We start from the raw sequence: 144,179 nt of genomic DNA, 5'->3' as shown, positions 1-144,179 counted from the left end.
TCTCTCTTCCTCACCAACATGGTCTCACATCTTCCAAATAAGATGTTAGCACTTTGATCCTTTCCCCAGGTTCCACTTTCTGAAGGATCTGGGCGAAGTCACACACACAACAAGTGGCAGATCCAGAATTTGAGTCCAAGTCTGACCCCAAAGCATAAGTTAATTTCAGGATACCTTATTTTTTTAAGGAAGTTAAAGTGAAAAGTGAAAACTGCTTACATGGTAGAGGCAACACACAGTTTCTGTGCTAGTGACCACTCAGGAAGACATGGAACAGGGGGTTCAGATTGTCTTGTTATTCAAAACAGAGTTGATCTAACTGTTAGAAAGAGCAGTTTCTGGCTCTTTCATTAGTCAATTTCACATACATTTGGCAGCAAGGAGCTCTATAGCATAAGTGATACTAGATTCCTGTAATGTTTATTGCTAATATATTTTGGGGCAATGGTGTGGTAAAAGAGTCACTTGCACAGTGGAGATTAGGTTTCCAGTATACCTTTTCTTCTCAGTTTTTTTTTTTCTTTTCATTTTTAGAGCTGTCAGTACATTTCCTGAGGTTGAAAATTTGCCTTGAACTATTTCTGAGATGCTCTTGTCATTGAGCAGTGCTCAATGAGCCTGGGGCAGAATTGGAAGCAAATAAACAGAAACAGCACCCAAGTGCATTTTTAACACTGAGTTCTGTTGGTAAATGAAAATGTTCCTTTCAGATTGGCTAATCTGTTCAGTGCATTAGGGCCTAATAGGGTGGGCATCGCACTTTGCTGCCTTAATGATGGAGTCCAGAGAATAGGTAAGGTTGTATTTCCAGAGTATTTTTCTCCTTATGAATTTATGGTAACTTGCTTTTAAATATATCCTTAGGAGCCCTGGTCACGTAGCTCAGTTAGAGTGTTGTCCCGATGAGTTTGATCTCCGGTCAGAGCACATACAAGAAGCAACCAATGAATGCATAAATAAGTGGAACAACAAATCGGCCTCTCTCTCTCTCAACAAATTAAAAATATATGTATGTCCTTAGGATTCAGTTACAGATTCCTTGGAGATGCCTGCGCTGCTCTGGTTCTTTGAAAGTTTTACTGATAAAATGAGTTGTCGTTTGACCGTCACCCCCCATGCCACATGTGATTGAATGAGAAGTGAGTACCTACCTGAAGCTTGCCCAAATGTGCCCTCTCAGGAATTTGGAGTTGGGATGGAGACCACCAAGGAGAGAGGGCTGATCTCCTGACTAGGTGAGACGGAGACCTGGGAGCTACAGGGTGGCCATCTCCCCCTGTATCTGAATGGAAAAGCTAAAGAGCCAATCTGACTTTATTTTCTATGTGGACTCTTTGTCCCTCTTTCTCATCTTTATGGAAATGTTGTATGAAGAGAGAATGCCAGCAGGGATTATTTTCATTTTTCTCTTCTCGATCCATTCTTTACTTTCTTTACCCTGCTTTGTTCCCAGGAGGCTGATCTCCATGCTCTGATTCAGTGTGGCTCCCCTATCCTCTGGCTTCCAGGTAGGGTTGGTCATGATGAGGTGTCATTAGGAGATCAAAACGTAAGAACAGAAGTTGGAGTATTTACTTCCTTTCTTCCCCACTCTGAGGCTGCAGATGTGCAGCGGTTGCCTTTCTGTAGCAAGGTCACAGATCTTATAGGGTGATTTTCTCCTTTAGCTGTAGCTATAGATCTCGCTATGTTTCAATAAATGCATCCCAGGTCTAGCAACAGGCAGATTCTATTACCACCACTAAGCCTAGAGGAGGAAGAGGAGGGAGCTTCATCTTGCCTTGTTGGTTTCTCTTAACACTGCATTTAACCCTTTGTAAGTAATTCAAATGTGCCTTTTGAGAGTGCCTCCTTTTTTCCTGCTGGGATCATGAGACTGTTATATGACTTGTGCTCCAGAGGTTCGAATCCCTTTTGGATCCTGATTGTGAAATAAACCTATGACTTTACAATAAATTTGTTTTGTGTTAACTAGTTAAATATGTCTTAAAACCAAAGAGCCCCAAAGAATAAAGATTGTATTACATATATAATATGTACATAGAACTAAACAATCTTTCAAAATAGGGTAAGAAATTCATCAATAAATCAAATGGGCCCAGCTGGTGTGGCTCAGTGGTTGAGTGTCAACCCATGAACCAGGAGGTCGTAGTTTGATTCCTGGTCAGGGCACATGCCTGGGTTGTGGACTAGATCCCCAGTAGGGGGCATGCAGGAAACAGCCAATCGATGTTTTTATCTCATCGTTGATGTTTCTATCTTTCTCTCCTTCTCCTTTCCTCTCTCTGAAATCAATAAAAACATATTTAAAATAAATAAATCAAGTGGCTGTTACTGTGTACATGGTACTCTGATATGTAATACATTTGATTTTTTTAAAAAATTTTATTGAGGTATAATTGGCACATAACATTTTATTAGTTTTAGATGCACAACATGATTTAATATATGAATATATTGCAAAATGATTACCACAATAAATTCAGTTAATATCCATCATCTCACACAGTTACAATTTTTTTCTTATGTCCTTCGACCACTTTTACCCGTTTTTCTCACCCTAACCCCCATTTTGAGTTGTTTTTGTGTGTGCATGGTGTAAAGTAGGGATCTAGTTTAATTCTTTTGCATATAACTGTACAGTTTTCCAGCATTATTTATTGAAGAGACTATCATATCTCCACTGTATATTCTTGGCTCCTTTGCCATAAATTGACCATATATATGTGTGGGTTTTATTTTGGGCTCTTTAGTCTGTTCTACTGATCTATGAGTCCGTTTTTATGCCAATACCATACTGTTTTGATTACCATACCTAACTTCTACTAGCTTTGTAATATGGTTTGAAATCAGGAAGTATTATGCTCCTGGATTTGTTCTCTTTTTTCAATATTGCTTTATCTGTTCAGGGTCTTTTGTGGTTCTGTGCAAATTTTAGGATTGCTTGTTCTATTTCTATAAAAATGCCATTGGAATTTTGACAGGGATTACATTGAATCTGTAGACTGCTTTGAGTAGTATGGACATTTTAACATTAATTCTTCCAATCCATGAGTACAGACTATCTTGTTATTTATTTGTGTCTTCATTTTCTTTCGGCAATGTCTCATAGTTTTGAGCACACAGATCTTTCACCTCCTTGGTTAAATTTATTCCTAGGTATTCTGTTCTTCTTAATGCAATTGTAAGTGGGATTTTTTAAACATAATTTCTCTTTCTGATAGTTTGTTATTGGTGTATACAAATGCAACTGACTTTTATATATTGATTTTTGTATCCTGCAATTTTACTGAATTTGTTTAGTTCTAATAGTTTTTTGGTGGAGTCCTTAGGTTTTTAAAAATATATATAATATGTCACTTGCACGTAGAGGCAGTTTTATTGCTTTCTGTCTGATTTGGATGCCTTTTTTTCCTTCTTGTTAACTGCTCAGGATAGGATTTCCAGCACTATGCTGAATAAATGTGGTGAGAGTAATAATTCTTGTCTTGTTCCTGATCTTAAGAGGAAAACAATTTCATTGAGTATGATGTTAGCTGTGGGCTTGTCATATTTATCCTTATTAAAGAGTGGACAAGAACCTCCTAGAATAATATTTTGCTGACTAGGCTAGAGAAATATATTCCCCTTTCTAGGAAATGGGAAATCAGTAAAGAGTTCTGAGTAGGGCTGTGAAAACAAGTTTGATTTGAAGTAAGACATTTCTACTTTTGTCTGCTGGGTGTTCAGGTGGCTCCTTCAGGTAGACTCAGAATAATGTCTCAGCAGAAAGGGTGACAAGATACTGAGGGCCCTATGCAATCCCCTAGGCGACTAACGCTGGGACCTGGGTGTTTCTCTTATCAGCAAGGCTATTTTCTCTTACCATGTGAGCTCCAGGCCTTTCAATTGACCCATTATTAGGTGGTTATTTGTGTGTTCCTGTCCCCCCTCCTTCCACTTCTCTATAAATAAATAGAACTAAAGAGAGCAGTGCTTTTCTCTGGAGCCCAGCTCCTGGTGTGTCCAGCTATACCCAAGCACTCCTCTCTGTGGGGTGGGGGAAAATTGGGATCAAATGCACTCTTTTACTAATCTCTGACTTTAGGTGTCCACAGTAACCTGCTTTATACCTGCGCTGTGTGTCATTTGTGGTATTGGCGTCTGTCCCAGGCCTGGCAAGTTTTGTGCTCTGGGAAAATTAATGTCCTACCCACTGCTACTTGATAAGAATGGGAGTGAGTTCAGGAGACAAATTAGAAAGCCAGTTATAAGGCTGGCTAGGTAGGTGGTAATGAATCCCCAGCGAGAATCTTAGAAAGAAACAGAGACACATAATCAGGTAGTAGCTACAGGATTTGGTAGCTGAATGTGAAAAGATAGATAGAGGATGCCAAGGTTTTGAATCTAAATTACTAAGAGAATGGTAGTAGAATGGATTTGGAACAGCAGCTTTGGTATAGGTCCAAACCTGATGGAGAAGCGGGTGGTAAAATTGAGCAAATGTCTTGGAGGCAGTTGTAAATAGGATTCAGCAAAAAGCCACCCTTAGAGATTTTCCTCGGATATATATGAAGCTAATATTTTAAATATTTTACTTCAGGATTTTAACAAGGGAGCTGAAATATGTTTAACAGAGCTAACTAGCTGAAATAATGTAAAATGAAACAAAATCTTTTCTAGACATGGTCCAAGAGAAATGAAGGTTGGGGGAACAAGTGCTTTTGTGTTTTGTGTTCTCTGTTCTTTAATGCGCCAAGGAAATGAAAAAGTGGCCGCCTGATAGAAGGGCCCCGAAGTTGGATTTTCGTGTTACGTTCAGCACGAACATATTCCTCGCTTCCCCATGACCTTCTCTTCCTTATACCCCCTGGTGAATGGGCCCCAGGAGAAGGGAACTCATTAAAATATGTGGGTACATAATGAGATAATAAATAATGCAGCAATCTCACGCCAAGTAAAGATACTATCTCTATTGACTTTGGCATTTATTTAAAAGTCTTCAGAGAGGAACCTTCTGGGTACAGCTCTGGTAAGATTTAGCAGATTTATTTATTTTTTACCTGCGGTGTATTTAGAGTAAAAATGACAACTTCTAAATTGGTTTATTTTTCTTACAGGTATTTTAAGGACATTTTAGCAAATGGTATAACCAAGTTTATCCGGAGGCACTAAGCCCATCCGTGGAATTCTCTGAGTCTCAGTAGAAAACCACAGAGCCTGTCTAATGCTCTCAGCTCTATTTCTTTAAGCTTGTTTCAGATGTTTCCTCGCCTATGAAATGGAGGAGCTGAGCTACATTTTTCAGGTCTTCTCCTGCTTTAGGTTACTAGCTTCTAGTGACAAGTCCAAAGTCACAAAGTGAGTGACAGCTCGGACATTTCCTTGAGCAGCATGAGGGAGGAAGAAAGCCTGGCGAGAACAGGAAATAGCTACTTTTGGAATTGGAGCCACCGGGTGTGAGTACTGTTCCCAGCACCAATTACTAGTTGTAGATAAGACAGTGAAATTTTGTGTTCCCTGTTTTACAGATGATCAAAATAAGTCTCAAATGCCGTATGTTTTACAAGACTGTTTCAGAGACCTGTGTGCAGTAGGTGCTTTGTCATTTCCCTTCCCACTATATCAGGAAACTTCTTTTGGGACAGTTTTATGAAAATTTTTATGTTGAAACCAAGCTTTGAGTCACCACAGTTTAGTTTATAAGCAGGATAGGCCCTCAATGGTCCTTTAGAAATGAAATATCAGTGAACATTGAGACCAAATTCTAGCTTTACTTTTTTACCTATATCACTAATAGTTTTCTGATTTAGCTCCACAGCTTTTAATTTATATAATGGGGGATAACATTTACTATGATGATGATAAAACAAAACCAAAACAACCCAAAGAGCTCTTGGATCTCTCTGATATATCATGAAATTTAAGTTAGGATCCCTGTCCAAACCATAGCTTATCTCACACATCTTTTTCTCTCATCCCCAACCATTAAATGATTTTTCTCACAAATTCAAATTGGACATGTAGACTCTTATGACCAGCTTTCCCATGAGATGGTAACCTCCCCTGTGGGAGACAGTGCTCTAGTCATCTTGATATTGTCTGCCTTCAGCACAGTGACTGGCACATAGGATTAGGACAGTAAATGTTGATTGAATGAATGTAACTCCAACACTTCTCTCTTCTCTTCTTAAAGAGAGAACCTAAATAACCCCTATCTCAAAGTTCTTTTACTTATTCATATGTTGTCCATGGTACTGATTTTTATTTTAATAATGCCTTTATGTTTCTCGGAAGTTACTTAATTTTGTGTGAGCCAAGGTAGGTATTATAAGAAAGGAAAAATCCTGTGTGCTCTTTGTGAAAAAAGCAAATAGGTTTAACTAAGCTTTTCAATAGATAGTGACTATTTTGTGATATTGGGATGAGAGGAATAGGTAGGTGAGGGCTATAGTTCCCCCCGCCCCGCCCCCCCGACTTACTACTAGGGGTTGTTATACTTACAATCAGTCTCTGATGTGTGGTTTCTGGCTGATGCCTTTATGCCACAGGCACCAACATGCAGGTTGGGTAAAGTCCCAGCACTCTGTTCTGCTGGGCACACTGATAATCCCCTTGCGCAGAAGGCTCTCCCGAAGCTGATTGGACAACTTGCTAATAAGATTCAGTGAACTTTCTTATTGAAGTTAAATGACTGTACAGTTTTAAAATTGAGTCCTGAGTTTGGTGTGTGTCTTCCTTGGTTATCTAGAAAGCAGAGTAAGTCCAGGTGCTTATACTGGAGGTCCAAGAATAGGGAGCTAAGGCTGAGGAAGGAAAAGGTAAATGACATGAAAAAAGGCACATATTATGTGCTACTTGCCACTTTTAAGCAATGAGCTGAAAGGACACTTATGTGTGTTCAACTGGAGAGAGGAAAATGACCATCACATGACTTCATGGGTTGTGAGCATTGAGTATGTTAATTTATGTAATATACTTAGAATACTGCACATAGTAAGAACGGTGTAAGTATTAACTATTATCTATTATTATTTGAGAAACAAAATGGTCCTTGATCCAGACTTAAATTATATAGTTTGTGTAGACTCATACATTGCAAATAGCTTGGATTATATTCTATTTCTAAAAGTTCTTGCTGAATCATTCAATAAACATTAAAAAATTACTATGCTTGAGAAATAAAGAGCAAGATAATGTCTTAGGCTGGGGCCTCTAGATGTCAGAGCCTGAGGCAAGGGTTAAAATGCTCAACATTGAGAGATACAAGCCAAGGGCAGTGAGTCAAGGAAAGATGAGCTCGGCCGGGCGTGGCTCAGCAGTTGAGCGTAGACCTAGGACCCAGGAGATCGGGGTTCGATTCCCGGTCAGGGCACATGCCTGGCTTGCGGGCTCCATCCCCAGTCCGGGGCGTGCAGGAGGCAGCCGATCAGTGATCAGTGACTCTCTCATCATTGATGTTTCTGTCTCTCTCCCTCTCCTTTCCTCTCTCTGAAATCAATAAAGATATATTTTTTTTTAAAAAAAAGGAAAGATGAGAAGAAATTCAAGTGTTGCCCTGCTGCCTATTGCTCCACAATAGGATATTGAAAGGCATAGCACATTGCTCAGTAGTCGTTTACTCCCCACATTGGAATTTCCAGGGAAGAGCCACCCCTCGAGTTCACAGGGGGGAGAAAGGAGAGGCTTTTATGTGTCTTGTCTTGTTTCCTATTGGTCCTCAAGGGGAGCTGACTCTCTGGTATCACTAGTCCATCAACAACTTTTCAGGGGGAGTAGGATACTTCATCTCAATCCACAAATAGAGAGGCAACATGCATGGGTAGGATTCTAAGAGAGAAATAAGGAAGCTCTGTGCCCACAAGTTAGAGAGAAGTACCTCCAATTTGATGTTCTTTCCTCAGCAACTCTGGATGGATTTGTATGCACCTTAAACCTCACTTTGATTAAAAAAAAAATCAAAACAACCCAGTGTCTTGAAGGTGTGTCTGCTTGATAATGTCACTCACTTTCCTCAACTCCTATCTATGCCTTCTTTTGGACTCTTTGAGTTCGTTGAAGGAAGAAACAGAATTATTTATGTAAATGGAATGTTCAGAATCTCCTCTGAGCTCGGGTGCATTCTTCAGTATTCTTTTCTGCTATGCTAAATTATAAAATCCCTGAGGACAGGAACTATGAATTATCTTCTCTGGATTTCTGAAAGCATCAACACTACATGGTCATGGATGAATAAATAAATATTGGCTATAGTTGGTAATTCTTAGATCCTGCCTGCTACATCTGACATGATTTCCTTCTCATTTAAAAAAATATATATCTTTATTGACTTCAGAGAAAGGAAGGGAGAGGGAAAGAGAGAGTTGAAACACCAATGATGAGAGAGTCATTGATCAGCTGCATCCTGCACGCCCCCTACTGGGGATCGAGCCAACAAACTGGGCATGTGCACTGACCGGGACTCAACCAAGATCTCCTGGATCTTAGGTCGATGCTCAATTGCTGAGCCACACCTGGCCGGGCTCTTTCTCATTTTTAACTTATACTTCAGGGACTGGTTCAGTTGTCACCTTAACCAAAAATGATATTTTTCTGAGAGATCTTGTTGTATGAGATACCCCCCATTAAATTTCCCACAGCAATTTATTTGAAAATATGAACACATCCTGTGATATTTTGCATTGTAATCTAATTGAAAAAAATATATATATATGTGTGTGTATACACACACACACACACACACACACACACATATATCACTTCTACTTCATTTGTTTATTCAGTAAACTTTGAAACATGCTATGTCTAGGAAGTGGGGTTATATAAATGAGAAGACTTGGTCATTGTCTTCAAGGAGCTTATGACTCGGGATAGAGGATTCACAAAACATTATCTCCATCAGTCATTACCATATTCTGCAATGTGAGCAGAAAGAAGAGAGGCTATAGGGTAGTTTTCACAGGCGAAATTGTATTAGTGTTTAAAAATGAGTGGTGAATGAACTTTGTGTTGGGGGCAAAATGAGGCTGGCAGGTAACAGGTGTCGGGCAGTTGGAGGCATTCTTACGTGTGCTGAGGGCTGCAGCAATGAGAGAAGCAGTTGTGTTCGTGTGACACTGAGGCACAGGACCTCGGGGAGACCAGGCCGAGGAGGGAATCGGGGAGTAGAGAACGACGGGCTGTAGAATGCGCTACAGCTACCTTAGGGGCAAAGGGGGGTCACGGAAAGTATAAATAGAAGAGAGATGCAGGCCTCTTGAGGGTCAGGGCCTGTATCTCAGACACATTCGTTTTCTTCATGATGCTTAAGAGCATCTTATATGTGGCAGGCCCTCAGTGAATTCTGGTTCAGAGGTGAAGCTCCCATCATTCTGGGGCACCACGTGACAGGCACAGGCCTTAGCTGAATTCACAGCAAGACAGGAAATGTTTGGAATTCTTTGCTACTGGGAACAAACTTTGAAAGTACGACCTTGTATTTCACACAACTTTGTTCTTCAAAAACTGCTGCCGTCTAACACTTTTTGTCAATTAGTTGGAACTGCATTCGGTTAATGGCATATGTAATTAGCCATCTCATCTTGCTCGGAAGGGCACTAACAAGAGGTAAAATGAGCTATTTTCGGTGGTTGTAAAACTACTGAGCCACAGAAGCAGGGGTTGAGACCCTTTTAGGGCTCAGGAAATGGAGCTGAAACTAAAAGTGTGTGTGTGTGTGTGTGTGTGTGTTTGTGTGTATATATATATATATATATATCATCACAAATGGAAACTATTTCATAAAAGGAGAATTTCAGTGTGAAATTCTTGAATTATGTTGCCATATATGTTAAATTCTCTCAAACTGGTTCATCTTTTTTACCCCACTCGCAAAGCCCCATTTTCCCATGAAGATAAATATTAAACTAAAGGAGATGATTGCTTAGAGTTTTATAAATCTATTGCTTATCTTATCAAACTATAAAAAGTTCGTTAGTAATTAAAATTTAACAACCAGCTACATAAGAGTATTAATAGAAAAGTTAACATTTATTTTGTGCTTACTGTGGGCCAGGTATTTGAAGTTCTCTACATATATTCTCATTTAATCCTTGTAACAACTCTGTGAATAACAAAACTGAATAACTGCTTGATTACACGTGAGTAAAGCAATAATTATTCTCTGTACCCATGCTTGTATCTCTAGAGCTGTGCTGTCCCGTAGCCATTAGACACATGTGTCAATTTAAATTTGAATTAAAATAAATAAAAAATTCAGTTCCTTCATCACACTACCCAATTCTAATTGCTCAATAGCCCCAGGTGGCTAGTGGTTATCATATTAGATAGCAAAGTTGAAAAACTGTCAACTGTTATGTCCCAAAGCAGTTAAGGGACTTGCTTAAGATCACACAGTTTATTGTGGAGACAGCCAGGACATAACCCTATGAATCTTTACCCATTTCATGCGCTGCTATATCATACCTGGTTTTACCAGTGAGGACATAGTAATAACCACAGCCATGGCCATAGCTGTCTGGTTAATACTCATCTCAGGGAGGGTATGGCTATGAGAGGGTTCAAAGGCAAAGGGTACAGGCTAGAGTTCATTTCTCTCCTTTTGAGCTTCTGAATGTTAACTCAGATGAAAGAGCAACAGGAGGGAACAAGAGGATGTCCTGTATTATGGGACAGGCTGGGAAGTAGCAGATACAGATTTGAACCACCATTCCTTCCTTAAGGTCCAGGGAAGCTTATTCCACTAGGATGCCCTGTGGCATTTTTACATGACCTTTGTTCAGCACCTCTGAGGAATGGCTTGTGCCAAAAACCTGACTGGGGCCTGGAGCTTGGGAATCTTATAAAACTTTTTTTGATTTGTATTTTCATTATGATTCTTTGTTTTAAAAATTAAATAAGAAACTTCAAATATTATAAAACTATAACATTAAACAATGTCTCTCATACATTTGTTACAAGTATTATGTTCATGTTCTGTAGCCTTAACCATTTTCATTTGTATGTAATATTTTAAGCACCTTTAAAAACTGAGTGTTTAAAATATTAGAATTTCTGTGTGGTCCCTTCACCTGTGCAGTTGGTGCTTTAGTGCCCAGCTGATTTCTCCTCGGCCTTGGCAATTCTCAAACATTCAAGCACATGAGGTTCCTTGCTCTGGGGCTTACTCTGGGTGTAGGATCCCATTTGTCTGCCCAATGTGGAGCAGGCCAGACATGCTACATAGGTAATGACTCCAGGAGCATCCATCAACTAATGATGACTGAGAATCAGTAGATGAACAAATACCTCCATCTTCTTGCTCTGTGTGGGACAGCTCTGAGTTGGGAACCCAGGACGAGGTCCACCTTTGTCTGAAGATCTTCTTTTGGGTAGGAGCAGGACCCGAGACTTGCTTCTAACCAATAAATATGGCAAATGTGATGGGATAGTCACTCCTATGTGATTGTTACATAAGACAGTCTTAGCAGACTATACTGAGAGATTCTCCTGCTGGCATGTTGTAAGAGGACTGCATGGCAGGGAACTGCAGGTCATCTCTAGGGGCTGAGGACTTCAGTTCTACAGCCATAAGGAACTGAATTCTGCCATCAACCATGTGAGCTTGGAGAGGACCCCAAGATCCAGAAAAAAATGCAGGTGGGTTTGATATCTTATTTGAAGTCTTGTGAGACCCTAAATAGAAGATTCAGGGAATCTGTGCCCAGACTCATGACCCATGGGAAACTATGAGATAAATGTCTATTGTCTTAAGTGGCTATGTTTGCAGTAATTTGCTACACAGCAATAGGAAACTAATAGAAAATTCTTCCACAGCCTCCCAGAGGGGCCCAGCGAGACAGAGCTCCAGTTGCTCTCAGTGGTTGTTTGCTCATTCTAGTACTCTACAGAGCTTCTTTCTATTTTCTTCCCCACTTCCCTATTCTCCTGCTACTTCTTGGAATCACCTTCTAAATACAGTATTTGCACTCAAATCCTTAATTTAGGGTCTACTTCTGGTAGAACCCAACCTAACACTAGTATTTTGATGCATTTTTTATGAAGATACAATTCACCCATTAAAGTATATAACTCAATTTTTTTATATATACAGTCATGCAATCATCACCACAATCAATAGTAGAAATTTATATTACTCTAAAAAGAAACCCATATACGTTAGCAGTCACTTCCCATTCCCTTCTACCACACCCCTCCCAGCCCAAGGCAATCCTAATCTATAATTCTTATATAGGAAGTATATAGGTCTATATAGATTTCCCTATTTTGAATACGCCATAGAGACCGAATCATAAAATGTGATCATATGTGACTAGCATCTTTCACTTATAATATTTTTAAGGTTCATCAATATCAAAGCATTATCAGTATTTTATTTTTTTTATTGCCTAGTATTCCATTATATGGATCTACCATATTTTATTTGTAATTACCCATTGATGGGCCTTTGGATTGCTTCCACATTTGGCTATTATGAATACTGGTGCTATGAACATTTGTGTATGTTTTTGTGTGGACATGTTTTCATTTCTCTTGGGTACATACCTAGGAGTGGAATTGCTAGGTCATATGGTAACTCTATGCTTAAGATTTTAAGAAACTGCCAAATTGCTTTCCAAAATGATTGCATCATTATACATTGCCACCAGCAATATGTGAGGGTTATAAAAATTTTTCACATACTTGCCACCACTTGCTATCTGTCTTTTAGATTATAGCCATTCTAGTAGCATGAGTGGTATCTCACTGTGGTTTTCACTTTCATTTTCCTAATGACAAATAACGTTGTACTTGTTTTTATGTGCTTATTGACCATTTGTATACATTTTTAGAGTCATGTTTATTCACATCCCTTTCCAATGTTTACATTGAATTATTTGTCATTTTATTGAGTTGTAGGTGTTCTTTGAATATTCTGGATATGTCCCTTATCAGATATATGATTTGCAAATACTTCCTTAGAGCCGGGGGAGGGTGATCCCCTTTAGCTCAGCTGCATATATCATGGTAGAGCTTTTATAACACAGAGCTGGGGGCAAGGGGAGGGTCAAGGAAACATTTCATGGCTCAAGTGCCACAGATTCTTACTTTTCCATAAATATGTAATAGATTTTCTTGAATAAATGTTTCTACATTTGTGTGGTATCCTCCTAGAAAAATCTCTAGAAATTTTAAGTGTCTTTTTTACATACATATACATATATATGTGTATGTATATATATCTATACATATATCATCAGTTACGGTTGTTTCTCTTAGGGAGGGTCTACAGAGCTTCTCACACAACCTTTGAGGAAGTCTTGTCAAGTTCATTTTTGCCCTTGCTCCCATCTATTTTACAATCTCATTTTTTTCTTAACACAGTTTTATGATTTTTTTTTTTAATGAATCAGAGAACAGCACATGCCTACATTGGCCTTACCTTCTAATCCAGGCACTTTTGGAATATTTGGAGAAAGCTGTGTGAATAAGGCCTCCCAAGATTGTATTTGTCAAAAAAAAACGAGGAAGTACCTTGAGGAAGACTTACTGGGTGGAAGATTAAGCTGTGCTTCAATGATGGTGCAGGTGGAGGGTGCCTAACACTCAGATTTGAGAGTGGGAAACAAAGTTGGGGGAAAGGGAGACTCCCTGTGGCTGTAAGAGGGTGGAACAATGTTTTTATCAGTTTGGAAGAGACATACCAGGCATCAGTTTGGAAAGACACTGCAGGCAAAGGGCTTTGAGTGGTCTGCAGGTAGGAGGCAGGATTGTGCTGCTTGGGAATGTCAGGGCACCGTTTCTGCCCCTCTCTTCTCCAGATGCAGGTAGAGTCTTACCAGCATAGAATTCAGCTTAAAAGCTAGTAGCTCTTGATGTTGGGCAGCATTCCCTTAAGTGAAAGCATCAAGACCAGCAATCATTTGTGTTTTCTTAGACTAGAACATCTGTAATTCAGTACATTATTAGACTTTCTAATTGGGTGAGACACGTCTCACATGTGTACTGCTGCTTTGCAGCTGTGAGCTGTTTGGTGTTGATCGTGGACAACTAGATGAAATCATGTGACCCCAGGGGATGGAGGTGCTGAAGGAAAGCCTCCTGGTCAGAGTTTCCACCTATTTATGGTATCTGAATTGCATGAAAAGGGAAAACTGTGCTTTACTGGGTTGCCTTTGTTCTGGGCATTGATACTCTGTGAAGATGTGGAATCCATGCTTACTTCTTGGTACAAGGAAATTAAGGTATTATAGCATATGAGGCATTAATAGCAGAGGTGGACTGGGCATCTTGAGGACTTTAGCACTCATTTGTCTCCCTCATGAAAGCAAGTGTTTTCTGGAAAGCTCCAGGGCCTGAAGTGAGGCACCCATGTGGCTTTGCAAAGCTCTTTCCAGATAAAAAATTGTAATGATTCAAACAGTAATAACTTAAAAAAACACACAATTATGTTCACAGCAAAACTGAGAGGAAGGCATAGAGATCTCCTATATACCTCCTAAACCTGCACTTGCATAATCTCACCCGTTATCAACATCCCCCGCCAAAGTGATATGTTTGTTACAACTGATGAACCTATGTTGACACATCCTAATAACCCAACATACATAGTTTACCTTAGGGTTCACTCTTGGTCTTTTACATTCCATGGATTTGGACAAATATGTCATGCTATGCAGCCATCATTATAATGTCATATCGAGTACTTTCATTGCCCTATAAATACTCTGTGCTCCTCCAATTCATCACTCACTGCTGCCCACCCTCCCATCATAATAATAGCTTTTCAAAAGCTTGCTATGTGCCAGTAAACATTTTGCAGTACCAATGAGAAGTAGATTTTTTCATTACCTTCATTTTACAGGTGAGAAAACAGACAGAGAGAAGCTGAGAGGCTCGCACATCTTATGATTAGGTCTAGTAAGTGGAGAAAGAGGGAATCTAACTTCAAAGTCAGCAGTGTTGACCAATGCCCGGTACTTCATCTGCAGAGGGTCCAGAAGGAAGTGTGGATGACCCTGTAGGAAGGAGGGGGGGGGGGGCAACTACCAGGGAAACTGCTTTACTACTTAGAGAGATCTCAGTTCTTTTTATGTTAGGCTAGTGTCCTTGAGAAACACTGTTCACACTTACTTGTGTTTTTGCATTTTTTTTTTTTTTTTACTTTTTCATCGTGTAAAATATAGCATTCAATAGACAAAGATTTCACATTTTTGTTTCTAATTGCTATACTTTTCACGAGTATTAAAACATATTTTCTTTAATCACATTTATAGATGTTATCTAATATCAAAATGAAATTTACAGGAAAATTGAGTAATTTCTTTGCTATAACTCTCATATACACCAAGAGAAACATTTATTCCTACTACACACGTTTATGCTCTTCATAACATTTCTACTATTTTACTTATCTACCTTTGAAACAAAGCAATTAAATTATATTTCTCTTCATTTTATTGTCAACAGATAATCTATAACCTGTTGTATAATGTTATGACTTTATTTACACCTTTTTCTGAGCAGGGAGAATTATTATTATTTACCATGGAGTAATCATATTTAAAGTGTTTTAGAAGGAAATCTTTGTTCTATATGCTATCTGCCAAATTTGCTTGTTAACACTCTTTTAAACTGATAAACCTCCAAATATGTTGCCAGCCCAGATTTCTCCTCTGTGCCCCAGACCCTTGCATCAATGACCAACTGGACGCTTCTGGGGTAATAGCTCCTGCGGTGGACACTGGGATGCACTGTCCAGATCCCCTTTCGGGATGAAATACCTCTTACTCCAGCCATAGGGTTCACCGCTGTCGGCCTCCGCAGGGCCTGTCCTGGCTGAGGAGAGGCATCGCACTCGATTCCACGCTCCTTTCCGGGGGAAGCTTATTTCCAATGACTAATCAATGTACGGGTATAAACGCCTGCCCTGCCCCCTCAAATGGGGATAATTCTGAGGGTTATTTCATCTTCAAAACCTCCCGTAGGGCTGCCCGGCGCTTCCATTGAGACTGCATTGCCGCCCAATCCTGCCTTTCCCTTCCCTTCGTCATGAGCTGATTTAAGGGAATTCTCTCCTTAACCTCTTGCATGCTCATTGCCACCTCAGGGTCAACTTCCCAGGAAATCCAGCTTGAGCCACTGACAGATCTCAAATTCGGCACGCCTAGGCATGACATGGTTTGGGGAAGAGGCTTTTAATGTGTTTCCTGTACAAGTTAATGACACCGTCCTCCACTTTAACAGGCAAGGTAGAAATCTGGGGTTGCTCTGGACTCTTTTCTTCATCACTGTTATTTCTTTGGTTACCAGTCCTCTTGACTCAAGTTCATTTCCAAATGCTTCCTCTTCTCCCCATCTCTACTGCCACTTTTTTTTTTTTTGGCTCAGGCTCCCATATTTTCTGCCTGCTTAGAGCAGCAGCTTCATAATCTATTATGGATTTGTAGCAGATGCTGTTAGTGCCCTGCTCCATCCCTTGACACTCGTCCCGCACTTGCCAAAGGCTTGTTACAGTGAGCACCTGCAACTCTGTCGGAGGCTTTCTCTGGCCTCTGGAGATGCTGAGTTTGTGTTCTGGGAAGTTCTGGGCAGTTAATACTGCCAGTAGCAGCCATCACCCACTGTTGGATGGGAGTTGGTAGGTAGATACTCTGATGGGAAATTCTGAGGCATATTTTACATGGCCTCCCAGAGGTAACCTGTGGATTTAAACTTTAGATGACCATAGCTGTAACCTCAATGTAAACTTCATGACACTTTTCCTTTCTCTGCCTTCTTTACTCCTTTATCAATGTTTTCTGGCCTCCCCTCCCCTAGGAACTGGCTGTGACAAGGATCTTACCTTAGGCCAGGTTGCCTGGAAGCAGACCCCAAGAGAAGGGTTTAAGTGCAGGAAGGTATCTGAATAAAGCACAAGTGCAATTATTTCATTGTGTTATTTAAAAATTCAGGCTGCTAAAGGTAAAGCTTAAAGTCCTTAGCATGCTATCCAAGGCCCTTCAAGACCTACAGCATGATCTTTGCTGATGCACTGAGCTAGCAGATCAGAATCATGGCCCTTCGAAATAGTTCACGATCATCTCTCACTCAGATAGAAGGTAAGGCCTCAAGCAGCCAAGCCTACCTAGTTCGGGCTGAATGTGAGATACATGTGATCCCTCTAAGAACAATACAAACAAAACTTTATTGAGCCAAGAAATAAAGTAACCTTTATTCCAGACACACAAAACATGGGCTTCTCAATGGCACTTCAGTGATGTTTTCCCACCTTCATCCTGTTTAATGGGAATTGGACTCAAATCTCTCATTAGTGTTTCACAGTTGAACATTTCTTCATAATAAAGACTGGTGAAATTTTGGAGCTCACCGGAAAACTAGGGTGGAAAAACAGGCATTCTTATTTGTGCTTTTAACTTGGCCACTAGGGTCCAAATGGAATTGAAACCCAAAGCTAAATTTATTAGATTTGAAAATAAGGCAAGATGTTACTACTCAGTGAACGTTTATGGAACACCTACCATACAGTGTGGTGTGAGAAATACAGGAGAGGTGTAAGGGGCCAGGTAAGAAGGCTTGAAAGAGAAGAAAGACTACGTTTGAATAGGTACTAAATAAACTTAAAAATGATGAATCTCTGCCTGATGCCTTTGCTGAACTGTTATTTAATCCTGTTCATGCTGTGAGGCATTGTCCACCACTTGACACATAAGGCAATAATCTTAAATCGAAGAACTACAAACTTAAACACCATTTCCTCAGGGATGACTTTCTGACTCCACAATCTGTTTTCCAGAGTGTCTCAGAGTTTTCTTTATAGCCATTACAATAGTTGTTCATCTAAATTCTATCTCCCTCACTGGATTGAAGTTCCAGAAGGGTTGCGGCAACATCTGTATTTTTTACAACCATATTCTTGGTACCTCCTGCCTGACACATGATGGGGGTACAAGTATGTCAATAGGTAGTTGTTGAATAGATGAGTACCCCAGCACACAGACCAAGGGACTGACCTCAGGTCTGACTTCCCATCTCCATGCTCTTTACAATGCACACTTTTAAGAGGCAAAGATAGCACACACGTTATCTATAAAATTGGTACTTAACTAAGTATTGATTGGCAGTGTTAAAGTGAGCACGCAGCCATGGAGCACTCTGATCAAACCTGTTGGCCTTTGTGTCATTTAAAAAAAATGTTTTTCATGCTTCATGGACTGTGGGGCAGAAGGGATTCTGAGTTAGGAATTCACCCATGTGGCAAATTCAGGACATGGGCTTCTCAGTGATGGACTTTACATACAAACTAAATTAAGTTTTTGGACTACTCTCTAAAATCATTCACCTAACCCTTCATTTATTTATCCCTGTCTTAGGCCGTGAGAAAAGTTTATTTCCTATGACAGTTGTTAGCACTGTGGCTTGGTCTTTGGGCTATTCCCTGCGTGCCTACAGCCTTCATGGCTGCTGCAGCTCCAGATAGTGCATGTAGATAACACTTGGTCAACTTTCTCACCCCCTGCAAAAAAAACCCAACCCCCCCAAACAACAAAATCCCAAACTATAGGTTTTTTGATTTTTAATTAGGAAGAAAAATTTCCCTAGAAGCCTTATATAAATACTTCTGCTCAGGAGCATTTGGCTCAGATTGGGTCACATGCTTATGTTTTAGTGGAAAGGTGGCTGGCAAAAATGCAGATCTGGCACTTTTAACTTTTTCACCCACATTCTTTTCTTGTGGGTCCTGTTTTCTCTTAGAGGGTAACTGGAGCATAGATAACCAGAGGAGACTCCCCTAGGAGCTCCTACTTAAGTTTATAGTAAAAGGTTTCATTTTATAGTTGGGTTTCATAATAATTGAAGGGAGAGTTAATAATTTAAGTAATTTAGCTTCTAAAAAGAACTCTGCCCTGAAAATGTCTGTCTCTAGTATGTCCTCAATTTTTTTCTAAAAATTAGTTGTGTTAATTCCATTTCTTTCTTTTTGAGCAGATGGGTATCCAAAAGCAGCTGTTCTTTGTAAGAGAAAACGCTGGAAGATCAGCTAGGGGTTAAATCGAAGGTCCTCCAATAAAATGCTATTTTTCCTTAATGTCTCACCTTTCACATACTTGGGTTCCTGGAATTTCCTGATTATATCGTATACTTCTTACATTGCACTTCTTGCCTTGGCTCTCTCCAGCCGCTTAAAACCTCACCAGTCCTTCACAGGAGGAAAGACATTGAACTGGGCCTTGAATCTTTCATGATTCCTTCTCCCCTCACCATACCTTTTTCTTATCACTTATTGCCATGTGATCGGTATCATTAGAGTTGTTCCTAATTTCCTCACAATCTATGACTTAAAATAATAGAATCTTATTTAACTTGGTACTTCTATGGCCCAATACCAGGGTACAGTCAATGCTTACAGTAGATTCTCCCTCTTTCCTGTGGCCATACTGTTTGCAGTATCACTTACAGACTTGACTTATTGATGGGAGGAATTGCAGTTTCCATACCCCTTGAAACAGGGCTGACTTGTGGCATTCCACAGTCATTGGTCAAAACAAAAGTGACAATGTGTTAATTCAGAATCTAGGCTTCAAGAAGCCTTGTATGCTGTGTGTTGATTTTCTACCAGATTAGCCTGGGCTTTTTCACAGCACAGCAGAGGAGAAGCGTGTGTGAGTGTGGGGGGAGGGGGAGACTGCCCATACGAAGAGGGACTGAGGCTTCTGGAAACAAGCGGACAGCCAGTTGACTGCAAAACAAATGGGAGAGTCAAGCCAAGGTTAGCAGAGCTGCCTATTCAATCTACAGATGACTATATGCACGTTTATGAGTCTGGCAGAAACTGGAAAATTCCCACCTGACCTATAAACACATAGAAAACAATAGAAAATACTATATCTTTAAGCTACTATGCTTTAGAGTGCCTTGTCACACAGCAATGACCAGCTGATAATGTGCTCAAATTTATTGCATTGAAACCACCTTTTGTAATTGAATGAGGATTTTCATCCCTGGCAAAGAAGGGCCTAATGGGTACATGGCCAAAATTCTTCATGGTAAAATTATCATAGATATTGAACAATTTAACACAAAATGAGAAGTAAGTCAATAAGAAGATGACCTTTACAAAGGTAAGCGGAAATGTTATCCTTAAATTAGACTAGCTGTGAAAACAAGATGAAAAAGTTCAAGTACAAAATCATTTTAATACTACATACTTTTTGTTATTGAATAAAAGGCTTTGATGTGCCCAGAGAGAGGGTAGTAATAACATTCGAAAGCCAAATTTATTCAAAATACCTTTCAAGCACTCCTTTATTGTTACGATAATTAAACTTAATTCATAAATAAAATATCAAGTTGAGATGTATTTGGCAGATGTGGTTTATTAAGGAACACTCAGGTTCATGACTCCTCCTGACCGGCTGAAGCCTTAATACCACACAGTTTTCCACAGTTTTCTGCCAGGCCATAGGGCTTATTCTCATGTTAAAATAACAGGCATTTGCCAGGAATTCTGATTAACAATGTCTTTACACAACTATAAACAAATCATCATGGAGTCTCAGCAGTCTGTAAATGCAGAGGGATTCTCTGTAGCCCAGAGCTCCCTAACTCAGAATTTCAGGTTTTTGGTGATGGTCAGAATGCTAATCGGAACTAGGAATGCAAAAGATCATTTTAGACTCTAACATTTGAAACTGGTTAAAGAAGGAAACATTTCACTTTAATCAGAATCTGAACAGATATAAAGGATTGCACTGTATTTGCTCTTCTGTGCCCAGCAATCAGCTTTGTGTAACTATATTAAGATGAGCCAAAGAGGCAAGGTTAATGGGAGATTTAAATATGCACAGTGTTGTACTCTTGTTAGAATTCAACAAAGGTGAGCCCTTAAGCAGTGTGGCTCCTATTCCGAGCTCTATGTGTGCCTTAGGAGAGGAAATCTGCTTGGAGGTAAGACCAGAGACTAGAAAGTGAATCTAGAAATGCTCACAGTTGGAGGTGATATTACTATAATATTTCTTTGGTATGGCACCTCAGAGTCTGGCTTTCCACTGAATGCTAGTGAATTAAAATTCAGTGAACAATATTTACTGAGTACCAAGTGCTCCTGGGTAGGAGGGGGCAGAGAAGAAAAGATATTACTTTATCCCTACTCAGAAGTTTATTGTCTTTTTGAAATGGGAGGGTGAGTTTTTTTCGTTTTTTTAAAAAAAATCTAAAATTTTTCCCATCACCACTTATCCCCTCTATGCCCTCTTCCACCTCTACCCCCTCCAATCACCACACTGCTGTACGTGTTTATGAGTTCTCTCTCTTTTTTTTTTGCTCAATCCCTTCCTGCCCCTCCCCAACCCCTCCCAACACCTCACCCCACATCTCAGAGCTGTCTGCCTGCTCTCTAGGAGTCTGTCTCTATTTTGCTTGGTAGTTCAGTTTGTTTCATATGTGAAGGGTGAATTTTTGAAGGACATTAAATATTTATTGAACAGATTTGTATCCCCTGCCTCAAATATATCTTCACAATTAACTCCCCTCTCCCCCACCCCTGTATTAAACAATAGACTTGATTGGCAGAGGCTCTGAGAAGTTATGTAACTTGCCTAAGGTCAGTGGTAAAGCAAGGATTCAAAATCGGGTGTGACTCTCCACTCCATGTTCTTTCCACTACAAGACACTACAGGAGAGACAGAAGAGTAATTTTTACGACTCTAATACTGTATCTGTGAGAAAGCACATAAACCTACACATTTATGTAGGTATTTTTCCAGGATGGATTGCTTCCACCAGAAGTACAATTTCGTGAGGGCTAGGCTGCTAGGTCTTTGTTGAGTACAATTACATCCAATCTCTTATTGTGGGAAATAATATATTTTTATTAAAAAAATCCCTTGCATATCAGCTCATAGTATTAGAGACACATAAGAGTCAGCGGGGGAGTAAAGTAGGGATTTTTTTTCAATTGCAGCTTTTATGGGACTTAAAATGGTTGAATCTGTCCAGACATAAAAGCAATTATGTCCAGTCCCATTGATCTTGGGGCTAAGATGTGTCATTGGCCTAAGATCTATTAATGATGGCATATGTAATAAGTTAGTGAAAGCAAATTCACCATACATAGGGTACTCTGATTATCCTCTCAGGAAACATTCCTCAGAGGCCTTTCTAGGGCAAAGCTGATTAATAATAAACCTTTTGCTTCATGTAGTTTATAGCAATTTAAAACTACTTTTATGTATGGTGTCCTTTACATTTTTTTTTACTGAGATATAATTCATATGCCATAAAACTAGCGCATTTAAAGTATACAACTCAATAGTTTTTAGTATATTCAGCTATGTAAGTATCCCCACAACTAAGTTTAGAACAGTTATGTTACCCTAGAAAGAAATCCTGTACCAGATTTTAAAATCCATCCGTCATTTGATGCACACTTGAGTTATTTTTAGTTGTTGACTATTAGGGATAATGTTGCTATAAGCATTTGTGAATAAGGTTTTATGTGGATATGTGCTTTCATTTTTCTTGGGTAAGAACCTGGGAATGAAATTGATGGGTCATATAGTAACTTTATATTTATCATTTTAATGAAGTACCCAACTATCTTCCAAATTGCTGTACCATTTTACCACTAGCAATGAATAAAGTTGCAATTTCTCTACAGCTTCATCAATGCTTCTTATTGTCTGGCTTTTTAATTTTAGCCATCCTAGTGCATGTGAAGTTGTATCTCATTTTGGTTTTGATTTGCATTTCCCTAATAACTAAAGATGTTGACCATCTTTTCATGTGCATATTGGCCATTTTTATATCTTCTTTGGAGAAAAGTCTTTTCAAATCTCTTGCTTGTTTCTAAGTTGGCTCATTTATATTTTTATTATTGAATTATAAGAATTTCAAAAAATATATCCTGGATACAAGTCTCTTATCAGATATGATTTTTCAAATGTCTTCTCCCATTGTGTGGCTGTCTTTTCACTTTCTTGATGGTGTGTGAAGCTCTAAAGTTCTTCATTTTTATAAAGTCCAGTTTATATATTAATTTTGCTGCTTGCACTTATGGTATCATATCTAACTTCCTGGTATCATATCTAACATTGCTTAATGCAAGGTCACATAGATTTACTACTGTTTTCTTCTAGGAATCTTATGGTTTTAGCTCTTACATTTAGGTTGTTAATAAATTTTTAGTTCTTTTTCTTTTTAGTTCATTTTTGTGTGTGATATGAGATAGGGGCCTAAATTCATTTTGTACATGGATATCTATTTGTTCCAACACCATTGGTTGAAAAGACTATACTTTCCTTCACTGAGTTGTCTTGCTACCTTTGTAGTAAATCAATGGACCATAAATATAAGGGCTTATTTTTGGCCTTTTAATTTTGTTTCATTGATTTGTACATCCATTCTTAATGCCAGTACCACACTTACTTGATTATTGTAGTAGATTTTGAAATTGCAAAGTTTGTCCCTTCAACATTTGTCTTTTTCAAGATTATTTGACTGAGTCTCTTGCATTTGCATATGAATTTTAGGATCAGCTTGCCAATTTTTGCCAAAATATCCAAGTTGGGATTTTGATAAGCATGGTGTTAAACCTGTAGGTCAAATTGAGAAATTCTGATGTCTTAACAATAACATGTTTCCATGAACATGGGGTGTCTTTACATTTATTTAAATCTTCCTTAATACCTTTTAACATTGATTTGTAGTTTTCGGTGTATTGGTCTCCTTTTTGAGGATCTACTATACTCCTTCTGGAGGGATAGAGGGACAAAACACTGTTTAATGTTGGACATTCCTCCAGTCCATGAGAAGCTCCGTAGCTGTCTTATGTCTCTGAGGCTCCCTTCCTACTCAACTCACTGAGTCTGCCACAGCAAGGCATACCTCTCTCTCTCCCACAAACTCATGAAGGCCCTAGACTCCTATTTATAGGATATGATCAGCCAGAAAGCTGTCAGAATTTTAGTTAATAACTCACAGGTTTGTAATCAGGTGTTGCCAGGCAAAATTTACATACATTCAAAAAAGGCTCATAGCCTTCTCCTTTTATTCCAGCCACTGCTGAAATGACTAGTTCTACACAAGCCAGCTTTGTGTAGGTGCAACTTTACTGCAATTCACCTCTCGTTTTCTATCCTGGGATTCCTGATACCAACATATTGGTTGCCCATGGGCACCTGTTTGGTACTCCCAAAAGTGCACACTTGCAAGCACAACCTAGAAGGGCAGGAGAGTTAATATTTGTACTATCTTTCTTTAAAAATTTCAATTTTTATTTTTCAGTTACAGTTTACTTTATGCAACCTCCAGTCCATTCTCTGTGCCTATGAATGTTTCAGTTTTGTTTGTTCATTTATTTTGTTCTTTAGATTTTCCATATAAGTGAAATCATATGGTATTTGTCTTTCTTTGACTGACTTATTTCCTATCTTGAGCAATGGATGAAGGGATTGATGGATAAACACCACCCCTTTTGTCCACCGGGTAGATGGTTTTGAAAGTTGTATGGTTGCAAGTATCAGTTTTCTGTTGTGGTAGCCAACTATATAACATATCCTTGTATTGCCTTTCCCCACTTCCTTGTTTTATTGTTCTTTTCTAAAATCCTGATCCCTGGGATTGTATTCTCTAATTAACATCCTGCACTTAGATTCTGCTATCAGAGAAACCCTGGCCAAGTTTTGGGGGAACAACAGCTTCATTTAATGGTAGCATAACTGTAATTTTTATGAGTATGACTATACCATTATTGGTGTAGTCTTTATGGAAACAGTTGGATATGCAGAAAAATGTCAACTTAAACATATTGGGACAAACTTCTTTGTAAAAATATTTCTCCTAATTTATAAATACTGAGTTACCCTAAGTTTTATAACGCTCTGGCTTTATTTCTGGGATTTAGTAGAACTGTACTTTTCTGTGATCTTTGACATTAGGCTTAGCCATGAGATTTACTTTAGCCAATTAAACATGGATGGAAGTGAAGAAGGACTGGCACAAGTTTTATGGGCCAAGGCATGACTTTCTATGTTTCTTCCATCTTGCCATAGTACTTATGGAATACTGAGAATATATATATTTTTTATCAACCTGGCTTTCAGAGTAATAATGAGTAGATCCTACCTGTTGATTTGCACTGAACATGTAGCATTCGCAAAAAATGCACTTTGTCACTTTAAGCCATTGAGATTTATCAGTTGTTTGCTGTGGCTTACAAATCAGGATGGACTAGGTTATTATGTAGTATCATAATACATGCATATGCACATGTATCATGTATCAAGCTTTACTCTAAGGATAAAAACAAAACAATAAAACAACAATAATCAGGTAGCACACAATGCAGTGAGCTTTTCAATTGTAAAATGGGATCAGTGTTTAAGGTTAAGATATGTAATAACTTGCTGAAGATCACACAGCTAGTAAGTGGAAAAGCCAGGATCCAAACTTCAGAACCCTGTTTCTAACACCTAGGCCAGTGTTTCTTGATATGGATGAACTTTGTTGGTGATCCCTGGTGACCTGTCAAGTGGTCCACAGGGAAGCTTTATATTTTTAATTACTTTTCTCATATATTTCACAAATCTAACATTTAACATTATTAATTGTAAATAGTTACATAGATTATATAAAATGCATCCGATTAACAGGAGTAGTTAACATTAACTAATAATTGCATATGTGCTAAGGTGGATTGCATTTAAGAACATAATTATGCATAACATAAGATAATATGAAAATAAATAGTAATTTCTCTTTACTGTTTTTATGTCTATAGTTCACTAAAGTTTGCAATTTTACAGTAGTGCAATGTGAAAGTAGTTCATGAAGTAATGGAAGCAAATGAAGTAGGGATAAGATAGGAACCATTACTGTAACTCAAAGTAATACTTAATTTATAAATACTATATAGTACCATAGCGAATATAACAATGAATATTTATTGAAAAAAGTGAATTAATTGGTGTGCTGATTTCCCATGGGCAACTAAGGAAAGATGAAGAATCTGAATATTGATTTTATTGGATAGGAACATAGTACAGTTTATGAAATTGTCATAAAACCCTTAAAACTTTTACATGTTTTTTTTTTTTAAGCAAAGCACAATGACCACTCTAGCAAAACAAATATTTTTCCCTCAGGAAAAATAATACTTTCTAGCACAAAATTGATTGCTGCTAAGAAAAGAGATCAGGACATCAGAATCATCAAAGTTATAATATTTACTCCTGCTAAGATGCTTGTAAAACCACACATAAAGTTAACAAATATGGCCTGCCCTTTCTGTCTGAGCTTTAGGTACAATTTCTTTATTAAAAGGATATTTTAGGCATTGCCTTATATCAATGGCATACAATGTGGAAAAGCCATTACAGTCACTTATGTGCTGGCAAATAATTTGCTTTTATAGTTGGACACAACCAATTCCAGCATATGTACAGCACATGAGGAAGAAATGCCAGGCACTGCTTTTTGTGTCTTTATCATTAAAAACTCATTTTGTGAGCTGTGTTATGAAGGGGAAATCTTTTTTCAATGATAAGTAAGTGGAAATAAAGGTGTGTTGGGATCAGTATTGTCAGAACACCAGTTAAGAGTACAACAAAGAAGAGCATTCCTACATGAAGTTGCACTTGAATCAGAGCCACATACTTCTTTATTTATAGAAAATAGTTGTGGGTCAGTACGATGTGTGAAGGATATTCTCCATTTGCTTCATCAAAACAATGCTCTACCTTTCTAGTCAGGGTCCCAACAAAAATCCGGTGGCACACTCAAAATAGGGTAATTCAAGGAAGGGCTATTTACAAAGGAACCATAAGGGACACTGCACTGACTCAGGACATTGTAAGAGTCAACTCATTCCAATGTCTTCACTCCTTTGTGTAGGTCCAGCAGACTTTATATAATGACTACATAAATATTGTTGACACAGAGCTAAGGAATGTAGTCGAGTTGCTGAATCAGACTCCTCTTGTGTAAAGTCTCACATCATTACTGGTTCACTTGATTCCAATGTCCATGGCTAAGAATGTCACACCAACTCTCATCTCCTCTACACCAGCATCATCTCAAGTTTGCATTGTCTCTTGCTTCTTGCCTGGGTTTTCTGATGTCATTCATGTAGGACCCTGTGAGAACCCACTGGACATTCCATTCTCATCTCCAAAGTGGGGGGGAGTTGATGCCTTATGGAGCAATCCTCAACCAAATGGGGAATGGAAGTCAATAGATAAATGAGTTTCATTCCTTGGGGAAACAGTTCTGAGATGTTCTCCTCATACTCTTTGAAGGTTCCCACAATGTTTAGCATCAGCCACCTACAGCAGTAAATCCATTCAATAATGCATCCTTATGTTGATTTTCCCTTTCTCTATTTCAGTGTAGACAGTACTCAGAAGGGAGGTCAGGAACTTTCCCCAAGAAAGAAACAATTCCTTACCTCCATGTCATGAGCAGCCTAAATTCAGGCAATGGCATCTGTGGGAGGAAAGGACATATCAGAATTTTTGGAGGCACAATTGTCCCCCTCCAGGTCCAGACTTGCACACATAAAGTTGAAGTGGTCCTGCACATAGAATGAGACCAGGTGAAATGGTCTTAGCATATATCCAGGTTAGGCGGAATGATTTAATGTATAATGTGACCGCAAGGTACAACGGTCCACTTACAGCTCATTTATCATCCACAGCCTACAAAACCTTCATTTATCCTCAAATTCTCCAAGACAGTAGCCCCTGATTAAAAACTATTCGTGAGCTCAGTGCTGCAAAATCAAAATAGGAGGTAGTGGCCTAATATTTCTTGGAATTGGGCTAACAAGCTCGTAAACTAGCTCTAAAGTTTACCCCATAGCAGATGACCTGTTTTCCTTCTTTTCTAGCAGCTTGCAGAATCTTGTGTTTATCCTTAAACAATAATGTTTCAACATGGATAATTTTCCTATCAAGGCCTTCAGTTATGGAAAAACCTTTTCTAGTGTTTTTAATAAATTCCTCCTCCTTCCCTTATCTTTTTCTGAAGCTCCTCTTATCTAGAGGAGCTTACATTTTCCCATGTTTTATGTGTGGATACTGGGAAATTTTTTAAAAATGCAGTTTAACAGATAATATCTTTAAACTAGCTTTCTTTGGAGGGGGGTGTGTGGATATTTTAGGTGGGAAATGAAAGGACTTTAAAAGATCACGTATTTTATTGGCTTCATTTTAGGCATATCTTATTTAAAACATACTGTCTGTTTGGTTTGCTGTTCATCTGATAGTCTCAACAGCTGAGTTGAATTCCCTCATTTCTGTGATGGTTATTGGTATATTTAGACATATCTAATAGTTTATGTTGTATTGTCTTTATTACCTATTCTTTTCTCTTTCTTGCCTTCTCTTGGCTTGATAAAATTATATTTTTTCCCCTTCACTGATTTAAATGTTAAACAGACATTTTACAATTATATTTTATAATAAAGTCTATAGTTATACATTGTATAATTGGTTTGCTAGTGTTCTTTCTTTAGGAAAAGACCAAAGATATCAAAGTCACTCCATCTGCCTTTTCTATTAATGTTTATACATTTAGTTCTATCATTCAAATAATGAGATTTCAGATATTAGTCATATTTATCCACACTGTGCCTAGTTATTCGGCTCACCATTTGTTTTTCATTCTGTTCTTTACCATCTTCTTGCAGCAATTATTTGATAGAGCTCTCCATCCACAGACCCCATTGAAAGAGAGAGCCTGTTAGTCCTTTTACATTTGAAAATGCCTATTATTTCCTTACTTTTGAGTAGTAATCTAGCTGGCTTAAAAAAATTATACATTTTGTATTTACTTCAGAATTTTGAGGATTTTAGTGTATTTCTTCCCGGAATTTATTTGTGTTGAGATGTCTTCTGGGATGGCAATTAGACTAAGATAATTTACAGACTATCATAAATATAGCCTCTACTTTTTCTAGATATGGATTTATTTTTATTCTACTTAGATCTTTGTTAAAACTTTGCTAGAACTGAAGAAAAACACAAGTCTTCAGATTGAAAGTGCGTATCATTATTTTAAAGTATGGTTAACTTCTCATTCCTGGAAGTTCTGTTAGACATATGTAGGGGCATCTTTTATGTTCCCATTTCTCTCTCACATATTTTCTACATTATTTATAATCTGCTCTCTGGGTGAATTGCTCAGGGGTAACTTTTTGTTCAATTGTCATGTATCTGGAATTTATCCTATATATGTCTGACTTTGAAACAGATACAAGAGACACTTGTCAAGGCCATTTTTCAGAGAGAACAACAAATTAATAAAAAATGCACTACCCTCACCAAAAAATTCCCCAATTTAAGTTGAAGTATACCAGAAAGAAATAGACATGATCAGTATTTACTTTAAATAATATTTTCCTACAGTTGTAATTTTAAAATCTTGCTAAAATATGTCTAAGCATTGGTCTTTTAACTTTACCTAGTATTTGAAGAATACTTTTAATCCCATATGAAAGTTTTCATCTCAGGAAAGTTTTATTTAATATTATTTTGCTGCTGCTGTTATTTTATTACTATTCCTGAATAATATGTATAGTTATATATTATAAAATGGAGGAAAATGGATATTGGCTCTTTTAACTCATTGACACTTACTTTGACCCATTTCCCTGCATTCAAGGAAAACTTAACAAGCGAATCTTTCATATAACCGATTCTATTATCTGAAGTTTAAATGCTCTTCAGTTCTCTTTCCAATGCAGATTTAAATTATTCTACTACTATTTTTTTCTTAGTTTTTTAAACTCAATTCTTTTTATCTTATCTCGTCTATTGAATTTCCTATAACTTTTTGTTTCCAATCCTTAGGGACCACATTTTCATGCATTTTAGCGAGGATGACAAGCCATTTTTCCTCAAATAATATTCTACGTGTTATAGAAAGTAATTTTTAGAGTTTGCTCCTTTTGAGTTTATAATGTGATATGTCTTTTTTTTTTTTTTTTAGTATGCTTTTCACTGGTTAGAAGAAAACCAATGTGAGACCTTTCTTGACTAAAGATGTGTTTAAATGTGTGGCGTGGATTGCATCAGCCCCACTCAAATCCCATTGTCCGATCTACAGCTATAAGGGAAGCAGTCTTGCATAGCTCCCAACCCAATTACTAGTGTTTCAGATTTTAGTCTTTACCTCAGTTCAGTTGTGATAGAATTGTCTTACTCTACCCTCATTGCATGGTTATAGGATATTTTATATTCAAAGAGATATATCTATCAGAATACTGTGGGCAAGAGAAGTGAAGAGCTCAGCTGGTGCAAATGCTGGGATTATAGTTTTATAATTGGGTTCCAACAATTTCATTTTCTCTTCTATCAGTTTTTTGGAGTTACTGTTTTTTAAATATTTATAGAAATATGTACTGATGGGAGCCCAAAGGGACACAGTACTCTACTTGTAGGTAATGGTTTTTGAGGCAAAGAGATGACCCTTTAATCTATCATCTAGGGGCAGACTTTGGGGGTGGCTGAAGCATACAGTTACTTTCACACTGGTGGAGTCCCTCTCTAAGTAGACTCTGTGCCTTTACAAATGTTTTATTGGAAAGTTGAGAAGAACTTCCCCAGATACTGTCAGAAATCACCACAAGTCACTTATTACTGCTCTAAAGCCTGCTTTTCTTCTCACTGACATTGTGGAACTTTTCCATTATTGCTCAAATTAATTTCTCTATAACACAATTCTGATTATCACTTCTCTTTTCAAAGCCCCCAGTGATTATACTTCTGTAGTCAGTGAGTAAACTTGTCTTCCTTGTGTTCAGTGTCTTGTATAAGAGCGGAAGGGTAGGTGAAGGAAATCTGTTTATAATACTTCTATATTGGAGCTTATGACCTGGTCCAGTTTGCCTACAACTCACTTGAAAGTGTCAGGTGTTTTTATAGTGTTCATACCATCTGATCCATGCAGAATGCCTTCTATTTTCTCTACCTAATATTCTTGTTCATCCTTCCATACCCATTTAAGGTATTGTCTTTACTATTCTTATTATCTGTGCTTCACACAATTGAATGCTGAAACCCTCATAGCCCTTTTCATTTTTATATGATATTTATGCCATCACTGATGGTTTGAACAGTAACTGAATCTTTAACTTTATTAGTATGTCTGCATAACACCTAGTTAGTAGTGTTTTATATCCTATAATGCTTCATAAATTCTATTCAGTACTTTTGGTCTGTGGGTTCAAAACTCTAGAGTTTTCCCTTCTGGTTGTAACCATATAACACAAAGTCCCACATTCTGTGACTAAAGTGTCTTCTTTCTTTTTAAATGCATTGCCCCTGCAGTATTATACAGAAATTAATTTGTCTCTCTTTTGTAGCTTGGTAAAATACATTACTCAAATATTTTTTTCAGCAAGTGTAAAACTGTCTGATCCTGTAGACCACTAAAGGACTAAAGAAAGTAAGATCCAATAATTTGGGTCTCTATGCAAATGTTCAATGCCCTCATGGGTTTGTAGCTAAGATACAGATTTCATTGCTCCAGTATATGCAACTATCAGCAAAAGGAACCGATTTTCTATTTCTTTCTAATTCAATCTTGGTTGGTTATATTTTTATAGGAATTTATTCATTTCTTCTAGGTTATCTAATTTGTTGGCCATGCAATTGTTTCAGTAGTCTTTTTGATGTTTTGTATTTCTGTAGTATCAGTTGTAATGTCTCCTGTATAATTATTTGAATCTTCTCTCTTTTTTCTTAGTCTAGCTAAAGTCTTGTCAATTTTTTTAAATCCTCACCTGAGGATATGTTTTTATTGGTTAGAGAGAGAGAGAGAGAGAGAGGGGAAGAGAGGAAAACATTTATGTGAGAGAGAAACATTGATCAGTTGCCTCCTATACCCGCCCTGACCCTGGATGAACCCACAAGCTAGGTATGTGCCCTGACCAGGAATCAAACCCACAACCTTTGGGTGTATGGAACTGTGCTCCAACCATCTGAGCCACCCGGCCAGGGCGAGTCCTGTCAGTTTCATTTATTTTTTTGAAAAACACCTTTGAGTTTCATTGACTTTTTTTCTACTGTTTCTCTGGTCTCTGTTTTATTTATTTCTGTTCCGATTTTTGTTGTTTCCTTCCTTCTGCTAACTTTGGGCTTAGTATGCTCTTATTTTTCTAATTCCTTGATGGTTGTTAGGTTGTTTATTTGATACCTTTTATTTTCTTAATATATGCATTTCTGGCTGTAAACTTTCCTCTCAGAGCTGCTTTTGCAGCATCCCACAGAGTTTCCTATGTTGTGTTTCCATTTCTATTTGTTTTTTCTGTATCTCAGTTATTCTAATAATGGTTTACTCAGTGGCTTCCCAGGGATCAAGCAGGCTTTCTTTGCTCTTTTTCGTCTTTTTGCTTTTTCTTCTTTAAGGTGGTAATTTCAAAATTCCCATCTTCTAACTCACTTATTCTGTCTTCCACTTGCTACTCTACTGCAGATGCTCTGTGTTGCATTTTTTATTTCATTCATTGGGTTTTTCAGCTCCAGAATTTCTTTTTCTTTCTTTTTTTTAATGTAGTCTATCTCTTTAGAAAGGATCTCATTTTGAACCTCTGTTTTTTTATGAATTTGTTGAATTGTCTTTCTGAGTTATTTTGTAGCTTTTTGAGTTTATTCAAAATAGTATTTTGTCATTGAAATTATTTAGAGCTCTTTGCAGTATTCCAGTATAGGCAACCTGTACTGTGCAAAGCTGTAGCATTACTGAGGAGGTGGAATGGACTGAATCCTGGGATTATTAGACAATTGTGGAAGCCTGTTGAATATGGAAGACTAACTGGTTGACTTATCCAAATGTCTGAACCTCAGTGTGCGGTGCATTTCCACCATGCTTCATTTCAGATGGTGACCATAGTTCTCAGGGATTCTTGGAGGTGTCACAGTAAGAATTGCAATTGTTACTGTGTCACCGCCTGGTTCAAGGGATAACCCAAGATATTGCTTCAGTGTAATATTAAGGAATAACATGGGATACATCTTTTTCCCACCTTGCTTCATGTAGTCAGGGCAATGTATTATTGCACCAAGGTGGTGCTCTTATCTCCTGCATATTTAATATAAAAATTGGCAGCAGCAAAATACATTCACACAAGCACACATTAGAATTCTGTTCCTGCTGCTTCCCCATCTGTAGCAGTAGCTTGTCAAAAGTCAGTGATTTAACTAAGCATCACCCCTGTGTCCTAGTGAAACACACTTTTCTAAAACATGCATAGTTTAACTAAGGCTTAAAAACAAAGCAAAGACATATTAAGCATTTGAAGAGAAGAAGGACAGGTTCATCTTCAAGAAAAGTCATTTCAAAGACATGGTTCCATACTTCCATAGAAACAGATGCCCTAACAGGACGTGTCATCAGAAGACTTTTATGAAGTTTTTCAAAAGTAATAGCTTAAAATTTCTTAAATGTTTTTCTCTTTTATACCCCTTATCAGTAGAGGGTTCAATTTTGGGATACATTCTTTACATATTTTACAAACTGACCATCACTATCCCATGAGAATTTTCACTTTAAATATTGCTAAATGTCATTTTCTGGGTAGAATTTTTCATTCCATAATCAGGTTCTGTCACTTATTTTGCAGTCTTTGTTGTAGGCATTCATTAGTTGGATGACATTTAAGACTGTCATTCCAATCTGGAGGGCTAAAGTGGCAGAACTGGGTGGAACATAGCTCCTCTTGCAGCTCACACATGGCCCCTAGAGTGGTGACAGCTGCTGCACTTTAGGCCTCAGGTACAGGAAAAAGGATTTTTAGCCTGGTGGGTCTCCATGTGGCTTTTGTCTACCCATGATGAAGGCAATTATGAATCCCATATTTTGGAAAAACTCTGCATTAATTTAGAAATTTGAGGCTGTACTAAACCCACGTGTAGGCATGGTATAGTTATTACCCCATGGGACACACTTCTTTGGAGGGAGAAAAGGAGTTGGATTTATCAACTGCCCCCCTTTTTTTTTTCTGTCTCTAGTTCCTCATTCATAGACTCATTATGAGGTAAGGTAGTTTGTTCCACATGATCTGTCTAGAATATTTACCATGGGACTCAACAGTGGGCTCTACTTTATTATGAAATTGTTGCCAGCTTGGTAACACCCTCACCCCCCCCTTTACATGCTTTTCTTCTTTGCCTCATATAACTCTTGCTACACTAGGATAACATCTCCCATCTCATGGGAGTTTGAAAGAATCCCATTCCCTTGTAGTGAGAAACGTGTCTAAAGCCTGGCAATTATGCTTCAAAATGCTGGATAGAGGAAAAATAAGAGGGACCTGTGAATTCATGGCCACCAAGTTATTAAGACTCTGAAAAGATCCACTTTTATATAAAGCACTGAACATCTTAAATTCTTTGGCCGTCTGTTCTCCTGCCCATGGATGTTTCTGTTCTTCTTGAGATCCTTTAAGAACACTTGATTAACATTTGAAAATATCAGTACCTAGTCTATTTCTGCATTTGATTCTGCCCCTACAGTGGGTCATATCTGACTACCCAGCCATACTCTGGAAACAGTCCTCTTAGGATGTGAGCATGAACTCAGGAAAACATGAGGGCAACCTCTATAGCAGTGAATCTGATAGGGGCGGCAGGGTTGGGGGAAGACGCTGAGGATCACTCTCATTTGTTCAACACATCTCATCAATCTTAACATGACTAATAAAATTCAGTAGTGTTTAGTGTTCTTCGTGTCTAACCCGATTCTGCTAACTTCTCATTGTTGAGGCTTTGCTACAGATAACAGGAATCTCCTTCATGAAATAGTCTAACTGAATGAGGAATGAGGCTATCTTGAGAGTTATATTTACTCCCTGTCAGTTTTCCAGGTTTACTGAATTTCTTTACACACGGAGAAGGTTCTAGAAGGGAATCTGAGGAAGGAAAAGAACAGAATGAGAGGTAAAGGAAAGATGGATATAGCAGATGTCAGCTGGATGAGCTCTACAACTCTTCTGTATGGTCATCAATACAATATATATTCCTATTTAAAGGAAGGAATTGTCAAGTTGGGACTCAGGCTGAAAGGGTTGGGCTTGATGTAGGACCAGGAATGCCACTCAAATCAGCCATGTACAGTAATCTTTCTGTGGAGTTGATTAATCTGGCTTATTTATATAATGTAAGTTATTCCCATATGCCAGAAGCTGTGGGAATGGGTCTGTGTTTATGGGACTAGCTAGTAATATGTATGTAGTGGGGTCATGTACCATCCATATCCCCCTACAGGAATAAAAGACTTATTACCATAGCTGCTGGGAGTGTTGTGGCAAGACAGTGAGTCCTCAGCAGTCGGCCCACATTGAACTACATTCCTGAAAGTCATTCCCTCTTCTTGGGGTGGCCTGCATTCAATGTATCCTTGATGTAGGGGTATAAAGGCTTGGACTTCTCGCTCCAATTCTGGAAAGGTTTGAAATATCATCCCAGGTTCAGAAAGCTTTGTAGTTTCAGCAGAGATGTTGTGGTGGTGGCATTGCCTCTGCAAATCCTGTTTCTTCCCTCCCACACATTGATCCCAGAAGCTTTCTAGCAGGCCTGCTACATGCTATTATTTGTTGCAGGTTGGATTCCCTGGGAAGTAGACTATAAGGTGATATTTAACTCCTGAGTCCAGTTGTCTTTAGGATTGTGATCTTTTACAAGGTACAAGCTTGTTCACAGTGAGTGTGCCAATCCCAGGGGAGTCCTTCTGCTTTGGCCCTAGTTCCCCTTTGACTAGTTAAGGGAACCAGGGTACCCTCATTTCTTTGGAGTGGAACTGGCACATTTCTGAAATCAATCTCTTTCACTTTCAAACACTTCTCATATGAAACTCTTTTCTCTTCAACTTTCAAAGCTAATTTATATCTCTATAGCCTCACCTGTGCTAGTCCCTAGGCTTCAATTAACACTGAAGCAGGAAGAAAATCTGGCTTCATATTGACTATAATTTGTCATACTGACAGACTGAGATCCTCTGAGCCCCAAGCCAGCCTTTACTGGATGAAATGAAATGGTGGCACAAATACACAGAGACAATGATGGCTCTCTTAGCATGAGTGTCTATCCTGAGGGAAACTCCAAGGGGAACTAACTATGAATGGTTGAATTGGTCTTCTGCCCTTTGACCCAGATTTTGTGACTATTGTGCATTTAAACCCAACCCTACATCTTGAAAATTTTCTCTTGGCCAAGAAGAGCTCTTCATCTTTGAGGTCCTAGTCTACCTGTAACGATTTCACCTTAGAAACATGAGTCATCTCAGTCACCCTTGGGAAGATGAATCAGCCCTGAGGAATGGAAGTCCTTTGTCTATATGAGGACTCAGACTTTTGGGACATGATCAAATTTCATTGGCATATGGGAAGGAGGTGGTTACTTGGCTTTTTGTTTGTTTGAGGACCTGAAAAAAAGAGGCCATGGAAAGCGGTTCTGCCAGGAGAATGAGGTAGACTTTGATGTGGGAACCTAGCACCAGATGGACTCTGCCATTTTGAAGGTCATGGTGTGTCTCACCAATTACTTGAATTGGAAATAAGATTATAGTGTCTTTAAAAATACCTATTTCCTATCTCTGTCAATTGAAAAGCACCAGCTAGAGACTCTGATCAACCCAGTAGTAATGAGTGTCCCCAATGCCCAGGTTATTATAGCCTTTAAATATTCCAGGTCCATTCTTATGCCCTAGCATATGACTAAAATCCTACCCCAAAGTGGATTCAGCTACTTTTCCAAGGAGCCATGTGTTCTTTCAGTGGGAAATATCTTGTGAAAAAGCAAGGAAGCTGTCGATGTAGAAACTGTTAGTGATCCATGCAGGTCCCTTTAGGTTCCTTTTGCTGTTTCTGTGAGTCCCTCCTTTGGCTTTAATGTGCTCTTGCTTCCAACAGCCTGTGTCTTCAGCTCCATTTAGAGAGCTGACATCTGCTAGTGCTCAGAATGCAGGCCCAGAAAGTTAGAAATACCTGGGAGTTCACTCCCTCGACCCATGAAGGGCTTTGATTTGTCAGTTATTCCTCAGCATTTGCCCTGACTTGAAGCAAAAGACCTGGGCTTTCATAGCCCTGCGACTATCACGGCTCCTTGACTTGGCTTTGACCCTGTCCCTGACCTGTGACTCCACTTCCTTACTGGTTTCTCTGGGGAGTGAAACCAGTCACTCGTACATAAGTTCTTATCCAAGGGTCTGCTTCTGGGAAACTCAGGAAAAGTCCTGGGTATTCTAGGATCAAAACCACAAAATTTTGACAAGTTTTCTATGTAAGCATTATAAAATTCAGTAGGGTCATATGTCAATTGGTAACTAAACCCTTTACCACAAACACAGAATGGAGAATCATTTACTTGGAAGTCGTAATAAACACTTCTGAGGGTTGTGGTTACTTCAAGCAGAATGTGAGTGAAAATGTGTAATTATAGAAAATACTAACCCCGCGATCTAAAATAGTAGATCTGGAATCTGTTTAGTGAAATCCGATATAGACTCCCTAAGAGGTCTATGATTTAGGAGCTTTTGGAAAATATCATATGGTGAATCTGGAGACATTCCAGAAAAGAAGAGATGGGTTTATTTTCTATGTAAATTAAGAGGGATTGGGATGCTATGGAGCCTCTTTGTTGTCTTTGTCATTCCTACATTTTTGTATTTGGAGGCAATGTCACACAACAGAGCATAGAATTGGCCTCCTGGGGCTGCATAGGGGCAGGGTGATGCAACCTGGAAGAGTGTGAGAGGGCTCCCCAGGGGATGAACCTACACCCCAAGGAAACAGAGAACTGGGCAAACAAAACTTTCATGCAAAGACTGTTTGTTCAAAGGTACATTTAATCCATGCACACTTTCCAGATAAATTTGGATCATGTCTGTTCAGACAGCTGATAATTCTGCATGGCACACTGTGAGGTGGTGGCTAGCATAGTAACCTGTCACGTTGTGTCCTGGCTTATCTTACTTCTCTTTCCCCCCTCATTTTTATTGTCCTGGCCTTGCACTGTCCATAAGATGTCATCAGTTAAAGATTAATCTCTGACTCCAGCTCTGCTTTCTAGAGGATATCAGTGAAGACATTTATTGATTATTTTCTTAGAGGCAATCAAAAGATACTAAAAAAGAGAGTTCTAGGGACATTGCTAAGGGAAAATAATTGCATCTAGAATTCTATACTCAAATTATTTAAGTATAAAGACAATAGAGAGCATTTCAGACATATGACTCAGTTTACCCCATGCTTCTCAAATTCTGAAGAATGTGTAAGTATAGTTTTATTTCTCAGTTTCCAGGAACAGTAGTGAAGGAAAAAAAAAAAAATCAAACTTAGTATTTAAATATTTGTGGATAATTTGGTTGTAAAGGTTAATATATTCTTTATAAAAGAGTTCCTAAAATAGTAGATCCAATTGTAAAGAAGAAAAAAATGATGAAATAATATCCTTTAAATAAAATGACACAGAAAAATTAAAGTGAAAGGATATTAAAAAGTATCAGACAAACAGAAACTAAGCAAATATTTTATTTTGTTTAATATTAATATTATCACAAGGATATGAATATTAAAGGAAGCTAAGAGGTAAATTGAATATTGATAAGAGGCATATTCTACTAACATAAGTCAAATATTTATATAGAGAACATGCCAAAATATACAAAGCCAGAACTTTTAGAAATGAAAAACTGACAAAACCATAGAGGTGCATATATTCTTTCCAATTAGGGTTTTGGGTTTCTTTGGATATATTCTCAGAAGTTGGAATCACTGGGTCAAAAAGCAGTTCCTTTTTTTTTTTTTTTTTTTTTGAGGGAACTCCATACTGGTTTCCACAGTGGCTGCACCAGTCTGCATTCCCACCAGCAGTGCACTATGGCTCCCCCTTTCTCCGCACCCTCGCCAGCACTTCTTGTTTGTTGATGTGTTGATGGCAGCCATTCTGGCAGGTGTGAGGTGATACCTCCTTGTGGTTTTAATTTGCATCTCTATGGTTAGTGACATTGAGCATTTTTTCACATGTCTATTGGTCATCAGTAGATGAGTGGATAAAAAAGCTGTGGTAGGTACATTTACATAATGGAATACTACTCGGCCATAAAAAAGAAGAAAATTTTGCGGTAGCATGGATTATTATGGAAATTATTATGCTAAGTGAAATAAGCCAGTCAGAGAAAGATAAATACCATAGGGTCTCACTTATATGTAGAATCTAATCAACAAAATAATTTAACACACAAAATACAACCAGAAGCATAGATACATAGGACAGACTGACAGCTGTGAGAGGGGGGCTTGGTGAAAAAAGGTGAAGGGATTAAGACATAGACACAGACCCCAGTATGGTGATAGCAAGAGGGAAAGGTGTGGGGGGAGGTGGAAGTCGGCAAAGGGGAGAAATGGGGACGGAAAGAGTCTTGACTTTGGATGGTGAGCGCACAATGCAACGTGTAGGTGATGTTTTATTGATTTGTACACTTGAAACCTGTATGGTTTTATTAACCAATGTCACCCTAATAAATTAAAATAAAAGAGAAAAGGAAAACTGACAAAACCAATCACACTATAATTTTAATACATTCCTATTGAAAACCAGAAGATCAAAGTAGAGCAAAAATAAGGCTAATAACAACCTTGACTTATTATATAGTTTGATTAAGGCAAGTCAACAATTAAAAAAGTTGAAAGTAGAATATAACATTTTAAGCACATTGCAATAAATTAACAGTATGGTGGTTACCAGGGGAAGGGGGGTCAGGGGTTAGTTAGAATAAAGGGGTCAAATGTATGGTGACAGAGGAATTTACTTTGGGTGGTGGGCACACAATGCAATATACAGATGATAGATCATAGAATTATACTAATCTTATTAACCAATCTTATTAACCAATGCCACCCCAATAAATTTAATTAAAAAACAAGTAAATTAGTAGTTAACAAGTAGCAAAAAATATTCCTGAAAATTAAATAACTTAGGTTAATTTGTTTTAAATTTTTTCTTAAATCCATTCAGAAATTAGCAAAATGAAAACATTCTTTTAAGAATGTAGGATTTTAAGAATATAGTTAAAATAGAACTAAGAAGAAAATTTTATGAAATATTATTCATTACAGGACAGAGGGAAAATAAAGCAAACATTTAACTCAAGAATCTAGGGGAAAAATTAACCCAAAGAAAGTGAATGTAAAAAATCAATAAAGACAAAGCAGGAGTTTCTGGGGTTAAAGGGATTAGGGAAACCAATATATGATCAAGAAAACCTTGAAAGATGCTTCTTCTAAAATATCAGTAAAGAGACATTCCTGTGGCAAAACTAACTTTTTGCCAATGAATTTGAAAATATAGATAAAATGCATAATTCTCTAGGATGAAATTGACTCCAAAAGATGAAAACTCCCTGGCAGGCCCATTAGTATGAGTATTGGGTTAACATCACACCTGATCCCAGCCTGCCTGACTTCTGGGTCCTCTTCGGAGACTACAGAGTTAAGGTCAGGGTGGGCCGTGTGGTGCCCCATGTGCTGTGAGCCCCCATCTGAGGGACTGCTTTGGGTCGATGGAGACGGGAGCTCGAGTACAGGCTGTGGTCCTACATGACTGGAGTGGTGTAAAAGCTGTGGGAAACAGAAGCTGTGGCGTCCGTATGTCACACTGACACCCACACACCTTGGCTCTCCTTCAGGGCAGTTGTACACACCTCATAGGTAAGAAGGGGCAAAAGAAATCATAAACCGGGGTAGCTGCTGGTCCTCTGGAAAGGTAAGAATGCTGTGTTTCTTGAGCTGTATCTTTCTGTAAAGCTGAGTAAACACAGTATTAGATTAAAGCTACTGTGTCTCCTGAGTCTGACTGCAGATTAGAATCTCTAATAGCCACTAACATTATTGGTAGTTAAAGATGAGGCCTGGATGGTTTCAGTAACTAGTTTTAAAGAACCTTCAGGGAATAGACTTTTTTTTTTTTTTGTTCCTGTTATTTAAATGGTTCTGGAGCACAGAGTAAGATGCAAAGCTTCTCAGTTTATTTACTAGCATAACCTTTTTACCTAAATAAGACAATTTGAATACTTAAAAGTGTAGGCCAATTTCACTTTTAATGAGAGAGAGAGAAATCCTAACAAAACATACTTGTAAATTTTAATAATCTTTCAAATTAAAAAATATACAATCTATTTGACCCATAGTTCTAATTCCAGGAATTAATTCTAGAGAAGTACATGTACATGTATGTAAAGATACATGGGTAACTCATTATTTAAGGCATTATAAGCATGACAAAAATGAAATCAACCTAAAGTCCCACCAACAGGGAAATGATTAAATAAATCACATTATATCCATTCTATGGAATAGCTACATAGAGTTATGAGGATTAAATGGTAATGTGCATGTGTGTATGTCTCTACATATTGCATTTAGAGCATGGATATGGAGCTGGAAGTTTCTGTCCAGGCTGTGCAACCTTGTACAAATCTGCTGACTTTTAATCCTGAAGTTCTTTGACTCATAAGTATTTCATGAGAATTAATGGAGAGTTTTATATTCAAGTCTTTTTAGGCTGTAATATGCTCTCAAGATATTAAAGATCAGAATATTCAGAGATAGTAAAGATTATGATTTTAAATGATGGCAAGTTTCCAAGATTACCTTGCATCCAATTAGTAGCTAGGGAAAAGGAACATTACCCATGTCAGTAACACCAAATAGAAGAGTGACTGGCACATTAGGAAGTACTATAAGCATCAGCTATTACACCACACTGCCTTTATAGACCATCTTCAGATATCACATCCATTTATTGGCTTTCAACTTTCACCCAGCCCTTCTCACTATCCAGAGAGAATGGATGTAAGTCTGATCTAGACCAATAATGATATCCTCTAAGACCACTCTCTAAAGCTCCATTGTGTCTGATTGTGGGGTTTTATTTTTGGGGCTAGGGGAATGTCCAGTAAACCATCTGCTCTTTAAACTGTGATAGGCAATTTAATTGGTTTCCTAGTGGAACATTAGAGGGATAACTGAAAGACATCAACATTTACAGTCTTGAGTTAAACTAGGGTCAATCTGACAAAACGTAATGATAAACTAGGCAGCCATGTGAAAGAACAGAATAACTAAAGTTGTGTGCTGTAGAGAGTCTATCATCAAAGTCAATTTTTGAGGGGACGGAGTAGTTAGATTCTGATCTCAGTTCTGAAAGAGTGTGTTGAAATGGCCTCTGTGCCGGGTCTACAGGGTTTATTGAGTGAAGGAGATCTAACTAGTAACTCGTTACAGGTCTGAGCCTCTGACATTGATGTCATTCAATTAGGAAGTGGATGTCCGATGTAGTCTTACCCCTTACAGTGGCATTTAAAGAATAAAAGTCATTTGTTAAACCTTAAAGGAAACAGTGGCAGGATCAGCAAAGTTCAGCATATGGTTGACTCTATGATTTGAACAGGTTCAGTGTTTAACTTAGTCTTATTTCATCTGATTCGAATTATCTGAGTGGCTAGAGGACATCTCTTCTAATTTCAAAGAGTGGAAAAGAGGAACAGAGGTTAACTTGTTAAAGTAACCCTACTTCCACCTTGAATGAGCTAAACCTCAGATCAAGGTTTTCTGATTCTTGGCTCATTTCTTTTTACACTGGATAAAACTACCCCCAGCTCTACTTAAAAAATATATATATATATATTTAAATATGTTTTCTTTGATTTCATTGATATATATATTTAAATATGTTTTCATTGATTTCAGAGAGAGGAAGGGAGAGGGAGAGGGATAGAAACATCTATGAGAGAGAAACATCAATCCGCTGCCTCCTGACCCCTCAACCCAGACATGTTCCCTGACTGGGAATCAAACCAGCAACTTCCAGGTGCATGAGACAATAATACTCAACAAACTGAGCCACACCAGCCAGGCTCCCCAGCTCTATTTTTAACTACATCTGTTACAGGTTGAGTTGTGTTCCCCTCAAAAGATACGTTGAATTCCCAACTTCCTGTACCTATGAATGTGACCTGATTTGGGAATAAAGTCATTTCAGACGTAATTAGCTAAGATGAGCTCATATTAGAGTAGGGTGGCCCCTTCATGCAATATGACTGGTGTCTGTATTAGAAAAAAATTTGGACACTAACACAGAGGAAAGACAGCCATGTGAAGACAGAGATTAGAATTATGCTGCCATAAACAAAGGAACACCTGAGGCTACCAAAAACTGGACCAGGCAGGGAAGGATCCTTCCCTAGAGGCTTTGGAAGAAGCATAGCCCAGCTGACACCTTGATGTCAGACTTCTAGCCTCCAGAATGATAAGTGAATTCATTTCTGTTGCTTTGAAATTTGTGGTATTTGTTACAGCATCCCTAGGAAACTAATATAACATCCAAAACTTGATTTTGTGGCCTTGTATGATGGTGCCATATTTATACCATAGCCAGTAGACAGTTTCAGCAGGATAGGCGGTAGATAATTTAGAGTTAGTGTTGAGTTTGGTTGGCTGAACCAGAAGGTCTGATGCGTAATAAACCAAGCCTCTGAAACCTTCATGTTAAAAACTTTTAGCATCTTAATAACATCAATATAAACTTCTGGTTGCTTATATAATGCATTCTAATGAATTATAATAAAATGGACACAGCTTAGTGAGTATACATATTGGCTCAACATCTGACAGGTCTGATTACTCCAGATTGTCTAATAATCATGCATTCCCGTATTATTTACACTCCAAGAGCTGCCGTCAAGGAAATAGCTCTTCTATAATGATCATGACTCTTTGCAGAGTTAAAATCCTCCACTTCTGCTTTAATAGCAGAATAACAAAATGATTATAAAAGGTATGCCTGTGTGTGGAACGGCCAGGTGGACTTTAATATAGTGAAGCCAGCTGAAGTTTAACCCCAAATATCTGATGAGTGCCCCAGATGCCTCTGCTTAGAATAGAGGGGGGAATGGAACAGACACTGGCCTTTCCTGTAAGTATTTAATTTAACATGGGGAATAAGTTGGCCATTAGAATAACTCCTATTTAATCACAGTGTTGACAAGTTTTATGAGGATAAGCATAAGTGGGGGAGTATATATAAGAGAGAAAGCCTGAGCTGTTTGGTAGAGAGAAAGGCATCCGAGCAACTGATAAAAGCTTTGTTTCTGGAGAATTAGTAGGACGCTCACAGCCCTCATTCAATCCATCAGTAAATACAGTGAGCTCTCCTTTCAAACTGTATCTTTAATTTAACCATTTCATTGCCTGTATTGCTAATGCTGTGATGGCCATTTCCCTCTCTGCCACCTTAGCACCTGGACTATTTCAAAGTCCTCCTTCATGGGCTCTTGCTTCTACCCTCATTTCCTTACAGTCTATTCTTATCTCAAACAGCTAGATTCAGCTTTAAAAAATATGATCCAGATCATGTCAGTCTTCTCTCCAAACACTCCAATAACTTCCCAAACTGGAGTAAAATCCAGAATCCTTACAATGGTCTGTGGTCAATAAGCCACCTTTCTGACCTTGTCTTCTTCTGCCCTCTGCCTCCCCCACTCTGATCTAGCAAAGGAAAAGGAGGGGTGGGCAGGACCAAATCAACTGGGCTACAGAGAGCAAATTAGGATGAGGGCCCAAATCCCTAAGAGAAAGTTTTAAATGAGGAAGTGATCATACATGTACATACTACAACACTCTGGTTGTGTGTGGAGAATGGTTGGGAGATGACAAGTTTGGAGCAGCCCACTACAGTGATCGGGATGGGAGATGAGATGTGGCTGAGACCGGTGGGGTAGGGGTGTAGAGATAGAGGGTCTGTGGACAAGGTTGGAGATGTTTGGGGAAAACTGTCAAGACTTCTAAGGGAGCACGAATGAAGATGCTGCCCCTTGCTGCGTCAAGGAATCTGGAGATGGAGTAGGTTTATGTTCTGACATTAGGGGCTGGCAGACAGATCATGAATTCTACTTTAGACATATTGTCTTTCTGCCAGAACTCTTTGACAGCCAGGCCTGCTTTTCTAATCAACCAGTTGACATTTCTCCTCACATATATTATAGGCATCTCAAAGCTTATAATATGTAGTCTGTAGATGGTATTTAAACTTATAGAAAAGCTCTACTAAGGAGATGTATAAGAAGCAAACAGATGAGAGACTAGACTTGCCCTGAGACATTCCAACTTGTAACAGAGATCAGGCAGAAAAGAAAAATCCTGAGAAGATACGCCCCCTTCCCTCCCTCAGAGATTCTAATCAATTTTTGACAGACAAAGAAACAGATGCCAAGAGCAATAAGGCAACTTGCCTGATCTCATGGGTAGTGGAACAGTGAGATTAAGTAAACTCTTTCTGGATCTGGTAGGGTAGAAAGAGTAAAAAAAAAAAAGTCAAAATAAGAGATTTTGAACTCTCAGCAAAGTACTTAGTTCACACTACCACGATCACTTTGGACAAAGGGTCTTGCATATGTTCCTATCTTGTTTCATCTGAAATCTATGTCCACTCCCATTAGAAATATCTAGAAAAGATATTTCCATTTTTCTTTTTTTTTCAGCAATCCCCTTCCTCTCCACTCTCATCAGACTAAAAATTCCTGCAAGTTACAAAACTTCTTTTAATTTTAAAATATCCATCTAGCTGATTACCTACCTACCTACCTACCAATCTATGTCTGATTCCTCCTTTTCTTAGATATGGAAAAATGGAGCTCAAATGTTTGCAACTCTTAACCACTGTCAGTATGTAATAAATTGTTGATAGACATGTATTTAAATAGAATATGCAGAATGTGAAAGTGCATTTTTAAAAGTTTAACCCCAGAGACTTTTCAGTGTGTTCTAGGGGGAGCTGTAATTCTCACTGTTCTAGATAAAGAACAGATTCAGATCATTATTAACATTCTGCTCCTCACAGTAGGGGAAACTTTTGCAATAAGTTATGCTCATCAAAGCTCCCGTAGACCTTTATAAACAAGGCTCCTGAGCCCTTGAAAGCTGTGTCTACTAATTTTATAAAGGATGCAGAAACCAGTTAAGACAAATTGCCAACTCCAAATGTAGATCCCAGAGAAGAGCCACCAGATCAATGTTAGTGGACCCCCTCAATCTCCTCAAAAGAACCTTATCTCTCTTTAGAGTTATCACAAAATTATAAGTTAGTACTTCAATGCCCTTTACAAAGGGTTTAAGTCCTTTGCTCTTCCCCACAAACAACATTTTAGTCAAAATGTACTTGAGCTCCAATTGCTTGGTGAAAAATAGGTCACTGCTAGTCATGTTTAGCATTCTTCTTTCTTCCCCTTGAGGACAGAATCTGCCTTCAGACTATTTTTCACACAGAATGCGGATTAGTGCCTCTTTATCAATGCTGTCCATATCCCCACTCAGTATACTTTATTATCACTGCTAGAAGGTGCTTCTCAGAGACTGAGTTGTAGAGCTATATAAAAAATCAAGCTCCCCAAAGCCAGGGAAAATTGAAATGTCACTCTTTACAAGGAGTTTTAGGGGGGAGACTAAGCATTTACTTCAATACAGACGATCCATTCTATGGCCTAGTTTAGAAACTTTCAAAATCAATTTTAAATCTTTTCTTTATAGCTTTCACATCTCCTCAATGTCATCCCCTTTTTATTATGAAATTGTTTCAACCAGGCAACACAGGCTGGGGCGGGGCGGGCCCGGGGAGGGTAGGAGGCAGGCTGGCGATTGATTTATTGTCGGGGCTCTGTCCCTTGGCCCCTCCTGCTCTCCTCAGCCCCACTCAGCAGCCTGGCTGCTGGCCTGGGTGCCTGCCCCTGATGCATTGAGCCTGCCTGCTGTTTGGCAGACATTTCCCTTTGTTTGTGCTCCTTGTGCTGCTCTAATAACCCTCCTCAAGGCCAAATTAGATTTATATGGAAGGGGAAGTCAGCTAGAGGCTTCAGAATGACTGTGCTAATTAGAAACCAAAATATAAACAGCAACTCCACATGGATGTATTAAATAGGCCAGCATTCTCCACAGCAAATCAAATTAAGAGAAATCCCATTATCTCGCTCAGGGCTTCTGCATTTTTTTTTTCTGACCGCCTGTTTTCATGTTTGAACAGAATGAGGCTGCGACTATATTTCATTACAGGTCTGGTTCTAAACGAAAGCCTTTTTCTCCCTTACCCCAAATTACAATGCTACCCAGCCATTATTCATAATTAAACCAAACTAATTTTTAAAAAATCCAGTGTAAGTTTATGTATCACCCTCCAAAGAGTTTTAGGTTTCATTGCAGCCTCAAATATTTCATTTATCCTCACCAGCTTGGCTTCAGTGCAAACTACTCACCACAAAGTATTCTCAACAGCTCTCTGAAAAGCCCCATGTATCCTATGAGAGTTTATGTTTATTAATATCTGCTATAGGAAATGAATATTCTGTCTATTAATCTTTAACCTTGTGCAGTCAGGCTAATTCTGCAAGGGGATATGAGAACAAAAGTAGCCTGTCTCCTTTAAAATGAACCTGCACTAGTGCTCAGGGAGTTTTGGGTACTTAATATTAGAGGGGACAAAGCAGCTGGGGAGGGCAGTCACCTGTGCAGCCAACAGGCTTTGTTTGAAGACTTGTATCCAAGTTGGACGCAAAGAATGACACTTTATGATCAGCAGGATTGGACCAAAAAATCAAGTGGGATAGCTCAAAATTACTCTTTAGGCTTTAAAAAGGAGGCAATAATAATATCCTTAACATGTTAGACACAGAGTCATTGAATAAAGTCTGCATGATTCAATAGATGTTTTGTTTTTTTAAATTTATCTTTATTGTTGAAAGTATTACAGATGTCTCCCCTTTTCCTCCATTGATCCCCTCCACCCTGCATCCACCCCACCCTCAGGCCTTCCCCATACCAATGTCTGTGTCCATGGAGTATGCATATAAGCATGTAAGTTCTTTGATTAATCTCTCCTCACCCACTCCCCCTCCCCTGCCTTCCCTCTGAGATCCCTCAGTCTGTTCCGTGTTTCTGTGTCTCTGGATCTATTTTGTTCATCATATTCCACATATAAGTGAGGTCATGTGGTACTTGTCTTTGCCTGGCTTATTTCGCTTAGCATAATACTCTCCAGTTCCCTCCATGCTGTCCCAAAAGGTATGAGATCCTTCTTTACAGCTGTGTAGTATTCCACAGTGTAAATGTCCCACAGCTTTTTTATCCACTCATCTACTGCTGGGCACTTGGGCTGTTTCCAGATCTTAGCTATTGTAAATTGCACTGCTATGAACATAGGGGTGCATAAGTTCTTTCTGATTAGTGTTTCAGGATTCTTAGGATATATTCCTAGAAGTGGGATCACTGGGTCAAATGGCAGTACAATTTTTAATTTTTTGAGGAAACTCCATAGTTTTCCACAGTGGCTGCCCCAGTCTGCATTCCCACCAGCAGTGCACTAGGGCTCCCCTTTCTCCACATCCTCGCCAGTACTTCTTGTTTGTTGATGGTAGTCATTCTGACAGTTGTGAAGTGATACCTCAGTGTGGTTTTAATTTGCATCTCTCTGATGATTAGTGACTTTGAGCAATTTTTCATGTCTCTTGGCCATCTGTATGTCCTCTTTGGAGAAGTGTCTGTTTAGGTCCTTTGCCCATTTTTCCATTGGATTGTTTGTCTTCCTTTTGTTAAGTTGTATGAGTTTCTCATGTATTTTGGATATTAACCCTTTATCAGATGTGTCATTGGCAAATATGTTCTCCCATACAGTGGGCTCCCATTTTGTTTTGTTGATGGTATCTTTTACTGTGCAGAGCTTTTTATTTTGATGAAGTCCCATTTGTTTATTTTCTCTTTTGTTTCTCTTGCCCTAGGAGATGTATCAGCTATGAGAGATGTCTGAGATTTTGCTATGTTTTCTTGTAGGATTTTTATTGTTTCATGTCTTACATTTAAGTTTTTTATGTATTTTGAGTTTGTGTGTATGGTGTAAGTTTGTGGTCTAGTTTCATTTTTTTGCATGTGCCTGTCCAGTTTTCCCAGCACCATTTATTGAAGAGGCTGTCTTTACTCCACTGTATGTTCTTGCCTCCTTTATCAAATATTAATTGAGCGTAATGGCTTGGGTTGATTTCTGGGTTCTCTGTTCTGTTCCACTGATCTATATGTTTGTTCTTCTGCCAGTACCAGGCTGTTTTGATTACAGTGGCTTTGTAGTATAACTTGATATCTGGTATTGTGATCCCACCAACTTTGTTATTCCTTTTCAAGATTGCAGCGGCTATTCAGCATCTTTTTTGGTTCCATATAAATTTTCGAAGTGTTTGTTCTAGATCTGTGAAATATGCTGTTGGTATTTTAATAGGGATTACATTGAATTTATAGATTGCTCTGGGTAGTATGGACATTTTAATGATGTTGATTCTTCCAGTCCATGAACACGATATATTCTTTCACTTATTTATATCTTCCTCTATCTCTTTTAGCAATATCTTATAGTTTTCTGAGTACAAGTCTTTTACCTCCTTGGTTAAGTTTATTCCTAAGTATTTTAGTTTTTTTTGTTGCAGTGGTAAATGGGATGTTTTTTTAGTTTCTCTTTCTGAGAGTACATTATTGGTGTATAAAAATGCCATCAATTTCTGGGTGTTAATTTTGTATCCTGCTACCTTGCTGAATTTATTTATTAAATCTAGTAGTTTTCTGGTGGAGTCCTTACGATTTTCTATGTACAATATCATGTCATCTGCAGATAATGACAGTTTTACTTCCTCCTTTCCAATTTGGATGCATTTTATGTTTTATTCTTGTCTGATCACTGTGGCTAGGACTACCAGTACTATGTTGAATAAGAGTGGTGAAAGTGGACACCCCTGTCTTGTTCCTGTTCTTAGGGGAAATGGTTTGTTTTTGCCCACTGAGTATGATGTTGGCTGTAGGTTTGTCATATATGGCCTTTATTATGTTGAGGTATGTTCCCTCTATTCCCACTATGCTGAGAGTTTTTAATCAAAAATGGGTGTTGGATCTTTGTCAAATGCTTTTTCTGCATCAATTGATATGATCATGTGATTTTTGTCTTTCAATTTAAATGATGTATCGTATTTATTAATTTGTGAATATTGTACCAGCCTTGCATCCCTGGAATAAATCCTTGGGAAAATCCCACTTGGTCATGGTATATGATATTTTTAATATATTGCTGGATCTGATTTGCTAATATTTTGTTGAAGATTTTAGCATCTATGTTCATCAGGGATATTGGCCTGTAATTATTTTTCTTTGTAGTGTCTTTATCTGGTTTTGGAATTAGGCTAATTCTGGCCTTGTAAAAAGAGCTCAAAAGTGTTCCTTACTCTTGTTCCTTATTTTTTGGAATAGTTTGAAGAGGATAGGTGTTAGTTCTTCTTTGAATGTTTGGTAAAACTTCCCTGTGAAGCCATTCGGGCCAGGGCTTTTGTGTGCTGGGAGCCCTTTGATTCCTGCTTCAACTTCATCAGCAGTTATAGGCCTACTCAGGTTTTCTGACCCTTCTTGATTGAGTTTTGGCAGGTTGTATATTTCTAGGAATTTGTCCATTTCATTCAGGTTGTCCAGCTTGGTGGCATATATAGTTGTTCATAGTATTTTCTTACAATCCTTTGTGTTTCTGTTGGGTCAATTGTTACTTCACCTCCTTCATTTCTAATTTTGTTTATTTGGGTACTCTCTCTCTGTTTCTTGATGATTCTGGCTAAGAGTTCATAAATTTTGTTTATCTCTTCAAAGGAACTAGCTCTTGGTTTCATTGATCTTATGTATTTTTTTTTAGTCTCTATGTCATTTATTTCTGCTCTGATCTTTATTATTTCCTTCCTTCTACTTACTCTGAGATTTTCTTGTTCTCTAATTCTTTAAGTTGTAGGGTTAGAGAGTCTATTAGAAGTTTTTCTTGTTTTTTGAGGTAGGCTTGTAGTGCTATGAACTTCCCTCTCAAGACTACTTTCATTGTGCCCCGTAGATTTGAGACATTTTCACTTAATTTCCAGGAAGCTTTTGATTTCTTTCTTGATCTCTTTGGTAACCCATTCATTGTTTAATAACATGCTATTTAACTTACATGTGGAATGTTTTTTAGTGTTTTTATTGTAGTTGATTTCTAATTTTACGCCACTGTGGTCTGAGAAGATGCCTGATATGATTTCAGTCTTCTTGAACTTGTAGAGACTTGTTTTGTGTTCTAACATGTGGTCTATCTTTGAGAATGTCCCATGTGCACTTGAGAAGAATGTATATTCTGCACCTTTGGGGTGGAATGTTCTGTAAATGTCAGTTAAATCCATCTAATCCAGTGTGTCATTTAGGGTCACTGTTTCCTTGTTGATTTTTTTGTCTGGAAGGCCTATTGAGTGAAGTCAGTGGGGTGTTAAAGTCCCCTACTATGACTGTATCACTGTTAATCTCTCCCTTTAAGTTCTTCAGAAGTTTTCTTTAATAAATTGAGGTGCTCTTATATTGGGTGCATATATGTTTATCAAAGTTATATGCTCTTGTTGGATTGATCCCTGTATTATTATGTAATGACCTTTCTTGTCTCTCATTATGGTCTTCATTTTGAAGTCTATTTTGTCCAATTTGAGTATTGCTACCCCAGCTTTTTTTACATTTCCATTTGCATGGAAAATTTTTTCCATCCTTTCACTCTCATTCCGTGTGGATCTTTTGTTTTGAGGTGCGTCTCTTCTAGACAGCGTATATTTGGGTCATATTTACTTATCTACTCAGCCACCTTATGTCTTTTTATTGGAGCATTTTATCCATTTACATTGAAGGTTATTATTGATAGATATCTATTGCCATTTCAATTCTTTATGCCTATGTTTCTCTCTCTCTCTCTATTTCTACTTATTATAGTGGTCTCTTTAACATTTCCTGCAATGCTGGTTTGGTGGTAATAAACTCCTTAAAATTTTTTGTTGTTGTTTGCAAAGATCTTTATTTCACTATCTATTTTGAAGGATAGCCTTGCTGGATAGGGTAGTCTTGGTCTCAGATCCTTGTTTTGCATTACTATGAATAATTCATGCCATTCTCTTCTGGCCTGTAGAGTTTCTGATGAGAAGTCAGTTGACAGTCTTCTGGGAGCTCCTTTGTAAGTAACAGATTGCTTTTCTCTTGCTGCCTTTGAGAGTCTCTCTTTGTCTTGAATTTCTAGCATTTTAATTATGATGTGCCTGGGTGTGGGCTCTTTGGATTCTTCTTGCTTGGGACTCTCTGTGCCTCCTGAACTTGTGTCACTTTTTCCTTCACCAGGTTAGGAAAGTTTTCTGCCATTATTTCTTCAAACAGGTTCTCTAACCCTTGCTTACTTTTGACCTCTTCTGGTACTCTTATGTTGTGATTATTGTTATGTTTAATGTTGTCCCACAGCTCCCTTAGACTGTCCTCCTGTTTTTTAATTGTTTTTTTCTTTTTGGATCTCTGATTGATCTTTTTTTCCTACCCTGTCTTCTAACTTGCTGATCTTATCTGATCCTCAGCTCTCTCCAATCTACTGTTATTCCTTCCAATGTTTTCTTTATTTCTGCTGTGTGATTCTTCATTTCTGACTAGTCATTTTTCATAGTTTCCATATCTTCTTTCATGCTGTTGAGCATCCTTGCAATCAGTATTATGAACGCTATATCTGATAGATTGCTTATCTCTATTTCATCTAGCTCTTTTTCTGGAGACTTCTCTTTTTCTTTCATTTGGGGCTTATTTTTTTTGTTTCCCCATTTTGGCTGCCTATTTGGGTTTGTTTCTATGTATTAGGTAGTCCTGCTAGGACTCTCAGTCTTTTTGGAAGATCTCTGTTGCAGGCCAATGTCAGATGCTGTTTTGTGACTGGCCCTTGAGTACCCTGTTTGGAGCTATCACCAACCCACAGCTTGAGTTCCCCTCTGTTGGGGCTGGGTGCATTTGGACAGGAGCAAGATGCACACCAAAGCCTGCTTTTCCAAAGCCCGGGTCCAGAAGCAGATCAGGCAAAGACTCAAAGCACTCTGAGGTCTGCCTCTGGCTGCAGGCTGATTAATCTTATTCTCTTAGTGAGCCTCAGGCTATACAAACTCCAAGGGGTGGGGTGGCTGATTATTATCAGTTTCTTAATGAGCTTCAGCCTATAGAACTCCTGGGGGTAGGGCCAGAGGTTTTCCAGTAGGGTGGGGCAATTGCTTCCCCCTCAGGCAAAAGCTGCCTGGAAGGTAAATATCTGCCTGTGAAAGATGTCCTCTGCAGTATGGGGGAATGACTTGGCACAGGAATTCAGAGGGGTGCCCTCTGAGCTATCTCCAGAGCGCAAAACCCTAGGTTCTCCTCACACAGCTCCAGTTTACTCTACCCTCCCTCTGTTGAAGCCCAAGGTGAGTGGCTGCACACGAAACTTTGTGCATTCTTTAAGAGAATGCCTGCATTTCCAGATGTCTCTCCCTGGGAGACAGAAACCTAGCTGCTTTTCACAGCCAGGTGTTATGTGAGCACCTTTCTCAGTTCTGGTGTTCTTGGCTAGGAAGCCGAGCCTGGGGTTTAGGCCCCAGAGTTCTCAGTGGAAACCCCCTACAGCTGAGATATCCCTCTAGACCTTCAGCTCCTGCCTGTGGGAGACCAACCAGACCTCTTGAGCCTCCATACTTCCTACCAGTCTCTATGCAGCCTCTGCTTTACATCCTTGGTTATGAGGGTTCTCTCAAGCTTGTCTTCAGTTGCATTTGATTATTCAGGATGGTTTTTCTATATTTTAGTTATAATTCTAGTTTGTTCCCAGGAGAGTGTCAGTGTAGCTTCCACTCAGTCTGCCACCATCTCTAATCTCCTAGATGTTTCTTCTTTCAATTTTATCGGTTTGCAAAATTCATGAGGTTAATAAGTATTAAAAATCTCATTACTGTACCATATCAGATAGGGATGTAGCTCGAGGGTGTAATAAACTAGTTCTGTTGTAGAAATTCCATCAAAAAGCAAGACTGCGCTTACCCAGCATTAGAAAAACCTCTATATCTCTCAGCATACAACTTAATGTAATGAAAATATTACATACGGGGTTTCTGAAAGCTCACAATTCAAATCCTGAAATTCGTTGGCTTCTCATATAAAGTTAGAGCCAGTGGTTATTAAAGTTTGAAAGAGATTCATAGTCTGCATAGTGGTTTTGGTCTAGCAATAGATATACTGGGCAGTTACATCAATAGCCATATTTTACCTTTTTTGAAAATCCTGTACAACTTTCCTGAAGCCGTACTAGTTCTAAATACTTTGTGTGGCATAACTGTTCCCCTTCCTTCCTGTAGAGGTCATAAATCAATATTGATAGAGTTTAATAGGTGCCTACTTCCTTCTAGGTAGAAGGGAAGGTTTTCCAGCTTTCATCAGTAATGACTCTACTAATTCCTTTTCCTATACTTTCCTCCTCTAAAGCTCCCAGCTCACCCTTGGAGCCCACTTCACTCCCAGCTAGCTGTCAGATACACGATTGCCCTCAAATATTACTCTGCTTTAACAGATAACTTAAGACAGATTACCATTAGAGATTCATTGGGGGTCCTTAATTATAAAAGGCAACCAGATCGGGGGAAATCCCACATAGAAATTTAAGCTCCTTTGATAAAACATGAGATATTTTCTCATCAGCCCTTAGGTTATTTTAAGTACAGCAGGCCGAGAAGGTAGGTTTGGAAGATATATTGCTTCCCTCTCTATGACTTTTTGCCTCCTAAAGAACTCATTTTCAGGGAGCAGATAGGGCTCCATCTATGATCTCAAGGAGCTTAGGCTCTTATCCCAGCTGATAAATCATGATTTGCCTAAACCAGTCATAGATACCTACTTCCTCAGATTGATGTAAGTGCAGGGGAAGGGAAGGGCAAGGAAAACAATTCAGTTTTGGAAAATGAGCTCTACAGGAACACTGGCGTTTTATTCCAAAAGGGAAGCCATCCTCAGCAAAGCATTAGGAGGGGTAGGCCTTTGACTCCTTCCTCATTCCTCCTGCCTGGAAGTCAAATGAGATGCATGGAGGTCATCTTGCTATCACAAACTGAAAAGCTGGTGGGGGAAAAAAATCCGACATTTTAAAGATGAGAAATAAAGAGCCTGGGCCCATTACATCACCATTGAACCTACCTCCAGAATCGTTATTGTGTGAGAAAGATAAACCTCCATTTTTAAAGTACCTCCAAGCTTGTTTTTTGTAGCAGGAAGCATTCCTATTTCTAGGTAACTCAGTTGCTGACAGGCATGAGCATTCTCAGGCCACATTGTATTCTCCATTGCCAGTGCAGCATTTTTAGAACTGGAATCCTGTGCTTCCCACCATAGCTGGTGTGTATACACAACAGTCAGACTTTGGATCATTGTATTAGTCAACTTGGGCGGTATTATAAAATACCACAGGCTGGGTGGCTTAACCAACAGAGATCATTTTCTCACAGTTCTGGAGGCTGAAAGTCAGACCAGGGTGTCAGCGTGGTCGGATTCTGGGGAGAGCTCTCTTCCTGGCTTGCAGATGTCCGTCATCATGTTCCTCTTACGTCAAAGAGAGGGCTCTGGTGCCTCTTCCAGTTTTTTGTTTGTTTGCTTGTTTTTTAATAAGGGCACTAATCCCATCATTAGGGCCCTGCTTTCATGACCTCATCTAAACATAATTATCTCCCAAAGGTCTCATATCCAAATACCATCACATTGGAGGTTAGGGCTTTAACATGTGTGTTTTAGGGGGACACACTTCAGTCCACAGCAATATTCATCTGTACTATTTTACTTCTCAGTCCTCAGAGTCTTGTATTTATGAGGTAAATAAGAAGAAATATATATCACTAAAATGGTAGGGCTACTCGCTATGCTGGCTTCACAGGCTTGTTGGAGCATATGCGAAAAGAAAGGATTTGCCTGGGCCTACCAGTTTGCACTTGCCTAGCACATCCGCATATCACATTGCCTCCTTCGGAAGTCCAGTCTCCCATCTTTTCTTCCTGGCCCCTTGCATTGTGCACTTGGTTCCTTCCTTCATTTATATGCACCCGCCCTGTGTCTAGTCAGCTTCCCTAAGTGTAACAGGTCTAGATTTCAGTCCGCAGCAAATATGAAAACATGCAGCCTTATTTTTTTAGAACTGATCTCATCTTACTGAGTCCCCACTAGGAATGAGTCATAAAATATTCTAAACACTTCAAACTCAAACAAGTCATCAAATGAGTCACTTCAGGTTAAAACAAGGATAAATCCAGGATTTTTTTTGTTTCTTCTACTCTCATTCCCTGGGGCTTCTGACAGTGATGGCAGAGGTCCTGGAATAAATGAACAAACTCCCACCAGTGTTTGAAGACACCAAACGGGTGAAGTTGCCTGTACGTGAGCTTGGTCAATAGTGCAACTCTATCTTCTACATCTCTTTCCTGGACAACTGCAATGGTTTCCTTACTGATCTCCACACACTGACCATTTTAAATATGTGCCTGCATTGGTTCACTATTCAAACAATATAGAATGATATAAAATATGAATTTCAAGTCTCCTTCCCAAGGTCCAATCCTATTATCAAGGGACAATAACTTAATACAAATTCTATGGTTTGCATTATAACTTTAAAGCTGACAAGAAGTGAAAAAAAATAAAAAATGAGTTTTTAGACAAGATTTATCATCTCTGCTGGGAAAGATGAAGAATTTACTAAATTTACTGAACCTCTTACCTCTACTACCAAATCTGTTAATTATAGTTACAGAAAAGATTGTAAATGTCAATGCTTGATTTAAAAATAAATTATAACTAAGTTCCCATTCTTTGGTTTATAGATTCAACCCATAGATAATGAATGACATTGATCATATTATGTAAATGTCCTTTTAAAACAAATTAATATGAGTGGATTCTTACAGAAGTAGAAAATTCTAGATTATTGAGACATTGCTGTTTGAAGGAGACTTTTTCATGGGTTAATATCTAATGTATCCTATTAATTTCCTTTTATCTAACTTTTCTGGGTTCTCATAACTATTCTTTCCCTTAGATCCAGCCTTGGAATGTCTCCCTGTGTTGCTAGACCCAGGGATTATTGATTGTTTTTTATTTCTCTGTACCCTGTCCATACTTTGAGGAATGTCTAATAAAGGAATTCTTCATAGACTGCCTCATTGGGTAGTTTGTTCCTGTTAGGACTCTGACCTTTACGTCTATACATAGCCAAGGTATAAAACCTCCTAATCCTGGCCTTAGTGTGCCCACTCCTATGACTCTCAATATGTTTATCATAATTTTTGGTCAAATCAAGCCAGCATCTACAATATGACTGTAGAAATATTGCTTTCTGCTGAGCCAGGGAGCATAAGATTCTCTTCTTGTATAATGTTTAGATTTCTATATATCTGTTTTTCTAAATGCCAAAATACAAATCCATCAGTTCCCTTTATTTCCTAGATAACTTTCTCTTGCAGCCTGTGTGTTCTAGCACCAGTTGGGACTCATTATTCTCTAGGCATGACTTCTTACTCATCTGGGATTTCTTCCTTTTATTCTCCATTGTTTTAGCTCCCATATCTTGAATCATATATCTTTTTTTTAAATTGTTGTTATTGTCTATAATCTTGATTTGATAGAATGCATCTTCCAGCAGCATCTGAGGAAAGGTACATGTAAGGTTTATTTTAGTTCTAGATCTAAAATGTCATTTTCAGCCTGGATTTCTGTGCCTGTACAAACTACCCATCATTATGAGGGTAGAACAGTAACTTTTTCTTAGAATTTTGAAGGTATTGCTTACTGTCTATGGGCATCTAGTGATGATGAGAGTTTTGAAGACACTGATTCTAATTCTTTTTCTGTGACTTGTTTCTTCCCTCTGGAAAATTTTTAGGATCTTATTGTCTCTGTTGGTTTAGTGATGTCACTTTGTCTAGATATTTTGTACTTCATAGGCTTTCAAGTGATTTTTAAAGGGTAGTTGGCTGTTATATTTTTCTCTTACTAATATTAGAACTAACATCTTCAGGATGAAATGCCAATTTTGATGCACAAACACAAAAGAATGAACCTGTTTATGCAGTAAATACCACACTCATCTCAAACAAACACATTGGCTTAAGTCCATATATATGTACAAATTTGTGATGTCCAAGAGCATTGAGTTTACAACATACCTTATATTTAGTATTAAATATATTCTTATTTTTTCCTAACAATGACAAATAATGGTCTATCATGCTCAAATTCCAAAGTATCAACTTGGCAAGTGAAAATTTTTTAGTGTGGTTAATAGAACACATTTTAAGCCAAAAAAAATCACATTTACATTAATGCTATTGACTAGCATGTTGTTATTTAGTAGGTTTTAAAAATCAATTTATAAATTTGCTTTGGTTTTATAATTGAATAAGGAATCTTCATTCCAATATCTGCTAGATTCCTACAATGTGTATGACACTGCTTTACCACTAAATACAAAGCATGTAGCACAAAAATCTCCTTACGTGTATACTCACTGTTGTAAATGCTATAGACTGAATGTGTCCTCCCAAAATTAAATTTTAAAACCTAATCCAAAAATTGTGGAAGTGAGGCCTTTGGGAGGTGATTAGGTCATGAGGATGGAGTCTTCCTGAAAGTAATTAGTGCCCTTATGAAAAAGACCTCAGAGGACTGCCTCACCCCTTCGGCACGTGGGGTTATAGGAAGAAGGTTGCCATCTATGAACCAGAAAGCAACTCCTTACCAGACACCAAATCTGCTGGTGCCTTAACCTTAGACTTCCCAGCCTCCAAACTGTGGGAAGTAAATTTCCGTAGTTTGTAAGCCACTCAGTCAGTGGTATTCTCTTATAGCAGCCTGAACTAAGACAGTGAGCTTTGTGAGGAAGGAGTTTATTTTTAGCCAAATTCTTAGGATATTAGATATATTGTATATACATTGAGCATATCAAATGTATGTATGTATGTATGTACATATTTAAATATATAAATGCAAATTAACACTGGGTGACTACAAGAATGTTGCCTGTTAACACGGTCCACTGAAGTTTGAGTAGCACTTTTATTTGTTATACTTTCTTCATATTTCTCATGTTTTCCCTACTGACTCAGAACTTAAAGATTCACTAACATCCTTCTCCTACTCTAATTCCTGTCCTAAGCATCAGCTTCTACACTGATAAAATGAAAGGATGCAAGAGATAGGGCCAAGGGTGTGAGAGAAACATGTTCTCAAAGGCATGACATTTAATGCCTCTGAGCATCAAATAGTCCTGTGATACATTTATTGTTTACTTAGAAAGGGACAGAAATATCCTTATGAAACTAGCTTCATGGATAACTGTGCCTCCCACGGATGACTTGGCAGTGGATTTAGTCTTCTGCACTTGGGGAGCACAAGGACATAGAGGAAACATGCCTGTTTTTTTCCCTACTTTGGCAAGAACAGAGTTATGGGTAAGGACCTGGCCGTTGTAGAAAAAAGTTAGTACACTGACTGCTTCTCTTTTACAGATTTACTTGACCTAATTTCTTATGGACTTCCTTACCAGTGGGTTCAAGAATTGAAGCAAAAACTTACCTGGTTGCCAGAGAGAGCTCCCAGGGCATAATCAGCTTTCAACATAATGCTTTTATCAAAGAAAATGAGACACAAATGCAGTCTGGATGCAACATAGCATGCCTTTTTAAAAACGGAAAGGACATCTGCTAATTGCCTATATGTATATGCTTCCCTTCACTGCAATGCTTAGAGTACAAAACAGATTGGGGCCTTTGGAAAATGGGGTTCAGACTAAGAATCTCCACTGCTGTCCTCCACAGAGTTAATGGCTAATGTGGGTGCAGGCAGTGACCAGCGTCCATTTCATCTTTCCATTGTCTGCCTGAGTAGCACATAACCTATTCCAGGCATCTGCAGCTGGAGGCAAAACATGCCAATTGTTTTTATTGATCTACAACCTTCACAGGTGGGACACCTTGCCGGGCCAGCATATGGAAATTTAGATAAGGAAATGATTGCAGAGACACGGAAAGGTCTTTGCTATTTGGAAAAGAATGTATGGGCCTTAAAAAAAACCAACAAGCACTCGGTATTCCAGAGCTTAAGAGCGCCAAGACGAATTATGCAGTAGCTGCAATGGAAATTGATTACTAAGCCTTCCATGAGTCACATGCCTGAGGAATTAAGTACTCCAATCTATTATTGTCAGTATACTGATGGGTCAACCAGGCTGTGAATGGGAATTTGCATTAAATTGATTTGAGTGTTTTTTCTTGAACTAACATCACTCAATCAAGGGACACATTCAGACAGAGCTAGATAAGTCTGACTGAATTTGATTTGGAAAAGCAGAGTAGCAAGGGATTAGCAGGCAGGATTTAAAAGCACCATAAATCTGGCATTACAGGCTGGCCTGGGAGAAGCAGGTGAGCAGTCTCTGTACCACAAATAGGGTATCCAGTCAAAGCAAATTTGTTTTGCAGTTCTGTAGCATGCTGATACAATTATGGGTTACAAAAATCACCATCAGGTAATACAGAGGGCTACTTCTTGGGGGATTTTAGATCTGATTCAGAAATGACAAAGTAGTGGCCATCTGTCTCAGGGTGGAGGCTGTATTTCTAGTATGCATTTGCCATGCAGTGATCTTTTGACTTCAGGGAAGTCACTCGCTATACATGCAATGAGCTTTTACATAAAGAGGGTAAGTAGACTAGATGACCTGAAGTCCTCTTACGTTTAACATTATATGATTCAGTGAGCAGAAACATATCAAGTGCCAAATTTCACTCAAACACTTGGTGCTCTTTGGGCTAGATCATTGATTTTTCAACCTTTTTCATCCAATGGCACACATAAACTAATTACTAAAATTCTGCAGCACATCAAAAAAGTATAATTTTTACAGACCTGACAAAAAATAGGTATACTTTTAATTCATTCACACTGGACAGCTATTGTGTTGGCTGTTGTCATTTTTTTAAAATTTGACAATCTAAGGGAAAAAGGGTCAGTGCCTCTGATTAAATAGTCAGGTATTGCATGTTTTAGAAATTCTTCTGGCACATGGGTTGACAATCTCTGGGCTAGATGCTTGGATTCACAAGGAGCCTCAGCTGTGCCATGCGGTCTGTCCCAGCACGTGGCTCATGGTTTAGGGAAGGCATGAGTCCCCAGGGGCTATGGTGGGTTGGGAAGTTTTGAGGTACTGAGAATTGACAATATTTGAATGTTGAGAGAATACAGCTCAGAAAGGAGCATCTGTTGATACTCAAAATGATTTTCACTCACTAACAAATTATGAAATAAGTAAATGAGTCCCCTTTTTATTTGCTATTAACCACTCACGTGCATACACTAATAAGGATTCAAATATTTGCTTTGAATGGCTGGGAAAGAGCATTAAAATTTTGTCAGTCTCTTAAAGTGAGAGAAAAATGAATTTTCAGAGAACCTACAGTGCCCTTACATCTTAGCCTGTTCTAACTAAATAGCACCAGGTTGAAATTAAAAAAAAAAATTTATTGTTGAAAGTATTACAGATGTCCCCCTTTTTCCCCCCATTAACCCTCTCCGCCCTGCATCCCCCACTCAGGCCTTCCCTGCACTATTGTCTGTGTCCATGTGTTATGCATATTTGCATGTAAGTTCTTTTATTAATCTCTCCCCACCCACTCCCCCAGCCCTACCTTTCCCCCTTTATTTAAAAAACACATCTAACTTTGAAGTAGTAGAGTATTCTGGTTGAAGGATACTTAGAGGCATATAACTGAATAAAATTCATCTGTACTACTGACTAAGCTGAAAATTTGGTAAAGATGTGAGGTTACTGGTTTACTGATCAAGCAGGATTTGTGGGAGTAATAGCTGACCTCTTATCAGTGTTGAGAGTCTCTTCCATTTCCATCTTGTCTGTTTTCAGGGTTGCCATGGTAACACTATCAGGGTGTCCTTACTGTTGATTACAGCTTGTCAGAAGTCTGAGAGGTATTGCCACCTACCCCTTTCATGGCTCTTTCTGCCATTGCGGGATCCAGAAATCAGTAAACTGTATGAGTCTTTAATCATGCTGATATTCGTAGGATATGCATCTTTGATGTTTTAGGCTATATCTTGCTGGTTTGATTAAAATACAGAAAATACTTCTTAAAGATCAATATCTTGAAGTTGCTTTGCCCCTTGAAGTTCACTCTTAAGCACAAGTTGGTGAAGTTTTGCAGATAAGCCATTTGCACAAGAGGTGCTCATTGTTTGAATATGGTACTATATGAAGATATAGTAATCAATATTTTTGCAGCATTGTGTATTAGGGTTGTTCAATCAAACTTCATTCAACTCGAACCTGGGTTCTGTTGAATTGTTGGAACTAGAGAGCTATTAAAAGTACACCAAGGAGAAAATTACTGTATTATAATGCTCTAGTGAATGTATGGGGTATACTGAGCCCAGAATAATGAAAATTAGGTAGAAGCCAAGGAAAAGAAGTTGGGAATCCATTTTCAAGGATATAAAAGTTTAGTTAGGAGATTATTTTGAAGTAGCATTAAATGTGTATATTATCCTCACGTATTAAACCTGTATGAAGGGCCTGGGAAAATAAACCTAGAGAGAGCACTATTTGTGTGTTTCCAGTACAGAGGGTAGATGACCCCTAGACTGACAATGTTCAGTGTGTCTAAGATACAAATTTCAGGATGCCCAGGAGTATGAAGAATATTTGTAATGCAAGGGCAGGAGTTTGAATGAAAGCAAATGGTGAAAATTCATGAAATAAAATATGGAGTAGAGACAATAGAATCTCAGCCAAACTTCTATTAAGACTGGGAGATACTCGTCTAGGAAAAAACTCGGGTAACATTTCCTCAGCCACTAGAGGGCCTCAGTTGAATATATGACGTGTATCCGAAGGCCCTCTTCCTCACCGGGTCCCCTCTGCCATCTCCTAGAGAGAAAGAAGATAAGCAGCTGGTCAGTGTTTACACAGATGTCATGGTCTGAGTTTCCAGTTGTTTCTATAGTTACCTTCGAAGAGGAGAGAGAGAAATAGGCCAGAAAACAAGCTCAGTTTTGTGGGTACCTCCTGCTTAAGAGGGACTTTTTTCTAAACAATAAAACCCTATAGGCTTTGACTGAGGTGCTGTGATGTGAAAGGTCACAAAATTTACAAATGAATAAATCCATGTTTATATTTTTACCATTAACTTCATGGGAAGTAAAGATAATAATAAACCTAAAATTCAGCGAAAAGGAGCCAATGCAATGTTATGTTCTAGGTTCTAGAATATTCATACAGTATCCATATTCATATCAGAGGCATTTGTTTAAGTCTTGGATAACTATTATAAAACATTAAACTACTCAGAGATTTTCCTCTGAGGTGTCTGAGCCCTTGGTTACCATACTCTCCTCAGGCTAGGGTTGTAGTATCTATTCATTCATAGTCACAGTGGCGCAATTGAGTCCCAAGAGTGCCCAAGTGAGTCTCTTGTGTAAAAGCAGTCCTACCTCCTCCTGTTGACCAAGGTCAGTTTCTCCTGTCAAGATTGTGATTCTCTTATCTTTGCTTGCTAGTTCCTGGATACAAGGAGGCCAAAGTGCCCATGAGCCAACTGTAGCATAAAATTCAGTGGGATACTTGGTATGTCCTCTGTGAAAGTGTTAGTCCTTTGGGCACCAAGACCTGTCCATGCTGTGACTTTGCCAGGAGTTATGGAGAAAAGCATAAATGAAGGCCCCCAGTGATTCAAGTGGCTGTGATTGGACCTATTTCTTGATTGAGCGCTTGGTAGTCTTTAGTCATCCCCAAAGATCTGTTCGATTTTGGTAGGGACCAGGTGGTGAATTACACAGAGATACAATGGGAATCATCATCCTTGCACCCTTGAAATCTTTAAAGGTGCACTATATCCACTATCCCCCTCTCCAAAATGTGATACTGTTTCTGATTTACTGCTTTGGTCACTGGTGGGGACAGTTTTAGAAGCTTTTACTTTGCATGTGGATGTAAACTTTCATCATTGGGAAGGTCACAGCTCCAACATGGAAGGTGCATCATTTGTCAAACATGTTAATTCCAATCATACTTTCTGAAACTGGAGAAATAACCACCAGATCAAGCTGAGCCATTGTAAATTGGACTTTATCTACAACTTCATTTATTATTTGGCCCTTGTATGCTTCAACTGCAACAGGGGTTATCAGAGTATTTTGAGTTTCCAGCTTTCATTATCATTTTACGTCCCTTTTCCCACAATCCTCAAAATATTGGGAAATCTCTTTTCCCTGATGTATAGTTTCCCTGAGTATGTGCCTTAAAAATCTATTGGTAAAAGAATCATTACCATGTATACTTGCTGTGGCTTTGTAGGATCCTTCATGCTGGAGATCTGGCCACCTCTTCAGTAAATAGGTTCTGAGTCTGAAAACTAGTTCAGTACTAAGAACTGAACAATGAATTGTGATTTTTAATGGGATGCCCTCCCTCAGACTCCTTGTCATCTATCACTGATTTCCTTTGTTTGTGCAAGTTGAATAGTATTCTTGTTGGCTGCCCACCTATTTTGCTCCTAGAGTGGCCATGGTCCATTGACTATCTCCATGCTTTGCGATGGGTTAGGGTGACTGGCACTCTAATCTTGCCACTTACTATAATTGTGGCCCTTTGGCTTGGATTATATTATTTGGGGTCCTACTAATTTCATATCATAACTTTCCAAATATTATCCCTGACCTATAGACTAAAACTACTACTACTTTACATGTTAATGAGGCTGGTACCCTTCCCAATAACACATTCTACCAACCTTGGTAAATAGTGTTTGCAAGGGGTTTTCCTGTGGAACATAATTACCTGGCAGGTCTTCCAACTGAATATAGTATAGACATTCTAGAATGCTCACTTCCCTAAACCCTTTAAGTCATTGCTCCACTATATCCCATGGAAATTCTAGCATTTAAACCTCTTCAGCATGGGTCATTGATTTTTTCATCTTTCTAGGAATCACCATAGCAGCAGTTCACACCATTTTCTGGAATTCTTCTGAGGATGTTAAACCGTGTATCGCAGGAGAATACTCCTAAGTCAGTGTCCTTCTTATCCAATTTCAACACCCCAGAGATAGCGTGAAGTTACTGTCCTGAAAGTATTCTGTCCCTGCCTTGAACAAACATGCTCATGAGCCAGTCCCACATGTACTCCCCGGATTCCTGCTCATGCATGTGGCTGTGCTTTTCCCTCTGCAGCTCAGCTAGGCTGTGATGCCAGCTCTAACAGCTGGATTGCGACTTCGTGCTAGGGTCTGTGTGTTGCTTCTACTACCAGTGGTGGGGTCCTCATTGCCAGCCGGTATGATTCAGCTCCAAAGCACCATCTTATCACTTAGTTTCTCAGGCCGTTTTTAGTACCAGCTCTTAGGTTTGGTTCTCTGGAGGCAAACACTGAGATGACGTTTGGGGTACATTATATTTGTTAAGAATCATACAAGTGAAAGAGAGAGGGAGGAGGGAAGATTTGACACAGGAAGAAAATGTGATGTAGATCCAACGGAGCTTTGGCTAACCTGGCAGGAAGTTCTGGAGCAAGTATTGTTCACCTGAATTGTGTCACAACTCAGAATGGAATTACGGTCCTTTATACTTCTATGATTGGTCCCCGGGTGAGCGCTCTGTGGGGAAGAGAATGCCCTTGGGCAAGGCTGCTTTTTGCCCTGAGGCTGACTTTGAAGGTGCTGACAGCTGGAGGCATTATGTACTGTGGCTGGTAGACCTGGAAAAGTACTCTACCTTTCAAGGAAGGGTGTGCGCAGGTTGCAGTCAGCAATCAACCACTTCTGTGCGAGCATTTTCTTTAGTAAAGGGCAGTGCTGGGGAGGAAGGGATTTTCTTCCAGATGAAATGTGATAAGTTAATAAGATCAGTAGGTTTAGAGAAAGTTACTTGGCCTAGTTCTGGCTCAACTCCATCCTATTTCTATGATTTTTTTCCCCCCAAGACAATATCTTCTTTCCCATTTATGGTTGAAGGAGTACATGCAAAAATATTAGCCTGGCCCGGTGCAGCAATCAAGCTCACAAATGCTTGCAAGTTACCTCCCTGGAAGTGCTCCATGAGAAATAGAACCATCATTCTGTGCATGGGAATTGCAAGCATTGTTTCATCAGTGATACTTTTTTTGCACTGAGGTCTTATAGGAAGAACTTGGTTGCCATTCCTTCCTCTGGTTTCTCCAACTTTTGCACCCAGACCCTATACATGGTGGTTTGCTCTTGATGTTTATGGCAAGGCTGACGCAAGCAGCTTTCTTTGATAAAAATCAGTTCTAAGGTCATACTACTTCCTGGGGTGTGTACTGAGAACTTGTAGCTTGGTGTGGGAAGCCGTGGTTTTATACATAAAAACTTATATATTTCATGAAGGAAGCAGCTCTGCATAAGCTATGTCCCAGATGGTTTTCTTGTTTAATTTTTTTCTGCAAAGAAACCTATATATACATATATATGTGTGTGTATATATATATGGTTATCTATACAGCAAATGCATAAGAATATGTACTAAACATTCTACTTGATTTTTTTTTTAGGTCTATATAAATGTTCTTATACTGTGTGTGTATCTTCTGGACTTTGCTTCCTCCTTTCCCACACTTAATTTTTAAACAACTATCCATGCTTACACACACGGTATATGTGTTCCTATGCATGTTTGTGTGTGTGTATATATATATATACACACACAAACACACTACCTATATCTGCTGAGGAATACGCCATTATTGATTATAGCCAAGTTTATTGGGTTTTTTAACTGACATCCAAGTTAATTTCTATTTTGCACTATTATAAAGTTTGTGACAATGAAAGTCGTCGTCCATGTCTGCAACACATAAAATTCTCTGGAGAATGTTCCTAGAAGCATAAATGTATATACCCTGTAATCCAGAAATACATTAGGGGGGAGCGACTTGGCAATATTTCCTAAGAGGCTATGGCAGTTTACACTTCTATGAGCAGTTTGGTAACAGTCTGAAAATTTCAACTCTGTTTTGTCTCCCTGTATCTTAAGGTAAATTTATTTTGCATTTCCTTGATAATTAGTGCGGTTGAAGATCTTTTGTGGCTATTGGCCATTTTCCATTTTATTTTCTCTTGTGAATTTTTCCTCATTGTTTCTGTTCATTTTTTTTTTTATTGGCTTTCTTTTCTTACCAACTTTTAGGAATTGAATATAATTGAATATAATCCTTTGCTGTTCTTGTTGCAATTATGTTCCCTTGATCTCTGGCTTATAAGCTTTACATTTTAATGTTATTACATTTATTACACTGAAAAAGCAAATAGTTTAAACACATTTCCTGTATTAGCTTTGCCTGCTTTCTCTAAGAAAGCGTTTCCTACTGTGAGTTCATCAAGATATTCTCCTATATTTTCTTTCAGTTTTTAAGTTTTACTTCTCACATTCAGGTCTCATGAAAAACTGTATTTTTATTTAAAGAAAATTAGTTTATCTCAGGAGGTATGGATCTGATATTGAGTAGTTCTCCACTGATTACTAATGTCATCTCTGTCAGGTACCATATGCTTAGGCCTTTTCTGTGCCTTATATTTGGTGCTATTGGTCTGTTTGTCACCCCCTTTCCCTAAAACAAATACTCTACACTCAAACCACATAGTTTGGTTACCGTGGCTTTATAATAAATCTTCTATGTTGTATGGCCACCCCTATTTTTCAAAAATAAATTTATTTTAATGCAGTATCACTAGTATGTCTACTTCTGTGAAAAATCTCAGAATTGATTAAATTGCATTTAACATAAATTTTGGGGAGCAAATTGACCATTAGATTCTATATTTATGGATGGAAAGACTCAAAATCCTTCCTTCCATTAAACCTTTAATAAGGTCCAAAAGAGCAATATAGTTTTCCCCTTAAAATTTTTAGGAGTAAATCTAATAGAATGTATAAATTCTCATTGGGGTACTTTTTTCTACTTCATTGTTCTAATTTGTATTTGTTACAATATGGAAACACTTGATTTTAATGAGCTTTGCAGACAAGCTAATAGAATTAATAAAATTCAGCTGAGGCTCTTGGTGCTGTATGGTGACAATAACCTATATAATTGCTCATCTGTTTCTTCCTTTTCATTTGCACCAAGTTTCTTTGTCTTATTGCATCAACTACAAACTCTAGTACCATGTGGACTATCAGGTGTGATGGTGGACACTGTTGCCTTATTTCTCAATTCAGTAGAATTGCTTCTAAGTTTGTGTCACCATTAATCATGATGTTTTCTGGGGCTTATTGGTAGATGCTCAGTTCCCTTCTATTCATAGTTATTAGAATAGTCATGAATGTGTGTTATATTTTACTAGAATTTTTAATGAACCTATTGAAATAAGAATATGGCTCTTTCTTTTAAAACTCAGTCTAGAAGGATCTTATACCACTTGGGTCAGTATGGAAAGACCTGGAGAATATTATGCTAAGTGAAATAAGCCAGGCAGAGAAAGACAAACATCACATGGCCTCACTTATATGTGGAATCTAAAGAACTTAATAAACTGATGAACAGAAATGATTCAATGACATGGAAGCATAGATCAGACTGACAAATCTCAGAGGAATGAGTAGGGTGGGTGGGTAGAGGGGGAGAGATTAACCAAAGAACTTGCATGCATACATGCACAACCCAAGGACATGGACAATGGTGGGGAGAGGGACTGGGGAGGGGGGTGGACGGGGTGGAATAGGTCATTGGGGAGGAAAAGTGACATTTGTAATATTTTGAACAAAAATTTTAAAAACGAAATAAAATAATGACCAAAGAAAAACAAAAACAAAACTCAGTCTAATATATTTCTGCGTATTATCTAATATTTAATTTTCTTTGCATTTTGGGGTAGACTTGACTTGGTTATGGTGCACTATTTTATCTATGTATAGTAACGACCCAAGTACTAGTAACTAAGCCTATGATCTTTGTTTCCATATTTATAGAAATATTTTATACATGTTTACTTTGATAGCTACAAATAAGGAATGCTACTCACTTTAAGGAATAGACCCTTGTCCTATACAGATTGAAGTAAGTATAAACTTGACACCAAAACTGAGTGAAAAGATTTGGTAAAGCTCACCTGTCAAAAGCCTGGACATTGGGTCCTTGCTGAGTAGCGCATCATCCCAGTATACCAAGGTTGCGGGTTTGATCCTGGGTCAGGGCACATACAGGAATCAACCAATGAATGCATAAATAAGTGGAACAACAAATCCATGCGTTTCCTCTCTCTCTCTCCCCCCTTTCTCTCTCTCAAATTAATTTTAAAAAAATGTCTGGACTTGGTGGGATATTGTCTGCTTTCCATGAGAAATAAAGCAATGGTGTCCACCATCACACCTAATAGTCAACATTGTACTAGAGTTTCTAGTTAGTGAAATAAGACAAAGAAAATTGGTATAAAGAATGAAGAAACAGATGAGCAATTACACGTTATTGTCATGATGCAGCACCAAGAGCCTCAGCTAGATTTTATTAATTCTATGAGCTTGTTTGTAAAGTTCATTAAAAACTTCATACCTCACTCCATACACATTTCCTACTACCCAAAATAGTCTCGTTTGTTTACTGCTATTTTCATAAGGCATTCAAATCTATAACAAAATTTATCATTCTTGGTTAATTCAGGTTATCTACCTACCAGAAAATTATCAAAACATATGAAGATAAATTATGCTAGTAGGTTTGAAATCATAGAGGACAAGGACAAACTTGTTTACTGTATTCTTATGATGGATCTTAATTGTGTTACCTCTTTCATTTCCATTTGGCTAGAAGCTTGTCTATTTTAAGAAGATAAGGTTTTATTCTGCGTTTTGACTAGTGGTTTCCTCCTTGCATTTAAGTTTTAACTTTGAAAATAAATAAGTTATCTTTGAAATATTTTAAAACATTAAAAGAAAATTCCAAACTTGCAAAAAATACTTGAATAAATTAAAGAAAGAAAAAATATTTTAAAAAGCAGAGATCAATAGAATGGAACTTTTCTTTGTTGGCCATCCCTACTTCTTTGTTTCTAAGTCTTCACAAAGGACAAAAGAACTATAAAAGCAAACTTGTAAGATACAGAAATTTTAAACACCCTATAGATTAGAGTGTTTATTTTATTCATAAATATTTCAGTGTGTGTTTCCAAGAGCTGATTTATTAGATTTGCTTCAAAGTAATATGGAAGTAGGGAAGAGGGGTATAGATGAAAGAAAATTGGCTCTGAGTTAATAAATGAGAGTACATGGGGGTTCATTAAACATAAAAGTAGGCAAATTAGTAAAAGATCTTTTACATTCATTGTAGAAAATTTCATTGACTTCTTATTTAATTGCATTGCAGTCAGAAACAATGGTCTGGAAACAATTGTTTAGAAACCAAAAATGTTTTTCCCCCCATATATTTGATTAAAAATAAGTAATATACATCCACATATATAAATAAAATTTTATCAATGTTCTCTTTTTGTTAACTGCAGGGTTCTAGATATGTTTATTGACATAATATTAATTGTTCCTATCTTCTCTAGACTTACCTATTTATTTAAATCAATTTGGGAGAATTATAATAGAAATATAAGGGAAATAGAAAAATCTACAATCATAATAAAATTGTCTGCCAGTTCTTACTTTATATTGAGGTGATGTTGTAAGCATATAAGTTCATGATACATTTTTCATTAGTAAAAATGCATGTAGGGATGAACACTATATATTGATTAAATCAACATTTAGATATTAGCAATCTTTCATGTAGTATTTGCTCGGTGTATCTATTACTCTATAAGCCAATGACCAATTTTTTAGAGAGCTATTCAGATTATCTGTGTTTTAAACCTATGTTTAATCATTACATTTAATGATTCCACTGTCTTACGGCTTTTGGTTTTTAACTGTCTTGTTGAATTCTTGGATTGATTGAATGCTCTATTCCATTTTTCCTTTTCTGGTTTGGAATTTATTGATTCTCTATCTAGTACTTTAGTATTTACCTTTATGTGTTATGAATGTTGACTCAGAGGAGGATTGATCTTGGACTGTGTGTTGGTCAGGAGGAAGATAAAGATGGAAAGAATTCTAATGCATCTTGCTCTTCACCTTCCATGTTATTGCTGATAGTTTAGTTCTCTACTGTTTAGCCTCCTGGTCAGACATTGCTCATGCACAACTTCACACCTCAGCCTCATTTGTCTTTTATCAGCTGCCCCTGCAGCAGCTAGCTCCTGTGGACCTTGCATGATTTTACACAGATGCAGTCCGACAGCATCTCATCTCATGCCACATACCTCTTGCCTCCCACTTTGGGACCCTTCTTGGAACCCTCACATACTCATTCTGGATGGGTAGAAAGTTAACACCTCTAAGGGCAAACCTTAGCTCATTTCCATTGGTCAAATACTTAACCACTAGCTCCACTTTCTCCATCTTCCTATGAAAGGTTCCTAGACACCTTTATATCAATTTTTGGGGGGAAGTCTCATGGCCTTGAGCAATCAGTCATAGGTTTATATTGTGTCTCTTTTCCTGCTTCATTTCCCTTGTCATTCACTCCTGCTCTAGGACCATCCTCTCCAATAAAAAAGTAGTATATAAGTTCCTCGTTTGGGGCTCTGATAATTTAAGCTTAGGTCCCTGAGATCTGAGATGGGGACTATGGGATGGATGAGCCTGAGAAGCCTAAAACCCTGGAATGGCAGATATTGTGAAAGTTCTGCCCCATAACCTCAAGCTCTAAGTTTACCTAGAGCAGTGGTAGATAGTTCCTGTGTGTACTGATAGCTTGTCATTTCAATACTTGCATCTGTGCTCCTCTGCCTGAGGGCTTTTTCTGGTGCCTTGGGGGCTTGCTAAACACCTGTGCAGAGCAGCCCAGAAGAGCTGGGGTGAGACAACCTTCCACCAATGAGGAATGGAAGTTGGCAGATAAACTCCAATTTTCCTGCTCCTTGCATATTCTACAGGGATCCCTAAAAGCAGATGGTTACTCAGGGTAGCTCGCTCAGCAATACGCTCTTTATTGTGTCTTCTCCCTTTTCTGTCTCTTCTTTGTCTCACTCTCTCCACTACTTTACTGGATATAGGTAGATCATTTGGGAAGTTATCCCAAGAAACACAAGACTTTGCCTTTGGGTGTATGTTTAGGGAGGTCCCAACTAAGATAACTCAGATTTCCTCACACCCACCAGGAAGGCGATCGGGATTAAGAGATCATTTCTTTTTGGCGAATAATATTCACAAATATTTCAGCTTGTATATGAATGTGATACACTTGTCTCAGACTATAAGTTCACATCTTTGGGAAATTGAAAACAATGATCTCTTCAGGTGTCCATGAGGCAGTATGGAGGCTGCTGTGATATGTCACCCAGATCCTCACTCAGGGATGAAGGACTGATTCCCAAGCTGCTGAGAGTGTTTCAGGTAGATGGCCCTCAACTCAGCCTTCTTGGGGGTTCCTCAGTGGCATAGAATAACCTTGTCAAAAGTCATGCCTCTTTCCTGGATGGACTGGATCCAAGAAATGATTGTCCCAGGAGTATAAAAGGCTGGCTCTATTGTCCCAGCTGTGGGCAGCTCTGAAGAATGAATTGATCTTTAGACCTTCCTACAGGCCTGGCTGAGGTATTTTCTCCAGACAGAATTGCAGCTGGACTTCTTACTCGGCTCATTCCTACTTGCTTCCCTTCCCCAGCTGAGGATCCCAAGAGCACTCTCTGAACAACCTCCAGCCTGCTGATCTCCATCTCAGACTACGTCTTCCAGATCAAGTTCTCAGAAAATAGGGAGAGAAAGAAATACAATGAACACTGTGATGTCTCTCTTTTGCTTTAGTTGTCACCTTCTCATATAAAAACTCAATCCTTTTCTCCTATGGAGTAGGACATGGGGGGATAAAAAGGAGGTATAAGCCAAATCTGAAGCTTGGGATGCAGTGTGGCCTAGAGGACTAGACTAAAGTCTGCAAGATCCAAAGAGGACATTAGGTGCTCACTATGTGTCTGATATCATAGTAGGAACATCCATGTTTTCCCATCCTCCCCCATTTAACAGTTAAAAAAAAAAATTCTCTCCATTTTACATTTAACCTAGCCGTTTGTGAAGTATCTGGATTAAACTTTTTTTTTTTTAGAAAATGTATATGCCAAGGTTAGAGGTATGCCTGTTTAGAGAAAGTCTGAATGGCAGAGAAGAACAGGTCAATCATGCTCCCAGAAATTGACTGCACTAGCAGGCTGTGATCTTGGAGAGAAGGGAGGTATAGTAATGTTTGAAAGCATGCCTGTGGAGTTGGGGCCACGAGTCTAGATAGGGTTAAGAGTATTCTTTGCTTTCCTAACTGCACCATTGTGGGTGGTAAAGAGGAGAACTGATCTTTTGTACTTTTGTATGGATGAATGGTTGCATTTGCTCCAACTCTTTAAAAGTTCCCAGTAGGCATGTGCAAAACAGAAGAAAAGGAACATAGCAGACTGAGCCTGCTTTCTACATTCATCCCAAACTAGCCTTCTGAGGCTTTTGAGGAAGGTGAGCTCAGGGGTGAAACTCTCTCCCCACCCCTAGTAAAGCCTCACCTAAGTGATCAGAGATGAAAATAAGGAAAGTCTGTATTAGCATTAGCAAGTAAAGAAGAGCACATGACATTGGGGGCATTTCTTGAAATTGTTGATAGTATGTAACCAATGGGATGGAAGTCAAGATTGGTCACTGCCTTGCTATTGTGGATTAATAGCAATGACTACTTAGGAAAAGGGGAGCTCAGTCTTAAGTCAAAATCAGAAATAATTTTTTCCTGATGTGATTACTAGGAAGGTGAACTGTGGATGACACCTTAGAGTTCAACAAAATTGTGAGGAAAGCTAGTCACCCCTGGCCCAGCAACTACAAACAGTGAAAGCCACACAGCTAAAGCCCATTTATATACTCACTTCCCTCAGGCTAAAGTGCTAATGGAAACATCAACAGAAGAATATTAAAAGATATAAAATTCTGGAAAATGTAAGGGCTTAGATCTATTTAATCCAAGAAAATTAAAGTCACTGATTTATTATGCAAAATTAGACGGAATTTTTCAAGGTCCTAGTCTTATGCCTCACTTTATTCTTCAATTCTTTTTATAAGAGCCATTAACAAATCATTTCTCACTTCTCATTGATCCAGGATTTAGCAGGCAAACGTTAAAAATGAGATTTGGTGAAGCTAAGGGTTTGGGGAAAGAGGTATTTCCCTAACAGATAAACACAATCAGTTTGATTGTTTTGTCTTAGTGACAAATTAGAATTGATTATGAAACCCATAGAGCTAAGATATTTAGGTTACTAATAACAGACTATAATGGGGAAAAAACAATCTATCTTTGTATGTTTATGAAAAAAGCCTGTTTATTCCCTAAATTATTAACTATTGAGTAATTTTTTAAAGGATGGACTAATTTGACAACAAAGCACCTAACACCCTAATTCAGGAAGTCTCAACTTAACAAAGGCCTCCCCAGGGAGGTGAAGTGTGACTGTTAAACTCCCTCTATGTGCTCCCATAGTATTTCCAACATCTTTTAATGTCACTCATATCTCTCCTTCTTGTAATTACTAAGTGTTCTTCATTTTTTCCTGGTAGGCACTAAAAACCATTAGGTCAGGGACTATACAATGTCTCTCTGGTCTAGAACACAGATGGCATACACCTGTGCAACTTTAAACATTTCCTGTGATTCTCTTCATTCAGGATTAGGCTTTTGAAGAAAATAGGAACTTTATGGGACAGTAAGAAAAGCAAAGCATGATGGTATATGAAATGGCTACCTCTCTGAGAGAAGGCAATGAAGCTGTACATTTTAAAAATCATTAGAAGTAATAAAGAGTGGAAAGGACACTGAAGGCCATTCTTGACAAGCCCTCTGATTGCACATGAAGGAAACCGACCTTCAGATGCAGCCTAACCTGGCTCAAATCTTGACAGTGACCTGCTACAGAGGCACAAGTTTAGATTAAGAAGGGTTGAGAAGGAATCGCATCTTTTGTAATTACTCTACTCTTGAAAATCCTTAAATGAAAAGCCATGGGCCACAGCAACACTTACTGAAATCTTCTGCCCTTAAACTGTCTCTCTGACGCTTGTCCACATCTCCACAGCACATAAACTTCTATTCAGGGCCAAGGGCTTTTTCCCTCCCTCCTTTCTTTGGTCTTTGATTCTTTCCTCTTGGGGAAAAGACTCAATTCATTCCTATAAAGAAATAAACCTTCCTATAAATTTCCCTCTTCCTTTCCTTTTAGGCAAGGGTATTTATAGGGTTCTTTTTGGTGGGTTGGCGAAAGAAGAAAGGACATCTTTCTCCCAGGCTGTTAATTTTTATACTGTTATAGATTGAAGTATGTCTGTTTACTTATTACTTCTGTTCCCTTGTTATAGTTTCTTCCTGAACATCTGTTCTGTTTCCCATATCTATATTTCATCTGGATAATGTCTCCTGTCTGATCATTTATCTGTCATGTATCTAAGAAATGGGTAGTTAAGAATCAGGCAGGGATATTCTGTCAATCTATAAATCCTTTGAATATTCCTGGCCCCATGGTGCTCTTTCCCAGATTTCTGTAGCACTGGCACATGGCTTATAGCTCAGCATCGAATGCAGCAGCTTGTGTACCCAGTTCCAGCAGAGAATGATCAAACCCTTGAGATGAAACCCTAAGCAGGCAACTTGGCTAAGCTGAAAAGAAATTCCATGTGTCTACACTTACATCCCCTACAAAGAACCAATGCTGAGTTGAGGCTGGGTTTCATTGTCCCTCAGAAACTGCCACCAGAAACATCTCTGGACTTCTGCAGAATCAGGTCATGATAGACTCTAGAAATCTAAATTCCTAGGCATTGTAGTTTACAAACACACTTTGTGGGCAGCACTGATGGGATCTGTTGTTAGGGGCAGTGGTTCTCTCCAGGTGGCCACAGAGCTTATTGCTTTACAGATGGGTCACTCATGTTACATAATCTTTGGAATAGTAGATGGAAAAAAAATGGAGGGTTACACTGGACTGTTGGTCTTATGCCAGTTGTCATAGATAAACAAGACCACTGTCTGGGCCAGCATTGGAATTAAAATGTGGTTCATCTGCCCTGTGGCAGCTTCTCCCATTCAACTGGGTTAGAAAAGTCAGGAATCTATGAATTTGTTGTTATTGTTATTATAAGGCAAGGACCAGTCTGAGATTTGTCTCTATTCCCTCTCATCCTTCCTGGGTCAGTTTCAAGGGGTCCAGGTTTTTTAAGAAGTTGAATTTTCAGAGAACTTACTACCTCATTTGGACCTCTGAATATTAAGCCATACTCTTTGTATATTTCAGTGTCATATTAGAGACTGGCTTCTAGAATGTTATAACACAATGAATTAAGTTCTCAAATATGGCCTAAAGGGCAGTTTTCCTCAAACAGTGGGCAGCCAAGTTCCGCAAAAATCTTGGAGTCAAGCTAGGCTCAGGTTCTGATGTTGGTCTTTACAACATTCCCAGTATCTCCAAGAGAAGTGCTAGAAGCAAGTTTTAGTTTTCTCACTTAAAAATAGAGACACCAAAAATGGAAGGTAATGGGAATAGAAAGCACCCAGGAGTTACCACATATTAGTAATAGTGCTAAGCAGTGATTCTCCCTTGTTTGATGAATGTCAAGCTCAAAGAGTCACTCGGTGAACACAGGAAGTAACTCCCATTGACCAAACAGTTCACCGGTCAAGCTCCAGTTACCTAAACCTGGAGCAAACAAGCTGCTGGTATGTTTTTCTCAGTGAGATGCTCCCTCAAGATCCTATGCGACAGTGTCAGTTTACAGGATTGCTTTGGCTTAGATCAGTTTTCATTCCTTCTAAATGCTGCTCAGGTATTAGGTACACCTTTCCGTAACCTCCACTCGTTAAAAGGGGGTGCATCAGAAGATGACCAAGGCTAGGATGCTTACTTCAAGAAATCTGAAACCATCCTCCCCATAGAGGAATTGGCGTTATCATCTCTCCATGTACCTTGCCATTCTGTTATATTGCTTTCTAACTTGGTAAAGAAAATCCAATAGGGCTAGAGTGAGGTCTGGACCTTCTGTCCTTAAGAGAGCAGGCCAGTTGTGTGCTGGGAACGCTGTAGTCACCAGGGCTTGATTCTCTCTCCAGGGGCCTGGCCGTTGAAATAACCCCTGGCTGCTTGCGGTAGGGGAGACAGCTGGGCCATAACTTGTTCCCTTGTTCCCTCAGCTTCTATGCATATTCTCACTAGGCGACAGAGGAGTGATTTGAGGAGAACTATAGGAGGCTTTTTGACACAGTCAGGCATGTGTGCTAGAGGGAATGGGACAGCCTCATTTCCTTTGTGTGATTTCTGATTATTCATCTAGTTCTTCTTGGGTCTCATAAGAATGGCACCCAGGCATGGTCATCCTCAAACCTGGTCAGTGTGGCTTTACTAGAGCTCAGAAAAATCTTTTCTGGATATGTTACAGGATTTTTGTTATGTTAAAAAAATTACACAGCTTTGTTGAGCTATAGTTGATATATAACAACCAAACTTTACATATTTAATGTTTTAACATATGTATATACCAGTTAAAGTATGACCACGATGCAAATAATGAATGTATTCATTATTGCCAAAAGTTTCCTTGTGCTTCTTTGCAGCCTCTCCCTCTCACTGCTTTACTCTGTTACTATATATTAGTTCTCATTTTCTAGAATGGAATTATACAGTATGTACTTTTTTTAAATGGCTTCTATCACTCGGCATAATTACATTGAGATTCATCCATATTGTTGAATCATTTATTCTTTTATATTGCTAAATAGTATTCACTGTGTGGATATAGCACAGTTTATCCACACACCTGTTGATGAATATTTGAGTTGTTTCTAGGTTTTGGCTTTTACAAATACAGCAAATACGAATGTTTGTACACAAGATTTTGTCTAGACATATGCTTTCATTTATCTTGGATGAATATCTGGGTATGGAATGGCTAGATTGTATAGTAAGTGTATGTTTAACTTTTAAAATAAAACTGCCAAACCATTTACCAATGTGATTGTACAACTTTACCTTCCCATGGGCAGTGTCCTGCTTGGGCTCAATTTCAAATGTACCATTTCCCTCTCATATGGTTGGATAAGCTGAGCAATAACCCATTGTGAGTTAATGGGCCAGATACAACCCAGCTTATAACAAAGGAGACAAATGGTCACTTGGTGGTCCAAGGTCAAACATCCCATCTCTACAACGCCCAGTTGCAGATGACATGGCCTTGTTTCAGAACCCTAGGGGCTTTCCATAAACTCTACAAGAAAGCATTTCTCACCACTGGCACAGTCATGTCTGCTGAATCATCTGGCTGAAGAGGTGAAGCTGCTTGCAGTAGAGCTTGGCCTGTCTGAGAGCACCTTTCTGCTCTAGGCCTCACTTAAAATGGGCAATCTTTTGAGTCACTTCATTTGTAGGCCAGACCAGTATCTCAAGTGAGGGATTTGCTGTCCCCAGAACCCAAAGAGGCTGACATGCACTGGACTTCCTTCTTTGTGGCAAGGTCTGCAAGATGCAGCAATTTGTCTCTCACTTTGGAAATGTCCAGGCATATTCCTGGTCACTAGGTCTCTAAAAACTTGATTAAAATGATAGATTCCTAAATCTTGGAAGGGTTCCTCTTCCCTTCGCTTTCAGTATATTATCAACGTCTTACACATCCTGCCTCATCAGCATGTTTTCATGGATGTCATGGTTCAATGTGATGTTCTTTATATATTCACAGTGTCCAGATCTCTTATGAGTATATTATGACAGCAAGGATGGGTTATCATAGTTTATAAATGTATTTATTTTGGTCCAATCCACTTGAATGAAGTTTTTCCCAGGGCTGTTTTTAAGTCTTTCCTGAATTGGACAGGAAAAAAAAAATACATTCATCTAATCAATGGCTATATATAATTTACTCATTAATCTGCTCTCTCAAAGATACTACCTCCAGCACAGCAGCCACAATTATGGTTTCTACTTGGCTGAGTTTGCAGTAATATACAGTCATTTTCAGGATTCATCCTTGCCATAATATAATGAGGCACTCCCATAATCTACCACGGAAGCTCAGGCATTTTAACATTGCTCAGCATGGGTTATCATTTTCTCTAGGCTCCTAAGTGCCTCTCTAGCAGTGAGTTTTTCCTATCTCCTGTGAGGGGAGAAAGGGCATTAAATATTATGTACCAAGTGAATAAATCATTGCTTATCCAGTCTTATATTCCAGTTCTCATGATAAAGAATCTCAAAATCCAGTCCTACAGATACATCCCTGGCCAGCACATGTGGACTACTTACATTTTTCTATAGCTATAATCTGTCTCTTCCCTATGCCCCAGATGTCCCTAGCCATGTTTTAATGGCATAGCCCAAACTATACACCTAGAGGAAATTTCTGATAGGAGCTGCTTCCTCCTTATATGGGAGAGGGGTATATAATACCTTCCCACAGAGTGGGGATGGGGATGGAGGTGGGGTGGGAATAGTTCCAAAAAGGAGTACTGCACTAGCTCTGGAGGCTCTTTGGGTTTAGGGAAGTCCAAAGAGCCACAATATACAGGGGACATCCACCCAGATATGCCTATCCCATGTCAAATTTCTTATTTATTCCTAACCAGGACTCTAACCTTAACATAACACATCTGCCTTGGCTGAGAGTTCAATCACCTTTGAAGCTCAGCAACCCTAACTGTAAGATCCTCAGTTCATTCTTTGGCTGGGTCCACTCTTCCATTGCAGGAGATAAGAGCCTCTTTGAAAATTGGAAGAGAGAAAACAAGTAATAAGCAAAGAAAAAATAAAAGGTAGCAATACTGTAGATGCAATATCACTCTCCCCTAGCTTCCTGTATGACAGCACAATATCTTTGTTTCATATAGGACCTTGGCTTGCAGTCCTTTTATCTCAGAGAGAAAAAAGGAAGATATAATCTCAGAATTTAGGCACATTTACTGATATCACACACTTACTATATCTGAGGAAAATATTTGAGAAAATCTTTAAACCACTGAGCAAAAAGGAAGACCAACATGGGGGAAGATGCAGAAAGGAAACAGTGGTGAGTAACCTTGAGATATAAATAAATCTGAATGGACATTAGGCTACCCGGCAATGCACAGCATCAATGCCAAATTAGGACAAACTGTCAGAATAATTCCTATAGGCAGTCATTAAAATGACTAAACTATCAGCAGAACTGAGACATTTTCAGAGGGGATTGGAGGAAGAAGCCTACAATGAAAAGGTAAAGTAAAAGCATTCAAAATTCTCATGGGAGGAGGCAGTCAAAAGAAAGGCTGAGGGAAATGGAAAATAGAAGCATCTTATTGGGACTAGGGTAGCATCTATTTCCTCTACTAGGTTATTCTTTCTTTCATAGCAGTTTGTGAGAATAGAGAAAGGAACGGTAAGCATTAATGAACGGGGGCAGTATATAAAGAATAGCAAATTGATCAAATAAAAAATACTGGAAAAAAATATAAAGATGAAAGCAAATAAGTCCAGTAAACTTAATACTTATGAAAATGATATTTTTATTTTTCAATTATAGTTGACATACAATATTATGTTAGTTTCAAGTGTACAACATAGTGATTAGACATTTATATAACTTGCAAAGCAGTCACCCCAGTAAGTCTAGTACCCACCTGACACCATACATGATTATTACAATATTACTGACTGTATTCTCTATGCTTTGCTTTAACATCCTCAATACTTTTTTTTTTTTTTTTTAATTCTCACCCAAGGATCTTTTCCCATTGCTTTTTAGATAGAGTGGAAGGGAAGGAGGGAGAGGGGGAGAGAGAGAAACATCGATGTGAGAGAGACACATTGATTGGTTGCCTCCCGCACGCACCCTGACCAGAGACAGGGAACGAGCCTGCGACCCCGGTACATGCCCTTGACCGAAAATCAAGCCAAGACCCTTCCGCATGCGGCTGATGCTCTAGCCTCTGCGCAACACCAGCCAAAGGCAGCCCAAGACTTTTTAACTGTAGATTTGTACTCCTTAATCCCTTCACCTTTTTCACCCATCCCCCAAACCCTCCCATCTGGCAGCCATCAATTTGTTCTCTGTATCTATGAGTTTGTTTCTATTTGTTCGCTTATTGTTCTTTAGATTCCACACACAGGTGAAATCTTACAGTACTTGTTATTTCTGTCTGACATATTTTACTTAGCATAATACCCTCTAGTTCTATGCATGTTATTGCAATGGCAAGATTTCATTCTTTTGTATGGCTGAGTAAGATTCCATTGCATATAACACCTCTTCTTTGTCCATGTGTCCATTGATGGACACTTAGGTTGCTTCGATATTTTGGCTAGTGTAAATAATGCTGCGATAAACATAGGGGTGCATATATTTTTTCAAGTTGGTGTTTTGGGTTTCTTCAGATAAATACTCAGAAGTAGAATTGCTGGGTCATTGGTAGTTCTATTTTTTATTTTTTTAGGAACCTTCATACTAATTTTCCACAGTTGCTGCATCAATTTACAATCCCACTAACAGTGCACAAGGGTTCCCTTTTCTCCACGTCATCACCGACACTTGTTTGTTAATTTATTGACGGTAGCCATTCTGACATGTGTGAGGTGATATCTCATTGTGACTTTAACTTGCATATTACTGATGATTAGTGATGTTGAGCATCTTTTCATGTCTATTGGCCAGCTGTATATCCTCTTGGGAGAAATATCTACTTAGGTTCTCTGCCCATTTTTAAAATTTACTGGACTTTTAAAAGACAGGTTGTCAGATTGACAGTCCAGTTATATACTTCCTATAAGAAATGCTTAAACCAAAGTGGCACAAATTAAAGTTATGGGCAAAGGGATTCCTGGCACGCAAATAAAAATAAATCAGTGGTGGCAATATTAATTATAGCAATGCCTAGAATAACATACATTAATGATATAACATGATTCATAACATTATAAACCCGTATTATGAAACATACACATATAAAGGAAAGAAATATTAGAAATGGAAGATCTTGATACAAATATATTTATAGCAGATATGATTTCTATGTTATAATTGTCAGACTCAGTTTGGTTCTATTTTTGTATCTCATAACTGAACAAATCTAAAATACAGTATGGACATAACAACTAGATTTTTGTAACTCTTCCAAAGATATGACATAACATGTATATCACCTGAAGATTTTCTCATAATTAAATCTATTATATTTTTGGTCACACACATAGGAGCTAACCTAATAAGATTTTTTTCTTTGTCACCTTTTTAATTATCAGTTGTCGGGAGATATATAATCTGCCCAATCTGCCCATTCATCCTTAGGAGAGGTCTCCAACCTTGTTTGAGTCTTTGCCTTAATTGAGACTTGGAATAACCTGAGGACAGTGACTACAAGAGAGAAGGAGGTTCTGTCTCTACTGCCTCACCTTTGACCTACTACACCAATTTTAGAAGGTTAAAAATCTTACTAGTTTCTAGGGAGCTTATAGCAACTTTTGGAAATACAAAGTTAATGAAGGGCATTTAGATCATGTGGGGAAAAGGTGAATAAAGGTCATTGATCATGGCATTTATAGGGCAATCACCATGTTCCAATACCTAATTAATAACTTCTAACATGACTTCAAATTGGGAAATTATTGTACATTTAGATAATGTCCTAGGGAAAAACAGGAAGGAACTCAAAGGCCCAGAGCTAGATATGTCACCAGAGAGTCAGTGGAGAAATAAAATCAAAATAGGACTTACTACTTCTTAATTATAAAGTGTTTCGAAAAAAACCAGAGATGCCACCTACCACTGATATCTGTGAAGATGAAAGGAGAAAACAATTATAGAATGGCTGGCTCATGCAGTATTCAATTTAATACCAATTTAACACCTATAAGTCAGGAGAAAGGAATTCAGAATATTCAAAAATAAGAGGCAGACAATAACTGACATAAGCACTTCAGAAGAGTTAGGACTCTATTACCAATATCTTAGAAAATACTTTGGGTTCAAACCAAACTATTTTTCTTAGGATCTGGAGGTCTTCACTTATGGAATGACTTGAAGGTCCATCAAACAAATATGAATTACACCGTGTTGTTAGTTGTAATATGGTCCTCTCGTAGTACCGTATTCTACTATACACAATCTTGGAGAAAGTGAGTAATTCCTAAGTTGCTACAGTACTATATTAATAATTGTTTGGACATTGATCTACCCTCCTCAGCAGAAAAGAATTAGGAAGACATAACTTAGTTTATATCTATTCTGGTATTGTGGTTACATTGTAAGTTCTTAATTGTATGAAAGGAAAGAAGGATCAGTTCATAACTACTGAGGCCACTATGCTGCAATCAGTGAGCATAGGGATTACTGTGGAGATTCTACATGTCTGTGGGCTTGTACTATATTTTGGGAATGAAGAATTGGTCCTGAGAGCCATATGAGCTAGAAGGAGCAGCTGTAGTGTTGGGAGCCAGGTCTGGTCCTCCATACTTGGTCAAGCTTCTTCATTCATAGTTTCTGGTTCTCTGGCTCTATTTACATACCCTGATATACCAACATACTTTCTTATCAGGACTTAACCCTGGGATAAATCCAGTTAAGATAGGCTATCCCCTACACAGAGTGCTAGTTGCAGATATGTGTTTGATGGGATGGACTCAAAGTAAATCTCTGGAAATTCAAAGTCCAAAGTCAACTGCAAATAAGTATGCACCCAAGGCTTTGGATTTATATCAAGAGAACTTAGATGACCTTGTCATGTTCCAGCAGGCAGGGTATATGCAAGGGAAAGGGAAGTCATTTTTGGCATCACCCCAACTTCATATAATTGCCTATAGACCACAAATCTATTTGCTCTGCCCAACCAGGGCTGGGTGCCCACAGAGAACTATAAAGGGATAGTCTTGGGATGTGTATTAGTCCAAACCAGTTGAAGGCACATTACCCTGGCTAAGAAGGAACAGTAACTTATCAGTGGTCAGTGCATTCTATAGAAATGCAGGAACCCTGGAGGCAGATCTATAATTTCCACAGCATCTAAATCTACCTGTATTTTTTCAGAGGCATAAGCAAGGCTATCACTTCACCTGTGAGACCCCTTGGTCTGACTGAGAGCCTTACTATAGGATCCCCATCTAAGTTGGCAGCTCTGCCCAAACCCTTTCCCATACTAAAAATGCTGTAGGGTTGTTGAGGTCCACAATAATACAGTATCTTATTTTATGTGCTTTCCTGAATCTTGACTCTCTAGTCATTTGATTGTAATCTGCCTTTCTTCATGCTTTACAGGTAACACTGATGACAGCCGGCTCCCTGTTTCTTTCAGACCTGGCTCAGGTAAAGGGAGAGGGTCAGTGGGATGAGGAAATACTAAAACAGAAGCTCTTTTACCATGTCGGGTAAGGGGGGACCACCTTGAGGGATCTGAAAGTGATTAACTCTTTCATGGTTCTATGTAAGTATACATTGAAGTGAGATTTTTTCCCCTACTGAAGCTGATGGAAAATTTCCTTGTTACAGGAAAGAAATAGCTACAAACCCAAGTATGTATGAGAAACCATAAGAATTGTTCTCTGGTACCTGGAGTATAGCCCTGGTTAGGGGTCTTGGTATCCTGAAAGAAGAACATGGCCAATCGCCTTCAATTAGAGCTCATATGAAATATATGGGAGGTACCAGGGTAGAGGCAGGAATGAGGGGGGGCGGGAAGGCAGGGCCATTTTGGTAAGATATTTGAAGAACCAGTAGGGTCCTGATAAGACAACAGGGTGGAAGCACAGGGTCAAATACTGTGACACTCATTGCATGTGTAGGCTGACTATGGCTTTCCTATAATTTTTTGTATTGGTGGCTAAGATATTATTACAAAACACTTTGCTATACTATTTTCAGAATTTACTATCAGGATCAGATATTTTTCATGAGTGATGAAAGGACAACCACAAGATAAATGATAATTACTTGAATTATGGGGTATTTTTCAGGTATTAGAAGACTAAAGACAATGAAGTATATGGCAACCTTGAGATATCATCAGAATGTACATTTCAGCACAAGAGAATTTATAAGCACTGCAGTTAGGGCAAGGAGAAAGGAGCTGAAATGACAGGATTGATGGGAGAAATGTTCATCTAGTTTTAAAAAACCATGTTGGCTCAATAATACCTGCATTTGCTTTCCCTCCTAATCTATCCTAATGCCTTTTTACCCCTTCCCATGACTAAATCTCTGCCTTGGCTACAGATATTTTTAAAGCAGTTTCCAATTTGAAGATTAATATGTAAATCAGAAGACCCCCTATCTTTCATTAACTTTTTCTTTTTTACGGACACAAATGAGGCAGAACCCTCATTCCAGACCAGGCTTGGATCGTATATTTGCCAGGCCATGCTTTCTGCCCTCTGCCCATGTTATCACCTTATGTTTACATACTAAGAAAAGTTTGGGTGATATTGACATTTTGAGGAAAAGTGTGAAGCATTCGGAAGCAGACCAGCAATACTATGAATTCACAATTTATTCTTGGTCACTTAATGAATATGCCTCATCCTAAAGTGACTTGATCAAACTAAAACAGAGCTACCATTTGCCTGTAGGATCATTTGGAGGAATAGTAGAGACAATGCTGTGAGTCCATAACAACATGGCTGAACCCAAATGTTGTTACACTAACCCTCCTAAGCAAAGAATCCCAGGACATGAAGAGACACAGTCAGGATGCTAACATTTTGCATACACAGACCTGGTTCAGAAGAGCTTCTGGTGTTTTAAACCCCCTTTTGTCCCAAATCACTGAGAAGCATGATTATCCCAGTTAACAGGACCACCTCATCTCTAAACAAAAACCTTAGTTCAGATATCTTTGGAGTGCTTTCACAAGGCACTTCTAGTATTAGTGCTACTTGTATCACTCTCCATCCTAAGATATTGTAGGTCAACCATACACATAGGGAGGACCTCAGAGGCTTTGTTGTCTCCTGTTAGATTATCACCTGGTTGCCCACAGGAGGATTTTCAAAGATATCTGCATCATCTCCATCAAGAGCATTCCAAAATGTAGCCAGTGGTTTCAGTTTCTATCTTTTCTTCCTCCCTCCCTCCCTTCCTGGTTGGTGGCTACTATGTGGAAGAGTGATGTAGGAAACACTAAGCTTCTTCCATAAGATCAAGGAGAACAAAGTCATGGTCGTTAACCAACAGTGTGGTGGCCATCGATTAGGTAGATGTGATGACAGCACCAGGACTGGTCCCATCTGGGAATCAGAATAGAGATTCTGGATCTTAAGCCAATTAAACCAGTGAACTTCTACCGTGTTTTCCTTCCATACTTCATGCCCTGTTAGAGCACTACCTCCTTTGTCAGCCCTTCCACCTGTCTGGATCAGGGATAAGCGATACAGACCATTCTAGGATGCCAAGTCCAAGAGGCTCTTTAGAGAACCATATAAAAGGGGAGGTATAGAAGCTCTGCAGAGCACTGCTGTAAACTCATGACCCAATGCAATAAAGCTTTTAGTCCAGTGGTATCTTTGTCAAAAACACCAATAGACCTCAAACAGCAAGTTGTGGAAAAGAAAATATATTCTGGTGATCCTATGTTAAATCTAGATCATGCAGTCTCAACTAGAGTGATATTACCCCATGGGGGGTAAACATTTGTTCTTAAGGAACAAAAAAAAATCTTATTCTTTCTATGTATAAAATATATATATATATATACACACACACATATACATACAGTACATAAACAAATACATATATGTAATGTCAAAATTATACTAGGGTACAAGCAGGAAAAGTGAATGAAAACATTTCATTAGGGAATTAGAATGATAAAGGTTGAGAAACAGTGATTTAGATTATATTGACTTTAAAAAATGACAGCATTATTTTTCACATAAAATTTTTCACATAAGTCACCATTTTAAAGTGTATATAGTTTAGAGGTTTTTAATATTGTTACATAGGTGTGCAAATATCATAGCTATCTAATTTTAACACTGTTTTCAACCCAAAAAGAAACCCGGAACCCATTAGTAATCATTCCTCACTCCTGTTCCCCATCACCCTCAGTCAACTTCTGATATATATTCTCTCTATAAATTTTCCTATTCTAGGTATTTCATGTAAATGGAATCATGCAGTATGTAATCTTTGTGACTAGATTTGTCGCTTAACATACTGTTTTCAAGGTTCTTCCATATTGTAGTATATATCAGCACTCCGCTCTTTTCATTGCCATGTAATATTCCATTTTATGGAAAATAGTACATTTGTTCATCCCTCATTGGATGGATATTGGATTGTTTTACTTTTTGGTTATTATGAATGCTGTGATGAACACTTATGTACAAGTTTTTGTGGATATATATTTTTATTTCTCTTGAATACATGGTAGGACTGGAATTGCTGGGTCATTTTGATCTTGTATCCTGCAACTGTGTTAGATTTGTTTATTAGTTCTAATAGATTTTTAGTGGGTTACTTAGGATTTTCTATACACAAGATAATGTTATCTATGAATATAGTTTTACATTTCTCTTTCCAAACTCACTTCTTTCCAAATTGGATGCATTTTCTTTGTTTTTCTCGCCTAACTGCCCTGGCTATATCTTTAGTACAATGTTGAATAGAAGCAATAAGAGCAGGGCCCTAGCCCATTTGGCTCAGTGTTTCAGTGTTGGCCTGGGAACCTGGGTTCAATTATGACCAAGGGCACATGCCTTGGTTGCAGGCTCCATCCCTGGCCCAGTCGGGGCACATGCAGGAGGCAGCCAATCAGAGAGAGAGAGAGAGAGAGAGAGAGAGAGAGTGTGTGTGTCTCTCTCTCTCTCCCATTCCACTCTCAGAGAGAGTGTGCGTGTGTGTCTCTCTCTCTCTCTCCCATTCCACTCTCAGAAAAAAGCAATGGAAAAAATAACCTTGGTGAGAAAACAAAACAAAAAGTAGTAAGAGCAAATATCCTAGTCTTGTTCTTGATTTTAGGGAGAAAGCACTGAATCTTCTACCGTTAAGTGTAATGTTATGTATAAGTTTCTTATAAGTGGCCTTTACTAGGTTGAGGAAGTTCCCTTCTATTCCTAGTTTGTCAGTGTTTTTATCATGAAAGAGCATTGAGTTTTACCAAATGCTTTTTCTGTGTATTATATTCATGTGGTTTTGTTTCTTATTGTATTGATGTCATGCATTGCAATTCATTTTTTAGATATTAAATGAACCTTGCATTCCTGGGATAAATTCCATTTGGTCATGGTTTATAATCTTTTTTTATACAGTTCTATAGTCAGTTTGCTAGTATTTGTTGAGAATTTTGTTTTTGTTTATAAGGGGTGTTGGTATATAGTTTTCTTTCCTTGTGATTTAAAAAATCTGTTTTTAGTATCATGGTAATTACTAGACTTGTAGAATGAATTAGGAGTATTTCCTATGCTTCTATTTTTTGGGGGAAAGAGTTTGTGAGGAATTAATATTAATTCTTTTAATGTTTGCCAGAATTTACCAGTGGAACTATCTGGGTCTAGGCATTTTTCTTAATGGGAAGTTTTTTGATTACTAACTGTTCTTAATTGTTATAGTTCTACTTGGATTATCTATTTTCCACTGCATTTAACTTATCTAATTTGACGGCATATAGTTGCTTATAGGATTCTCTTAAGATACTTTATTCTGTAAGATTGATAGAAATATCCCCTCCTTCATTCCTGATTCTAGTAAGTTGAGTCTTTCTTTTTTCTAAAGTCTAGTTAACAATAAAATTTGTAAATTTTATCGTTCTTTTCAAAGGACTAATTTTTGGTTTTGTTGGTGTTCTCTACGATTTTCCTATTCTCTTTCATTTATTTCCACTCTATTTTCCCCTCCTTTTCATTTTGGTTTAGATTGCACCTCTGTATCTTAAGGTGAAAGATTAGGTTCCTAATTTGGGATCTTTCTTCTTTTTCAGCATAGGCATTTTTATGGCCATTTAGATTACTTATTTTTTTCTTTTTTAAATTGAGATGTATTTGACATATATCATTACATTAGTTTCAGATGTACAGAATAATGATTTGATATTTGTATATATTGTGAAATGATCACCACAATACATTTAGTTAACATCTATCACCAAATGTTACAATTTCTTCTTGTGATAAGAACATTTAAGATCTACTCTCTTGGCAATTTCCAAATATACATAGTTAACAGCAGTAACTATGCTGTGCATTCCATCATCATGACTTACTTTATAATGAGAAGTTTGTGCCTTTTAACCACCCCCATCCCCTGCCTCTTATAACCACTAATCTGTTCTGTTGATCATTTCCTTTGCTATAAAGAAGCTTTTTGGTTTGATGTAGTCCCACTTGTTTAAGTTTTTATTTTCTTGCTTGTTATAGGTGTCAGATAAAAAAAAAAAAATTGCCCAGACCTATCTCAAAGAGCTTTTCCTGTGTTTTCTTTTAGGAGTTTTATAATTTCAGGTCTGTTCAACTCTTTAATCCATTTTGAATTAATTTTTGTAAGTAGTGCTAGGATAGGGGTCCAGTTTCATTTTTTATGTATGATTATCCAATTTCCCCAGCACCATTTATTGAAGAGCCTGTCTTTTCTTCATCAAGTATTCTTGGCTCCTTTGTCTCTGACCATTTATTGACCATATATGCATGGGTTTATTCCTACCTCTTGATTCTGTTCTGTGTCTGTTTTATTGGTTTTTTTAATCCTCACCTGAGGATATTTTTTTCCATTGTTTTTTCAGAGAGAGTGGAAGGGAGAGAGACACATGGATTGGTTGCTTCTCGCACAGGCCCTGACCGGGGCCAGGGATTGAGCCTGCAACAGAGGTAGGTGACCTTGGCCAGAATCAAACCCGGGACCCTTCAGTCCACAGGCTGACGCTAACCACTGAGTCAAACCGGCTAGCGCAGACTATGTTTGTTTTATAAAACACTACATTATTTGGGTTACTATAGCTTTAAAATATAGCTTCAAATCAGGAAGCATGATGGCTCCTGCTTTCTTCTTTCTCAGGATTGCTTCGACTGTTTGAGGTCTTTTGTGGTTCTTTATACATTTTATGATGTTTTCTTTCTATTTCTGTAAAATATATCTTGTAATCTTAATAGGGATTGCATTGGATCTATAGATGACATTGGGCAGTATGGACATTTTAAAAATTAAAATTATTGGGGTGACACTGGTTAATAAAATGATACAGGTTTCAAGTACAGAATTCTATGATACATCATCTATATATTGCATTGTGTGCCCACCATCCAAAGTCAAATTGTCTTCTGTCACCATATACTTGACTTTACTAACCTCCTTCCCTCTGGTAACCACCATACTGTTATGTGTCTATGAGTTTTTGTGTAAGCATGTACATTTTAATATTAATTCTTCTACTCCATGAACATGAGATACCTTTCTATTTGTCTTCAATCTTTCATCAGCATATTGTAGTATTTTTCAGTATAGAGATATTTCACCTCCTTGGTTAAATTTGTTTCTAAGTATTTTATTGTTTTTGATGCTATTATAAATGGGATCATTTTGTTGATTCCCCCCCCAGATAATTTGTTGTTAGTGTATACATGCATTACTAATTTTATGTTAATTTTATATTCTGCAAATTTACTTAATTTATTGATTAAAGCTCTTTTTGAGGGAAGTCTTTAGGCTTTTATATAATATAAAATCATGGCATATGCAAATAGAGAATTTTATTTTTCTTTATAATCCTAATGCCTTTTATTTAATTATATATTTTTCCTTGCTAGCTCTTCCAGTACTGTTTTGGATAAGAGTGGTGATAGTGGGCACCCTTGTTTTGTTCCTGATCTTAGAGAAAAAGTTTTCAGCCTTTCACTATTAAGTATGTTAGCTGTGGGCTCTTCAAACATGGGCTCTGTGTTGAGGTAAGTTCTTTCTATACCTAAGTTGAGAATTTTTATCATAAAAGAATGTTGAATTTTGCAAAATGCTTTTTCTGCATCTATTGAGATGATCATATAATTTTAATCTTTCATTTCGTTAATGTGGTTATTACATTTACTGATATTTGTGTATTAAACTATTCATGCATCCAAGAGATAAATTTCATTTGATTACGGTGTATGAGTCTTTGAATGTGCTGTTGAATTTGATTTGCAAGTATTTTGTTATAATAGTCAATTATGCTGGAAACAATTGTTTTACATGTAAAACTCTACACTTTAATTCCCCCATTTTATGTTATTGATATCACAATTTATATCTTTTTACATTGTGTATGGTTTACAAATTAATCCTATTATTGAGTATGATGTTAGCTGTGTCATATTTGGCCTTTATATATTTTTTCCTTTTTATTGAATTTAGTGAGGTGACATTGGTTAACAAAATTATACAGGTTTCAGGTGTACAGTTCTACAACACTTCTGCACAATGTATCTTGTGGTCACCATGTCAAGTCTCTGCCCATTACCAACTATCCCCTCCTCCACCTCCCTGGGCAATCACCACACTGTTGTCCATGAGCAATTCCTTCCTCCCTCCCCCATGGCCCCTCTCCTACAGCTGTCTGCCTGCCTGCTCTCTATGACTGTCTGTTTTGCTTATTAGTTCATTTTGTTCATTAGATTTTACATATGAGTGAAATCATATGGTATTTGTCTTTCTCTGACCGACTTATTTCACTTAGCATAATGGCTTTTATTATGTTAAGGTATGTTCATTCTGTACCTTCTTAAGAGTTGTGTGTTTTTTTTTTTTTATCATGAATGGATATTAAATTTTATAAAATGCTTTTTCTTCATCTATTGAGATGATCATTTGATTTTTATTTAATTCTACTAATGTAATTATTTACAGTTATTGATTCATATGTTCAGCCATCCTTATATCTTGGGGATGAACAACAGCTTCCACTTGGTCATGGTGAATGATCCTTTAAATGTGCTGCTGAATTTGACTTGTTAGTATTTTATTGAGAATTCAGGATTATTTGTCTGTAGTGTTCATTTCTGGTGGTGTCTTTTTCTGGCTTTGGTATCAGGGTAACGCTGGCCACATAGAATGAAGTTGATTTTTTTTAGAAGAGTTTGAAAATGATTGGCATTAATTTTTATTTAAATATTTGGTAGAATTCACCAATGAAGCCATCTGTTCCTTGGCTTTATTTCATTGGGAGGGTTTTAATTACTGATTCATTCCCCTTGCTAATAATTGGGCAGTTCAGGCTTCTATTTCTAAGAATTTTTCCATTTCATCTAGACTGTCCAGTTTGTGGGCATACTGGTTCCTTGTTTTCTCTGGTATTAAAATGTCCCCTCTTTTATTTATAATTTTGTTGATTTGGGTCCTCTCTTTTCTTTGGTTAGTCTCAAAATTTTGTTTTCAAAGAACCAACTCTAGTTTTTAAAATTTCCTATTGTTTTCGTGTACTCTCGTTCATTTATTTCTGCTCTATTAGTTCCTTTCTTTTAACTTTGGTTTTGGTTTGTAATTCTGTTTTCTTGAGGTGTAGAGTTAGGTTGTTTGAGATTTTTCTGGATTCTTAATGTGTGTTTATTGGTATGAATTTCCCTTTGAACAGCTTTTGCTGCGTCCATAGTTTTGGCATGTTTTATTTCCAGTTTGTCTCAAGATACTTTATTTCCCCTTCAATTTCTTTGTTTCCTTTTTAATAAATGTATTGGGGTGACACTGGTTAACAATTATACATGTTTCAGGCACACACAATTCTACAACACATCATCTGTACAATGTATTGTGTGTTCCCACCTCAAGTCTCCTTCTATCACCCGCCTCCCCTTGGCAATCACCACACTGTTGCCAGTGTCTGAATTTTTTCCCTTTTTTGCTCAATCCCTCCATTAGGCCCCCTTTAATTTCTACTTTGATCCACTGATTGTTCAAGAGAAAATTTAAATTTTTGTTTAATTTTCTTTGTGAATTTCCAGTTTCCTCCAATTATTTACCATTGTGGTCAGAGAAGATACTTGCTATGATTTTAGTGTTCTTGAATTTGCTAAGACTTGTTTTGTGGCCTAACATATAGCCTCTGTTAGAAAATGTTTCATCTGTACTTGAGAAAAATGTGTACTCTGCTGTTGTCAAGTCTTTTTGATTTATAGTGTGATTCAAATCTACTGCTTCCTTAGTGATTCTCTGTCTGGATGATCTATACTTTGTTGAGAGTGGATTTTTAAAGTCTCCAACTATTATTTTATTGCTATTTATTTCTCCTTTTAGCTATTTTTTGCTTTATATATTTAGTTGCTCTGTGTTGGGTGCATAAATATTTACAATAGTTATTCTTGATACATTCACCACTATCAATTAATGATGGAATTCTTTGTCTCTGCCATCTTTAAAGTATATTTTATAATGCTTAAAATATCATTTTGCATCTTTTTCACTCTGTCTGTATGTGTCAAGCCAAAGAATTTGGTGCACAGTTCTGCTTAACATGATCCTCAAACAAGAGTCTACAAGAGTCTTACCCCCTATATGGGTCCCTGCCTGGAAGAGTAGTTTGTATCCCCACCCACTGCTGAATACAAGCCTCAGCCCACCTGACAAGGGAACCTAATGAGAGCATAGAGGAAGCTAACTCTTATCTGGGTAGATAATCAGGCAGACCTGTTCACTAAACACTGGCCAGAGGGGCTGCTGGCTTATCTCTGCAGATGAGCAGAGCCACTGGATGGACTCTGTGCTCAAGTGCTGCTGGGCCAGCAGTTTCCCAGGTGCTCAGGCAAGGCTTCCTGTCATTTGGGGTCAAAAGCTACCTTCAGAAGTGGGAAGGCCATAAATCGGCATCAGTTCTGCTGCCCCACTAGACAGGGAGCTAAGGCCAGGAAAACCCTTTGTTTGGGATGTTGACTCAAGCAGAACTGTGCCCCAATTTCCCTGGCCAAAGGAGGCTAATTGCTTTGCCCTAAGTTGGAAACCACAGGAAGAAAAATGTCTGAAAACTATTTTGATGTGACTGCAACTCACTCTTTGGTCTTCTCTAGGCAATGACTGCCTTATAAACTTTTCATCAGTGTTCCCAGTTTAATCCATTGTGTATAGGCAGTCCTATTTGTTTTTATATTTCCCCTTTTAAACTGAACAAATATAGCTTGACTTCACTGCAGAACATACCTAAAGATGTATATTATGGGAGTCATCTAAATAAATATTTTCATGTAACACTAACTATATTATTCAAAAAATTACTAGCACTCACTCCTGACTACCTTTAATATCAAAGTCAGCCCTGAATGGGAGATAATTTATCTGGGTACATGTATAAGGGCTAATATAAAACAGTGACCCCATATCAATATTAAATGTCTCATCATATCCAGCTATTTACCTGCAGAAAAATATCCAGGACACTTTCGTACTTTCATGCAGTTACAGAGAGGAATAAGTTGTATGTATGCTATGTCCCAGGTACCTGGGGGCAGAAGAACATTTCCTAACAGAGTGCCTTCCAGAGTCCATGTTTATGGTAGAGTCAATAGATCACAGATATAATAGCAATTCTGCTGTTAGTTCAAAGACAACATTAAATCTGATAATTCCTGAGGTTCTAGTTCAAGATGGTGATGTAGCAGAGACTCCTGGATTCACCTCCTCCAATAGACACACCAAATATACAGCTACAGACAGAACAAGTTCCCTTGAAAGAAATCCAAATGCTAGCTGAGCAACTCCTACACACTTGTAGAAAAAAATCCCCTCATCAAACAGATAAGAGAGGCTGAGATACAATTTCACAAATAAACCCACCTCTGGTGTGGTTACAACTGGGAGGGAACTTGATTCCCAGCTTCTCCCTGAGAAGTGAAGGGTTTGGGCCCCACAGATTTGGTGCCCCAACTTTTAAAACAATTACCTAGAGATGGGCTCCCAAAATATCTAGTTCTGAAAGCCAACAGGGCTTGTTTCTATGAGAACCACAAGGCTACAGTGACTTAAGACAGTTTTTAAAGGACTCATGTGGACTCACCGTGGCTAACCCAGCATCACCAAGCACAGAGAAAGCAGAATGAAACATGCCCAATCATTTCATGAAAGAGACCTATTTGCTTATCTTAAAAGTTTTGACTTGATGAGCAGACTGGGAGGCTGTTAGATACCATCTTCATGGTCTCCCTCTGTCTTGCTCCAGGTCACCAGTACTCTTGTGTACACTTTGGGCATCCCAGTTTTTGTGGCTGCTGCCCAGGGGACATACCTTGTTAACCTGACTCTGGTGGTCAGCAGGGTTTATGTTGATGGATCCCAAAGGACTGTAACAGAGAAAAAGCTACTCCCCCAGGGTACAGTTCAGAGGCAGCAGACAATGTCCAGTCTTTCCATGAAAGAAGCCTATTGCTTATCTTAAAAGCTACAGGCTTCTAATTTAATACACATCTAGACACTGAATACAATTCTCTCCACAGACAGGAAAGGCCAGCAGGTGCCTTTTTTTTCTCTCTCCCTGCCACAAGTCACCACATCTCAGAAAAAGAGCTTATGCACCTTTGGCATCCTGGCTATTGGGGTGACTGCCCTGAACACTCATTCCTTGATAACCTGGCTTTGGTGGCTAACAGGGCTGTGCTCACATGTTCAATACAATATTAGGAAACAAAGAAACAACTCTTAATTAGTTATCCCCTAAGGGCTTAGTGCCGAGGGAACACAAAGAAATGCCCATCGTCTAGTCTTTCTCTGAAAGAGGTACATTTTAAAATATATACCTTTATTGATTTCAGAGAGAGGAAGGGAGAGATAGAAATATCAATGATGAGAGTCATTGATTGGCTGCCTCCTGCATGCCCCCCACTGCGGATGGAGCCCCCAACCCAGGCGTGTGCCCAGACCTGGAATCAAACCTTGATCTCCTGGATCACAGGTTGATGCTCAACAGCTGAGCCATGGCCGGGCCATTTTTATACTTTAAAAGCTGCAGCCTGTGAGTTTGGCTGTAGCTTTTAAAGTATCCAGGTGCTGACTGAGAGCCTCTCCTTTGCTACCCTGACAGGTCTTGGCACATACACAAATACTGGGAACTGCTAAGAACAAAGAATCTGTTTGGACAATCACAAAGGATTGGAGAGAACTAAGAGCTAGGGCAGGGATGAAGGATAAGGTTCATCTCCTATGCAAGATCAAGTTCTTCAAGACTTAGAGAGATGGCTGTTTTGTAAAATGCATAGGAAATAACAGAATCAAGGAAAATAAAAAAATAGAGGAATATGTTCTGAATAAAAGAAAATGACCATAGCAAAATGATGATTGTAATTTACCTGATAAAGGGTTGAATATATGGTCATTAAGATGCTCCCCAAGGTCAAGAAAACAATGTAAAAACACAATGAGAATTTCAACAAAGTACCAAACAGAAATCAGTGAGATGAAACATACAATAACTGAACTGAAAAATTCCATAGAGGTGTTCAAGAGGGGTTATCTTTTCCATAGGTAAAGCAGAAGAAAGTTCAGCAAACTTTAAAATTAGGCACAAAGTAGTCAAAAGTTAAAGACAATGAGAGAATATTAAAAGCAGAAAGACCAAAAAACAACTGGTTATATACAACAACTGGTCTTATGGAATCCCCATAAGACTGTCAACAGATTTTTCAGCAGAAACTTTCCAGGTCAGAAGGGAGTGGCATGATATATTCAAAGTGCTGAAAGAGAAAACTGCTAACCAAGAATTCTCTACCTGCCAGTAATACCCTTCGGATATGTAGAAAATATTTGCAGATAAGTAAAAGCTGAAAGAGTTCATCACCACTAGACCAACCTTACAAGAAATGTTAAAGGGACGTCTTCAAACTGAAACAAAAGGGCACTAATTAGTATGAGGAAAACATATGAAAGTATAAATCTCACAGACTATTCTAAATTCTATTTATATTTAGTTCATCTAATGTTGTAATGGTGGTTGGTTAATTACTTATAAATCTAGTATGAAGGTTTAAAGACAAAAGTAGTAAAAATAACTAGCTATAATAATTTGTGATGGATACCAAGGTAAAAAGATTTACATTGTGACAGCAAAAAAATAAAACATGGGGAGAAAAATGTAGAACTTTAGAATGCATTTGACCTTAATTGTTCAACTTAAAATAGATTGTTATAAATATATTTTACCTAAGTCTCATGTTAATCACAAATAAAAACTTATAGTAGATACACAAAAGACAAACCTAATCATTGCACTATAGAAAATCATCACATCACAAATAAGAGAAAGAGAAGAAATCAATAAAAGAATTGCAAAGAAACAGCCACATAATAACAAAACACCAAGAGTAAGTCCATACCTGTCAATAATTACATTAAATGTAAATGACTAAGTTCTCCAAATACAGACAGACTGGTTGGTGGATAAAAAAATAAGACCCAACTATATGTTATCTCAACTATATATTGTGTATAAGAGACTTACTACAGCTTTAAGGATACACACAACTAAAAGTGAAGGTATGGAAAAAGATATCCCAAGCAAATATACACCAAAATGCAAATATACACCAAAAGGAAACTTAGATAGCTATAATTATATCAGACAAAATAGACTTTAAGACAAAGACTGTAATAAGATTTAATAATAAAGGGGTCAATCCAACAAGAGGATATAACAGCTGTAAATATTTATGCACCCAATAGAGAATCACATAACTATATAAAGCAAATTTTAACAGATATAAAGGGAGAAGTAGACAGTAATATAACAGACTTTAATACCCCACTTTCATTCATGAATAGATCACCTACACACACAAAAAATCAATGCAAACATTGGCCTTAAGTGACATGTTATACCAGATGAACTTAACATTTACAGAACACTCCATCCTAAGGCAGGAGAATACCCATTCTTTTATAAAATAAATGGAACATTCTCCAGGATAAATCATATGTTAGACTACAAAACAAGTATGAATATATTTAAGAAGGTTAAAATCATATCAAGTATCTTTTCCAGTCACAATGGTATGAAACTAGAAATCAGTTATAAGAAAAATGAAAAATTCATATATATATGGGGAGATTAAACAACATGGTAGTGAATAGCCAATGTGTCAAAAAAAGATCAAAAGAGAAAAATATCTTGAGACAAAAGTTAATGTAAATACAATAGAAAATAAAGACTAAAAAAGACAATATAAAAGATCAATGAAATTAAGAGCTGGTCTTTTGGTAATATAACAAAATAGTCAAATATTTAGCTAGACTTACCATGACAAAAAATAGAGAAAGCTCAAGTAAGTAAAATTAGAAAGAGGAGCCATTACAACAGATACCAAACAAATACATAGGATCATAAGAGACTACTATGAATATTACAGACCAACAAATTAGACACCCTAGAAGAAATGGATAAATTTCTAAAACATACCACCTATCAAGACTGAATCATGAATAGAAAATCTAAACAGACCAATTACAGTGGTACCTTGGTTTTTGAACGTCTCTTTTGACAAATATTTTGGTTTACAAATGCCATAAACCCGTAAGTAAATGCTTCCGTGTTCGAACATGCCTCAGAAGTTGAACATGCCTCGGAAGTTGAACATGCCACACGGCTTCTACTGAGTGCAAGATCCTGAGGCCTAGCTGTTGGCTGCTGATCCCTCAGTTTTCAAACGTTTCAGAACTCAAACCATCTTCCAGAATGGATTACATTAGAAAACTGAGGCACCACTGTACTATTACAGATTCAGTCAGTAATAAAAAACCTCAACAACCAAAATTCTGTCCAGGATGAGATGGCACCACTGGTGCGTTCTGCTAAATATTGAAAGAGCTACTCCAATCCTTTTAAAACTATTTCAATATATAGAAGAGAAGGAAACACTTTCAAACCAATTTATGTGGCCAGTATCACCTTGAGACCCTAGGAAAAGACACTACCAGGAAAAAAACCCTACAGGACAATATCCCTGATGAACATGGATGCAAAAATCCTCAACCAAATATTAGCAAACTGAATTCAACATTACATAAAAGGCATCAAACACCATGATCAAGTGGGATTTATTCCAGGGACAAAAATGGTTCAATATTTACAGAGCAATTAATACGATACAGCACATTAACAAAAAAGGGTAAAAATATTTCAATAGATGCAGAAGCAGCATTAGACAAAAGTCAACATCTATTCATGACAAAAGCTAAACAAAGTTGATATAGAAGGAACATATCTCAACTTAATAAAGGCCCTATATGACAACCAGCAGAGGACTTTCTCCTACCATCACATGCCCAACAAATGGATCCATATCATTAGTGCCACAGCACTGGCTCCTTTCAAAGGGCCAAGCAGCATTGGGCCAGTTTCAGAACATGGTGACCACAATGCAGAGGAACAAAAGGAATGAGCCAGAACTGCAAGTACCTAAAACACATTAGAAAGCTCTCTTGAATTTCTAATGATTCCTGCTGCCTCTAAGAGCTCAGATACTCCCAAATAAGAAACATGTTTAAGCCAGATTCCCTTTTCCACATTTGTTCTGCAGGATTATAGCAGAATATTGTGTTGAGTGGAACCCTGCTCCTTCTGCCCTCCCCACCCCTCATTTAAGTACAGCTGTGGTAGGAAGTTTACTACCTATTGCCTGTGACCTCTATTGAACTCTGCTTTCTTGCTTTAGGACTTTCTCAGAGGCCATGTAACACTGCTGGCCTGGATGCCCGAAGAAGGCAGCTTGGCTGAGTTGAAAGGAACGTTCCTCTGCCCAACCTGCAGCTCCATCAAAGGCTGAAGTTTTATCCTGTTTCACAGAATTGTAAGATTTATGATCAGTTAGAATGTCTCTCTGCCCTGAGACTAGATAGGAAACTTGGAACCTGGGTACTTATCATTAATAAAATGTCATAGAATGTTGGGGGTATCAACAGATGTGCAGCAATGAGAAGAAAGTAGACCCCTGCCAAAATCAGGATGTTTCCCTCAGTTATCCTACCTGTCCTGCTTCAGAGTGAGCTGGGAAGAACAAGGACTGGGAATGAAGCTCATATTGCTGATGTGACTGATTGTAATTTTCAGTCTATCACATCCAGACTTTTAGAGTTGAAGAGAACCCCTTCATTTTTGCCATTACTAACTACGTGATATTTTGCTTGTCTGAGTCTGGTGGCTCAGGAGACAAAGACTAAGTTTCCCTCCCATTCTGACATTCAAAGTCCTATGGCGTTGCCTGTACTGCTTGAGTGGTATCATGTGTGGCTGCATCAGACTCTGAGTTACATGTAATATATCATCTCTAGGAAATTCTCCAAGCAGGTGGCTAAGCAGAAGGAAAGCTTGTTCTCTTTCCCATACCTTCTTCTGTTTACTTACAGAGGGTATCTATGACATTTCACTGACCCCAGGACACCAGGGATAGACCAAGGAATCATCAGCAGGAGATGGAAACCTTGCTGAGATTTGAAGTGATTCATTAGCCACTCAACTGTCTCCATCTTCACGAAGTCTCTGGAGAAGATCTATCCAGAACAAGGAACCAACATGGCTTTAATGCACTGATGTCTGGGATCAGCTTCACTGTTCTCCCCCTTATCATTTTAGACTATATTCTGGAGCCCCAGATATTTATTGTACCATATGTGGGAAACAGGTACCTGATTTGTTCTCCTGATGGGAAAAGGTACCAGTTTGGAGGTCAACAGGTTTAGTCTACATGCTGAAAAAAATCCCTATTTAGAATGCAGTTATTTCCTTTTCCTTATATCCAGACTATTAGATATTAATATGTGTTCATATACTTGCACAGAACATGCTGTAGGTCTCTGAAGCAAGACAAACCAACTGCTTGTCAGATGAATCACCTGTAAGAGTTTCAGCTTCTCTTCCTTTGGTCATTGCAACCAAATTAGATATCTGCTACATTCTAGAAAGGAAATGTCTATAAAGCCTAGCCCAGAACTTGGTATATGACATTTTCTCAATAATGTAGTGTTGAATTAAAACTCTAGAAAGAGTGACTATGCTGTTTCAGTTTTGCTATTATTATCAGAGTCCCAAGTTCATTCATGATCTGGAGAGCCTTTGACACTCTAAATGATGTGGTTTATCTTTTCAGCTCACATTTATGGGGTACCTCAAGGATAGGCCCCAAAAAGAAAATCTTGCAGCCCAATTAACATACAGTTCTCCCCTCTGTATACAAATCAGTTTCTTCCACTGTAAACAGGCTTAATTTTCTTATTATATCTTCTGCTACCACCATGGCTACTGACCAGTGGCCAAAGTGTGACATGGAAAGAGCTCAGAGAACTTTAGCAATCCAAGTAGAAGTACAAGACCAAATATGGCAGCACTTCTTGAGGTGAACTGGCTTGGCTATTACCATGACAGGTTTTTATTTGGCCTGCTTTTAGTTAACACAGAGCTTTGAGACAGTATTCAGGATAAACTCAACCATGTAGAATTTTATGGTCTCCCTTATATCCCTTCCTTCAAAGCTACTCACACTTTTCTATCAGATTCTGACTTGGTAGGTTCCCAACTCATATTGTAATTAACTTTGGTGCAAATCATGTTAGGTCTTCAAGTGCGATCAGGGCTAACTGGAGCTCCCAACCAAGGTGTATTCCAACAGTTCATGTCAACTAGGTTCAGGATAGTGCCTAAGAAGAGAAAAATATTCTTAGCTCTAGCAGAGATGAGTAGATTGTGTGTGTGAGAGAGAAAATGTCAAGCAGATGGGCAAAATTGTTTGGCAGGACTTGTTTTACTTTATAATCAAATACAGTAAGCCTTTTCCCTACTCAGAATTATCCTGTTTCTATAAGGAAATGAACTAAAGTACTTACCAAATGCCAGAAGAAAAAACATTTTAGGAATGTTACATAGCAGCGAAAATGAATGAACTCCAGATGTATGCAAAAGTACATAAATTAGCCTTAAACAATGTCAAGTGAAAATAAGTCCCAGATGACAATTTTAGCAAGCAGAGAAACAAAGCTAGATGCGATAGTTATTGAAAAAATAAATGATTATGAGGTGGACTATGAGGATAGAAGCAGAGGCATGGGCAGGAATGGAAAAAAAAAAGAATATGAAAGACATTTGAAATGCTGGTTTAGATGTTGGGTTCACTGATTTGTTATATAACTATATGCACAAGAACATACCAAATGTGTCAAATATTACATAGAAGGAAAAGCAGCTAGATCCCCCCCGGTCATCTAATAGATCAACTTTGGCTCTTGACATAGTAGCAACTTTTCACTAACAACTTTTCCATATATAACGGCTACAGATAGTTAGCTTCCCAAGGAGCAGGTGCCAAGTTAATGGTTCTACTTCATCCCATCAAAGACAACTATTAAGAAATTCTAAAATCTTAGCAAGGAAACATGTAGCCTATGTTACCATTTATCATGACTGATGGGGGGTTCTTAGTAACTGCTTGATGTTTGTCTAAGGCAGGAGAATGCCTTAGCTAAAAGAATTTTCTTTTACCTTCAGTTCCAGGAAAAGGGATTGTCAGGAACAAGGGGCAGTCTTGGTCTCAACCCCACTGCCCAAAATGCTGTTTTCACCGATCTCACGTTACAAAGAAATTTGAGCATTATTTGAGCATTACTTAAGTCTCTTGCATATCTGCCACCAGAAAGTACTCCAAAAGGTGATATAAGTCAGAACTATGCATAATCCTTCTCACGCCACTGGCACATTTGATTGGATGTGTACTGACTCTCTTAAGCTATGGATTTCCCAAGACTTGAGAGCATCAAACCAAAAAAGTATATTAATGTGTTGGTTTGCCAAATATAACACTTGCTGGACTCAATACTGTAGAACCTAGTCAACATGATTAACTATTTTATTCTAGGCCAAATACCTATGAATTATCTCATTAATCTTAAGAAGTCTAGATACTAGGTACTATTACCTCCATTTGGAAGAAGAGGAAATTGAGGTACCAAGGTTATCTTAAGTTATGTAACCTTCTGCAAATCATGGAGCTAAAATTCAGCCCTGATCATCTGATTCCTGAACTCTTATCCTTAAGCACCATACTCTGCTTCTTCCACAGTTAGCCAAAGATCACGCCAGTATAAATGAATTATTGCTTTCTGTAAGTGGGTGTCTCACAGGGTCAGATCACCTGGGCACCTGTCTTCTTTTAAGTCATCCAACCTGTCTTAGAACTAAGCCACAGCTCTAAGGCAAGTCAAAGAATCAAAGACAAAGGTTCTGTCTAAACCTTTCATTCAAAAGCACTGCTAGAGCCACTAGAGGTGACCACATGTTTTAAAGTGCATTTGTTCAGAATATGAAGCATCTGTGAAAAACAGAAGCATTGGTTAACTGTTCTCATTTAAAAACCTGAAGGGAAGGATAGTGCTCTAGTTTGGAACACTTTAATACAGAGCCACCATACTTTGGACTCAGCAGTGTTATCAGCAAAACGCAGTCTAACAAATAACCTCTAATAGCAACTTCTTGACTGGGAGATTGTCGTACATTTTTGTAACATGGACACAAAGTACACGGGAAAGTGATAACATCTTAGACAAAAAAGATCAGGCTGTTGATCATGTACTATTGGATGTAGGTGACCTTTGCCCAGATACTTAGACTTGGGCTTGTTTTTGTGGATTCAAAACTAAGATCTCAGTGAATGAGCAATGGATTGAGTCCGATGTAAATCAGGATGAAGGAACTGAATATTCCTAAAACAAAGTTTTTCTGCAACCTGAGCTACATTGGGTTGATGCTGGGAATCCTTACTCTGTCTGTGACAGACAGATTTTAGAACATAACAGTAGCATTACAGAACAGGAAAGGTTGTGACTCAGTCCCAGAGTGCCATATAGTCTAAACCTTATTAGTAAGAGGTCTTAGACTCTAATAACTTCTGTTTTCCCCCTGGATTTGAATGGTCCTAATTTGAAAAACCATATCAAGTTAAACCAAAGTTTCTAATCTGGAACTTAAGCACCAAATTATGGTGCTTAAGTTCCTTGAAGACCCTACACAAGGTTGTGGCACCCATTGAGCCACTACATCAGAAACTGATAAATTTCCATCTATTGACTGGGACAACTGACCGGGCAAGGGATCTACAATCTCCAGAAATATTTGACTGTGCCTTCTGTTATAGTTCTGGAGAAGGCAATCTCCTCACAAGTGACTTAGTCTCTTTTTGAAGGCCTCCACCTCGGGGCCCCACCCCCTTTTCTAAGGGTTTGGAATATATGGAATGGGCTGCAGGAAGAGTGAGATGTAGAGTCAGCTTGCTGGGATAAAGGACAGTGGTGCTCTAGTGATGAGAACAGGCCAATAATGACAGTAACCAGAAGCAGGATATAAAGAAAAAATGGGAGAAAGGTTGATGGAAGGCCATGATACATTAAAACTATTAAGTGCCTAGAAAAGATGCTACTGATGGTTTTAAAGCACGGGAATGAACGTTCCGCATTCAAACCTTTCTGCAGCCATGTTCTAAGACCCTCCTCCCTCTATTTTGTGTTCTGCCAAGATACACCTACGCTCTGGAATTAGTGTTTATTCTGGTGTGGCCAGTGCCTTCCCTGATATCACCCCACTGTCCAATTCTAGTTTTCATGACCTTCTACTGTAATGTATTTCCCTTCAATCTTCTGACATACATGTGAGGTTAAACCAGAGTTCCTATTTTGTTACTAAAAAGGCTGTCGAAAACCTAGGTCGGGTACACTTTTCTACCAGATATCCCTTAAGACAGGAGGCATTCAACTCTACATTGAAACACTTTGAAGAACAGACCTGCTTCTAGGAGAACAGGTCTTTGTCTTCCCCAGGAGAAAGTTTACATTCCTTAATGCCCTCTTATGCTCCTTAGAACACACTATCTGTTTCACATGGCCCTCCAAAAAGTGGCACAGGAGTACTTTACAAAGAGAATACAGTGTTTCACAGCAGCCTAAGGACAAGTACAAGGCCTCAGCCCGCAGTGCTTATACTGAGGCAAAACCTCCAGGTGAAGGGCCTACCTCCTGGCTCTGTAGGTGATTCAGCAACATCTGCTGCACCGAGACAAAAGAGTGCTTATTACAGTCCCCGTCATGGAACTGATCAACCATCTTCATCATTCCCCCTCATTCCAGTGTCTCCAGCCATTTGTGTGGCAGCCCACAGACAGGTTTCACTCACCACCGGAGCCCATGGATACAGACCCTCCTAAGTCCCCGGTGCCCTGACAGCAATAAGGGACCCATGCGGAATGAGAAGGCAGGGCTCCTACCTGCGTGCTGTAGCACGTGGCTTTCCCCAATGACTCAGATGTTAGCTTTGGATTGGAAATCACCCAGGCAGGCTTACAGAAAGCACGAAGAAGGGTAATAGAATCTCAAATCATTATCTTAAAGCTGTGTGAAGAATACTCAGAGTTGCTGATCGAAAAGGTAAGTATGGTAATGAGGTTTTTTTTAAAAAGAATTCCACTTGAGATAAGGGTGTGTAGCCCTGCATTTCCTTCACATGTAAGCAGATCCCGTTGGTCATTGTGCCAAATGACATCAGCATGCATGATTCTCTTATGTAAGCTCTCAAAGCAAAGGGCCTATAACCAGAGTGCTATTTAATTTCCAACTTTTGTACATACTCAAGTGAAGAAAGTTATTTTAGACTGCAGTTCTCATGATGCCTCTTTGAGAAGCTTCAAGTCGATTTCTTGGATCATGCTTTCTTCACAATACACAGCTTTGCTCAGAAAATGTCCCTATGAGCTTGCTGCCTTCTGTCACATTTGTCGGGTACTTAGTGCTCCTTGGGATTCTCTGTCAAGCTTGTGGTTATAAATTTTGTGAGCACATCGTCTTCTCCACATGAACCCCGAACCAGTAAGCAAATGAGATCTTTAGGAAACAGTACAAGGTGTTCTCCTGTCTATCTACTGTGCCTTAGGCTAGAGTAATAGACAGCTCTTATTTCTGAATTCTATTGTTGACAGTGGCTTACTGGCACTAACTTTCTTTGCCACTGTGTCAGATGAGTGTTTCTCAGGTGCCCTTAAATATTCCAGAGCCCATGTCTTCATGTTCAACACCCTCAAAGCCCTTCCCAGAAGCAGAGGCCAACCTCCATCCCCAAGGTTTGCTTGGTTCACATCTCAGTTGTAATAGTCAGATTAAGGAGGCTGCAATGTGAAGTCACCGTGAATCAATCAGCCTCACCTTTAACCCTGTCCATTAGCTCTAAGAATAAGCCTAGTATATTGGTCTTAGCCAAGCCCCCTGGATGAGCATAGCAACAAGCACAGGATCAAGGCACCAAGAGAAAAATTAATCTGACCATGTGGACAGAGACTCAAACTATTCCTGAACAACAGAACCCGTGAAGTCATACTCTCCACTCAGATTGAATTAGGTTGTATGGAACTTCATACAAGCGCAAGTGGCACAGACATACTATGCAGTAAAGACCCTAAAGGCTGAGACCCAGTGCCAGAGGCATTCCAGCTGTCCGTAGTAGAACCTAACCATAAACATTCTGCTCTTCAGATAGCCTGATAAGTTTGTTTTACCGATGTGAGGGCAGCAGCTTCAACACGCATCTGTATATACACAATGACAAGTTTCATATGTGCCAGTTAATCAGCATCACTTGTCAGATGGTTTAGGAAGTAGACTATTTAAATGCAAAGGCTATCATTTACAGAGGCATAAAATTAAACAATATATTTCTCTATGAAGGTCTCCTGATGAAAACTGGGAATTTTGACTTTCCAACAGGGAGATAGTGGGATCTTCCTGGAGTTACTCTCAGCAGGTGGAGTGATCTATTTGCTTTGTCTTCTAAATGACCCCATAGAGGATCCTAACTGGAAGGCCATCCACCAGTTTGTTCCTAATATATTTCTTTGGCATTGTGTTATATGAGCTTATCCTGCAGGAGCTGCCTCTCTCTCACAGCCAAGATCAAATAATCTTCTTGTTGGGGCAAAAGTATGATCTCTCCAAACTACTAGTAAGTTAAAGTAAAACAGTCCCAAAGTAATTCAGAAGGTTGGAGCAGACTATGTTAAGAACATTAAAAAAGACAAATCTCACTATTTTCAGGTTCTATCTTACATTAAACTGTCCAACACTGTTTACCAAAAACCAGTTGCACTGAGAAGCTCTCAGTGACAGTGTGACACTTATATACTTCTAGACCCTTTCCTAGTCATGACTGCTAGAGGAAGAAGGAAGGGCAGCAGAGACACGGCCCTTCTGTTTCCCTTCCATAGGATCAGAAAACCTGTTTGCAGAGACGTTGCTGAAAAGATACTTACAGTTCATCTTCTAGAACAATCATAGGGCTATAACTTCACATTGCCTGTTTACCTTTTGTAGCTACGGGATAATGAAGCCATTTGCAATTTTGGTGTATTCTGTTTTCTTACCTGTCCATGAGTCAAGCCTGCTTCAGATCTATAAATGGACGCTGACAGGCCACACATCAAGTGGTACCCATCTATTAACTAAATAAGCAAAACACTTGAAGGAAAAGTTATGGAGATGTTTAAAGTAAAAGTGGCAGCTAATCCAGGCCCTGAGGGGAGCAGTATGTTTGGAAACAAGACCCGTTAGAAATGCTTATCATGGAAAGGCCATTGTAGCAAGGAAATAAGACCTGGGCACCAAAGAAGTTTTTTACATAATGTACCAGACAAATCTTGTCTGTCCAGTTTTTTCAGCTGACTGAAGGAATTCACCTTCATACTATGGACACTTACCTTACAAAGCCCAATGAGGGTTACAGTGCATTAGGATGGTGTTCCAGGTAAACTAATTGACCTTCCTCTGTCTCCTTTTCCTGAGGAGCAAAGAAGAGTGGGAGGCATTCGATATATTTTATATAAATCGAATTAAGCAATATGTGATTTTTGTGTCTGGCTTCTTTCATTTAGCATAATCTTTTCCAGGTTCATCTAAGTTATAGCATGTATCAGCACTTTACTTCCTTTTATGGCTGAATAACATTCCATTGTATGGATATGCACCATATTGTTTATCCATTCACCAGTTAAAGGACAGTTGGTTTGTTTCTACTTTTTGGCTATTCTGCATAGTCTTCCATGATCATTTGTGTACAAACATTTGTTAGAATAGAGTTATTAATCTTTTGGTTATATAGTTCACCCTTCAACAACATGGGTTTGAAGTGCACAGGTCCATTTTACAAATTTAACACCAATTCAACAACCATCTGTGAATATACCTTCATGAGAAAGTTCTGAAATCCAGGTGACAGGTTACACACCCAAGCGGAGCACAGAAATGAGAAAAGATGCATTAAAAAGATTAAGAACAGTTTCACTTTACCAATGTCATTTGTACCCCAAGCCAGAATAGTACAGCACCAAAGAAGCTCCCTTCAGCCCACTGTTCTCCCATGGGGTAGAGACTAAATGGAACATCCAACATCTGCAGCCTTTTGGGAAGCTACTTGAGAGGCCTACTTTGATTGTGCCTTACCCAGAACACTGAATTGGCATGACTGATTGCCTGGGGACAGGTACAAACATAGAGAACGGTGGGGGCTCTCAAGAATCAGCACATGGATCTCAATAGCTGGCCTGTGACTCCCTGGCAGAATATCTGCCTGCCTGTGGATCCTGGCATCAGCCCAACCTTCCCATGCAAATTGGAGAGGAAAAGGTAAAATTATCTTTATTTGCAAATGACATGTATGTAGAAAACCCTAAAGACTCCACAAAATGCCTGTTAGAATAAATGAATTCAGTAAAGTTTCAGGATACAAAATCAACATATAAAAACCAATTACATTCCTATCCTTAACAATAAACTATCTGGAAAGGCAATCCCATTCACACAGCAACAAAAAGAATAAAATAATTAGGAATAAACTTAACCTATTAGGTGGAAAACTAGTACACTGGAAACTATAAAATACCGATAAAAAAATGAAAGCAAATGGAAAGAAATCCCATGTTCATGGATTGAAATAATTAATATTGTTATAATGTCCATAGTACCCAAATCGATCTACAGATTCAGTGCAACCTCTATCATACAATAGTATGAAATCTGGTAGCTTGATACCTCCAAATTTGGTTTTTGTTTTTTTTTCCTCCGGGTAGCTTGGCTATTTGGGGTCTTTTGTGGTTCCACACAAATTTTAGGAGTGTTTCTTTCATTTCTATGAAGAACACCTTTGGTGTTTTGATGGGGATTGTAGCATGGACATTTGGGTAGCATGGACATTTTAACAATATTAATTCTTCCAATCAACAAACATAGGATGTCTTTCCTTTGTGTCTTCAATTCTTTTCAGCAAAATTGTATCATTTTCATTGTACAGATCTTTCAGTTTCTTGGTTAAATTTATTTCTAACTATTTTATTATTTTTGATGAGATTGTGAATGGGAGAGCTCTCTTCATTTCTTTTTCAGATGCTTCATTATTAGTGTAAAGGAATGCAACTGATTTCTGAATATTGATTTCGTATCCTGCCACTTTACTAAAGTTGTTGATTAATTTCAACTTTTTGTGATTTTATATAAAATCAAAGCCATAGTAATAAAAACAGTATGGTACTGGCACAAAAACAGACACATCAACAAATGAAATAGAGTAGGGAGCACAGAATTAAATTCTAGCATGTACAGTCAACTAATATTCAACAAGGGAGCCAAGAACACCCACTGGAGAAAGAGTCGTCTCTTCAACAAATGGTGCTGGGAAAACTAGAGAAACACATGCAGAACAATGAAATTGGACCCCTATCTAACACCACTCATGAAAATGAACTCGAAATGGATCAAATACTTAAACATAAGACCAGCATAAAACCCCAAAAAGAAAATGTAGGGAAGAAACTCATTGATATTGGTCTTGGCAATAATACTTTGAACATAATGCAAAAAGCACACAACAAAAGATATGAAAACAACTCAAAGGCCCATCAATAAATAAATGAATAAAAAATATGTGGTACATATATGGAATATTATTCAGCCATGAGAATGGAGGGTATCCTACCATTTGAGACAACATGGATGGACCTTGAGCACATTATGCTAAGTGAGATAAGTCAGACAGGGAAAAACAAATACTGTGTGATATCACTTATATGTGGAATCTAAAAGAACCAAAACTATAAAAAAACAATAAAATGGTGGCTACCAGATGGTGGTGGTGGGGGGGGGATAAGAGTGATAGTGTTTAAGGGTACAAATTTGTGATGAGTAGTAAATAAGCCACAAAGATTTAATTCACAATATAATGAATATAGATAATATTGTACTATAACTATATAATGTAAATATCATTACAATGGCAACCACATTATAATATATAAATTTATCAAAGTAAAAAATTCCAATAGCATTTTTTTTTTTTTAATCCTCATCTGAGGATATTTTTTCGAATGGTTTTCAGAGAGAGTGGGAGGGAGGGAGAGAGAAACATTGATGTGAGAAAGACACTGATTAGTTGCCTTCCACACATGACCCAACTGGGACTGAGGATCAAGCCTGCAACTGAGGTACATGCCCTTAGCTGGAATCGAACCTGGGACCCTTCAGTCCAAGGGCCGATGCTCTAACCACTGAGCCAAGCTGGCTAGGGCCCAATAGCATTTTTTATAGAAATAGGAAAGAAATCCTAAAATTCGCTTGGAACCACAAAAGACTCAAAATATCCAAAGTAATTTTGAGGAAAAACAACAAAGCTGGAGGCATTGCATCTCCAGCTTTTAGATGCTGTGCTTGCTTCCTCCCATGGCCACATCAAAATTACAATGAAATTACAGAACTATCACTGAGAATCACCTGAAGACCAGATGAACAGAAGTCCTGTAACTAAAGATTTAAAAAGAAGCCATGCCAAGACTAGTAGGAAAGGTGGAGACATGGAATAGGTAGGTAATTAAGAATTGGGAGGAGCCTGGCCAGTGTGGCTCAGCAGTTGAGCATCGACCTATGATCCCGGAGACTGCGGTTCAATTCCAGGTCAGGGCACATGCCCATGTTTTGGGCTCGATCCCCAGCAGAAGGCATGCATGAGGCAGCCAACCAATGACTCATCATTGAAGTTTCTACCTCTCTCTCTCCCTCACTCTTCCTCTTTCTGAAGTCAATAAAGATATATATTAAAAAAAAAAAAAAAAAAGAATTGGAGGAATATCTCAGCTGCAAAGATTCTCCCTGAGGAGCAAGGGGTCCCAGCCCGACACTGAGGTCCCTTGCTCAGGGCTCCATTGCCTGGAAGAGGAGCCTTCATAAGATCTGTCTGAAAAATACTGTGAAGTACATCTGAGGAAGAGGAGGGCAGCATGCTGGAGACTTAGATGCTGCGGGTCTTAAAGAGCCCAAGCACAGACTCATTTGCCCACAAACTCACTCACTCTGGGCTCCAGCAGAGGAGCAGTAGCAGAGCCAGAGACATTCAGGGAGGAACTAAACTGACTAGTTTCAGGGCAATGGCTGGAGGGCAGCAGGGGAACAGCTTTGTCTGAGGATGGAAGTGACGATAGGCACCACTGTTGCTGTGTTGATTCCTTCCCCTACCCAGCCAGCCTGGCACAGGCATGCACCAAATCTGAGCTTTCCATTAAAAGCTAAATTGTTTGCCCTGCCCTGGTGATTCCATGAGACCTGCCCCACCCAACTAGCATGCCCTTCTCAGCCTCTTCCAGTGATGACTCCACACAAGCAGCCTGCGTCAGATCATGATGAAGACATTCCTAAAATCTCTCAAAGGTCCACAAACCCCAAACAATCACTGTCTAGTCTCAGTGTGCCCTGGACCTCTTGCTAAGCTACCCCAAGCCTAGCGCAAGTGGTGACTTGTCTCAATTTGCATTTAACTTCCATTAGGTAGCCCCAAGTTTGGCATACCAGTAGCCAGTCTTGGACTGGAATGTAGCCTTAACTGCGTGACCACACACAAGTGCCAGCTGGCCTCAGCTCACATTGTGATGCTCACCAAAGGGTCACAAGCCCAAAACTAGTGGCAGCCAGTGCTGATTCACCCAATAGCCTCTCCCAAATGACCTCCAAGTATAGAACAAGCGACAACCAATCTCAGATCATTTTGTAACTCCCATCAGAGGGCCCCAAGCTGGGCACAAGAAGAAGCTGACCTTGACCTGCACCAGAGCCCCTTCCAAGAGACTCCAGAACCAAGATACCTGGTGGCTTCAGACCATACCAGAGTACCACCCAACAAACTCCACAAACAACACGCCTGAAGGGTGGACTTGGCTGGCACTAGAGCCCCCTAAAGTGAATTCTGCTCCATGGAATCAGCTCTGGCACAATAGCTCGTCCATTGTAGTCATGGCCTGCCCTCATAGTCAGACAGAGGGTCAATCTCAACCTACATGCAACCTACATGATGGACCAACAGCAATCGAGGCTCAACTACAATAAAAGGGCACACACAATCCACACAATGGGCACCCCTGGAACACCCTCCTCAGGTGACTAGGCAGACTGCGCCAGTGTCACAGGACACCTATGACATAAGGCCACCCTCCCAAGACTGGGCAATGCAGCGGATCTACCTAATACACAGACACACAGGGGGTCAGCCAAAATGAGTAGACAAAGAAACATGTTCAAATAAAAGAACATGACAAACCCCCCTAGGAAAATAACAAACAAAATAGAGACAAGCAAGCTACCAGATACAGAGTTCAAACATTGGTTATAAGGATGCTCAATGAAATTAGGGGAAGAATAGATGAACTCAGTGAGAACTTCAACAAAGAAATATGAAACATAAAAATGGAACTGCAACATAAAAGAGAACCAGTCAGAAATGTAGAATACAATAACTGAAATGAAGAATAACATAGAGGAAGTCAACAACAGATTAGATGAGGCAGAGGACTGAATCAGTGATCTGGAAGACAGAAGAAAATACCCAATCTGAACAATAAAAAGAAAAATTAATTAAAAATAATGAGAATCGTTTAAGGGACCTCTGGGACAACATCAAGCATATCAACATGCACCTCATTAGGGGTACTAGAAGGAGAAGGGAGAGAGCAAGGGATTGGATACCTCTTTGAAGAAATATGACTGAATGCTTCATTTCCCAGCCTGGCAAAGGAAATAGACATAGAAGATCAGGAAGCTCAGAGAGTCCCAAACAAGATGAACCCAAAAAGGCCCATACCAAGACATATAACTGCCAAAAGTTAAAGACAAAGAGAGAATCTTAAAAGTAGTAAGAGAAAAGCATTGAGATTTTGGGTTTGATGAGACACGAATATCCTTATTACAGACAACAATGGGACACTGACAATATATAGCATTCAGTGATATCACAGTTTCTCAAAACATTATTGATGGGTGTCTGTGATGCAATGTCAATATAGGAAAATTAGTTGGAAAATTATGATAGCTACTTGATTGGAATTGAGCAATGGTGAGTATGAAGACTGTTGACTGGATGCCTTTGAATTTGTTGAAGAACTTATTAAAGAACAATAGGCTACATGCTTAAACATTCAACTGAAGGTTCCAGTAAAGAATCTCAGAAAGCTTCTCTAGAGACGGTAAAGGAATCCATTACGTTATGTAGCCACTGGGAAAATATGGTTGAGCATGAGCTCCAACGCCCAACTTTACTGGATGTAGAGACTGCAATACTTTGTCAAATCTTATGCTAACATTAGGTCATTGGTTGGAATGGGTTGAGATCTTGAGACTTGGCATGAGAACATTTGATTAGACAAAAGAGGCTGAGAACCATGTTTCTTCAAAATCACTCAATTCATGTTTGCTTGGGAAAACAGCTTCTTCCCCATCTAAAGACATTATCTTTCCTTAAAGCACCCTGAAGGACTTCACCTAGGGCAGTTGCCTCTAACACCACACCCTCATTGCTCCAGAAACAAACAAAAAAAACCCATTTCAATATGGTCCTGGGAAAATTTGAAGGTCTGCTCAGGAGGAGATAGCTTATACATCAGAAGAGTTCCATGAGTTGTATGGAAGAAACCTTGAGTACATGTATAAAAAAGGTTAATAATAGGATTTTGACCAGAGAGAAGAAAATAAACTTTGGTCATGCCAAGTTCATCAATATGGTAGTATTCACCTAAGTTTTGTTATTTAATATATTGACTCAAACACCCGAGATCTCTATCCATTTTTCTGCTTGTTAATTATAGCTTAGAGGCAGCTGTTGTAGGTCTAAACCTGTAATTTGCCTAAAATAATAAAGAATGGACCCCATTCCCTACCACAGACAGGAAGATGGAAATGGTGTTCACCTATTAAGTACAATGTATTCAGTCATACCTTAACCATATTTCTTGGGAGGGTTCATCAGTAGGGTAATACCAGGAATCTTGAAATCTGTGTGAATATTTTCTGTTTAAGGCAGAAATGACACCATTGAAAAGATTCCCTGATTTTATAGTAATAATGAAAGCTCAGGGTAGTAAACATACTTTACTTCTCAGACTTACCCAAAGTAAAGGTGGGTATAGTTTCTCTAAGTCATCAGGATGGAATAATGAGACCTTTGACTTAAATGGATCTGTGGAAAAAGCTAAGGAATCACACACTGTATAAGGATGGCATAACCACGTAAGCATAAGAGGTACAGGCCTAGTAGACAAATATGAAGTGAGCCACCCTATTAAGAATTTAAATTCCTACCTAAGCCTACCCAGAACTCCTTGACTGAAGAGGAAGCTGGGTCCCTTTAAAGATAAATCCATGAAAACAGCCATAAGTGTTTACTTATAGAAGGTTGGTTGATAGCGCATTAGAGAAAGAAAAATCTTAAATATTCTGGGGTTATTGGTTATTTGCATTGATATAACACTGAATTCTTGAAACATATAAAATCACCATGATCCATTGTTCTAAGAAGAAGCTTATGCATGGTATTTGATTAACGGAGTCCTAATGCAAGTCCATGTTGCAGTGGGCTTACTGGGCCCAGATTTTAGTTATGTTTCCTTAGTATCTCTATATTATAGGAATGAAGCCTTAACAGCATCTACACATAGGTTTGCTGACTTGTGGGGTAAAGGCTAATATAGCAGAAAGGGTCTAGAAGCCTCATTTATTTTATGAAGTCAGTGAGGTTCTCAAATTAAAGTGAGTTAAGAACAATGTAAAATGAGGTAGTTAAACTAATGTTACAAATATATAAAATGTTAACATACACATGCATATATAATATATAAATTTGATTATATAATTTGATTACAGTCATATATAATTTGATTTCATGTATAAATTTTGATTTTACATATACTTTGATTATGCATGAGATTCAATTATATATACATAGGTTTGATTATATATACATAGATTTGATTATATATACATAGATTTGATTATATATGCATAGATTTGATTATAACCTGATTAAATATATATATATATGTAATTGGATTGCATGTGTATGTGTATATATATAGTCAGGTTGTACACACATGTATATGGATTATGTGTGTACATGTATAATAGGCTTATATATATATAAATACTCAAAAAGAGATAATTTTTCATCTCCATATTGCTTCCATCTTTTGAAGATGGGTATCTACTTAATTATACAGAGTATCTGTACTAATAATGTGGCATTTGGGAAAATTGGGATAAGACATAAAACTTTCTTTTACCCACTGAAAAAGTCCAGGACAGGGCCTTTGATAAAAGGCTTCATCTTAGCATATCTGGTTCCGGAAAGGATATTTCCCTTTCTGAGCAGGAAATCAAGGATTTATGGGGCCCCTATAAGGGCTGACTGTGAGCATCTGCTTCCAGGTCTTGTTTGGGAAGGAAGTTGCCAAGACTTTCCTACATCTGTGATCTGAAGTCATTGATCAACTAATAAATGTACTTTCGTAATTTTATCACTTTTCTAGTCTGAGGGCATAGGGAAGACATGGATCTTACACATCAGAACACGAGAAACTCTTGGCTGTGCAAGAGTAGAACTGCTGAGAAATCAATGAATCTGGCTGTAGCCTCTGTGGTGCTATTACCACCATGTTCGAAAACTAATCTAAAACTCCTAGCAGGGCCTTAGACCTGCTCAGCAGAAAATGCAAAAGGAATATTTATACTTTTAAGAGATTAATAACATGATTCTTTTATCCAAGGTAAAGCCTGGATATGCTTTCCGCCCCCCCCCCAAAGAAATGTTCCAGGTTGAGTACAAGTAGAATACTGGGTACAAGTAAAATGTTCCCTTTGAATTACAAAATACCTCCATTAAAATTCATGACCTCATAGACTATTTGGCTCAGGAACTGTGCTCTGGCCTTAGTTCATCATCTAGCACCTGCGGGGCTGTGGAAGTACAATTGCAAAGTGTTTGTTTTTAAGTCATACACAGATCCCTGAACTGCCTGAAGGTGGTTTTGGGGGTGTCAAGAAAGAGGGAAGGCAGAATATGATTATTCCTGCAGTGACATGTTTTCTCTCTGACAAAGTGTCTGATTGGTCACTGGGCTCCAGAAAGAGTGCGGGTGGCCTCTGACTCGCTTAGGGGATGGTGATGAAGACATTAGGAGACAGTCATCCGTACATGCAGGCACCCAGCTACAGGTAAAGTAAGCCTTGTTGTTATTATTGCCGATTAAATAAATGGATACTCGATGATACGTTCATAACATTGAAAATGAAATCCTTCAAGCTAAAACATCATTAAGGATTTTTTTAAACAGACGTTTAATGCAAGTATAGGACGTCAGTTTTATGTGCTGAGATGAGAGAACAAGTAATTATTTTGTTCAAGCAGCCAAAGAAGAGGCAAGAAATGAAAATATGAATTGAGTTCTGTTGGATTGGCAATGTGCCCATAGTTCCTTATTTGTCAAGAAGTTTGCATAAAGAAAGAGGCTTTTGCACAATTTTCAATTCAGGCACAGGGCTCTAGCAGACTGTTTAACTCTTTTCCAGGCAAAAAGAATAGTATTTTCTAGCATGAAATTACTGAATTTTGTCCTAAGAAGTAGAAAAATTTGAAACCGTAAGCCCTTTCACACATCCCGCATAGAAAATACAGATATGGATCCCGACTGCTGAGAACCTTGTAAGAGCAGTAGTGAGTTAATGGCAAGCACTTATGCTCAGAGGGAAATCAAAATGAGTTACTGGCAAAAGATCCATCATCAATGGAAAATGAGGTCAATAGGTAACACTTGTACTTTCTCATGTCTTTGTCATGGGACAAAACCCACGGAGGTTCAGAGTACAAATGAGCCATCAGTAAGCTACACTGGGGAGAAATTATCAGCAACTTCTGTTTATTACTGAAAACCCATGACATATAAAAACTTCATTCACGACTGATTCAAGATCAGGAGGCATTCCTGGCTAACAGCTGTCCTCTGTGAAACAAGGTAATGAGGGTTGGCAGGACAAGGTAGTGCACGCCCAGCCAGCGTGGCTCAGTGGTTGAGCGTCCACCCATGAACCGGGAGGTCACGGTTCGATTCCCAATCAGGGCACATGCCCAGGTTGCGGGCTCGACCCCCAGTGGGGGGCGTGCAGGAGGCAGCCGATCAATGACTCTCTCTCATCACTGATGTTTCTCTCTCTCTCCCTCTCCCCTCCTTCCTTTCTGAAATAAATTTTTTTTTTTTTTTTTTTAAAGAGGAAGGTAGTGGAAACTCATCAAGTAATACTGTAGAGTGAGTCTTTCACCATAAGAGTTCTTTAGCAAGGAATAGTCAAAGTTATTCTTAGGAAGATGATACATTCAGGTCTAGACTGTATGGTTGACAGGATTAACAGTCGTAGCATGTTCGTGGCATGTATGCCTTTAAACAAGGCATCTACTGAATTACTGAAGCCACAACTGGCAGGCAGACGTGGAGTGAAACCTAGTGGAACCAACCTGAACCTTCCCCCACAGCGATACAAGACGACAGGGGCATTAACGCCATTGCCTGCCTCCTAAGACATCATTCTGAGCACTCAAGAAGGGACTGGGGCTAGGATTTCCTCATCTGAATGGAATCCTAAGGAGAGTGAGGACCGAGAAGGACATGGAGGATCATAGAAGGAAAGCGAGGATTGGAGAGAAAGGTAAGCTTCCTTAACCACACTCCTGGGTGGCTCTGCCCCATCTACTGCCAGCACTGTTGCCCCCGCCCACTCTGTCTCATCGTGGAAAAATGAAGATACAACACTTGAGGGGAGCAGAAACACTGCTTCGAATCTATAAGTTTATTAGAGGAAACAAAGTTGCTACCTAACCATGGCCTTAAAAGACTAAGATAAAGAACCTTGTTCTAACATTGATAAACTGTGCTTTTGAAGTTTTTGGTTAAATCATCCCACTTACTCCACACACACTGCACTTAGCTCAAGAGTTTTGTCAGCCAGTCCCTAGCTACAGCACCAGAACTCTTGAATATAGACAAACGATGTGTTTCATGCTCCAGCTTCAGGAAAACATGTTACTGAGAAAGTCTTGTGATCAGTCAGCAAGAACTGTTTCTCTAAAAGATCACAGGAAAGGCCAAAATGTGGATCTCATGAAGGAGCCCTTACCATGTCAATCAGAAACTAGGAGCCTCTTTCGTGCACACATAGTCAACGTGTCTCATTCTTAACTTCTTTTAACCAGTCCGTATTTTCTCAGCAGCTTAACTACATTAGTTCTCATAATACAGTGTGTAGAATGACGCTCAGGCCCACTGCAGATATTCCTACTTTTTGAAACAATGAACTCAAAGCTCTTTGGGAGTCTATTTTGGCCTTCCTCGAAGAGATACACACATTTTCTACGATGTGTAAGAGACTCTGAAGCTCCTATATCTGGGAGCAGGATAAGAACCTGTTTCTGGGAGACCTCAGTCCCTGGTAGTGTGGTGAGAGGCAGATAGCCGTGCGAGGAACCACTGGTCTCTGACATGCCGGTAACAGGCGGTACACGTGAGGGCAAATGAAAAGCAGGTGGCACGGCCAGGAGGCGGCGAGGCTGAATCCCAGCTCACATGATGTTTTCATTTCTGAGTGTTTGAAGGAGAGGCTCAGGGAATTTCCCTCCATCCCCTTTAAAGCTAATAATGCCTAACACAACCAAGTTCTCCCACTTTAGCATAAATTTGTACCCCTTTAAGCTACCTACCAACTTCCAATTTTGTAAGAAAATTCCAGGAGGAATAATGACAGCCCTTCCTAGGTAGGCCTTTTCAGCAGACGGGGGTAAGCAAATTCCCTGGAAAACAGCAGCCCACACCTCCTTAGTCCCCTCCTGCATTTCCCACATTAGTAAAGACCAGCTCACAGGAGAAGCCTGGACTCCTTGTAGAACCGCCAGAAAAACATTTATCTCTAAACTAAGTTAAAAGCTGGAGAACGCCACTCCTTCCTTGGGCTTGGACAAACACCTCTCAAGCCTTTCACTTAAGAGTCTTGAAAACCAACTACTTACCTCCTTTCTGAGTCCAGAGCAGTGGAACCTCGAGACCATCTGTCTTTTCTTAAGATCTCTTCATACAGGTGACTCAGTAGGTGTCCTTCCTTAGTTGGCTCCTTGGCAGCATGTCCTTGATCCCTCGGAGACATCTTCCCATGTCCCTCTTGAACACCCCCGGGCTCCCTGCTCTGAAAGCGGCTGTTCCCGCACCTGAGGTGAGTTCCACTGGCTCCCAGCTCCTGCTCCCTCGTGGGCCTCGGCCTGGCCAGGCTGGCCTCCGGCCCCTGCTCTAGCCTCCCTGCGCTCTCCCTGCACACGGGATGCCAGGCTGGCCTCCGGCCCCTGCTCTAGCCTCCCTGCGCTCTCCCTGCACACGGGATGCCAGGCTGGCCTCCGGCCCCTGCTCTAGCCTCCCTGCGCTCTCCCTGCACACGGGATGCCAGGCTGGCCTCCGGCCCCTGCTCTAGCCTCCCTGCGCTCTCCCTGCACACGGGATGCCAGGCTGGCCTCCCGCCCCTGCTCCAGCCTCCCCTGCGCTCTCCCTGCACACGGGATGCCAGGCTGGCCTCCGGCCCCTGCTCCAGCCTCCCCTGCGCTCTCCCTGCACACGGGATGCCAGGCTGACCTCCGGCCCCTGCTCCAGCCTCCCCTGCGCTCTCCCTGCACACGGGATGCCAGGCTGGCCTCCGACCCCTGCTCCAGCCTCCCTGCGCTCTCCCTGCACACGGGATGCCAGGCTGGCCTCCCGCCCCTGCTCCAGCCTCCCCTGCGCTCTCCCTGCACACGGGATGCCTGGCTCTGCCATGAGGAAGCTGCTCCCCACTTTCCTCGGGTTTCCCCCCTTGAAATTCTTGCTCTCTCCCCACTGCCGCCCTAGAACAAAGTAGCTTCTTTACTATCCCACCGAGGACTCTTCTCATTTTTTTTTTTTTTTTTAATATCCTTTCCTATAACTTCCCACCATTTCCCCAGTAACCTTTCCCAAACACCAACTCCATCCAGCCCGGCTGCGTTCTCTCCCTCCCGCACACAAACACGCTCCCACAGCTCTCAGCGTCCTCTCTACAGCTCCTCTCCCAGCTGATCTCTTGCTTTGATAGGAAACCCTAAAGCCAGCCCAGCTGCATCCTCTCCTCAGGTATGTAAACCTGTGGGGCCTAGTTTGCAGCCACGTGACTTTCCTCCCACGGACGAGTTCCCGCCTCCCACGAAGGCTCCCACTGGAGGGGTCTGGGGTGGGCCCAGGCACCCGCAGCCTTTAAAGATGCCCAGGTGCTTTCTATTTGCAGCGAGGCTGAGGCCTGCTACCCAGACCTCTTCCACGTACAATAACTGCTCAAGTTCCTTGCAGCCAGACAACTTTAAAGAACAGCACAGAAAGATAAGACTGCAGCAGCTGCCTCAGCAGTTAGGCTTTAGGTTGATCCTTGCATCAGAAATGGACTATCTCGGTCTCCCAGCAGTTTCTTAAAGTTATTGACTTCTCTCAGCATGTGGCCAGGATGTACTTTCAAGGTAATTAACTCCGCAGCTAAAGAAAAGGTTCCCCAACTCTCCCAGGCTGACGATTACCTGCTCCATTTTCTTAGTTTGTCATTTTGATGGTCAAAAGCCTTTCCGTGAAATTCAAATAGAAACGTCTCTTTTTAATCTAAGCCTGTTTCTTTCATGTTGGCCCCCTGTGGATATGAAAAGGCCAATAAGCTTTCCCTTCATGAAACTGCTCATGCTATCAAAGACATGAATCACACCTTCGCCTTCGCCTTCTCCTCCCTGGTTAAATGCAGGCAGACCTCGTTTTATTGCACTTCAGTTTATTGTGCTTCATGGATTTTGCGCTTTTTTCCAATTTAAGGCAAGACCCTCCACCTGCAAAAAGACTTCGACTTGCTTTATTGCGATGCTCTTTTTCTTGCGGTGGACTGGAACTGAGCCCGCAGTATCTCAGAGGTATGCCTATAGTCCCCAGTTAACTTATAGAAAAGAATGGAAACTGGAAGGAATGTCAGGGATGCTCTAGCCTAATGTCTTCAAACTTTATTTGTAAACAGCAGGATCATATTATTAAATACAATCTTAACCCTAACATGAAAATGATACAAGCAGAGCTGATTTAGGCAGTGTTCTGGGAGACTCTACATGTGGTGGTAACAGAGGCGCCTGAAAGGAACTTGGGTACTTTGCAAAATGAAGTGTGAAGATCTTTTTTTTCAAAGTCCAGCATTTCAATTTTATGGATAAGAGAGCCAAAGTTCAGGAGCTTTATGTGAATTTTCAATTTTCTAATAACAGTGGACATACTACTTGGGGGGAACATGGGGACGTAATGTACAGCACAGGGAATATAGTTGGTAACGTAATAAGGTGGTATGGAGATGGATGGTTACTATATTGTAGTGATCACATCATCAGGTATATAAATGCAGAATCACTGTGCTGTCCACCTGAAACTAATGTAATATTGCATGCCAAATATACTTTAATTTAAAATATTATTAATAATGTAAAGTAAAAATGCTTAATGTAGCCACTGGAAGGTTTGGTTTTGGAGTTGATTTTTAATAAACCACCGAGTCTTTGCTTTATTGCGTAACTGGTGATAAGCACGATTTTACTCCCACTAACCAAAAAGTTCCAAATAAAAGGAGTGCCCAATATCAGGGAACACAGGTAAAGCTGAAATGCAAAGGATCTTTGAGCCCCCGTTTCCAAAGCAGTGCCAGGAGGCCTTGCTTCCCTCCCATCATGTTGCCTTGGTCAAGCAGCTACATACTACTGAAGGAGTTCGTCCTGTTCTTGGATTCTAAATGGTGGCTGCAGGATCACTACTTCTTCTCAGACTTAGAGTGCTGCCGAGAAGTAAAAATGTAACCATCAGGACACTTTTCAAGCCTCTTCAGAGAGCAAGTATACAATAGGATTCCATTGGTAGAAGACTAAAGACCCCGGGCATGCCAGATGTAGACATCTAGTTCCCAGAGACTGAGTTATTTACTTCTTTCTCCACTCTCACAAATTTTAAGTATTCTTATTTACTTTCTGTGTATTTTCATTCCTACCTTCCCTCCCCCTGGGATGTCCTTCAGCTCACAAAGGCTGAACAAGCACAAAAGCAGCACAAGATCTAGGTAATATGACAGGTGACCACCAGCCTCGGGAAAATGTATTATTTGATCTAGGCCAGCCCAAGTCATAGAAGCATTCTGCAAAACCGAATCATTTGGAGGACTTATGTTGATTTAAATAAGTTACGTTTGGGAAATTTTACATATGTATCTCAAAAAATATATATTTATTTCATTTTGGCTGACCCCTGTTTCTTCTATTAAAAATTAGGCATATTAACTAACAATTCCCATCTGAAGGAATAAGAATTAGGAAAGAAGAAATAAAACTGTCTCTTTTTTTTGTAGATTGTGGTTAATACTTCTCATTTTCCCCCTGGGATCTTCATTCCACCTACTCTATTCTGCTCTGTGCTCCAGGAGACTGACCTGCATGGATTGTATCGATGTCTTTATTTTCTGACAGTTGTTTGAATTCAGCCAATAGACACATCAGTAGAATATTGGAGGGTAAGAGGAGAAAAAGGTTGGGGTATGTATTTCCCTGGCTCCCTCCTTTTGTCCCTCTAACAGAGGCCATGATTCCTGCCAGGTTGCCCTCCCCGTACAGCACTTCTTGAGGCTCATGTAACCGTTCCCCTACTTTGCCTCTGCAGGCCTGGGGGTGGTAATTACTCCCTAAGTTACTAACTCTGGGTTTTACAACATGAATTGTTGCTTTCCCTAAATGCTGCCCACTTTGTAAACAGTCACAATGTTGTTAATTTCTCCTCAATTACCCAGTTTTAGAGTGTCATCTACTTCCTACTGGGACCTTCATTAATGTACAAATAACATGATTATGTACTTATAAAATCCACGGATGAGAGAACAGAGCAAGGTGTTGTCATATATTTGGTATGCAAAAAAAAAAAATAAAAAAAAATAGCTGCATTTCTATACCAAAGTTAGAAATAGAAAATGACAGTCTTTAAAAGGTTTAATTTACCAAAAATAAAAATAAAAAAAAATCAACTCATTTCATGTAGCTCAGGAGAAAAAGAAAAAATTTCCAAGATTTTATGATAAAATGACAAATCTATATTGACATTTAAAAAAATCTAAACATGAGGAGATATATAATGTTCAGGGATTGTCAAGATACAATATAATGTTTCTTAAATATGTCCACAAATTTCTGATACTTCTATCTTCAACATATAGAAATGAATCTTCATCCTCTTAAGTGTGGGTTGGATTTAGTGACTTGCTTTTCAGGAATATAATGTGGTAGAAGTGATAATGTATGACTAGATCATAAAAGGCATCGTCGCTTCCTCCTTTCTCTCGCTCCCTCCGAGGGAAACCAGCTGTCATGTCCTAAAGGCCTGAAGCTGCCAGTGCATAGGAACTGAGCCCTCTGACCGACCCGGGAGTGAGCCATCTGAAGCACAGCCTTCCCCCCGGCCAGTCTTCAGGTGACTGAAGTCCTGAATGACATTTTGAACTGAAAAGCCATGAGAGACCCAGAGTCAAAACCACTCAGTTAGGCTGTTCAAAAATTTCTAACCCACAGAAATTATGTGAGATAATACATAATTGTAGTTGCTATTTTCAGGTACTACACTTTGGATAATTTGTTACATAGCAAGCAATATATTGATAACTAATACATCCAATATCATAAAGGTATCAATTATTCCCAAATTTCTCTCTAGACTAAATACCATCCCAACAGAAAATCCAATGTGTATTTCATCTAAATCGCCAAACTTATTGTAAAACTAACATAGAAATGAATATTCACTTACTCTCCTGAATCAAAAAGAGAGATGAGGGAACTGGCTTTAACAGATAGACATGCTTAATACTGATGCAGGGGTAGATAAATAAATCAATGGAAAAGAATAATTATCCCAGAAAAAGTACTTAATTATGAGTAGACACTTGATATGTACCAAAGGTAGTACTACTGGTCAGAGGGGAGAGAATGGGCTTTCAATAAATGGCATGGGGGACAGTTATGGTCCATATAGAAAAAAAAACAGAAAATAGCAAAACAAAATTGGACCCAGTTTTTTAATTTTATTTTTTATTTGAGTCTCTCAAAAAGCAGGCCCTGAAACAAGTTTGGGAGATGAATTGCTGAAGCAGAGTCAGAGACTGGGGAAGTAAAGCAAGGAAAAGAGGAAAGCAAGTAAAGGATGTGTTTATGAATTTGTTGTCTCTGTGTACAAGGGGGACTCAACCCTCCTGGGAAATCCCTGAGAAACTCTGTAGAACACACCTTAGAATTTAAATGATAAAGCCGCAGGGATATTTAAGGACCAGCTCCTATTTCTCATAGGTTGAATGTTGATCCTAGGGGCAGTTTCTGGTTGTTAACTGCTTGAAACAAACCATCCTAAAAAATTAGTGTCATAAAAAAACACTTTTAGATTTGGGGAAGTGGTCAAGCACAGGGTGTAATACAATTAGCATTTCCCAAAATGCTAATTTTTACTTAAAACTGCAAATTGTATCAATGATCAATGGCAACAAATACTTTCAGTTGTTTTCTTTGAACTGCAGGCTTACTTTGTTCATTTTTGTGAAAAGGACTACCAAGTAACCCAGCCTGAATAAGCATCCTTTGTTTGTCAGTCAGTTGTTAGTTCAGGGGAAAATGCTACTCTATTAAAGAGGCTTGTTCAGCTTTCAAGTGATGTACTTGCAGAATGCTTTTTCTTGATAGAACAACCAGGCTTGGGTGTGTGGCACAGCTTTGTGCGCACTTCTTATTTTGTCACATAGGGTATTAAAAAGACATGCACTCCAGTATCAAGATTTTTTAAATTAATAACAATTTTGATTGCTCTATCAAGAGCACCTCAGGAAAACTGACTTTAAGAACTGGCAGTGGAGAATATTATTAATACAGTTTCGTGCCACCACCTTTGGTTTTGGCTAAAGCACGAATAGTTTGATACACCACTGGTCTGGCACTATCAGTGAAAATTCCAATAAAACAGAATATGCACAAATAATCTTAGTATTACTATTATTAAAATAATTGGACCCTGTGGACTCCCTGAAAGGGTCTCTAGGACCCCTCGGGGTTTGCAGACCCCCCTGGAGAGCCGCTGCTGTGGAAGCATCATTCCAAGCGGCATGGTTCCATTCCAGCAGCGCCTCAGGACTGGCTCCAAGCGTCTGCATATAATCAATGAGGTGATGCATTGATTTGATTGTATCATGTTGATTTTCATTTAATTTTTTTGCATTGAAGAGAATCTAGTCAATCATCACCTTTTCATGCTTTTGATGCAATGTTGAGTCTGATCACTCTCACACGGAGGTGGGGGCTTTTTTTGCTGACCTCTAGGGTTCAGAGCAATCTAGAGCTCAGAGTTTTCCAATATTTCCACCCTGGACTCCAGGGTCCCATTCTTTTCATTCTTCATCACTTTTTTTTTTTTTAAGTATAGGAGACTTGCCATTGCTATTAATTCACCTGCTTCTGAACTCTTGCCATTTGTACAATCAAATATGAGTCCTGATGTTCAGTACATTCTGCCCTCTGGCTGCAGGAGATAAAGGTCTCTAAATATCCAGTAGAGGCCTCCTGCCTATCCCAACAATATTTGAGTGACATGAGCCTGTCTCTCTTTTCTCATGCTTCCTTGATAGCTAACAAAACCCAGCCAAGTTTACTATCTTGATTACCATTACTCTTATATATTTCAAATGTTGGAACTATGGAAGAGCCAGTGTTTCCTCTTTCACCCGTGCTTCTTACCGACAGATAAACCATAGGGAGAGTCTCAGTAAATGCCACACTGCAGCATTCCAGTGCCCGTCACCACCTTACTAATTACTAGTGATGGAGACCTTTGTCACCTGACTAGCAAGTGATCTGGCTCGAGAATCTCATCCTGAGGATGTTTCCTAGGACAGTTTGGGTTACAGCCCAAACCAAACCAGAACCAACAATTTGGGGAAACATTAATTTCGGAGGTGATCTCAGGAAGCAAGCTAGAGAGTGGGGAAAGGCAACAGGTAAGAGGAAAACACCCAGTAAAGCATTTGTTAAAGAGTGGTTACTACTGTGGCAACCAAGGGCTCAAGCCTACTGTGAATTCCCTGAAAGACTGCGTTAAACATACTTAACGACTGTCCCATTTAGGGGTGAGGAAGCAGCTTTTCTGCTCATGCTTTTTCCTTATTGGTTGAAGACCATCCCTGGGACACTGACTGTCTCTTTGGCCAGCCCTGTGCATGGGCCAAGCCTGTCCAGCAGCCAGTGCACCTCCAGCTTCGAGGAAGCTGGCCACACGAAGCCCATCCCGACGGGCAGACGCTGAGGCAGGAAGGCAAGTGTAGGCTCTGCACTAAACCTCGGGTCCCTCATCAGTGAAATAAAAATACCAGTAGCTTCTAACTCATAGGCTTGTTACTGAAATTAAATAATACATGTAATATCCTCAAAGTGTGCTTTCTTGTTACTTGCTCAATAAATGTTAATAAAATGAATAATTCTTATTTTCATTACAGAGTATCAGAAAGGACTGTTTTAAAAAGTAGATTATTGTACCTTTTAGTTCCTAAGGGCTTGTTAAATAGCATTTTAGCTTTATTTCACAGTAGTCATCTAGCCTTAATAATAGAACCTCCCCCATGGTGTTGTTGAGAGAATTAAACGAGGTAAGAGAGATTGAAAGGCTTCTGCACCTAGTGGTGGTGGCACATGGGCAACCACTGTTATTATTTTTTCTATGTTATAAGACTATTCTCTTTGGTTTTCAACTCTATGAAATTCGAGGGTTAGCCTAATTTGTTATCCCTTTTATTGGCTTTTCTCCTCCCATATTTAATTTTGAACATTTTTTTTCTTAAAGCACCAACCTTCTAAGCATATGGATTTTATTTGCCTTCTAAACTTCTTTTCCAATAGTTTTTTTTCTTTTGATTGATCTGTATCTGGCCTAGATTTCTTAAAGTTCATGTAACAAAATCTTGTTGAGTTCCCTTTTCCTTTATGATCTTGAATATTAGCATATTTGGGGGATTTTCTATCAACTTTCTATTTGAACAGGATCTTTCTCCAAACACTGCTGCTCTGAGTCATCAATTTGGTTTGCTAATCTAGAGTGGCCTGCTCTGTGATTCACAGGTCAGAAACCAAGACTTGGTACTGAAAAATTAGACAGTGCAAAATATTATAACATAAAACAATAAAACAAAATAATAAAATGAAAATTTCTGAAGTTGTTATGAGAAAAAGACTTGCAATATTCAGATTCAATTTAATCATGAAAAACACTTCATCATCAAGCTATGGATCGGCAATGTCAGCTGAAATGCACTTAGATCTTAACACCGGGTAGCAGGAACTTCCAGTATAGCCATGTGCACAGCAATAAAATACTTTAGCATCCAATCCCCTGCAAGCCACGTTACTCTACATGAAGCTGAGGTGCTCTCTGTCCTTCCATTCAAGGTGAGGGCCAAGCGCCAGTAGCAGCAACATTATCTTGAAGTTTAGTAGATTTACAAAATGTCAGGTACCATTCTTGAGCTGCTGAATCAGAATCACTAAACATCACCAGGCTATTTCTATGCATAGCCGTGTTTGGAAAGCTCAGAGCTAGAGTCAGATTTGTCTGTACAGGGCACCTTCCTCCTCTTTATATGTTAGTGAATGAATGGCCAGGTTCCCTAAACCATAACACAGGTAGGGCAGAGAGGCATTTCAGATGATAGCTTCATTAATTAAAACGCTAAATGCGAGCAATTACACTGAATGGTGCGTGTGTTCAAATCTCTTCCTCAGCAATTTAATTCTTTGTGGCATTTCGTTCCACATGTGTTAGCCATGTGTGAGTGTGTGATTCATTTACACCTGCCCCACTTGAATATTTGGTAGAGCATTACTTTTACTATGACACTGTTGAAGCAATAGAAGAAAACATATTTTCGTTTATTCACTCATTGAACAAGCATTTCAATGAGCACCTGTTCTGCCCTGGACTAGAGGCTGGGTACACAAAGGTGAATAAGACATGGAACCTGTTCTCAAGGAACTCACCATGCGATGGGGAATAAACGGACACTTCTAATGAAGTGGGAGTGATGCTTTGATAGAACACCTACGGGGTCAAGGGGAGGCACTAGTGAGGGACAGCTATCGGAAAGGGGGGAGCTGAGAAGGTGGGAGGAGGTAATGACCAAGTTTTCTTAAGGGACGTATGTAAAACTTGGTTGGGGGAGAACGAGGAAAAGACGATTCCTTGGAGATGAAGTAGCATAGCAGAAATTTGGAAAGAAGAAGTCTGATTTTATCAGGGACCTTCTAACAGCCATGTGTTACTGAAGCAGAGCATGAAGCTGGGGAGCCAGCCTGGGCATTTCAAGTACACATGAGGAATTTTTTTTAAAATATGTTTTTATTTATGTGAAAGAGGAAGGGGGGAGAGAGAAAGAGAGAGAGAAAGAGAGAGAGAAACATTGATCAGTTGTCCCCGATGGTTGCCTCCTGTATGCACCCAGACCAGAGACTAAACCCGCAACCTGGGCATGTGCCCTGACTGGGAATCGAACCAGTGATGCCCAGGGCGACAGTCAACCAGCTGAGCCACATCGGCCAGGGCTACATGAAGAATTTTGTAGTTCACCTTGTAGGGCAACATTGAAAGGCTTTTAAATAGGGAAAAGCCGGTCGGATTATCATTATTGGTGGGACACTCTGGATACAGAGTGGGGGAAGGAAGAAGGACATGGGAAGTAAACCCTAAGAAGAGAGACCAATTAAGAAGCTATTACATTCTTGCTGGCAAAAGTTAGAGTTGTTTGATGGTGAGATGTCAGCTTCACTCCCAGCCAGAGGGCAAAGGTACAAAGAATCCCCAGAGACTGAAGACTCCTACACACTTTCTCTACAAACTTCTTCATGTCACATTCCACTTTTCAGAACAATATTGCAATCACTGCTTTAAATGAACCAATTCTCAAGATACCATCCTACTTCATCCATCCATTATTCTGTAAAAAACTGAAACAATTAAATCCTTTATTACACAAGCATCTTGAACAGAGATCAAATGTAATTCACCCACTTGCTGTCAGCTAATTAAAGTATTTGTACCACAGATTCCTCAGCCTCTCACACAACGTTGGAGGGGTACTGGGGTCTTACTCCAGGAGAGAAACATTTGCCCCTTTTAATTTGTGCCGCTTTGCCAGTAGTTTAGTACAGTGCTGCGGTTTCAAGCTTCATATTTACCCTAGAAGTTAAATGTGCACCTTCAGAAAACTGCCTGCCCTCAGGACACTGCACATTAATGAAACCTTTAAGCTGGGATGACCTGGTCCCTCCCCCTCCATCCCACGATCTTAAGCATTATTCCCCTCCTCAGGCTGCTATTCTCTGATCTCAGCCCAGTGGGACCAGAGATGCTGGAGGAGGCATGTGTTTCTCCCCAGTTTTATAGCATGACAGGAGCTGAGGTGATAGGGAAATCAGGGAAATCTAACTCCTCCATATGCAACCTAATGTGCCAGGTTGCATGCATCCTGAGACGCTCGCTAGGTTCTGCGGTCCATCTCCACCGAACACCAGCACGTTCTCCCCTAGAACTGGCAGGGGCTCAAACCCACTGCAGAGATTTCCGCTGGGCTGCTCATTCTCCGCCAGGCACAGAACTTTTGAGTCCCATGCAGGCAAATTTAGCATTGTTTCCTTTTAACAATCATTTATTAGATACCTACTGTATGCAGGATGCTACTAAATAATTGGGGGAGAATACAAAATTTTTCAGTATTTTTTCCAGCCTTGTGCTGGACTCATGGGTTTCAAGGAGTAAGGTTCCTCAGACATTCATAAAACCCTCACCTATTCCCCTTGTCACCATTATCCCCAAACCTTTGTTTCTGATTGCCCCTGCTATGCTCTCATTTCTGATTTACCTTACAGAAGAGCATCTTTGATCTCACTTAGATTACTTCTTTTGTTATTTTTTTTTTTCCTGAACTGTTTGTAAGCTCTTTCTTGACCTTAATGTTTTTATTATTTGATATTATATACACTCATTTGGATTCCCATGAATGTTTTTATTATAAGATCTCTAAAGTTCACCTTAAAAAGTAAATTTTCATTTGATTGACAGTGGGGAAAATATCTCCAGAGTACACAGTACAACATGTAGATTAATTTCCTAAAAGTCTTTGGATAGCTTATTTAAGGTTGGGCAATGCTTCTTCAACAAGTCCTATAGATTTCGGTAGAACCTCCAACAAAATACGGTTCGAGGAGGTGATGTGCGTCAGTGTCCATCCTAGCGCCTCAGCTCACCGCGGCGCCGCCCGGAGTGGACGGGAGACGGACATTTGTTCATGGGTCGACTGGCCCGTGCGTGAGCTGTCCTTGTTCAGGGTTCAGGCAGGTGATCTCTCCTGTCACCCTTAACATTTTCACAGGGTATTGCAGCAGCAACGCCCCGTGGCATAGCAGAGCATCTCCGAGCACACCGGTCAGGGGCTTTCTCCTGGAAAGGCCTAATTCTCCCCCTTCACATGCACTGTGTTCCTCTGCTGTCCACACAGGAGTACCCAGGACCCATCGCCTACCTCCTGCTGAGCGTCCCCGTAACCCAACCCAGTTAGAAGCTAGAGGGGCACAGGAAGAGCATGGTGATGTGACCCAAACAGGCAGCCCTCTGCGGCAGAGAGCATTTTGGAAAAGAGTAGAAAGTGAATCCGGAGGATCCGATGGAAGATAGAGGACACGCTCTTCACTTGCTTATTTATCTTTGAGTACACACATACAAACACACTTAAATACATATACACATAGTTAAAAACATTAGAAAATATTAAAGCCAAAGACCAATCATTTAAAATTTGACACGCAAAATAATTTATCCACCAGTCAATTCAGCCATGTACAAGGCACTTGGTAGGTACGGCACAGATATTTATAAGGAAAGGTAGCTGTTTTCAGGAAGCTTATAGTTAAGTCATGACATCAGTGTTTTTTCCAATTTTTCTGTAATTCTAACTGTTCTAAAAATAAAGTCTATTAAAAATTATCATGATAATTTACCATACTAACAGACCAAAAAAGAAAAACATACAATTATCTAAAAAAGATGTAGAAAAACAGTTTGACAAAATCTAATACCCTCCCTTATAAAACTTCTTAGAAAAGCAGAAATAAGAATTTCCTCAACCTAATAAAGAGCATCAAGGAAAATGCTACATCTAAAATCATACTTAATGGTAAAAAACAAAATAAATTTTCCCTAAGATTAGAAATAAGGCAATGATGACTGTTTTCACCATTTCTATTCAACACTGTTCCCAAAGTTCTAGATAATTCATTAAGGCAAGAAAAAAAAAAAAAAAGACATCTAGATTGGAACAAAAGCTATATAGGTTTATCTTCATTTATAGGCTGCCTGATCATCCATATAGCAAGTCCCAGAGAATCTATAAATATGCTACTATAACCAATAAGTTTACCATGTTTGTAGGATACAAAATTAATATACAGAAACTAATGTGTTTCCATATACTGGTAATAAACAATTGGAAATTGAAAAAAATTTCAGTGCTGTTTGTAATAGCATATAAGGTATGAAATATTTAGGGATAAATTTGTTAAATTATGTGCAAATTATGTGTACACTGCAAACTACCAAACATTGTTGAGATAAATTAATGAAAAACTAAATAAATGAAGAGATAAAATAAATAAATAAATAGATCTAACTATTCAATGCAACTCTAAATAAAAGTCACCCTTTTTTTTTGTAGAAATTGACAAGCAGTTTTCTAAAATTTATATCAAAATGAAATGGGCTTAGAATAGGCAAAATAACTTTGAAAGAGAAGACCACACTTGAGGGACTTGTATTACCTGATTTCAAAACTTACTTTAAAACTACAGTGGTCAAGAGAATATGGCATTAGTAAAAACATAGGTAACAGTTCATTGGAATAGGACAGAATGTTCAGATAAAGACATACACATATATGTTCAATTCATTTTTCACAAATTTGCCAAGGCAATTCAATGGGGCCAGGTTAATCTTTTATAACAAATTGTACTTGAACAAGTGGATATCCATATGCAAAAAAGTACTTAAATATCATACATAAAAATTAACTTGAAATTGATTATGGACCTAAATATAAGAGTCAAAATGTTGAACGTTTAGAAGAAAACGTAAGAGAAAAAAAATCTAACTTACCCATGCTCTTGGCTAAAATGTCTTAAATATTACACAACATTCACTACTATAAATAGACCTCATAAAAATTAGGAACATTTGATCTTCAAATAACATAGACAAGCAAATGTAAAGCAGGCCACAGACTGGGAATACATTTCAAAAACATGTATCCAATCAAAGACTTGTATCTAATATATATGAAGAACTCTTACCACTCAAAAAGAAGGCAATCAAGAAGTCTGTTTTATAAGGGGCAATAGATTTGCTCAGACACTTCACCAGAGAGGATATACAGATGGTAAATAAATATGTGAGAAGTTGCTGTCAGCCATATCAAGTAGGGACATGCAAATTAAAACTAAAAGGAGATACCAGTATACTGCTACTCGAATAGCTAAGACTAGAAACACTGACCAACTAGAACAACTTCAAGTCTCATACACTAGGATTTTAATCTGGTATAAGCATTTTGGAAAAGAGTTTGATAGTTTCTTAAAGAGTCAATCATATGACCCGGCCATTCTATTTCTAAGTACTTACCTAAGAGAAATGAAAGCATAATTTCATAGGAAAGCTTGTTCATAAATGTTCATAGCTTTATCTATAATAGCCAAAACCTGGAAATAACCTAAATATCCATCAACAAGTAAGTAGATCATTAAATTGAGATATACCCATACAATAACATTGCATGTCAATAAAAAGAAATGGACTGACATTTACATGAATGAATCTTAGAATAATTATGCTGAGTGAAAAATATGAGTATGCATACTTCATAACTGTATTTATATAAAATTATATTTATATAAAAAGGAAAATAATCCACAGTGGTAGAAATCAGATCACTGGTTGCCAGTGGGGGTCAGGTGGAATTTGGAAGGGTGGGAGGAAGGGCTTACAAAGAGGCAGGAGGAAACTTGGGCATATGGGTGTGTCATCTTGATTGTGGTGATAGTTTCAAGGAGATATACATTTGTAAAAACTTACCAAATTGTACATTTTATATATGCAGTGTTTATGTCAATATTCCTTTGCAAAGCTTTAAAGAAAAAAATAAAGGTAAGTTTTATTTATCTCTTTATAGACTTGTTATTACCAATTTGAATTGCTGTTACTTATTAGCTCATATTTCCCTTTTTTAGACCCTGAGCTCCTTGAAGTCAGGAATTCATTCTATTTTTGTTCCAAGTGTCTATCACTGGGATTGTTTAATGTATATGTAATAAATAACATGCAAAAAGAGTATAAATCAATCAATGAGTACATAATACTGAACACGTACTATGCATTAGGTAGGGTCTTTGGAAAACTTCTCCAAGCCTTACTTGAGATGATCATATCTTAGAAAATAAGAATAAAAAAGCTAGATTTGTTTATAAATCTAGAAATGTACACCAGAGTAAAATAAGCAAAAGGAACCATGCACTAATCTGAAAAACTTGACCATAGCAATATTTTGATTCCTAATATTAGCAAAATTATTTCTTGGCACAGTTGACCCTGCTTGATATGTATGCACCTTAGATTAAATAAACCAACATGAAATAAGACCCCACTTCTGGTGTCACAACTTGAGGGAGGTAGACTATTGAGAATCAGGCTGAATGGGTTGGGCAAGATAAGGGGACTCCTAGAAGATTTTGTCTGGAGTAAGAACATAGTCAGTTGAGTCATGGAGTTGTCCTTCTTTGTTCAGTGGCTAATTAATAGGCCTTTTCATTTTTTTAAGACCCTAGAGTTCAGCATATGATGAGGTTGGTTGATGCAGTTGCATTAAGAAAGCTTGGGATAATCTCCCTTCACACCCCACTCTCTCACTCTCCCTATACACAACATTAATTTCTCTAGGCACCTGTCAGAAACACAATCATTGTACTTTGTGCTGTGGGGAATATGAGGAGGTACTGTCCTGATGGGGTTTATAGTCTAATTAGAGAGAGAAAATATCAAAACATGACAAAAGTAGCCAGAAAGTGGTAAATACCAAAAAAGTAGGAAAGACCAGAGCTCATAGGTAGGATTTACCTTTTGGCCAGGGAAGCTTCAGAAAACAGATGGGAGTTTTAGCTCATCATATAGGACTACAATAAGCTAAAAGGAGAACAAAGAACACTGAGAGGTGAGGTGACAAAGGTGAGATGGGGAAATAGGATGGAAGAAAAAAAATTAACAAAAGTAAACAATCTAATGAAATAAAACAGCATTGCCTTTAGGCAAACCTAAAAACAGCATGTGGTAGTTTTAGAAGGAAAGAATTTTAAAAAACCTGACTCAATCATTTTTTATTCTTCAAACCAGCTTATATATGTATATAGCGATTATTTTACTTCATAAGTTATAACTTGAATACTGGTGTCACAGTTCTCTCAAATTTAATTGGTGATGCATAATGCAGAAGGTAGAGATGGTGATTCTTAAAAACTAAGTTCACTCATTAAATTCTACATGAGGGGACTTTCAGTGACTCTATTTGGGAAATAGTTTAAATCAGGTGAGTGAAAATAACTGTTTATACTAATGTTATGTATGTATGTATGTATGTACTAGGGACGGATTTGTCAACTATGCAAATAAAGGGCTATTAATCAAATAGACTAGTTGATATTTGGTCTATGCTATAACTGATCATATGCAATAATCTAATGCAAAGAACCCTAACACTAGTATATGATAAATTATAAAAAAATTAGCTACTTGAGATGTCTGATCATCTCAGGAAGTTTAAGCAACTATGCAGTTCCCACATCCTTAGCTGAAGGCGGATGACAGTGCACAATAAACTGACCTTTTATGTCCTTTTTTCAGTAAAGGACATAAATTATAACAACCCTTTGCAGTCGTGTTAAATTTGGACATGGGTGTCGTACTGGTCAGAATTAATTTCCATTGAAAGAGCAGTGATACATAACATGCAATGTCGGGGCAATGTTTTGGTTTGTCACAAGGTTGCTGAGACATTTAAGAGCTTTCAGAGAAATTATGAACTGATACATGAATGAATAGAGTTAAGATTCGTACGGTTTCTTGCTGTGGTGGCTGAGAGCAGACATACGACTGCAAAGGGTTAAATCAATGGAGTGGGAATGACAAAGTCACTTAAAAGTACTTCTGTGATTAAATGGTCTATGTTCAGATTGTACTGTGGCCGATTTCAATAAAGGATACCTTGAGTGAAAAGTGTTTTATTTCTGTATAACTTTTATACAAAAAAAGCATGCTTTTGTGCCTCACTCCACGCTAGAGAATACTGGAATAAGATTCATACTTAAAATGAGAGGGATTTATACAGTTGTAGAGCAAGAGCTGATCTTAGAGACCATCTAGTTCAAACATCTCGTTTTACAAATGAGGAGACAGGCCCAGAGGTCAGAGTGAGACTGATGTTTACGGGAGATTAGCCTAGCAGCATGGGGATGACACTGTGGGGCAGTCCCAGGGGCAGGTTTGGGTAGGCCTGGGTCAGGCTGTGGTGTTTTCTCCAGTGGCTGGAAGTACATACCATCAGAAGGATGACGGCGAATTAGAGCTCAAGTTAAGACAAAAGGAGCAGAGTCTGGCATAGTTCCAGAGGAGCCATGGAAAAAGATGCCATAGCTGAGATAAGAACACTCTGGGGAACAGACTCCAAGGCTCAAAGAGGTATTGAATACCTACAAAGCAAGGATGCCAAGGACACATTGTTTGTGAGATTTGTCCATGATGTGGAAGAAAACTTGGCATCCAGTTGGAAGTTCAGACTTGGACTGCAAATAATAATGCAAAATTGAATAAAACTGAGCAATACTGGTGTCTTCCAAAAACCTGATAAACTGGCCCATCTTCTTTTTTTGGATCCATAGAAACCATTTCCTATTGTTATTTTCCTTCTTGGGACTTTCTGAGGCCTTATAACAAGTACAAAAGAGGGTTTTATAGGCTTAGAAGGAGGCAAAGTGAGATTTGATTCCCAGCTTTGATGCCGGCCAGGAAAATAACTTTGGACAGATTACAAATTCCTTGAGCTTAAGTTTTTTTCATCTGCAAAATGGAGATGACAGCACCCTCTAATTCAAAGGGTTGTTTGGAGAATAATTTATCTAAAATTCCCAGCACAGAATATATCAATAGATAGTGTTTTCTATGATGCTAGATTTGTTTTACAGAATTACATATTTTGAAGAATATAACCTAGTTTTGCTCTTCCTTAGAATAGTCTGCCTCATCCACTAAGTTCTAACCTTATAATTTGACTTTCAGGGATACAGTTGCCTACAAGTTCTGGGCATTTTACTTTATTCCTCTAAGTACACGGCTGTAAATTACAGAGTGATCAGCATAATCCTAGGGCTTGAGATATGTATTATTCTTTCATCATCATAGCTCTTAGTTATTTCAATCCAATAACTAATATGCACTTGATTATCAGATGCACAGAGAGTGGAAGAGACCAGCCAAGAAGGAAGAATAAAAGAGCTCTCTCTCTGTGAAGAGTACTGGAGATGCTTAATCCCCCATGTAATGAAACACCTAATCCAGAATCACGGGAACTTATTCCATCCTAGCAAAACAAAGGTTAAAGGGGATTATGATTGTGTCTGCACTGCAGTCCCGTAGCACTGTGAAAACAGATGAAAATTAAGGAGAAAATTATTTTTTTGATTACCCTAAAAGTTCAGTTCCCCTTCCACGGGATTCACAAATTTTCAGGTTGGCTGTCTCTTTTTCCTTAAGTTTTCAAAGATGCAATCTGAATGGATATTGACTATCTAAATGGAAATAACTGTCTTTGTTGAAATAATAGGATAAAATAATTGGGCTCTAAGAACCTAGAGAGATGATTTAATATAATATTTCAATTTATAAAATAATTAAGCCTGTAAAATTACTCACTATAATATGCAGTGATTCCTAGACTTCTGGATTTCATAGGCTAGTACACATTTTTTAAATTAGGAGGTTGGCCCTAGCCAGTTTGCTCAGTGGTTAGAGCGTCGCCCCATGGACTGAAGGGTCTCAGGTTTGATTCCAGTCAAGGGCATGTACCTGGGTTGCAGGCTTGATCCCTGGCCCCAGTCAAGGTGCGTGCGCGAGGCAACCAATTGATGTGTCTCTCTCATATCGATGTTTCTCTCTTTCTTTCTCTCTCTCTCTCCCTCCCACCCTCTTACTCTGAGTAGCAACGGGAAAAATATCCTTGGGTGAAGATTAAAAAAAAATTAGGGGGTTGATATAAGCTCTGTTTTCGTTGTTGTTTGTCCATTGGGTTTATCATCTAGTATCATCATCTCTTCATCCTAGGATCCTAGGTGGCCACTAACTGTTGGTTGCATGTTTGGGAGCTACTATGGCAGTAAGTTAACAGACTTTGAATTAAGCTTTAGTAATAAAGAGAAGTATCTTTAATGCAGCTGGACCCATTTAGACATCTTTCAAGTTTATTCTAGTGTGGGCTGGAACTGAGAGGGGCCACTTTCAATAGGCTACATTGACTGAGATGACAGTAATCTGGGATAAAAGAAATTCTGTTGGTATGGTCATGGCTAGACAATTGAAACCAGCTCCATGGCCTTAGGCAAGTCATATTACCTCTTTGAATCTAATTTTTATCACATAGAATATAAAAAAAGTCCCCCCACAGAGAAAATCTATAAACTCTGGAAAATACAAAGCTCTGAGGAGTGAACAAAATTTCAACATATTCTGAAGAGGTGATGGTATTTGGATGAAGGAAATGACATGGTATGAGTTTCCCATTTTTTATTGCTTTTAGCTCAGGGGCAGGATGCAGTCAGCATACATGGGGCAGCTAAAACTTCCCTAGAAACCTTCACTATTTCTGGCATAAAAAACCAATCACAGAAACTAGGGAACGATACAGTCAGGTTGGCTTTAGGTGAACCCAAGAAGCTAACGGGTAAGATGTCTGCTTATGCCTTCTTTGTGCAGACATACAGAGAGGAACATAAGGAGAAAAACCCAGATATTCCTGACAATGTTGCAGAATTTTCCAAGAAGTGCTCTGAGAAGTGGAAGACAATGCCTGGGAAAGAGAAGTCTAAATTTGATGAAACAGCAAAGACAAAGAGAGTCGGGAAATTAAGGATATGGACCAGCTGAGGGAGGCAAGAAGACAACAGACCCTAATGCCCAAAGGCCAACATCTGGATTCTTCCCGTTCCGTTCAGAATGCCGCCTCGGGATCAAATCCACAAACCCTGGCATCTCTACTGGAGATGTGGCAAAGTAGTTGGAAAAGATATGGAATAACAAGTGGTAGTGAAAAGCAGCCTTACTCAAACAACAAGGCTGCAAAGCCGAAGGAGAAGCATGAGAAGGATGCTGCTGACTCTAAGTCCAAAGGAAAGCTTGATGGCGTGAAGTGTCCTACTCAAGTTACCTGGAAAATAGTGGAAAAGGAAGACAGAGAAGACAAGAAGGAGGAAGAGGAACAGAAAACCTGTTTATCTGCCTCTTGTGAGTACCTTAGAGTAGGGGAGAGCCATAGCTGACAGCGCCTATCTCAGATGTGTTTGTTGCCCTCATTAGGATTCATTACACAACTGGACGATGATCGTGTTGTGTGGTCTCTCAACATGCTCTAGAAGTTGTCAGTGGCTTACATGAAGTGGTCATGGGAGTCCAGAGCACCCTGGAACTGTATCAAAGTTGTACATATTTCCAAACATTTTTCAAATGAAAAGGCTCTCACGTTCTCTTCACTCTCTACACCTTTTCTGTGGGTGTGAAAAGGCATTTAAAGATGTATCTGGCATTTTCTTTTTTACTCTGTAAGGTTGTATTAACTACATGGTTATTGACTGGAAATCCTGAGTTATCAACTGTACATATCTATGGTTTATAAAAAGAACAAGACAACAGAGAGAAGCTCTTAATGCTCTTTGCTTGGTTTGGAGGCTATGAGGAAGATGCCTTTTGAAGGGGCCATTGCTCAGCATGTGCACTGTGAGGCTGGACCTGTGGACACTGCAGTGGGCATCACTTAGCTTCAGGTTGTCTTGTTTTTGTATGCAGTGACATAGCATTCTGCTGCCATCCTTAAGTGTAGAAAAGAGGGGTGAGGTGGCATGAGAAGTATTTGGATTTTTTTTAGTGAAATGCAATAGTTTAAAACTGTTTTTAAACAAACTGTAGAACTCTTTCATTGTCAGCAAAGTGAAGAGCCACTGCATAAAAGAAAGTTCAAGATCCTCTGTACTAAACACAATTTGCAATGTTTTGTTATTTTTTTGTATGTTTAGAATGCTGATATGTTTTGAAGTAAAAAAACAACAACAGTATTACATTTAAAATAAAAAGAACCAATCACAGTTCCTAGAACGGGGGTGGATCTGAGAAAAAAAGAGCCAGAGATGGTGAACAACATGTCCTATGCATATATTTTGTGTAAATCTCTAACTGACCCCTATACCAGGGAACACTGCAAGCAGCTCAGCTACCAATAAAAGAACTGAACTGGTATCTGAGTTGCTGCCCAAGAGGGTATTTTCAGTTTGAGGCAAGTCAAATTTCCCACTAAAATAACAACAACAAAATCAGTAATCTTTGCAAGAACATAACATAACCCAGAGTCTCCACAACAGCACTCATAATATACAGAATGCAATCTAAAATTTAAAAATCTGGAACATTTGATACATTTTCAAGGGAAAGGAAAATCAGTGAAGTCATACCATGATAACTAATAACCCAGATGTTGAAATTAGTAGAGAAGGATTTTGAAGCAGTTATAACTGTGCTCAGTGACATAAAAATATGTTCATAAAGAATGAAGAAATATAAAATAAAGGTGTTCATTTTTTTCAGACAGTTTGAAGCTATTACTTCAATGTCTTCTATAAAGAGACACAGTTCTTGCCTTCATAGAGTTTATAGTCTAAGAGTAAAATAATTGATGGGGTACAATGTCACTTTAGCTGTACTGTTTGTTCTGTAAATCTGTTATTCTAAGAATAGGGAATGGAGAAGAATCCTTAATATATACATGTGTATCCAGATACCACTGACTTGTATAGCAAAGATCCAATTGAATTAAGGTCAGAGATACTCATTTGACTTCATAATTTTTACAGGCAGTGGCCACAAAGGCAACTAAGTCAGGTCTGACACCTAAAGACAAATAATAGTAATAATTAATAATAATAATAAAACAGCAGCAATAACTATAACAGTACTAGCTCATGTTTGTATACCGCTTAACCGTTTACAAAATAACCTGCACTTTTATTTTGAAATTTGAGCCTATCAACCATCCTATAAAATATGGGGCGAGTATCAACAATTGGAGGGTCCATTTGGAAATAAAAGCAGGAGTAGTATATCCACATGGAATTCTTCTTTTCAAAGACATAAATTGACTACATAAATGACAGGCATTCACCCAGATCTTTATTTCTAGTAAGCTCTCAGTGGCTATCTAAATTTTAAAGGAGGAAAACAAGGTTTACCTGACATGAAAACAACAATAAACATTTGGGACTATCAAAGCACTCTAGCAACTGTCTTTTCTGGAAACCTATCTTAAGAATGAGTTGCTCCATGATAATTAGAGGGTGAAATGTACCCAGTTTCACATTTCAATGCTCCTTCCCAATTAGAATGGCATTAGAGTGAAAGTGAGGCCTTATAATTGTATGAAGAATAGATCTAATTTTCCCAATGTCACTGCAGTATCACCTTTTGGGACTAACAGCACTGAATGATTACGAATATCATTTGGTAATTGTATTTTTATCCATTTCGCACTGGGAGCTGACTTTTAAAAGTGGACATACAATTAGGTCATAAATGAATGCACATCAACCGGCCCTCATAAGATAACAATATGTCAGCATTAACCCAGCTGCATTTTTAACTACTGTCAGTGACCATGTTTGTGGCTTGTCAACACTCAGCAGTGATGAACACAGTCAGGGATTATGAACTTGGCCTTTAATAATAAAAAGAAAGTGACAGAGAAACTCTGACTCAGAGAGAGTGGCCTTCACAAGCTGATTGCCTGGCTGGCTATTGGGTGTAACCACTAAACAGCTTGTTTAGAGAATCAAGACAGCAGATCAAGAGCAAATGCCCATCGTTGCTGCTAGATGCTAGTCTTTGAGAGCTGCCTAGAAAATGTGTGTTTCTAGAGATGAGCCTATCATTCTATCTCAGAGGCTCGAAAATAGATAATCCCTGGGGGGAAAAAGGATGTCCGTAGTGCCAATTAATCATGGCATATATTGCTGGAAATAGTTCAGGTCAGGAGTGGAAATGTATATAACCATCTACATATATGCATGACCTATGGACACAGACAATAGAATGGAGAAGGCCTGGGGGTGGGGGTGGGCAGAGGTGGATGCTGGGTGGAGGGGACCAATGGGGGGGGGGGGAAGAGGGACATCTGTAATACTTTCAACAAAAAAGATAAATAAAAAATAATTTAAAAAAATAATAGCAGTTACTAAAAGTAAAATGTACAGGATAAGGTGAGGTTAAGGCTCTAAGTTATACTTTCGAGACTTCCTGAATACTACTGAACTCTCTAATGAACAATCATAAATTTTAATAAGTACAATTATTTGGTGTGCAGTTGAAGTCTCATTATTATACTAACTAAAAGCAAATTTGTGAACCAGTCTGATCCTTGGATTAGATTGAGAGCAATCTGGGGATATTTAAATGAGAGTATTTTATACATGGAACAAAAATAATTTTGATTTTCCTGTCCTAACAACATGGTAGTTACACCACACTCCCCTTCATTATGATGGACTGGAAATGTCTGTCAATAACTCCGTTCTCTTTACCACAGTTATTAAGGCAAGCTAATGAACTGCGCCAGTCCTGCTTAAGACCTCAGCCAGAAACCAAAGACTGTAGCATTTCTTGCAGGTTTTTGTGAAAGTCTACTGTACTTTCTTTAAAGTTTCAAACATCCATGGATGGATGGGCTGTGGCTGTATCTGCACGTGCAAAGTGGATCTTTGAGTCATTGCATTAGAGTGTTTTTCCCCTCCCAGAGGAAGAAGGCCTTGGTCCTGGTTGCAGTCCTCAGGTATGTAGGAAGGGGATCTACTATTACCCTGGCTGCAGGGGGTGAGGTCAAGGTAAGCCAACCAAAAGGCAGTATCTAGGGAGAATTGCAAATTAACTGCAGAGAGATCATCCACCCCAATCACCAGTCTGTAGGGCTCCAGGCAGAGCAGACACATGGAAATATGAAACAATGTATACAAAAGTGGGGAATCCAAATGACTGTTGGAAATTTTGAAGCAGAAGGCGGGAGAAAGAGCCTGAGAAAGAATAGGTTAAGCCTTTCCTTTACTTCTTAATTTCCCCTTTTCACGGTTTACCCTGCTTTAGCACTCAATTCCCTGACTTACAGTTGGTTACATCAAGGGTGATCTTATCTAATAGACAATGCATATCTTCAAAAAACTTATTATTAATGTTTCTGTGTCCATGGGTTGGGGTCTCAATAAATATTTGGAAAGTCTTTTTAAGTTAGACAATGGTTTACTACTGTACTTAAAATGAGACCCAAACTTCTTACAGTGGACTATGATATGAGTCATTCCTCGCTCTTTAATTTTATCTCAACCTGCCATCTCCCTTGTCTAACGTAGCTTTTTCAGCTCCCTGAATGCCTCAGGTTCTTTGTAAACTGACTTCCTTTTGCCTGGACATCCCTTTGCTTCATCTCTTCATATGACTGGGCTTCTTTTGTTTGTGGGTGTTTTTTTTTAATATGTCTTTATTGACTTCAGAGAGAGGAAGGGAGAGGGAGAGAGAGAGAAACATCAATGAGAGAGTCATTGATCGGCTGCCTCCTGCACGTCCCCTACTGGGGACTGAGCAGGCAACCTGGGCATGTGCCCTGACCGGGAATCAACTGTGATCTCCTGGATCCTAGGTCGATGCTCAACCGCTGAACCATGCTGGCCAGGCTTTTTGTGTGTTTTTTTTTCTTATCTGTTAGTTCTCAGTTTAAGTAATATCTCACCTGGCCTGCGTGGCTCAGCAGTTGAGCATCAACATATGATCCTGGAGACTGTGGTTCGATTCCTGGTTGGGGAATGTGCCTGAGTTTCGGGCTCAATCCCCAGTAGGGGTCCTGCAGGAGGCGGCCAATCAATGACTCTCTCATCATTGATGTTTCTGTCTCTCTCTCCCTCTCCCTTCCTCTCTCTGAAATCAATAAAGACATATTTAAATATTTTTAAAAATATATATATCTTTATTGATTTCAGAGAGAGGAAAGGAGAGGGAGAGGGAGAGATAGAAACATCAATGATGAGAGAGTCATTGATCAGCTGCAGCCCGCAACCCAGGCATGTGCCCTGACCGGGAATCGAACCCCGATCTCACCTGGATCCTAGGTCGACGCTCAACTGCTGAGCCACGCCCAGCTAGGCAAAGAGATATTTAAAAAATATTTTTTTTAATGATACCTCTCATAAAGGTTTCCAGGCTATGCACTATAAAGTACACCCTCTGTTACTTTCTCTTATAGCACCCAGCTTTTAACCCTGTAGGGTGATCAACCATCCCTGATTGCCTAGGAATCAGAAGTTTCCTGGGATGCAGGTTTTTCAGCAGTAAAACCAGGACACTCTTAGGCAAAATCTACTTATAGAACTTACTTAATTTAAACTATAATTTTTGTTCATGTAGTTGTGGAAAATCTATCT

At 38.8% G+C, this 144,179-nt stretch overlaps 2 long non-coding RNA genes and 1 pseudogene across 2 annotated transcripts; 2 read left to right on the top strand and 1 right to left on the bottom strand.

Annotated features, from left to right (window-relative positions):
* Positions 1-27,399: 27,399 nt before the first annotated feature.
* Positions 27,400-119,312, bottom strand: LOC107535742 (uncharacterized). Its single transcript, XR_015714061.1, has 3 exons — positions 119,265-119,312; positions 69,013-69,086; positions 27,400-27,438 (listed from the first exon to the last, which is right to left on the bottom strand). It is a non-coding gene; the product is annotated as an uncharacterized LOC107535742 (long non-coding RNA).
* LOC107535736 (uncharacterized) lies at positions 90,639-100,875 on the top strand. Its single transcript, XR_001603058.2, has 3 exons — positions 90,639-90,840; positions 99,550-99,684; positions 100,241-100,875. It is a non-coding gene; the product is annotated as an uncharacterized LOC107535736 (long non-coding RNA).
* A 16,770-nt stretch (positions 119,313-136,082) lies between the features above and the next one.
* LOC107536112 (high mobility group protein B3 pseudogene) lies at positions 136,083-138,995 on the top strand (annotated as a pseudogene).
* The last annotated feature ends 5,184 nt before the right edge of the window (positions 138,996-144,179 follow it).

The sequence above is a fragment of the Miniopterus natalensis genome, chromosome 1 (assembly GCF_054644295.1).
Source record: "Miniopterus natalensis isolate mMinNat1 chromosome 1, mMinNat1.hap1, whole genome shotgun sequence".
Lineage (NCBI taxonomy): Eukaryota > Metazoa > Chordata > Mammalia > Chiroptera > Miniopteridae > Miniopterus > Miniopterus natalensis.
This window is presented reverse-complemented; position numbering and strand designations above follow the sequence as displayed.